The sequence below is a fragment of the Pieris napi genome, chromosome 10, assembly GCF_905475465.1.
Source record: "Pieris napi chromosome 10, ilPieNapi1.2, whole genome shotgun sequence".
NCBI lineage: Eukaryota > Metazoa > Arthropoda > Insecta > Lepidoptera > Pieridae > Pieris > Pieris napi.
Genome location: NC_062243.1, coordinates 7199214 through 7343392, shown reverse-complemented (window position 1 = coordinate 7343392; position 144179 = coordinate 7199214). Strand labels below are relative to the sequence as shown.

At 33.5% G+C, this 144179-nt stretch overlaps 9 protein-coding genes and 2 long non-coding RNA genes across 18 annotated transcripts; 6 read left to right on the top strand and 5 right to left on the bottom strand.

The window, feature by feature from the left end:
- Nucleotides 1-24351: 24351 nt before the first annotated feature.
- LOC125053159 lies at nt 24352-74308 on the top strand. Its single transcript, XM_047654391.1, has 5 exons — nt 24352-24609; nt 40346-40374; nt 54337-54557; nt 70504-70705; nt 73141-74308. Exons 2-5 carry the CDS (start codon nt 40362-40364, stop codon nt 73743-73745), a joined length of 1041 nt encoding a protein of 346 aa, XP_047510347.1. The 5' UTR covers nt 24352-24609; nt 40346-40361; the 3' UTR covers nt 73746-74308.
- On the bottom strand, nt 48539-49228 carry LOC125053160. Its single transcript, XR_007117536.1, has 2 exons — nt 49070-49228; nt 48539-48789 (listed from the first exon to the last, which is right to left on the bottom strand). It is a non-coding gene; the product is annotated as an uncharacterized LOC125053160 (long non-coding RNA).
- A 1306-nt stretch (nt 74309-75614) lies between the features above and the next one.
- Nucleotides 75615-78130, top strand: LOC125053046 (protein IMPACT-B-like). Its single transcript, XM_047654223.1, has 7 exons — nt 75615-75732; nt 75967-76090; nt 76179-76411; nt 76688-76814; nt 77103-77206; nt 77351-77557; nt 77897-78130. The coding sequence occupies exons 2-7, from the start codon at nt 76061-76063 to the stop codon at nt 77988-77990; spliced, it is 795 nt and encodes a 264-aa protein (XP_047510179.1). The 5' UTR covers nt 75615-75732; nt 75967-76060; the 3' UTR covers nt 77991-78130.
- LOC125053044 (structure-specific endonuclease subunit SLX4) lies at nt 76688-84067 on the bottom strand. Of its 4 annotated transcripts, XM_047654221.1 has the most exons (7): nt 83816-84045; nt 83544-83742; nt 81406-83467; nt 81189-81366; nt 80441-80748; nt 79749-79901; nt 76688-79184 (listed from the first exon to the last, which is right to left on the bottom strand). In XM_047654221.1, the coding sequence occupies exons 2-7, from the start codon at nt 83567-83569 to the stop codon at nt 79122-79124; spliced, it is 2790 nt and encodes a 929-aa protein (XP_047510177.1). In that variant the 5' UTR covers nt 83570-83742; nt 83816-84045; the 3' UTR covers nt 76688-79121. The 4 variants fall into 4 exon arrangements, with proteins under 4 accessions (XP_047510177.1, XP_047510176.1, XP_047510175.1 ...); XM_047654220.1 differs by having other exon boundaries at nt 81189-83467; nt 83856-84067; XM_047654219.1 differs by having other exon boundaries at nt 81189-83467; nt 83816-84044.
- A 2021-nt stretch (nt 84068-86088) lies between these two features.
- Nucleotides 86089-98736, top strand: LOC125053081. Of its 3 annotated transcripts, XM_047654283.1 has the most exons (12): nt 86089-86367; nt 86444-86493; nt 87538-87696; nt 88041-88160; nt 88393-88530; nt 88833-89029; nt 89849-90051; nt 93497-93719; nt 94518-94667; nt 94843-94923; nt 96246-96369; nt 97120-98736. In XM_047654283.1, the coding sequence occupies exons 1-12, from the start codon at nt 86317-86319 to the stop codon at nt 97286-97288; spliced, it is 1665 nt and encodes a 554-aa protein (XP_047510239.1). In that variant the 5' UTR covers nt 86089-86316; the 3' UTR covers nt 97289-98736. The 3 variants fall into 3 exon arrangements, with proteins under 3 accessions (XP_047510239.1, XP_047510241.1, XP_047510242.1); XM_047654285.1 differs by having other exon boundaries at nt 86089-86493; XM_047654286.1 differs by lacking the exons at nt 86089-86367; nt 86444-86493 and adding an exon at nt 86848-86872.
- A 658-nt stretch (nt 98737-99394) lies between these two features.
- Nucleotides 99395-100820, bottom strand: LOC125053052. Its single transcript, XR_007117524.1, has 2 exons — nt 99725-100820; nt 99395-99569 (listed from the first exon to the last, which is right to left on the bottom strand). It is a non-coding gene; the product is annotated as an uncharacterized LOC125053052 (long non-coding RNA).
- Nucleotides 100821-101460: 640 nt separating this feature from the next.
- Nucleotides 101461-112393, top strand: LOC125053051 (calcium-independent phospholipase A2-gamma-like). Its single transcript, XM_047654229.1, has 10 exons — nt 101461-102188; nt 102325-102620; nt 104282-104419; nt 104957-105049; nt 106061-106259; nt 107626-107712; nt 108445-108563; nt 109342-109536; nt 109951-110182; nt 111055-112393. Exons 1-10 carry the CDS (start codon nt 102068-102070, stop codon nt 111318-111320), a joined length of 1746 nt encoding a protein of 581 aa, XP_047510185.1. The 5' UTR covers nt 101461-102067; the 3' UTR covers nt 111321-112393.
- A 2401-nt stretch (nt 112394-114794) lies between these two features.
- LOC125053167 lies at nt 114795-117985 on the top strand (the record flags this gene model as incomplete). Its single annotated transcript, XM_047654397.1, has 3 exons — nt 114795-114845; nt 117323-117369; nt 117696-117985. Coding segments are annotated over 3 exons (216 nt in total), but the record flags the coding sequence as incomplete, so codon positions are not given.
- Nucleotides 117986-119495: 1510 nt separating this feature from the next.
- Nucleotides 119496-120643, bottom strand: LOC125053166 (U6 snRNA-associated Sm-like protein LSm6). The gene is made up of 2 exons (XM_047654396.1): nt 120440-120643; nt 119496-119681 (listed from the first exon to the last, which is right to left on the bottom strand). The coding sequence occupies exons 1-2, from the start codon at nt 120528-120530 to the stop codon at nt 119533-119535; spliced, it is 240 nt and encodes a 79-aa protein (XP_047510352.1). The 5' UTR covers nt 120531-120643; the 3' UTR covers nt 119496-119532.
- Nucleotides 120644-122274: 1631 nt separating this feature from the next.
- Nucleotides 122275-124386, bottom strand: LOC125053307 (GATA zinc finger domain-containing protein 1). Of its 2 annotated transcripts, XM_047654627.1 has the most exons (4): nt 124224-124386; nt 123770-124183; nt 123174-123360; nt 122275-122497 (listed from the first exon to the last, which is right to left on the bottom strand). In XM_047654627.1, exons 2-4 carry the CDS (start codon nt 124175-124177, stop codon nt 122331-122333), a joined length of 762 nt encoding a protein of 253 aa, XP_047510583.1. In that variant the 5' UTR covers nt 124178-124183; nt 124224-124386; the 3' UTR covers nt 122275-122330. The 2 variants fall into 2 exon arrangements, with proteins under 2 accessions (XP_047510583.1, XP_047510582.1); XM_047654626.1 differs by having other exon boundaries at nt 123770-124382.
- Nucleotides 124387-130926: 6540 nt separating this feature from the next.
- Nucleotides 130927-142522, top strand: LOC125053066 (lamin Dm0-like). 2 transcript variants are annotated; one of them, XR_007117527.1, is made up of 7 exons: nt 130927-131049; nt 131130-131232; nt 134426-134503; nt 138178-138439; nt 138711-138937; nt 141006-141098; nt 141452-142522. XR_007117527.1 is itself a non-coding variant. In XM_047654264.1 (5 exons), the coding sequence occupies exons 1-4, from the start codon at nt 134496-134498 to the stop codon at nt 141010-141012; spliced, it is 504 nt and encodes a 167-aa protein (XP_047510220.1). In that variant the 5' UTR covers nt 134481-134495; the 3' UTR covers nt 141013-141098; nt 141452-142522. The 2 variants fall into 2 exon arrangements, 1 of the variants encoding a protein (XP_047510220.1); XM_047654264.1 differs by lacking the exons at nt 130927-131049; nt 131130-131232 and having other exon boundaries at nt 134481-134503.
- The last annotated feature ends 1657 nt before the right edge of the window (nt 142523-144179 follow it).

Below are 144179 nucleotides of genomic sequence, written 5' to 3'. Positions count from 1 at the left end.
CCTTTCACCAGGATATAGGGATATTTAGGATTGATTATTAAGGTTAGGTTTTTAGGGTCATGAAAAATATGGTAAGGAATATATTCTATTATCTAGGTAGAGGTAGCTTTAATAGCCAATTCAACTATAAGTTGAATTGGCTATTAAAGCTACCTCTAATACAAAGTTATTTTCCTGTCTATCTAATAATATGTATGATTTAATATTAATCGTATCTTTCTAATTCGCTTATTTTTATATAAAGCGTTCTAAAATTACTTACAAAAAGATTATATAAACTTAAAACATATGTAGAGTATACTGCATTATTTTCTTTAGTACTTATGTCTATTAACATTTTTTTTTTTACACGTTTTAGTTTTTCGTCCATAATTTTTTTGAGTTATTGTGTAATATTTCTGATGAATTAATGAGTCCATCTAACATTTTGAAAACAACTGTTAAACGCTTGTTTGTGGAAATTTTGTTGATTACCTAATTGATTTATTAACTGTTATATCGTTGAACATCTTCCTGATCTAAGTTTCCAGTTATCATTTTAATAATAGAGCCTAGAGGGTTCAATATTCCTCTTCGTACTCGGTGTGAAGGGATTATTTGCCTAATCTTTTCAGTAGTTATTCTTTGCAAATACTCTACTTGTTCCCTAATTCCTAAAAATTCTTTAAACTAAGGCTTATCATCACTTACTATCTTACTAAAATTACTATATTTCCTATTGTTATATCCTAATTCCATCAGTAGGCCATTTAAATCTAATACCTTAAAAATAAGCCAGTTATCCTGTTGGATGAAGGCTGTTCCCTGTCTTACGGATCCCTGGATTGGTTTCAACCTTTTGAAGTTGAAGGCCCAAGCTGGGGCTCGTGAGTGTCATCATGATCACTAAGCACCACCTTTGAAGGTCGTTTTATGTTTTTAATTTTTACCTTTTTGTGTTTACCTCTAATTGTAATAGGGATGGTGTTTCTTTCAGGTTTTCCTGTAACTATGGCCTTTTCAAAACAAGGTTTGTCCTTACTTCTGCGAGTGTTTATTAATTTTGTGTTAATTGTTTTCCCTTCTGGCAACGGGACGTCGGATTCGCCACCGCGTTTTTCTCTAGAGTTTTCCTTAAACGTTAACATTTTATCAGATATGTATTTGTATAAAACTTTTATTCTTTTGGCGTGATCTTTAATTAATTTTTGCAAGTATCGTTTCTCGAAGTCTATATTGAATGCGTTTTCAGAATCTACATGGCCAAACACTACTTCAAACGGTGTTAAAGTTGTTACAGTATGAATCGCATTATTATATGCCATGATGAGTGATATAATAGATGCGGCGTCGGTACATTGTTGTTCGTATTTTGTCAGTCTGTAAATTTCAATTAAGGTGGAATGAAAACGTTTAACTATTCCAATTGAATTAGGGTTCCTAGGCGTGCCGATATGTATTTGGATTTTATAGAGTGACATCATTTCTTTAAATAGATCGTTGTTGAATTCAGGACTAGGGTCGCAGCTTACTTTCTTAGGTATGCCGTAAAATGAAAAGTATTTTATTAGTGCGCGGATAACGTCAGGTGTGCCTTTACTAGGAATTTCAATTGCCTGTCCTAGTTTGCTAAAAGCGTCAACTAAGATGAGGTATGTTTTTCCTTCGATACTAAATATATCTATAAATAATTCCTGGGATGGGGCATCTTGCGTTTGAGTTAACTGTAAATATGGTTTCAAAGGCTTTCGGTCATATTTCATTTGTTTACAGGCTTCACAAGAATTAATTACTGCTGATATAGTTTCTTTCATGTTATTCCAAAAGAAGTGTCACCTGATGCGTGTAAAAGTTTCTTGAATACCTCTGTGACAGGTTTTTCCGAGATAAAATTTCAGAATAACGGCTTTCTGTTCATTTTCATCGTCAATAAAAACCATTCTTTCCGTACACTCATAAAATTGAATTGATCCACCTTTAAAAAGCCTAATTACCATGTTGCTGAATTGTTTGCAATGTTCCGTATTTCCGAAATATATAAAATATTTCTTTTTGGGTTTTATGTATTCTTTCAGGAATTGTATGATTAAATAATTACACAATTACTCAATAATTATAACTCACAGAATTTGATGTGAATCTAAACTTATACTTACTTTAGGGGTTGCAGAATTTCATGCACTAACCTACTTACTTCTATGTTTCTTTAATTTACTTATTACAATTTACGTTTATATGAATTTAAATCTAACAAAGTCTTAAAACTATCGTTAAGATGAGAGATGTCGATCTCAAAATAACAAAAGAAAAGTGGAGAGGGCTGGATTTGAAAGGTGAAAAGGTGACTTACCAGTACATCGCTGCCTCAACACTCGCACAAAACACCCTTAACGCTTTTGGATTTGCGTTCTTGACAAATTTATTTGTTCTTTTGAATAGCCGTTTTTAGCAATCGCGACGTAGTTTCCCCTTTTTAGGTAAGCAGAATTTGATGCTCGAACCGATAATTGAGAAGTACGTGCAGCTAGAGCGACTATCCTGTCCTCAGCGCCAGTCAAGTAGTGGGTCCGCGAAAAAGGGTTTTTAAAAACTTAAAGTTAAAATGAGTACAACCGGTCCGATTTGAGGTCCGTTTAATACTAAATATTACAAGTGTTCTATTATATTTATATCCTATTCTTAAAGCCCTACGTGACCGTTGTGCTGACACATTGTTCTCACGCTCTACAAGGAAACGTTACTTAGTAAGAACTAAGAGTGGTTCGTAAATCATGTAAGAGTGGTTCGTAAATCATGTAACAGCACTTCGGCTATTGAAATATAAAGGATCTTTGTACTACTATGTTGCAATGGTTTTTGTTTATATAAAATATAATTATCCTATGGTGGTGACACACGGGATTATATAACTACCTACATGAGGTTAAGAGAGTTGTAAATACTGTATGTTTGATTGTTATGTTTAGGTTTTATGTAAATAAAGAACTTTACAATAACATTTAAATAAAAACTTACTCGTCAAAAAAACTTCCATAAAGCGGCTGTATGGAAATAGAATAAAACTTTTGTCTTATGTTGTACGAAACAGCACGTGCCATGAGCCCAACAATTTGTACTCATCCCAAACTTTTCCAACAATCCGTAACTAATCGCTCTTGAAATCGACGTAAAATATTTCTGCATAATTTTAAAGAATAATAAATCAATATGAAACAGGATCTGCTTAATATGGACATAATTCTATACAACTCCTTGTCGGAGTGAAAATTAAAGGCTGGCGTTGAAAGACTGGCTCGTAATGAGATCCCTAGGGACATTTTAATAAGAAAATGGGCAGTTGTAATGATATGAAATCGTTATGTGACATTGTTTTATAATTTATTGCCGGTACGAATGCGGTCTGATGAATTAAAGCTGTTGCGTTTTATCCGTTGTAATTATAAGGTTTGATACTTGCGACTTTGTCTGCGCAGGATTGATATTTAAAAAATTACACGTTCAATTGATAACTTCTTGTTACGTTTTTCAAAGCATGTATATCTTTAGACTCATCATCAAAGGTGGTTTAGACAGCCTGACTCTATGGATAAGAATTAGTCTTGAGTATGTATTTCCGTATGTAAATACTATATGTTTTTGACAAACGGGAATCATCGCTATCGCTATATCTCAACTCTTAATCTTATACTCTAAGTTCTGAATACCCGGCATAGCGAATTACCTTAATAGAACCAAAGTTCACACAACTTACCTTTTAAACTTCCTGTACTGTACAATATATGTTATAAGATTTTAAGTACGCACCTACACAGATTCCATTTTCACTTCCCAAATTTGTGTCAAGTTTAATAGCTGCCACGAACCTTAAATAATTCAATTAATTTAGTCAAGTTACAATGAACGTAAAATTTTAGTATGAAGAGATTACTACATAACATAGAATCGTGTATGATGTCTCAATTTAAGTGTTTTGTCTGTTTCAATAATTAATGTTTTGTCCAGATTGCACACGATATTATCGGTTAGCCAAACAATAAGGCCATTTCTCGGCGTAATTCATCGACAATAAAAACTCAATCTTAGCGCCCCCCACCGCCAATAAGTTCGAAGAAAAATCTGTGTTCAAATTGCTTTGCGTATCCATTGCCACCCACCTATGCGCACACGTTTAGAATTGAAAATGTCTAACATTTTGCTAACTATCCGTGCAAAAACAGCAAGTATTCTCTTAAGTTTATTACACGAATACCTGTCATAAAACGATCTGAACTACTCATCAAAGAGTTTCTTAGTGTAATATAATACAGAACTGAACACCAATCAAAGACAGCGATATGGATGTTTTTTACTCCACGATGGAACGTCATACATTTTTCATATCGACAATGCGACCAGCTCCATTCAACATTCTTAACACTATCTTCGCAAATATTTACTTTAGACCTTATCGCTTTGGAATAGAGGCGTTCAAGATTGTTTTTGATGATATGTTCGTCTGTTTGAACGCAATTAAAGCGCAGAAACGCACATCATTAGCGCACACGGCAATATTCCACGGTGTTTCTTGCAGGTAAACCGGTGGCTGCAGTGATCATCTCATATTTATCTCTCATCTATTAAATGATACATGCAATTCTTTATCCAATACCTAGGTGGTAAAGACTATAGTCCTGTAAAGCAAATAGAAATGACGGTGCAATGTAAGCGGTGTGTAAACATGGAAGTCATTTTCATCGAGATACCGTAACCGATTCCATTGTAATATGATCGGTCGATTGGCATTTTGATGAAATCCTAGCAATTTTATTATGGCTTCATATTTGGTGAGACGTTTATTAAATTGTGATAGCTGAGGAAGATAAAAGAGTTAAGAACGAGTGGTTTTTACGTTAGTTATTTATGTCACTTACCGACGTAAAAAGGTTTTCTAAAGATCGTAGATTGCGGTAATGACGGCTCTCCTTCAGCTAATGACACTCTTATCAGTCTTGAACGATTTTCAATAAGATCAGTCAAGTTAGTGGCCGCATCGATCAATATTATTACAAATGTATTAAACATATTGTTGTTATGAGATTTTTATCTTGCAAGAAATTGTCGTTTAGCTGCAGATCAGATTGGATAAAAACTATTTATGAAATTATAATTGATTTCGGAGCATATCCTCATCAGTTAATTGGTAGCTAACGAACTCCCACGGACGAGGTAAGGTTTTTTATTGCTGGCAATATACAGTTTTGGTATTAAAATTATTAGTGTATTTTTGTAAAATTTAATTGCATGAATATTAATATAATAATTCAAAAAAAAAATCCAAATTCACTTTTCTCCGAATTCAAAATTCCAGTGTAAACCGAGATATTTTTGTTTCATATATTTTTTTAGAGCAACGCGTCATGTAGTCACTTAATTTGTACTTAAATTAAATAAGGAAATGGATCTCCTCTGGCGGAAATAGATTATAATAGGTCAGAGAGCCGCGTAAGCAGTATCAAAATTGCAATCCTTTCTTACTCTTTCTTTGCTATGAGTAGTAGCTACTAAATGCTATAATGAAGTGGTATTTTCCATACTTATGAGTATTTCTCTACTTAACCAAACGTAATCAAGGCTAGACATTGGGACTGTGTATGAAAGTATTTTTGACTACTTCTATAAACCATTGAATATAAAAAATACTTGAACTATATATAAATTACCGAAAACGAGTCAAAACAAACGCCTTATAGAATCCGTGGCAGCAAGAAATAAACAAGAATTTACAATATTTAAAGCAAACACCGAACCGTGAGAGCGGTGTCGAATTATGAATAAAGTACTATCAGCAAAATCAGCTGTTTTTTTGCACAGCAAAATAAACAAAATTGATCTTAAATTTTCAACTCACAAAGCAGGCTGTTACAAAGTTGTAACTCAAAAAGTTGTGTATAAAACTTCCAACAGCGATAGCGACCTGGTTAAAGCTAAATAAATAAAGAACTACCTACTACGAACTTGCATAAAAACCTTCGGAAACGGTACCGCTGTCGCTTAGATGTTACAGTAAGGACTCTTTACTTTTAGGTAATCAGCGTGTCCTGTGACACAAAGGCCGCTTCCAGCTGCTTCCATTCTTTTCTGATGTTAGCTCTTCTTGTCCATGTTGTGCCTCCTATTCTCTTTTCGTCTACCCATCTCTTGCTCTGTCTTCCTCTATTCCTATTTCCATCAAGTAAAAACATTACGCAATACAATGTTTTTTACAAAAAAATAAAAAAATCGGGTCGTTTGCTGATAGTACAATGCCTCTTGTCAACCAGATACAGACAAACGTGAAAACAATAGAAGTTTTTCTATAATTGAAAATTTCCGATCATAACCCGCTGTAAGGCAAGAACAGAAATCGTCTCCTACCTTTTTATGTCTTCTTCAATTCGAATTTTTGGACAAAACTGATTGTTTACCGGAAAAAATTACGGCTGTTAGCCGAAACGGTGGGCATAAATAAAAGATGGGGCTATCTGAGAATTTTGATTCGGTGTTTTTGCGAAATGAATACCGAGTGAGGTGGTGAACAAAAACATGCACTATGCTGGATTGAGAAAGGAACGTGGTGTCAACTGAGGTTGGAGATTTATGGGAGGGTATTTATAGGGTACGACTTAAAATAACAACTTCTAAAACTAGTGGTATATTGCAGTGATAATGCGTCTCAAGCACCAATGTAGATACTAGAGTTGGTTGTCTGAAGTTTTGATTCTTTTGCATACGCACGTCATTCATTTTATTTGGCTAAAATCTTAGCCTTGAACGCGAGAAGTATACTTGGGTGTTAATATTAGTTACCCATCACCAGTTCCTTTAGTAAAAGAGACGGTAATCCCGATGTTTTTTCCTAATTTCGATATAGTTCTTTAATATCCGAATGATGTCGCGCAGTACGAAAACTCAACTTTGAAGTTGGGATCGTAATTGTTGTCATGGGTGCATGTAAATCTTTTGGCCAATAACCGTTATTTCAATATTGTATTATATAGATACTCTTTGCGGATAGAAATTAGAACGATGAACAAGTGTTCCTAAGGCAAATATCGTAGTCGGATTCGTGTCGCATCAAATAAATCGTTCGGCGTAAAATAGGTCTTAGTTGTGAAACTTTAAGTGTTTTAATAAGCGACAAATTTATTTATGTTGAGTGTATTATGTATAGTTATTAATCAGAATGGAGATTTAGAATGCAGGCAAGATTGATTATAGGTCAGAATTTTTTCTATGGATCGAGAGAGAGAGAGAGAGAGAAATTTTCTTAGCATTTAAGCATAAGCAATAAGCATGTTTGCATTTAACCTGGGATCCATCTCTTCTCTAAAAAAAATCAATCAAATATCTGTTCTCTGTCTGAATTATGGAGTTAAAAATGTTTATTTTTCTCGATAGCTGCAAAAGAAATTCGTAATATGCTTAGGAGCTGAAGAACGTAAATTATAGGATTTGAACATTACTGTTAATACGCGCGTGTTTTTAATTCAATTAAAATAACAAATAAATTGTTATAATATACCTACATATATACGATATTTTACAAAAGTATTAATCATCTTGAAAGGTAGTGTTGCCAACCCAAACTAAATTACATTGTCTACAGACGATATCCAACAATATGTCAATTGTGATTTGTTGTATAATTTTTGTATAAAAATTTGGGACGTGAAAACATGCTTACTGAGCATAAAGTTCGAAAACGGCGGAAAATGCATTAGAATGTTAAATAGGCGTTTTTTGCACAACGAAGACGGTACCCGCGCTTGCGCACGTATTGTCTTATTTGGACATGGATTGCTTAATTAAGATTATTCATTAGTGTTTACATGAATTCTTCATTCCTTAACGTTTTTTTGTTAAGTATACCATGCATACCTTGAATACAAACATTTTAAGAATGCTCAAATAGAAGACTAATTACTTCAGAAACGAGTTATTTTTGTACCAACAATTAACGTTGACCTTATTAAGGTATTTAAGGAATTATTGTCAAATTGGGCCAACATTATTATTATTATTTTTTTTTAATATAATAGGGGGGCAAACGAGCTTGCGGGACGACCAAAAAGGGCAGTCTACGCAGCCCATAGACACCCATTTTTAGTGGGTGCGTTGCCGGCCTTTGAGGGAGAAAAAATTACAGCATTTTCAAGAAAATATACAATATATTCCTTCTTGCTTAGCTATTTGACGATTTTTTTGCTCAGCCACGTGTCCTAGGCTATGGAGAAAGAATTTTTAAATTATGAAGAAAAAATTAAAACGGGAAGCATGTGTGAACGCAGCGAGATCACGCAAACAAAATTATTTTTCAATTATTATCTATTTGAGATACTGTATAATTATGATTCCAGGATTTTTTTAAGTAATAGGGTGTGTGTTAAAAGTATAACATTAAATAAATTAACAAGTCGACCTTATTTCATTAATAATTCGGTTTTTTTATAGAACTGGGGGCAAACGGGCAAGAGGCTTTGATGTAAAGTGATACCGCCGCCCATGGACACTCTGAATGCCAAAGGGATTGCGAGTGCGGTGCCGGTCTTATAGAAATCTATATGGGGAGGCGCGGCTGGCAAAAAAACTGCCTTAAAAACGCCTAGTTGTGGAACGACGAACGTTGAGGTGATACGGATAGTAATATTTATTCTGCCTCGACGTCCGATGATGAAACTTAGGCGTAGGTACTATTCCTTATTTCATTTAATAATAAGTTGTAGTTTAAAACGATATATTGGTGGAGAAAGTCTAAGATCGTGGAAATATGATATCAACATTCTTTACTGATAAACTACTTACAACTAACAATTGTATCAACTATAAATTATTATTATTAGAGCTTTATTAATGAATCTAGATTCAGATCTAATTGTCTTGGATGAGGGATATTACATTGAAAATTCATAATTTCAATAGTTGTGACGTGGAGTGCCTTTTTATTTTTCCTGTTCTAAAAAAAAATTTAAACATATAATAATAATTTACCAGCCCTGCGATTCTGTAACTCACTTTTCGAACTCACACAGCGGTTTTCGCATCGGCGGACGCTCTCAAATCAGTCGTGAAGCAGTCATTTTATGATTTGGCATTCTGAAAAGGTGGGAGCTTGTAGTTTATTGTTTATTAGATTAGATTATGAGTTACAGAATCGCAGGGCAGAGAGCCTAACTAAGAGTGACAGTTAGAGTGTCGTAGAGTGTTGTCAGTTTCGTAATTACACCAGCCTATAATCTACATAACAATATATGGTTGATTAAAAAAACAGTTGATGGAGAATGTGACACAGGACGTACGCTACAATATTTACCATAAACAAGCACCTAATGAGAGAAAGGTGCCTTGTAAATTATTTAAATTAGGGTCGAAATCACAAGCAAAATCGATTGCATAATGATAATTGTGTGCATTCTGTAGCAGTTAGGTGCCTCCGGGTAAATGTTGCCAGCGATCAAATTACTGACTAATCACACAGGGTGGCCAGCCTAAAACATCCAATTTAATGGTTCACTGAAAATACACTTATTGTACATTATAAATGTTTCTAAAAATTCGGTACTAGTGAAATTCATCAAAAATTTTCAAAATTACGTTAAAAAGTTATGATATGACTTTTTTGCAAGGACAAAGAGCAAAGTACAGTAAAATAGCTCTAATAAATCTGTAACAATATTGCCCAATTAATGAAATGTTTAGGGGCAGAGGGCAGTGAAACCTTTTAGACCTTTTAGACCTTTAAAAAAAAATATCTACGGTGAACTAATTTAAATTTTTGTTAAATCAGTTTAGAAACTCGCATTTCAGCTGTTGATAGAATAAGCTATGGGCGTGTTTTTCTTTCTCTATAAAATTAGTAGTTACTATTGCAACTTCTTCGACGTTCATTCTGTGAGAATTTACTTGGATAACTGTCGCTCGGCTTTTTCTCCTGGCCCTAGTTGCCTATGTCTTGGTTGCCAAGGGTATCAATGGCAATAAGTTGCTGGCAAGAAGTTGCCCGTGCGTAACGGCTCTAAGGGCGATATTAACCTTATGTGTTCAAAATTAAAGAACTCATACTAATTTGTTAAATAAAACGTCTATAAACATACTATAAGCATAACGTTATTACGTTTTCCGGTGTTAAACCCTGTCTGTCGTACATAAAGATTTGATTCCCGCTAAGAAAAAAATCATTTTCTTCGTACCAGCATACCTTTACCCCATTCATTACTTCATTCATTTCACGAAACGAGCGCTCCATTACGCGGAGAATAATTTAATTTAATAAGCGTTGTTTTAAATTTAAATTAATTCATAAGTAAACAAAATTGAATCGTTCGGCAACGAAACACCTAGTGGACATAATGAGCTCAGACAGGTTTTTACAACGTTTTCTTTATTTGCAAGTTATCTGTAGATATTTAATTGCGAAATAAGTATGGAGTTAATTTTTACAGTGATAGTTTCGAAGAGACATTAACTAATTATTACATAATATTTATGGATAGTTTCGAAGTGATAATAAACTAATTGTCACATTATAGTAGCCTCTGTCATTAACCGACGTCTGTTTCCAAACCAATTCGACTTACGGTCCTTTATAAAAGGGCGTACAGATACCGGCAAACTTCTTGAGCATTAAAACAAGGGAGTGGGGGAAAGTTTGTGCATCGTACACACAAACCAATCACGCGATCGACACGTCACTCTCCCTCCGCCGCGCTTCTGCGCAGGCAAGGACATTTGTTCAAGATGTTTGCCGGTATCTGTACCAATGCTTAAAAGGCCGTTCACTTGCGAGACTTCCATTGCGATGATATCATATCCTGAAACGCGGTAACGATGTTATTCTGCTAGCCACTGAGGTTTTCTGGGCAGTCTGTGGTTAGACTGCTCGAAGATCCTCCCATTCTCCCGGAGGAAGCCAACGTATATAGTAGGTTGGTAATTTTTTGTATGGATTTCAAGGCCAAACAATTATTAACACGATACATACCGCTGTTATGAGGTTTATATGCAAACAGTAGTAGGCGCAGAGAGCGTAACATTTCGATACATTTTGGTTCATTTCATTTCAATATTTTTCATTTAATAGTTTCGAAGTTTCTTTTAAATAAAAGGAACTTCTAAATAATCAATTATAAAGCGTTAATTGAGTTTTTTGTAATCAAATAATGTTAATCTATATAAATATCTATGAGACAATTGGTCTTTACGTCTTTCGTGTTGTAATAATGTTTCAGAAAAAAATCAACAGAAAAATATTCAATTAAGATTATGATAAATATTTTTAATCCGCTTGTACAACATCAGTTTACCATTTTTAGATTGCGCAAAGCCGCGTGCGCATCCAGTGAAGTGTAAAATCCGTGACAGTTCACACGAGCATCATAACAAGGGGCGGTGACACATAATCACATTATTGTAGCATCTTGACATTAGCACGCCCATATTCAAGTTACAAAAGGGCGAGGGAAGTGCAGTATTTTTATTGTTTTTCCTGTTTAGAAATAAATAATTTATTTCATCGCATTAATTGTTTCCTATTCTGAGAGAGAACACGCAGCTGGCCTGTTTATAGCGAGATATAGACTAGCCTCTCATCCCTGAGGTCGTGAGTTCGATACTCTGCTGTGCACCAATGGACATATGTGCATTTAACACTCGCTTGTACGGTAAAGGGAAACATCGTGTGAAAAACCAGCATGCCTTGGACCTAAAAAGTTGACAGTGCGAGATAGATACAAAGGCTAATCACCTACTAGTCTATTAAGAAAATAGATAACTAAACGGATAGGTACTGCTTATTACTAGCACTATGTATATAAAGAGATATTGAAGTAATTTCGCAAACTTAAAGCAGTTTTCTAATTATTTCAAATATTTGTCAGTGTCATTTATTATATTATTTATGACCCTTTTAGAATTTTACCCATGTATTAAGAACTGCCTTGCGATTCTGTAACTCACTTTTCGAACTCTCACAGCGATTTTCGCAGACGCGGCGGTCGCGTTCAAATCAGTCGTGAAGCAGTCATTTTACGATTTGGCATTCTGATAAGGAGGGAGCTATTAGTTTATTGTTCCATACGGTGCGAAAACCGCTGTGAGAGTTCGAAAAGTGAGTTACAGAATCGCAAGGCTGAACTGTGACCTATCTATCATAAAGGATCATCTCGATAAAAGTTTTCGATAAATTTGTCGAAAGAAAAAGAAACATACATGTACGAAATTTGATAATAAAAAAGAAGTAAAGATTTTATAGACTAAAATTATTCTCAAATATATACACTTCCAACAATATCACATCGAAACTACTTTCGTGAAATCAGTTTCACGAAAGTAGTTTCGATCGAACCATGGCCCTATTAGCATCAAAGATTTCTTTTTCTATATTCAATGTAGCTAAAGAGATCTTAGAGAGATCTAAAGAGAGCTTCTCTGTAAACTTAAAAAGATGCGTTTTTTAGCAACTGGAAATCTTGAAGTTTTTATGGTGAGAATTCAGGGTGGCATCATGTATTAGCATCAATATACTTACGTCCGGGCAGCACAGGCACTTACGCGACACTAGTTTCACGTCGCATCTCCACCATGAAATTAGTTGCAAGAATATAAATTCACAAAAAATCGCGCAGGGCACGATACTCGTTTGTATTCATGAAATTAATGCATGCATAACGAAAATATTGAATTACACGTGAAACTGTTGGTAATAACAATGTTACGAAATTAATTTCGTAATGTAATTCCGGCTTTAACAATAACAAAAAAATTCAAAGATAATTACGAAGTCTGGATAATCTAATTTCTATTCCTGCCTAATTATGGACAAAGAACCCGAGTCCAGGTGTAAATATGACAGGCATGATGGACATTATGTCATTTGTGCAATGCGGGCTGACTGATGTTTCACTGTTACTAATTACAAGTTGGCTTTCCGTGAGGCATATCGAGTGTCAATCAGATCTTAGTTTTTTCTATGTAACTCACTTTTCGAACTCACACAGCGGTTTTCACAGCGGCGGTCGCGCTCAAATCAGTCATTTTACGATTTGAGTTCGACCATAGCTGCTCACAGAATCGCAAGGCTGGTCTGTTCAATAGTATGCAAAAATGTGTAAGTGCAAATTGTTTTTAATAGTTTTATTTGTATTAATATTATTAAACGAAATATTACATATGTTAAATCGGAGACAAACAATTCTGAAATAAGTAGACCAAAAAATTAATGAAGATGACATGAGAATCTACTATTACATTTCGTATCGAATAAGGCGTACGCACCAAGCCACGATTAAGCCAAAGAAACAATGTAAATTCATATACAGTAGGTAGGAACATAACTTAGAGAAAAATGAATAAAATCAAATAATTTAGAATTCAAGGTTTCCAAACGAAAAGTCTCTATGGAGTTAAAAATGTCTACATAGTTATTATTCATTTCAGTTTTATTATAAACCCGTTACAATTTGTTGACAGGGCTATTAAACGATGTGGATAGCTACTAATTTATTATATTTATCATTCAACTAATCAACAGTCTTCACGGCCATATTGTTGACTCACTGTCTTGTGGTTATGTTCATCTGCAAATAAGGTCTCTGATGTTTAAATTCTGTGTGGGGCCGAAAATTAAAAATACGCCATTTCGCTTTTATAAAAAAATTAAATCATCATCAGCCCTGCGATTCTGTAACTCACTTTTCGAACTCACACAGCGGTTTTCGCATCGGCGGTCGCTCTGAAATCAGTCGTCAAGCAGTCATTTTATGATTTGGCATTCTAATAAACAATAAACTACAAGCTCCCACCTTTCAGAATCGCAGGGCTGGCCTTGCGTCTAAACGAAGTAATGCGTGAGGATGTACATTTATTTAGGGGGATGTTTGTGTACTTTATACAAGATTTTTATTTTTCTTCTTCTTTCTTCTTTCTTCTTTCTTCTTTCTATATAATTTACATTAAGCTTAGAACACAACCAACAAACTAAATCAAATATAAATATCAAAACGCTTTATACTCCAAGATCGAAATTGTACCTGAATGTATTTTTGGTGCTGATTTGAAATTACCTCACAAACCGAGTGTACAACGTTAGATGTTTTTAATCGATATTTAGGGGTATTTGAAGTTTTAGGGGCAACATTCTGTAAGAGGAGCAGTGTTGGCCTAGTGGCTTCAGCGTGCGACTCTCATCCCTGAGGTCGTAGGTTCGATCCCCGGCTGTGCACCAATGAACTTTCTTTCTATGTGCGCATTCGCATTCGCTCGAATGGTGAAGGAAAACATCGTTAGGAAACCGACATGTTTTAGAACGAAAAAGTCGACGTCGTGTGTCAGGCACTGGAGGCTGATCACCTACTTGCGTATTAAATTGAAAAATGATCATGAAACAGATTCAGAAATCTGAGGCCCAGACCTAAAGAGGTTGTAGCGCCACTGATTATTATTATTATTCTGTAGGAGTTGGCATCACTGGCATCACATGTAAATCTGTAAGTTCTGCGTCCGCTGTCAGCACACGGCGGTCGTTTACGTACTATCCTATTAAAGATCCAGTCGAGACTTAGCCCTAACAATGATTCCCGTAGTTCAAAAACGGCATACTTGTCTCGATACTTGCACGATAATATCGCGACTTAGCTACGATTATTTTTATAGACCAAAAGTCCAAGTCGGCTTGGTGACCATTATTGAGTCCACCACCAGCAAACCTTCCTGTCGGAAGTTTTATTAGTAAACGTTAACACCCAATAAGCGAATAATGGAGCATATTACATTCAACATATTTTAGTACTAGACATGTGTACAATAGGTAAGTGACTCCTAATTCTCGATTATGACTCCTTATTTTTGGTTGATTAACTTTTCTTTTTTTTTCCAGTTCATGAAATTAATCAAAAACAACTGACAAAGCAACATAAAGACGGTTGACATTAAAGAATAAAAATACTATCCAAACACCCAGTGATTGGGACGTAAAGTGGACTGCACCTGCCGAGTGCGGCGCGGGCGCATTCACCAAATAACTATAATTTATAACAAATTACTTTACAGATGCCGTCGTTTTAGGGTGCGCGTTATTTATTAATCGCTCGTCAGGGGTACACAATTCATAAAGTTAGTATTTAATACTGCGAATAAATGAACTGAAATTTAATTTAATGCGTACGTGGGTAGTTATTTCTGTCTTTGATTGTTATTTTCTATAATTCTAGTCATCAGCTGCAGTCACTCAAGTCTTTACCAATCTGGACTTCAATTGCGAACCTACCTACAAATCTACACGATGTTTAGTTTCTTACCTATTAGGTAAGTGCTATTTGACGATGGCAAATAGTTACAAACAGAATCTAAAAGATCTATAGTTGAAGTAAATACAAACTTGCAAACAGTCTAGTTATAAAATCTTATGCTGTTACCGCAAAGCGCGTAAAATTACATATTTCTGATTTTATATCGTTTCATTTGGACAGGCGTGCCCTCCAATAGGCTCACTTTAAATCAGGTAGAATTGTGGAAAATGTCTGACCCTTTCTGTATTAAAACTAATTGCATCTCCTTTTCGCTGGACAAGTCAAGTAAATTCCCTTATAGGTCATCATCCAGGTGCTGAGGCTTGATAAAACGAGGGGGAAATGAAGAAAGTTGTGCGTCAACAATCCGACTTTCAGAAATGAAGAGTGCGACGAGAGGATTTAAAATTAAATTATTATCAAGTCTAAATGTCAACTAAACGGTACACCAAATGTTTTCGACCTCTGTCAAGAGAATCTTCGAAAGTGACGGATGAGACGACAGTTACGTCAAAACTTACGCATAAATTAACATTGTAATGAAGGTTTTAATAATCGATTTTTAAAACACTTAATCACAAGGTGATGTAATGATGATTAAAATAAATTCATCAGTCGTATTAAAATTTTCAATTTGAAAGAGTGTTAATTAGGTTTGATAACATGAATTTCTTCTTTCATTTCTAGCTTTTGGTTTTTCAAATAAACGACGAATTTTTATAGATACCAGGGGCTTGAGACAAAGTGACTTTTGAATAGGCGTGACCCACTAACGCGAAACGAATTTGTCTGGCTCACGCTTGGTCACGTGACCATATATAAATGTCACGTTATACAAATTCATTCAGCATTAGTAACTTTGTCTCAATTCTCAGGGCTCTTACTCTAACTTTCAATAGCTATAACGACAGTTTTTGTACCGCGCAAAAGCGACTTACGACAATTGCATACAAAAAGTCGGTATTTGATTCGCTGTTACTATTATAAGTTAGAGTCAGACTCGAAGGCAGGAGCGGGAAGTATGGGACACTACTCAAGTTTATCATCAGTGAGTGTCAACAAACAATTAACTAGCGGTTGCTACTACCCTAGGACGCCGAATCGAGACTATGTGCTAACGACAATACGTTTTTGTCGTACTGAAGTACCTATATAAAAGACAGTTTCTGGTTTTTATATATAACTCCGTCAAGCTAATATTTAATCTTCTCCTTATTTGTAAGGTAACAACATTAACATCATGGACCTAGAAGACACTTTTTATACCTGCCTTGCGATTCTGTAACTCACTTGTCGAACTCTCACAGCGGCGGTCGCGCTCAAATCAGTCGTAAAGCATTCATTTTACGATTCGGCATTCTGATAAGGAGGGAGCTTGTTGTTTATTGTTTCAAACCGCTGTGAGAGTTCGAAAAGTGGGTTACAGAATCGCAAGGCAGTTCATTCACAAACTATATAAATAAATTTGCTCATAGATTCTTTCCTTGACGTAGTATGTAATATGGGCGAAAAAAATGGTTCTCAAAGGTTAATTCGTTTTCTTAACACAGGTAAGTGACCCGTGATCGGTTTTGAGGTCACCTGTGTCTGTATCTATAATTCTAACAAAATCGGTTTTAGAGTGACAATCACAAAAAATAAGTAGCATTGATTATTGCGAATGAACAGTAAAAAGAAAAGCTAAACGTTAGGAATTTACTAATGACCGCAATTTTAAACACAAATAAAATTAAGTTTGTACACGTCCCGCGGGAAATGCAGAGGTAAAATAAAATGTTAATAAGTAATGAGTCTAATTTGTCCACACAAAATTTTGATTATAATTTGATGTGCAGGCATTATCGTAAATTCTTTTGGTTGCAGAAGGCAGGCGTCGAAAATCAAAGAGATATCAAAAGAGGATATACTAATGATATATGCCGCAAAGCACGTTGCAGTGTCAGTATTTTTTGCTTGCAAGCTGGGCTCAAACTATGAAACTATTGGTTTAAATCACGTACAATTCTCACATAGAGTATAATTGGTGAATTGATTGAATAGTATTGCAGCTATCGTGTAGTAAATGTAGAAAGCTAAACGTTTATAGCGTTCGTATACATAATCAGCCTTGCGATTCTGTAACTCACTTTTCGAACTCACACAGCGGTTTCCAAAGCAGTCATTTTACGATTTGGCATTCTGATAAACAATAAACTACAAGCTCCCTCTGTGAGAAAACCGCTGTGAGAGTTCGAAAAGTGAGTTACAGAATCGCAAGGCTGTACTACTGTGCCCGACTGGATTTTTTTTCTAAGAATTGTCAACCGATCACACAGATGAAGTAATTGGGAAAATAGTTCTGATATAAAATTTCCTAATACTTATTATTATTTTGTTTTTCGCTCATAAATATATATTGCTTGGGGATTAAACTATTATTAATCCAACTTGAAACCTTACCTTCTGTTGATATGCTATCGTCAATTTTCTCTGTGGCAGTATTGGCAATATTGCTCTTGTATGATCTTAAGTTAAATTAGAAGGAATGTCCATATAATGCGCACACGGCGCGTGTCTTGTCAAGTATTCCTGGCGCTCGATTACGTCAATCACATCTGCTTAATTTGCCCTTACTTGCTTTTAAGTTTTTCTCCTTGCTATTGATAAAATACATAGAAAATATTTGCACACACTCTATCTCTATCACTTTATTAAGATTTTTGCCTTTTTCCAATAAGTCTAAAAGAAATCGTTAGGAAAACTTTATGTTTAATGAATTCAAAACTTAATTAAACACACCGTCTCACATACACATGAAAGAAAACGCCAGCAAACTTCAATTTTTTAATTATACAGTTCCTTATAAACCGATTTTTTAATTAATAACATTTATAATCTATACAAAGTTATATACCTTGGATATACGTTAATTTCCATATCAATTTCGCTGAGCTAGTCTAACTATTATCAAAATGAGCCTGTATGAAGTGTTCAATGACTTATATCAAGCAAAAGGTGTCAGAATATCAGGTGAAAAGCTGTGCCCCTATAAGGAAAATATTCTTGTAAGTAAAAAGGCTGGTATTTGTCGTAATTTCTTTGTAATTAGAAATGTGCTCTGCGGATGCTACAATTAGGCTTTCATAATAAGGTAATAAAATTTTGTAAATGCTTAACGATTACAAAAAGTATAAACGTATGAATTTAGCGCTAAAGTTTAATATTGGTGTTATCAATTGTATGGTTTAGCGGACATTCCACGTCCGCATACTCGCTCGTACGGTGAAGGAAAACATCGTGAGGAAACTGACATGTCTAACGCCCAGCACACATGGTGAAACGCAACTGCAACGAAACTGCAACTACTAGTTACTTTTGAGTTTCATTTGAGTTTATGCCATAGATACCTTTGAGAGACAACACACGTCGCAACTAGTTTGAAACCGGTTTGAAACGCGTTGCAGATCAGTTGCTTTGAAACCAGCGTGCAGGAAACTCGTGTCGGATTTGGTTCTGTCTGGTCTCAAAATCGGAATGATTGTGACTAATTTCATCATATTTAGGTTGCGGCGTGTGTGGAAAACGTTTGAAACTGGTTTCAAACCTATAATTTCAAAAGGATTTCGTTGTAGTTGCGTTTCACCATGTGTGCTGGGCCTTAGGCGTGTGCCAGGCACAGAAGGCTGATCCGTTACTAGCCTATTAGAAAGACAAATGACCACGAAACATACAGAAATCTGAGGATCAGACCTAGAAGATTTTAGCGCCACTGGCTTTTATTTATTATATTTATTGTATTATTTCTTATAAGCCATGACCTCATTAGCCCTTAAAAATAAACCTGTAAATATATACACACATATACTATGTGTGAAGACAACTGCCGAATGGTGAAAGCCCATCTCTGCGTTTTTTCCATTTGACATTGTCAGGATTTCTTTGCATAGGAATAAATATGTTTTCCTAGGCATCGAACCAAGGACCTCTGGGTATAGGCTATGTGGTTTTTAACCAGCATGGAGGCATATACAAACATAATAGCTATGTTAGCCGTCGTCTGATCAAGGACAGCTGATATCTTTTAAGTCTGAGAAGGTTTTATAAAATTTTGTATATATGATATGATATAGTAATTGGTGTTCCCATATAGAAGCTTTACGATTCGTAAAACAAAAATACATAGTTCGACGATTGAAAATCTTATTTTTGCTAAGCGATTGTAATAAAAAGTCTTAATTTCATTTAGTCAACATTTCTGATAAAGAAAAATGCAAACAACATTGAACGAGAAAAATAATAACTCAATAAGTGGAATGGAATCCTGACACCAATTAAAAACTTTTTGTTGAACTGAATTAATAAAGACAGAATAGGATGCGTTGTCTATGCGACCACGCCCTCACAGCGACTGACACGAGTATAGCTGTCTCTTTCACTCGTATGAAAAAATTCGAGCTTTGTGCTTTATGATTTACGAGGGATTTCCCGCTTAATCTTATTGAATTTATTAGTAACTAGCTGCCCTCGCGAACTTCGTTTCGCCTTAATATGATTTTTTACTTAGCCTACCTTTTTAGTAGCTACATATCTACATATGGTACATTTTGCTATGCTACATCATAGAGACTGTTCTCTTTTCTGGGATATAAAACTAAATGTTTTAATTGTTTTTCTATTTTTTCTCTCCATACCTTTCTCAGATTTCAAGGAATACATTAAAAAAATAATAGGTACTCGATTTGGTCCAACTTCGAGTTTATCAATATATTTTTACTTATAGGTATTTTTTATTATAGGTTTTCTTTGTATACACAAATAAACGATTATTAATAGTTTATAATTTAACTGTCATTTTTTAAACTATATAAGCTCATAATTAGTATTGTATTTTGGCTTTTATACTTTCAGAATTAAATTGTAACTCTTGAATCCTTAACATTCATGGATTAAAATACAAAAACGCTACATATATTTAAAATTAATAATAATTAAACGTCTAATATGTTTTTAACATAGCAAATTAAGTTAGAACATAAGTTGAATATGTCCTGTTCAAGTACCTACTATTTACTGTCATACATATATTTTAAACATCGATTCCTCTATATTATTAAACCTATACTAGAATTTACTACCTTAAAATAAACCATATTTTACAAATAATAAAACAATTAGACTACAGCTTGTATTCAAATAACTAGTAATATGATATTTTTAATTTTTCTTGATAAGTATCTCGTAAAAGATTTAATGGCGACGCTTTACGAAAGCAGATGTTTTACTAGTAAATGATATTTACTTTAACTAGTTTTATTTTAATAGTTAAAATTTAAGACATAGGGTGAGCGTATGGAATGTGTTACCATAAAAATAACCAATGGCACTACACTACCTTTTAGGTCTGGGCCTCAGATTTTTGTATCATATTTAATTATTATATTCTAATAAGCAAGTACGTAATCTTCTGTGTCTGACACAAAGTCGACTTTTTGGGTTTAAGTTATACCGGTTTCCTTCACCGTACGAGTGAGTTTTAAATGCGCACGTAGACCGAAAGTTCATTGGTGCACATCTGGGGCTCGAAGCTACGACCTCAGGAATGAGGGTCGCACAGAAGCCACTCGGCAAAAACCTCTCTAACTAGGTAACTTAATGATAGGGACAATTACGGGCCACTGTCTCCTTCATAAACATCTCTTTGTCCTTGGCACGACTAAGTGTCCCTTGTGCAGGCTGTTTCAGCGCAGAGGAATCAGTCACTCACGTAGTCCTGGAATGCGTGGCTGTGGCTTTCTCTGTGGTCCCTTGGTGAAGCCTGCGAAGTGCCCAGGAAAATTTTGAGCTTCTGGAAGGAGCTGGCTTAATTAGCCAGGACTCTACGCACAACGGACCAAATGGGCGTCTAAGAGCGGTAATTGAGTTCATACTTCGTACATACATACAAGTATTAAGTAACATAACCAAAGCAATACTCATACAACATTACTTTAAAATGTAATACTTTGTTAAATACGCTGTTTTTTATGTTACAGGAGGCAAACGGGCAGGAGGCTCAACTGATGATTAGTGATACCGACCGCCCATGGACACTCACACTGCAAGAAGGCTCGCAAGCGCACTGCCGGCCTTTTAAGAATTGGTACGCTTTTTACTTGAAGAACCCTAGTTCGAATTGGTTCGGATACTCCAGTGAGCAGCCCGTTCCACATGGTGGTGGTTCGCGGAAAATTGCCTAAGAAACGCTCAGTTGTGAAACGACGGACGTCGAGGTGATACGGATGGTATTTTGTATTCTGCCTTGCCATCCGATGATGAAACTCAACTGCAGGTATTAGTCCCAACAACTCCTTTGAACACTCTCCAAGTTAAATGCGGTAGAAGAGAGATCCCACATCTCTTCAACGTTATAATTTAATGCAATAAAATATTTAGGACATAATCAATTTTTATTAGTAAAAGTTTAAACCCTTCCAACCTAACAGTCTTAATCTTGTCAATCGTATTGCAAACATTAACAAAATAATCGATTATCAAAACGCAAGCTATGTTTAACCGATATCTCCGCAGATAAAATTTTATTAGAGGAATTATATGTCAACGTCGTCCGTTGTGTATCGCGCGTACAATCTGCCTTCGCACCCGACCGAGCACCCTGCTATTACGCTTTGAAAACTGTGGGTAGTGTGAACTTCGCCTATATTACGATATTTTCAAATTTGTGTTGCCAAACATCGTTTTTAATTACCAAGAGTTCTTGAGAATACGAACTGATGTCTAGAGACAAAATCACCTCACCTGATGTTAAGTGATACCGCCGCCCATGGACACTCTGAATGCCAGAGGGCTCTTTTCTTCAAGTACCCTAAGGCGAATTGGTTCGGAAATACTTCACAAGACAGCTCCACATAGTGGTGGTGCGCGGCAAAATCTGCCTTGAAAAAACGCTCAGTTGTACTGAACAACAGACGTTGAGGTGATACGAAAACCTAATTATATAAGTACCTAATTAGATAAATACCTAAATGCAGGTGCTTCTACATCTAGGTACATCTTTTTCATCAAATTTGTAGTTAGTGATTTATGATGTATACAACGTGTGTGCATTTTTTATTTTCACCTCCTCAATTACCTATTTTACCCCCTCAAGTATACGATTATTCATTATAGTTTCTGTAGGCTACAACACGGCACGTCGTAAATTTGCAGTATACCTTATAAAGTTGATAAGTGGCACGGAATGATATCCGACAGTACTCCAGTGCCTAACTTCAGGAGGCGATATCAACCGCTGTTACGATTCATACCCACGGCTGGGATTAACGGACTTGTTTAAAACTGTTCGTTACGTGAACTGACAGTTCTTATGTCGGGCGCACTGCCGTGACCCCAGGAATAGGTATTTAATAAATATTTTAATCATTTATTGTTATTTTTGACGTGACAACGTCTTATAATTCGATGGAGACGTCTGCATGCACGAAAAAACATGATGCATGCGGCGTTACCTCGCTCTGAGGCGTTCCATTTAAGGCTTGAGTGCAAGCGAGAGCGCGGAACGAGCGACAAAGAGGCACAAACGCCCTCCGCGTTCGGCAGCGTTCGTTCGTTAAAAAAAATGACTTAATTGTATTTATTCGTACAAATAAATGAAACTTGATCAATTCAATTGTGATTTCCATTTACCTCCTTTTCTATATCCATGAAAAATATCTATCAAACAAATAAAATTAAAATTTTCTTTTGAAAAATGCAACCAATTCATCAGTATTTTCTTATGACGTTGTCGCGTTCAACTATCGTCAGGCTTTACAGACAACAGATTTTTTTTGCTGTTTTAATGTCTCGTGTGTGTGAATGGTAAACCATTTAGTCAAATATATAAATATTCTAATTATTTATTAAATTGTACATCAATGTTCTTAATTTTCGTGGTCACTCTAATAATTGTGCACGTAAAATTTGAAAAAAAGTCACACGCATCTGCCTTCCGTCCAGCACATAGCAATTACACTTGAAAATAACAAAAATTTACTCAATTTTAACAACTTTCTCGCATAACATCTTGTAAGAATTGTAATAGCATCCCAAAAATTAGTTCTAATGAGTCATTGTTTCGTGCCTTTGCGAAAATGGCGAGATCGAAAATGTACATCCGGTCAAGGATTGTTCCAATTATGAAAAGAGGAAATCCAAAATGAAATGTGAATCTGATGAAGGCAATATTAACATATTCTATGAACATTTACCTACGAACGAGATTGCGCTGTTACGATGCAAAGATATAGCATGGTCCCATAATATTGGCAACGTTTGTGTAGCGGCCCTTTTTATTATTGCAAAGAATTAATCGATTATTATCTTTTTAGCGTTTAGAAACTTTAAACACTTAAATAGCTTCAGAATAAATTGTTGTTTTGTATAAGTAATTCCTTAATAATAAAGTGTATATATACGTATTAATAATATCAACCTACTACTACAGAATAGCGAGATGTTTTTACTAAAATATAAAGTAAATTTAAATATTAAACAAAAACTTATCATCATAAATTACTAATATTTTTTAACCAAAAGAAGAATTTATAAAAAAATCGTGTTAGGAACTATTTAAATATAGTAGGTACGTGTTACATACAATATCACTTATCAACTTAAGACATTGTAAAAATTACTTCCTTCTCGAATAGATAAACTCCCTTTTAATAAGCCAAACGATTTTCTCAATCCACCCCGCACCCTAATAGAAAACGCAAACATACCTACCGTATTAAATTTTATAAGGGTCTATCATCCCGCCCAGATGCGCTACTCTTAAATGAATTATTAAATATATACCTTATGCCGTTAACATAAAGATACAAATCCAATACAACGCGAATAAAAGCTTTTGAAGCGACCAAAATATCTAGATCTATGATGTACGAAGTAAACGCACTGCGGGTGTCTGTTTTTGTACTTGTTGGGGCAGAAGGGGAGGTCAATAAGACTGGTTGTTCTATTACGGGGAAGTGTGAAGAAGCTAAGAGGTGTATCGGTCCCCTCCGTTCCGTAGGCGGGGCTCAGATACGGTTCTACCGTTACAAGCGTTCCGCGCTTCGTCACGATCACGCGTATGGACTGATTTTCCAAGTTTTGAAATTCGAATTCCATTTTCGAAGTTATAAAATTACGTTTCCATTGGACACTTGGAACAGAGGTTCTATATTGAATTCGATTTAATTAAAAATCTTACCCAAAATTGTATTCTATTTTTACATACATTGTTTTCTACTGTGAAGTGTGGTGTAGTGACTAAAGACTTTTATGTAATGAATGTTATTTTAGAGGTTTTGAGAATCTTCATCTGAATAAGGTAAGAAATTTAAAATTTAATAATATTTTGTTACAACAGTATGATATAATTCTAATAATTATTCTAAATTTCTCCGATTATTATAAACAAATTGTTAAATAATAGATATAATGGTTCTAATATAAATTTGTATTAATTTACTCTATACTCTTATTTTTACACGTAATTGTAGTTAAGTTAATAATAATTATTATTTTTAATACAAATAATATATTTTTCAATCAAATAAACCTGTCAAACACTCTATAATTATTATTTGTTAAAATCCCGTAAGAAAAGACATCAACGCAACTTTAGATAGCGCTTTGGATGTTTCAAATCTACTAGATTAAGTTTGTAAATAATAAGAATTTATCTTATATATCTATGGAAATATTTTCACCGTTAAAAGTAAACGAACCGATTTGAAAATAATTCAGATAATTCCTAACATATTATCCCATTATTCATTTTCTTGTTCCTAGGACATAATTTATAATTTAATAATAAAGTCTCAGATAAAACCACATCCATAAATCTGTTTTAAATACATTTTTAGTGCAGTGGTCTAGTGGATAAATGTGGGAATCTAAATCCTTTGAGTCGTTCGTTCAAAACCCGTCTAAGAACATTTTTGCGCAATAAAGAAATATATTCGTATAACACGTCTTAATTTCATGGCATGTCTGAAACCCAAAATTCTACGAAACTTATGAGATACAGAAAGCTATGCCTTTAAAACAATGATTTAACAAAAACATGCCCACCATGACAGAATCACATAAAAGCTCCTGATTGTTTATTACTTAATAATATCAGAACGCCTTACCCCGGAAATTAAATCTCTGGTGATGCGGATAAAAGAAATAAAAATCCGAATTAATTTCTTTTTTATGAACTAAGCTAATCATTTTAATTACAACGCTAACAAGCAAGAAATTAAAGATGTGTGGACACCTAATACGGCCCGCTTTGTAAATGGTAACACGTAATAAACTTGTTGGTTTGACAGCGGACATATCCTAAAATAGTGAGCTTTTTATTAGGTATGGAGCACATGTGAAATATAAGGTTAGGTTAGTAGTTGTCTTTGAGGTACAATCTGAGGTACAATACATAGGTCTTAAACCTAAAAATATGCAGTACTAAATTCGACAAAGCTTTCTTTAAGTTTCGTCTTACAAATTATAATTTCGAAACAAAACTATACTTGGTATAAAATTTTAAACAGAGCACACACATATGTGATTTAAAGCTTCATTGAATAAGCTTACATCAAATACTACACCAAATCTCCAGTCAAGTCGTTTATTGGGCCACCCAGTGTCCAACCTAAGTTAAAATGTAAGACTATATTAATAATAATAGTTTTAATGCGCATTGCACGAATATTGCACACTTAAAATTGTAATTATCTTGCCTAGTAGCAACAAAAGTGTTGGCTCCAGCGACTCTCGTTCTTGAGATCGTGGGCTGTCACCTGGCTGTGAACCAAGGGACTTTCTGTCAATGGGAGCATTTAATGTTCGCTCGTGCAGTGAAGGAAATAACGCGAGGAAACTGGCACACCTTGTCGACGGCGTGCACAGAAGGCTGATTACCTAATTACCTATTAGAAAAAAGATCACAAAACAAATACAGAAATTTATTTATATAAAAACTTGGCAACGCTCTGACTGATACATTGGTAAAAGAAAAATAAAATAATTATTTCAATGTGACAAGCGCTTAAGGTGATATCAGACGGTTCATTTTTTGTTCATTTTCACCTTTCATTCGGTACATTTCACTCGAAATGAAATGTCTGAACAAAAAATGAAACACGAGTGCCGAATGAATTCATTAGTGAACCGATCCAACAGTGTTGGATAAGGTGATATCAGACGGTTCACTCGAATGATTGTTCACTCGAGTGAATGCTTCATTTTTTTTCATTCTATGTTCACACGGCTTAGACGAAATGATACAGAAATGAACATTCATTGTTCTTCCTTTTAAATATGTCATCGAATGAAGTCGTACGTCTTGGAATTAGTTTAATTTGTGATCATTTAATCAAAGAGTTGACAAAAAAGAAGCAAAGAAAACGTCGACGGTGGTGGGTACGACCATGGATTGAAAGAAGAAATTTATTAGGAGCTTCCAATATATTGTTGAGAGAACTAGCCGTTGAAGATCCTGATTCATATTGTAATCATCTTCGAATGGATGAAAGTAAATTAGAAGAAAAGTTAAAAAAAAGTTATAACTTGGTCGACAACGTGATGTCCGTCGGCTACAGAACTCGAAACAAAATGGCCGAATCCGAATGAACGTTCTCTCAGTGTTCAGACCGTTCATTTCTCGTTCATTCGGAGTGGGAATGAAAGATACCGGATGCCAATATCCAACACTGTTGGATCGGTTCACTAATGAATTCATTCGGCACTCGTGTTTCATTTTTTGTTCAGACATTTCATTTCGAGTGAAATGTACCGAATGAAAGGTGAAAATGAACAAAAAATGAACCGTCTGATATCACCTATATTGGCATCCGGTATCTTTCATTCCCACTCCGAATGAACGAGAAATGAACGGTCTGAACACTGAGTGAACGTTCATTCGGATTCACGGACTTAGACGGAGACGGACATCACGTTGTCGACGAAGTTATAACTTTTTTTTTTCTGTGTGTTATTATATTGTTTTCATGCGGCAAAATGGTGTTCAAGTGGAACGATCAAAATAAATTACTTTTTTTTTTAAATAAATTTCTTCTTTCAATCCATGGTCGCACCCACCACCGTCGACGTTTTCTTTGCTTCTTTTTTGTCAATTCTTTGATTAAATGATCACAAATTAAACTAATTCCAAGACGTACAACTTCATTCGATGACATATTTAAAAGAAAAAACAATGAATGTTCATTTCTGTATCATTTCGTCTAAGCCGTGTGAACATAGAATGAAAAAAACTGAAGCATTCACTCGAGTGAACAATCATCCGAGTGAACCGTCTGATATCACCTTTATAGGCAAACCTATACATAACATACACGAAGAGATAATACAAAAATTAAATAAAACAATTAAATTATAAGAACTAAACGAAAATCGATTTCATAGTGAGAGCAACTATGGAAATCTGTGATATAAGATGGTATCGCCACAATTTTTTTTGGCTTGGCGCTGTTTAAAGTAAGAAGTATAATTAGTGAAACCGGGGTAGGCCTGTATTGTAAAGCTGAAAGCCTTGTCTTAATCAAACATAATTATGAGCAGATAATAACAATTTCTTTGTCATTTTCGACGTAATATAGATGAAGTATTCCTTTTATCATATTTTCTCACGTCATTTCGCGGCTATTTTATCACCCTGCATCAAAAATGATATGTATACAAATGGAAATATTTTTAAATAGTTCTTTGTTGCATAGGACAAAGAAATATTTGCTTATTGTCATCGGGTTGGCTTCCATTGGATTTAATGAAATTACCGGATTTGTTTTGTGCACTATCAAAGTAGTAACATTGATTAGTAACAACTGGGAGTTCAATTGTTACAAATATACGAAGTAGATATAATTTGTTTTATATTATTTTTATTTAATGAAATTGAATGAATAGGTATAGTAATTTATTTAGTCACATTAATATACAGTGGAATAGATCGACTTCCGGATTTCATATTAAATAAACCTATTCTTCTTTATCGCATGTGTTGTTAGTCGTGGTATGAAGGCTGGTTAGGCTGATTACTTGATAGTTTCCATATAATGTGATTTTACATACAATATATAGATAAACTAGATGCGAAGTTATTTTGTTGAGAGAATGCAAAATGGGTTTAAAAACAAAAATATACATATATATATATATACATCTTTCAATTCGTACATATATTATTAAAATAAATCAATCAGTGGCGCTAAAACCCTAATTGGACTCTTCTAAATCTCTTCATGATCATTTGTCAATCTAATAGGCAAGTAGGTGATGAGCCTCCTGTGCCTGACACACGCCGTCGTCTTTTTGGGTCCTAAGGCACGACGGTTTCCTCACGATGTTTTCCTTTGCGAATGTTAAATGCGCACATAGAAAGGAAGTCCATTGGTCGTAGGTGCACAGCCAGGCATCGAGTCTGGCACCAGGAATGAGAGTCGCACACTGAAACCACTAGGCCAACACTGCTATATATTATTATAATTTAATATAAGAAATGATATTAATGCTTTACATTAAAAAACACAAGTGGTGAAACAACTCTTGGTCACATTTGGCTTCCAGTGCCTGACACACACTGACGATTGTTTCCTTTAACGTACAAGCAAGTGTTAAATGCGCACATAAAAAGATACGCCGCTACGCCAAGACTGCTGTAAGAACTACTTACATATTAAAACCTCTTACTAATGCTAGAAGAATAAAAAAAACATTTTGATCGTGTTTTCATAATAAATACGGTAGGCCGGTATCGACTTATTTTTATATAAAGCTTTCGTGTTAAAAACTAATAAATATATATTAAACATTGCATGATCCCAGTTTTAAGTTGAGCCTAAATTAAATTTAAAGTTGATAAGAAATGACGTCAACTGTTTTATTGTGCAATCAAAAGTTAAAATATTATCCCCATTTACATTTTCTGTTAAAATATTATTCCCATTTATATTTTCTGTTTAAATTTTAAACTATGCTTACGTTCAGCCCTGCGATTCTGTAACTCACCTTTCGAACTCACACAGCATTTGGCATTCTGATAAACAATAAACTACAAGCTCCCACCTTTTCAGAATGTCAAATCATAAAATGACTGCTTCACGACTGATTTGAGAGCGACCGCCGATGCGAAAACCGCTGTGTGAGTTCGAAAGGTGAGTTACAGAATCGCAGGGCTGGTGTTTCACAATTTAAATATAAACGCAATCTATAAAAGATTAGGGTTTTATAGGTTCAATTTATCGTGGTACCTATGTACACAAGTCTTAAGCTTGGGTTCTACCTATATTGCAAATACATAATTAGTAATAGTCATTAAAAGGTTATTACACTATGATAATTCACACATTAATTAAGGTTATGTATAAATATCCACTTTATGTAACATATTTGATTTTGTTTTAAAATTGTTTTCCTCTATTTATTTTATTGTTGTCCTTCTATATTATATCGCCAAAGCTTGAACTTTGACCATGCAAATGTCAAATGCCAGCCATCTTTATTTGAGATCTATTGCCCCATAAAAAATTAGGAAAAAAACAGCACGCTTGAGCAGATACCATAGGTTTTTTTTGTCTTTGTATACCAAAACTTTAATAGAAGGATTTATAATGAATTATAATAAAGTTCTGCACAATAAGGAATTTGTAGCAATTGCGTCTTTACTTTATTGTTCTTGAAACAAAACTTACGAATTTAAAAAGGTCTTAAATCCTCCAACCTTCTAGAACTATTCTCTATTCTCAGTATTACATAAAGTCCTTATATTATGCTCTTTAAATTAATAAGATACAGTTAATCTGATTCAACTTATGCAATGCATTTTATAGCTATCCATAAAACAAAAGATATTATCGAATCGAATTAAAATAATCCAAGTAGGTTTTTATGACGTAACTCAGCTCTTAATTTTATCAATATATCTGATCTGACCATGATATTTCATGATGGTCATTTTTTGAGCTTTCATTTTTATATAAAAACTTTTAATTATGTTTAATCCGCCAAATTAATCCACCTCCGCCATTGTAATATGTACAACACAGCTAATTCACCTATCTTTATATATATATAAATTACGTGTCACGTTGTTTGTCCGCTATGGACTCCTAAACTACCGAACCGATATCAATAAAATTTGCACACCGTGTGTACTTTGATCCAACTTATACTTAACAAGATAGGATAGCTTACATCTCAATTTATAGCCGCAATATTATTTTATTGCAAAATATTTGTTTATTATTTGATAGTCACAATTCTAACAGATGGCGCTGTGTTGAAAGTACCAACGTTTCAAAAAAACCAACAAAAAAGCATGGTGGTCCACATGACTGGCGTTCTCCTACCGTTTCCCTTGAATAGTTTGCTACTATGTAATATAACAAAAACCTTAGCCACAGCAACGCTTGGTCGGTCTGCTAGTTATTATATAATATCACCTTTATAAACGCAATTTAATATTAAAACACTTAAGGAAATTCTAAAAACGTGTACCACGATTAAGCCAGCGATCACAGAGCATGTTATAAAGCCATTGTTTACATACTTTTGACGTAAAAACAACAGAAAATCAAAGTCACCGTATAAATTTAGTGCGAATTCATTAAAATTTAGCCTAAACAAGGTGTATCAACTTTCATGTGGCACGAATATGTAAATACCACCCCTTCACACATTTTCCGATGTTTAAAGGAATTTAAAAAAGTTCAGCTAATTAGGAAATTTCTAGATGCGTTTAGTTGCATGTGGTATTCGAATATATTAAATTTTATTTAAGGTTACAAGAGCTATTTTTACGTTTGTATAATTTACTTTGCAAATGTTAGATATTTTGTCTAACTAAGCACTATTTAAAAGTTAATTTAAGTTCGCACATGGTTAATGATTTCGTTGCTGATAAAAATAATATTGATCTTTTACGCATCAAGAAATGAGATTTTTTTTTAAATTATTCGTCCATTTTACTTACACAACATACAATTTCCATATATGATAATTTACTATTTCATGTGTTGGATATTGGTGAATGTGCTTTTGATTTTACGCACTTCATAATCAGGACCTTTAAATGGCGATAAATTCTTTTTTGAATATAACATTGTAAGAACCTAAAATTTTGTTTTGCCAATAATTCTCAATTACCTCGTAATTTGTGCCACTTACACTTCCAAGTAATATTTTCAAACAATTTCTGACCATTCTCACTTATTTTTCTGCAACCTTGAGTATCCCTAAATACGGTTCATTAACACCTCTTCACTTAATTTATTCAAATTAGCGCAATTGCGCTGTTGACAGAGAAAGCCGACCAAAGCCGCGGGCTAACCATACCATTGAAACATCGAAGACCTTATTGCCTACATAGCAGGCTCCAAAATACAGTATTTAACCAACATATTGAAAATCTAGAAACTGTACAGAAGTACTTATCTCATTCTGTTAGCTTAGGTGAGACGAAGACAAAATACACGTTGATATAAAAAAGTAATTACACAATTATAGGGCGTCGGTTGTAAGGTGCGAAAATTGGGTGTAAAATTGAACTCACTCATCAACATCTCATTATTTCAGACACGCGAGGTTTTAACACCTCTTTTTTATTTTGAGGTTTTTGACTGCAATTAGTTCTATGGTATATTTCAAAAGATGACATTTAAACTCAGTAAAAGCTAATCATGTATTTTTTATGGTACCAAGTATTTATTTCATATGACATTGACATCCTCTACCATAGAAAAGATAGCAAAGACAACATAGACTATGAAAAAATACACAGTATAAAACAAAAGTTTTAGTTTAAAAACCTAAACTATCTTTAGAATCTATGGTTATTACAAGTCTATTTTATTCATAAATCTATAATAATAATAATTAATCACAAAACTCGAAGACGGACCAATTTGAGTATTTTTTATATATTTATTACTTGAAGTCTGAGGATTTTATATAGAAAAATTGGAAAAGTATACAAAAATTAAAAATTTAGTTTTTTTCAATAATATAATAATTAATATATTGGTATGTAGCTACAAAAAAGGTAGGCTAAGTAAAAAAAACATATTAAGGCGAAACGAAGTTCGCGAGGTGAGCTAGTTAATATTAAAAGTTGTGAAAGGTATCAGTTACGAAATATAATACCAATCCCTATTATCCTAATAAATAAGGTATATTCCGAAGTTAGACCGCAATAGATACAATAAGACTTAAAACAGAACTTAAAGTACATTGTTAGCAAAACTAAGAAGAGCTGGATCCTTATTGGCTTATATTTCTGTGAGGTGGTCGCTCTGTGTGGCGCATAAATGCAAATCTCCAGTGCGGTGTTGCTATCTTTATCTCGACATGCGAATCCTCAATTACACTGTACCGTACCGTTTAATTGGCACTTCTATAGCAAGATGACTTCATCACAAATTTGATTGGATTAATTTCTTTGCCTCCGAGTCAGTATAAGATCAAAATTGTTCAATAATAATGTAGTGTCTTTATGACCGTTTGGTTATAAAAAGATAAATATAGCATAGTTCTAATTTAATTTATTGTTTACCTTAACAAAGCCTGTCTGAACTGGAATTCTATTGGCTAATACGTCCGTGGTGGTCGCGCTGTGTGGCGCATAAATGCAAATCTTTGGCTCGGTGTTGCTATCTTTATCTTGACATGCGAACGGTCCTCAATTACACTGCACCGTACCACACCATTTAATTGGCACTTGGTGATGAGATAACTTCTTTACAAATTTTCTACTCAATGACCTAACTGAATGACCGAATTGGAAAGTTAATATAAGCTGGCCCCGTCTAATTAAACACTTATAAATATGGTATCATAATATCTGCTGTTGTATTTTGTTTTATCAAACATAATACCATCAACAATTGCTGATTAATATATTCTACATTTATATATTTTGTGAAGTTCATGTCCGTTACACTTCGGTGTGAGTGCACGCACTGTTAAATTTAGTCGCACAACTCGAGTTAAATGAAGATATATTCAACCATTAATGTGTTTAAATGGCGTTCAGACTTGTTATCAGAGAAACCCAATTATTAATTTAACTCTCAACTAGATAAATAACTTTATATAAACACGTGACAGCAAAAAATATAGCTACTGTGAACATCGTATTTAAATTATATAAATCCTTTTTAATGGTGTAATTTGTGATTTGTTTATTTAATAATATTTCACTTAGCTGCTGAGTTTTTTAGTTTTTCACGACACCTTCCTCCTATATACTATATATATATATACACCTATCTTAGCTTATAACTAGAAATTTTGGATTCTATCTTTCGATAGGAATAAAATTTTCTAACCATTATTAAATGTATGTATAACAAAATACCTTCTATTCCTATATGATTCAAAACACATATAGGTCAATGACCGCTAAACCTTGTCTTCTAAACCCATACAACATTTATGAATGAATTACGTTTTTATATTCACAAAATATTAATTTACTCTTCATATAAATTATGGTTTCAATATCCGCTTTTTTCACACACAATTTACTAAATCACCTGTTTCATCGTAAAAATTTAAATCAATTCCACTATCATTCAAATTTTCTATTTATTAAAATTTTGATTAGCACATAATATGGATACATTTATTTCGTTGAATTTATGTTCTGTTTTGACAGAATATACATTATACATATAATGCTCATAAAAGCTTCTGATTCCTTGAATTGTATTTTTTATCAAATAGGCGTTGCCGCAGTGCGTAAACGCCCATTCATTTATCTTAATTAAAATTAATGTTTGAAATATTTATGCATAAATTCTATTCACTGGTGTTCGTAATTTAAATTTATCATTGATGTTATCAAATGTGAAATATTTTATAGACCGTAAATAACTTTAAGAAAAAAAAACTCTATATCCAACCTCAGTCAAGGTTGCTTACTTGGCGCAAAATTATTGCACGTTTAAGGAAAATATTTGTAAAATACGCGTTCTAATACACATTCTATATACGTATAGGAACTTTGTTGATTAGGACTATAAAAGAAATAACACGTTTCTCTAAGACATAATACATATAAACTTTTTTTCAAACAATTAGTTAATCAACGCCGCACATTTCGACAGTAAAAAGATTTTCGGAAATGCTATCCCTAAAGGGACAATTAGAGAAGACAGGAACAGCCTTGCGATTCTGTAACTCACTTTTCGAACTCTCACTGCGGTTTTCGCAGCGGCGGTCGCGCTCAAATCAGTCGTGAAGCAGTCATTTTACGACTTGGCATTCTGATAACGTGGGAGCTTGTAGTTTATTGTTAAGTGAGTTACAGAATCGGAAAGCAGTGGTAATCAAAATATAAATATAAGTAATTTGTTCATGCAGACACTTATTTATTGCTATTTACATTAGATTAAATACATGGAAGCAATAAAAAACGCATAAAATTCTTACGTGCTAGTGTTGAAATATCATTTACATAAATACTTTTTTATATTTCAGCTAGTTCGAAAAGTATAAGAAACTTAAACATTTAATTTAGATAAATATAAATATTCTGTTTTATATTTTCATTAACTTTTTATCTTTTAAGATCGGATCAATTTTAAATCGCATCGGAATCGCGTCTAAATCGCAAAAGGCCTAGTAAAGTCTCAATCGCGATAATGGAGGCGCACGCGAAACTACAAGGGCTTTAATTGAACCCTGGGAGGTCCGGAGGTGTCGTATGCTAATCAATTCACTTGTTTTTTTTACTCCCAACACCCTTATTCGAGATCCGTGTTTGTTTAGAGTGACGTAATTACGGGGGACTTTGTAGAATAGAGATGTCAACGGGAACTGCGGGTTATTTTGACATAAGCTTTGCAGTTAAATAAAGCTTATTTTTTGTATGAGATTTCTTAATAGAATTAAGAAACCACAACAGATAAATAGAGAAAAATTAAAAGCTATTTGACGACTTATGTTTTGATATAAATATTCATGTATTTATTTTGTACCCGTAATCATTTTCGTACGTGAAATTATTAAAACTATACTAGACTTTTCCTTAGGCTTCACACAAGTCTTTGTATTTCATCCTAAGTATAATTTATTTACAGCAAATACTCAAACAAGTTGGTACTTACATTTGTTTGTGTAAAAGCTAATAATGCAAACATTTTTGAATGCGTAAGTTTTACTTACAAACATACAGAACCCATTTAACTAATGAATCTTTTGAGCGTATAATTTAGTTCTGTCATCCGTTTCCCGGTGGTCTGCCGATAGATTAACCTTTTATTTCGATTTCTAACATTAATTAGGCAAAATAACACAACGTTGAAGCAGAACGATTATACAGTTTTAAATTTTTGTTTTTCATATATTTTATAACATCTTCAATTGTCAAACAAAATTGACATAAGGCTGAAACAAATGTTAAGGTTGAAGATGTGAAAAGAACAAAACACGATCTTCACTAAATAATCACGGAATGGATAAATACAATAATACTTTGTTTTACTTGCACCTCGACGTCTGGCGTTCCACAACACAGAGCTTTTCAATAACTTTCTGCTGCGCATCACCTCTTTATGAACCCAGGTGCCAAGTAAGATATGACTTTAAGAAAAGCGCGTACCACTCCCTCAAAGGTCAGCAACACTAATGCAATCCCCTTATTAAAGTGGCCTGGTCGTTTAGATCCCATACAAAAAATACCGGTGAGTCAATAGGACGATATTAGTAATAAATTCCAATAGAGCCTCTTCCAATCTCTATCTATTTTTGGTTAATGCAGAGATACTAACGGTCCACGATATTGCCGTGTAAATGTATAATTCAATTTAAGCATAACGCAGCCCTTGTATTAACGCGAGCGTATCACAATTACATCGTGATTAGCATAATATTATACAAATCGTTAGGTCACTAAAGCACGCAACTCTATACATTTTCATATCTAAGCTTTGGGTTTTTTGTTGAATAGCTAAAAAACGTCAAATTGTAAACCTCTTCTCGGAGTTGTGAAGTCAGAAAAGACAAGCTTAATATTAGGTCCTTACATATGAAATTGGCGTTTTGTATGGGAGGAACAAAAAGTCGAATATTTTTAAATATAATATATTTAATTAATCAAAGTATGAACCATTGTTTTCTATGCACTTTTTCCATCTCATAGGTAGTTCATTGATCCCTTTACTAAAAAAAAACAGTCGGACGGGAATCGATAAAATCTGTGAAGGCGATTTGGACTGCCCCATCAGAGTTAAATTTTTTCCCTTGCAAGAAGTTGTACAAATTTCGAAAAAAATGGTAATCTATTGGAGCAAGGTCCGGGGAGTACGGAGGATGTCTTAGATATTCCAATTGAAGCTCTTCTAATTTGGTAGCCGTCTGTTGTGCAGTGTGTGGTCTAGCGTTGTCGTGAAGTAGCAGTGGCGTGGAGCGATTGACCAGAATAGGTGGTTTAGCCGCTAGCTTTTCCATCATGGTTTGCAATTGCTGACAATAGACATCAGCCGTAATAGTCTGGCCAGATTTGAGAAAACTGCAATGAACAATACCGGCACTAGTCCACCAAACTTACAAGTAATTTTTTTGGGGTTAATTTTCGCTTGGGGCAGGATTTGGCTGGCTGGCCAGGATCCAAACATTGCGCTGAGCGCTTCCGATTATCGTAAAGAATCCATTTTTCAATTCAGGTAATGATTCGGTTTAAAATACCTTCATTATTGTGCCGGTTCAGTAATGTAACGCAGCAGTCGACGCGCGTTTGCCGGTTTGCTTCAGTCAATTCGTGAGGTACCCATCTTTCAAGCTTTTTAATCTTCCCAACTTGCTTCAAGTGAATTAAAACAGTTTTATCACTAACACCGCAGCCTGCAGCTAACTCGGACGTGGTTTGCGATGGATCCGCTTCCTCAATAGCCTTCAATACTTCATTATCAACTTGGATCTCAGGCCGTCCACGGGGCTTGTTCTGCAGGTCGAAATTTCCAGAACGAAAACGTTGGAACCAACAACGAACTGTGTTTTCTTTTGCAACATGACCGCCATACACATCATTCACCCTTCGAGTCGTTTCCGCAGCACTAGTGCCACGGCGGAACTCGCACTCGTAAATAATGCGATACTTTAAGTTTTCCATTTTGTAAAATGAGTGACGTAAACAGAAAAAAACAGAAGAAAAAAACAAATGTATGACGGTCATCGAAGCACAAATACATGAGTAAATAGCTGAACAAATTTTAATTTGGAATTCTTAACCAAAGAGGAGATATTTGAGGTCAAAGTGGCCAAAACGTAAAACGCCAATTTCATATGTAAGGACCTAATATATACTATTACAGATAGAAATCTAAGCACAGAGTATAAAACTAATATACTCTTTACAAAGGTTATATATAGAATATATTAATATTATTGCTTAGCAATATGATCTATATATCGAATTTTGTTCAGCATAGGTTTAAAAAAGCCTTTTGTATATGCTTAAAAGCTTATGAATATTCAATATGTTTGTTAATATAAGCAATTGCATGTAAGTTTTGCATCCTTTTAGTATTTGTTAATATTATAAATTTTATTGTTAGTGAAACAATTTTGTGTGTTTAATTACAATGTGTTTACGTAAACACATATTATGTTTTTTTAAGGTTCGGACTTCATATTACAATCCTTTATACACACTCACCATAAGAAAATTTTCCCTTTCATACAAGAAATATTGTCCTTTAAAATTGATCCGCTCTCTTCCAGAATAAATAGATAGTTTCCGCTTGTTTTATACTTAGTTTTTGTAAACTTTTATAACAGGATGTGATCATACCACAAATGTATGATCAGTATAAGATTACATACTAAAACCATTACATATATATACCCCTAGTCTTCATAAATTCTCAAAGCGTAAAATTCAGAAACTACACTTAGCGCGAACTACTCCCTTTTTTATCGAGGGGAAATGAGTTATTCCACCCAAGGCAGCACACGGTACCAGCGTATCATTGTCCGCATCCCGCCACGCGATCAGCCGTTGAAATCACGGCCCCCCATGATGATGTGGAATGAACCTTGGCACAGCAAGGGCCATACTCACATCGGTCAATTCATCCTGATTTGTAAAGCTAGGGGAGGTTGGGTGCAATGGTCGCGACAGCATTTCTTCTTCCTCCTTGTCATACCGTTTTGTCATAGGGGAAGGCGCGTTTCTAAATATCACCCTAAGTGCTTAAGGAATTAAATCCTCCAGCGTAGTACGACCTTGATGACCCAAAATAATTAAAGCATTACCATAAGACTAATATTGCGTGTAGGAACAATTTTCATTCGTAATTTCTTGATTTTCACGGTGATCGAACAGCGAGATACCATCGATTTTCCACTTTCCTCACGCACCTACTCACTTAATTTCTGATTTATCACCGCATCATATTTTGATAAGTATTTTTAATTTGAATAAATTATGTTTTAAGCGTGTTATCGGCGCGTAATGGCGGGTTTAATCATAGCTGTTGTGGTTTCATGCTCAAATGTCACACAAAATGCGTTGCTCACGGAATAGCTTAAGAGTTATAAGGTGGTGGTGGTAAATCCACAGATTTTCTGAGTTTAAATGAAATTTTCAAGGACAGATTATTGACAATTTTTTTTCTGGATATGACAATTACCAGAGCAGTATTGGCCTAGTGGCTTCAGCGTGCGACCCTCATCCCTGAAGTCCTAGGTTGCCCTAGCTGTGGACCAATGGACTTTCTTTCTATATGCATTTTTAACATTCGCTTGCACGGTGAAAGATAACATCGTGAGGAAACCGGCTTGCCTTAAGCCCAAAAAGTCGACGGCGTGTATCAGGCACAGGAGGCTGATACTTGCCTATTGACAAATGATGAAACAGATACAGAAATCTGAGGCCCAGACCTAAAAAGGTTTATTTATTTATTATGACAATTGAAACAAAATTCCACCCTAACTAGTAATAATTAGGGTTGTTTTTAGTTGCATTAGGTAACATAAGCGTAATAGTCCTGTTATTCATAAATGCTTTTTTTGCTTTTAATTGATTAATAATATCTATTCTATAACGTTATTTGTAATTTTCTTCTTGCTTACATTTCGTGCGAAAAAGTACTAGAGTTTCGTGTCCCAGGTTGATTTTCCTTACTAGGATTTCGTAGAATATCGCTTGGGAATAAGGCCGTTGAATTCCTAATTTAGTTATTTGTACTCTTAATGCAATGAAGTGTTTATAAATAATTTAATAAATGGTAATCTTTTTATTCCTTTACATATAGATGAACGTAAATAAACATACCATCATACACTATAATTTAAAAAAAAACATGTCCTACTTATGTACATGCGTTAGAAGTTATACTTCTTTGGCGTAACAAGATACAAATCTTTAAAAAAAATGTATTATACGTTTGTAAAAAAAACTACACTTAACTACACAATAGAAAAAACTAAAATGTTGCTAACTTCAGGGTGTCGGTTTTTCGTGACGGTGTGCGCGCTCATCATATTTCCCTAACGAGCCAAAAGAAGTATAGTACTTCAAAACAAATAATAATAATCCACAGTGGTGCTACCACCCAATATAGGTGAAATCTTCTGTGCCTGACAGGTCGTTGATTTTTAGATTTTAAGACATGTTGGTTACCTGACGATGTTTGCTTTCAACGTATGAATGTGCACATAGAAATTAAATTCAATTGACAGCCGTGATTCGGACTGACGATCTTAGGGTGGAAATTCACACACCACTAGGCCAACACTGCTCTCATACCCACAACCTACAAGACGGGGGTACATAATCAGTGTGGGGCCAGCAGTAAATATTTTGTTATGAATTAAGTTTATTATTATTAATTACGAAAGTAAGGTCAACTCTTAAACTACAAAAACAAAATACAGGTGATATAGATGTCAGAAGGAGTATTTTGGGCGCCACAAAGATTGTTAGATTAGGCATAAGCCCTAAAACTTTAGACCATTTGCGTGAAAACTTAGAAATTAAATTAATACGATAGCTGACACGATATCAGTTTAAAATTCAAAAATAAACACAATAAATTGTATTATCTTGATTTTTTCAGGAACATTGGCGCCATCATGCCGCACACTGGTATGTACTTCATTATAAATATAACAACAGTATTAAAAATGTCTTCAAGTGATATATGCTGCAAGGATATTTTTCTGTGTGTGAATTATTGATATACATTAATGTTTTTAATGTAAACCTTTCTGTCTGTATGTGTTTCTGTGTGTATACATGTAGGTGGTGAGTGAATCTCATATGGAACGCTAACTACGAAAATATTCAAAGGTTTTTGTAAATGTGTTATCGAACAGCGAGATACCATCGATTTTCAACTTATATATAGACTTTTTATATATGTATATATATTCGTCGTTAGCAAGCGATATATACATATATATTATTATAGACTTAATATTATAAAACTTTATATTTAGCACGTAATGTTGAATTAAAGGCATAAATATATAATTTATTAAATCGTAATTAAGCTTAGAAAAGTAATAGTATAGTAAAAAAATAGGCATCGATGACACGTACCGTTATTATAAATATGTATATATGAGAGTTATACAGTACCATATTATAAAACAATATATAAAGTAAAATTTTTATCTGTCATAATAATTTTCCAAAACATACGATTAGACGCTTCATAATTTGTAGTGGTTTTTAAGATCAAGTCAGGTCCCGACTTGTGCTTAAAAAGCCGCAACGACATTTATAAATAAATCTTCTATCTATCAAATATATTATAGGTAGAAGATTTATTTATACACCAAAATATATAGTATGTTTAACTTTTTTTATATTATTCACGTTTCTCATCGTTTAAACTTTCTTTGAACTTCCACAAATATTTCAATATCATAATGAGCCAAATCGATGTAGCCATTCTCGAGTTTTAGCGAGACAAGCGAACAGTAATTCATTTTTATATATAGATATCGTATATATTTTGGCTTTAAAAAACGTTATTTTCCACAAAAACCGACATATGCAGACCTAAATATTGTGACATTACAATCAATAGTCGACTCCCGCGCATTTATTTCTAAAAAATAACGCCGCCCACTCGACCGGCGAATTTGAAAGTCTTAATTAAGTACCATTAACAAGATTTAAGTAATCGTATGGAAGAATGAAATATGGTACTGAATAAAGCCGACGCAAAATTGTAAGCACCGAAGCGGCGACTACTTAAGAGTGTAAAGCCTTAAACGCTTTTGTACTTAAAATATTGAGTATTAAAACAATTAATCTAATTTTAATTCATTTATTTTATTCATAATAAGGGCTAGTGTAACCTTTACAAGCGTACCCCAAACATTATTAAAATATCGTTGATTTTGTTTGTGTATAATATGATTAAGTAAAGATGATTAAAGAAACAGATGCAATCTGTCGCAATGGGCGGGGCCTCCACAAAAGAGCCTTTAAAAAAAATCAATTTCAAATTAGTAAACAGTAGTAAACAACTTTTCCTTTGATATTTTATTCACCTGCCGTGTTAAATATTTCATCAATAAACTCAGTCTCAGTATAATTCAGTCAGGCCCTGGCTTGATAAGCACTTGCAATTTTCTACCCATCTTGAGGGGAATTTGAGTATCCCAATGGCTCACTGAGTGTGGTAGTACTCGCCCGCAGCCTCGGAGGTTTCGATTCCGTGTATCAACTCTATATTTGCGTTCTTTCAATTATTTAATGTAATTTACATTAGCTTAAAATGGATCTAGCAAAGTAACGCCTAATTCAATTAATTACCAAACATATTTAACATTCGTTTAGTTAACACAAAAATCATGACTATAAATTATTTATTGGAAAACTGGACTGACTTTTTTTTCCTTGTTATTTGGGGCCTTTCACGCCTTTGTTGCCCCGAGACCTCTAAATCCGACATTGCATAAGGAATTGTAGCGCCCCTGGATATTATATGTAAGATGCTGCAATGGTATAAAATTCAACTAAAGCCTATTTATTTTGTGGTAATCATACCATATCCATTAAATCCCCGACGTATCAGACAACAGTTTACCTCACGCATTGAAATCATAAGCGTTTCAAAGAAGTCTTATCTCGCGGCTCCATTACGGGTAATTAAGGGAATCGGTGAATATCGAGATAGTATCTGTATCGGCCCACCCGCTCAAAAACGACTTTTCTAATTCATTATACATGCTTAGTTGCGTTGTGGATATTTACACTTTTCGATGTGACTGTATTGAATAATTTGTTGGTAGGGTAAAATATTGTACTTTTAATATGAGTGGCGTTGGTCTAGTGGCAGTAGCGTGTGACTCTCATCCCTATGGTCATCTCGTCTGATGCTGCATGTCGGTTTCCTCACAATGTTGTAGCATTTAACAATGTGAGGCAACCGACATGCCTTAAACCCAAAAAAGGGCATGTCAGACGTAGAATGCTAATCACCTACTTATGTATAAGAAGAAAACTTATATTATCACTAAACATAACGAAATCTAGGTTCACTACTAAGGGTCATTAGTTTTCTTTATTATAGCATATCAACTAATTATAATACATAATAAAAAAAATGCGTTTAACTGATTTTCGTAAATAACAAACTTTTTATCGCGACTGTATTGACTCGAAAGCTGTCCTAATATAGACCAGTGCCGATAATTTTTGAAACCAAAAAAAATTACAGTAGGATGAAACCCATTAGAAAAGCAGGGTAATATGATCAAAATGAAAGGAAAAATAAATTACGGTCGATCTGAGGTCGGGAAGGGGTAGGGGGGGAGGTTTAAGGGTAAAAAACGGTTTATCTCGATTTCCGGCAAAACTAAAAGTCCTATCGAAGAAAGTTAAATGGCAAAGTTGTAGGTAATAAAAAGATCTAAAACTTTTGTATTCACACATTTTTCACATAACCTCAAAATTGGTGTGAAAAATTAAAAAAACCAAGTTTTTGGTTTTTTATTTTTATCTTTTACAAAAATTTATTTTTTTAAACGAAATTTGGTGAAAACTTACCTTATTATGTCCCAAATATACTGTAATTTATTTGATTAAAAATATTTATTTTTTCACCTTATTTTGAATTAATATCGAAAAAACACCCTAATTTTCAATCGAAAATTCTGACGTCAAAATTTCAGCTTTTTTAAAAAAGTTGGTGTGCTTTCAGTTCGTTTAAATCTCTACTTTCCTATGGTAAAAAAATATATATATATTACCATAGTAAATCTTCTCAGAAAATGCAAAACATCGTATGCAGTAACGCCCAGACCCGTCATACCCTTCCCTACTTCTAAAACTCCAAACATGTGCATTGGGGGTCAAGATTAATAACAACTAGGGGAAGACAATTGATGTTGAGCATCAATACAAATCACCTAAATATAATTGCTCCATCAGAACCTACCAACTGGCCAGCTGATCACAATCGAATCCCGGACATCCTCGATTTCTTCCTAACAAAAGGACTCTCTAAACAATACATGAAGATCGAATCATGTGCTGATGGTTCATCTGATCACACTCCAGTCTTATTAACTGTCAGCTCCACTATAATTGAAGTTGAGAGACCGATAAGATTGTATAACCAGCAAACTGATTGGCCTTCCTTCAGGGAACACATAGATGAAAACCTTAATCTAAATGTCAGACTTAAAGAAGCAGAGGAAATTGAAACAGCACTAGTGCAGTTTACTAATCTCATACAAGCTGCTGCGTGGAGAAGCACGCCTACTACTGAACACAAAAACCAGCACACAAATATACCATTGGAAATAAAGATGATGATTCAGGAGAAACGCAGATTGCGCAGAGTTTGGCAACTGAGTCGTCATCCACAAGACAAGACAGCCCTTAATAAAGCCATTGTAGAATTGAAGGAAGCTATAAAGAATGTTAATGACTTAACAATGCAAGCAAAGTTGGAGTCTCTAACCGCTACTAAGGCCAGCAACTATTCGCTCTGGAAAATCACCCGTTCTTGTAGCCAACCTAACAAATCAAAAGCCCCAATTAAAAAGGAAAACGGCTGGGCCAGAACGAGCCAGGACAAAGCGGACTTGTTTGCGAACTATCTAACAAGCTCCTTTAAACCTAATGTAACACTGGACAACTCATCAGATGAATATGTTGACCAAGTTCTAAATCAAGACCTTCAAATGGATCATCCCCCTAGACCTGTGTCGCCTGCAGAAGTCATAAAAACTATCAAATGCCTGGACAGTAAAAAGGCACCAGGTTACGACCTGATAACTAAAGAAGTATTGATGGAACTACCGAGAAAGGCTATAATCTTCATCACTATACTCTTCAATGCTATGTTACGAATAGGCTACTTCCCAGTTGCGTGGAAAATCTCAGAAATCATCATGATTTATAAGGCTGGCAAACTGATGACCGAAAAAACATCCTACCGACCAATCAGTCTGTTGCCTACTCTTTCCAAGGTATTGGAAAAGACAATACTTCGTAGAATTGTGCCAAGCCTTGTGGAGCGCAAAGTAATACCAGATCATCAATTCGGCTTCAGACAATACCATGGCACAGTGGAACAAGCTCACAGAGTATGTGACGCCATAAGAAAGTCCTTAGAACAAAGGGAATACTGCTCATCAGCATTTCTGGATATCCAACAAGCATTTGACAAGGTCTGGCACAAAGGCCTGCTATGTAAGATCAAGCAGAATATTTCCCACTCTTACTTTCCAATATTCAAATCTTACCTAGAGGATCGCATATTTTATGTAAAAGAAGGTGACGCCACTTCGGAATTTCAAAACATTGATGCCGGGGTACCACAAGGATCTGTTCTCGGGCCCATGCTCTACACGTTGTACACTGCTGACCTGCCGCTATTGCCAGGAATAACCACAGCAACATTTGCAGACGACACCGCTATATTAGCAAGCAATAAAGACCCAGGACTTGCATCAGAGGACTTGCAGAAAGGCCTTGACAAAGTTAACGAATGGCTGCAAAAATGGAAAATAAAAGCTAGTGCCGCGAAGTCAGTACACGTGACCTTCACCCTTAGAAGAGGAGACTGCCCACCTGTAAAGTTGGACCAATGTATTCTGCCCCACAGCGACCATGTAAGATATCTTGGCTTACACATTGATCGTGGATTAACGTGGAGGCACCACATCAAATGTAAAAAGCAGGAGCTACAGCTAAAGTACAACAGCCTTTACTGGATGCTAGGTAGAAACTCAAAACTTTCTCTAGATAACAAACTTCTTATATATAAAGTCATCCTTAAGCCCATTTGGACATATGGCCTCCAACTATGGGGCAGCGCAAGTGATACCAACATAAACATACTCCAGCGACAACAGAACAAGATCCTAAGAGCAGTTGCAAAAGTACCCTGGTACATTACAAACAACGAAGTTCACGAGCACCTCAACATAAGAACAATCAAAGAAGAAATCCGGAGACTGGCAGCTAAGTACAAAGAGCGGCTAAGCTGTCACCCGAATACACTTGCTCGCCAACTCACCATTAGACAGTATGTGAGTCGACTAAAACGTCACCATATTCTAGAGCTAGAAGACCGGCAGTAGCTCTAGACAGAAGATGAGTAGATGCTTCCAATGGGAAGTCACTCCACATGACAGCACCACAGAAAAAATTTGCTCATAGCCTTGGGGCTGATTGCAAATAACCGAAGAAAAAAAAAAAAAAAAAAACTTCAACAATTGGGAAGTTATTTCTTCTTACAATGTGAGTACTAAAAGACTAGTACATAATTGGCTGGTAAAAATGATGAAATAGGCAGTTATATTACAATATCTATTTATTGAACTGCCTATTCCATTAGTTCGGCAGTTTTAGGTTAGGTTAGGTTTAGGATGGCCTACTCGTAACTGCCCATTTAGCTATTTCACTGCTCAGTATTAATTATATGATCAATTTTATAATTTTTAACGACTCATTTATGTTTACTTCAGAGCTAAGTTTTTACTGCCGAACTCTTTACTAAATATGCATTTTGTAATTTTCAACTTACCAAAACTACTATATATACAATAATTGCGTTAAAGCGTTAAATCAGTGCCTTTTAAAATACTTTATCAGATAAATCTAACAGAATTTGCATGGTCTCGCCTAAAAGGTCTTGAGGCGTAAAAGTACAGTAGCCCTTGAACCCCGACAAGCTTCGAGCTCCAGCATCAGAGTAGCTCGTCCAATAGTCAAACATAAGATTTCTGCCGCAGCTAGACAAAGAACTTAAACAGATATTCATACATTGCACCTTAGAACCATTTCGATGCAGACGCATCTAACAAAAACTGCATCATAATTGCTCTATCCGTTCATAAGCTGCGATTCCATACAATTAAAAAATCCAATATAATTTATACCTACATCAAATATTTCATAATCAATAGATATCGCAGTATTGTACAAAAAACACTCTCAAAAACCGAACAAGTCCTTCCCGCCCTTTTTGTGTCCAAGCCAATCGCTAAATTTGCTAAAACCTAACCATTTAAAAGATACAGGTTTAGTTGACATTTGCATTATAAAATTCCCGTGCAAATCTTAACAAAGCATTATGGCTGTACAAGCGTAATATAGGAAATTTCGTTTGTTACCAAGCTCTCATTTTACTAGTGGTTTGGGAGTCGTCGCCTACTAGTTTAGTAATAAAGTATAGAATTTATCAAGATATCAAAGGCATTAGCATGATAATATCGGGAGCCGAGAAATATTAGATCTCTTTGATAACTTTCCGAATAGTGAGATCACACACGACGTTTCCGGTTCGAATGAATTAATTTCGCTTAATTTAGTTGCGAAGTTAATTCGTAAATAAATTAAATATTTATATTATACCTTGCTTAATAGTCCATATGGTCTCTGAGCAATTCGATTATTTTGAACGTCAAATGAATAGATTTTACAAAATATTTCTCCATATTTTTTTTAAATTCCTTAATTGATCTGTTTGAAGAACAAGATTTTTATTGAAGTTTGGACATAGACAATTTACAGACAATAATTAAATGTTGAAATAACACAAAAAATAATAAAGGTAATATGTCTGTCTTGTAGTTCTTGTAATATAAAATGCGTATAATTTTTTAGTTGTATTAGTGTGACGATCTTTAAATGACGTGACAAGTTCATGCTCAATTTAATGTGAAGCCAAGCCAAATGTCTCTGTTAAAGATTTCTGTATCTAACTTACGGATGACAGCACGTTTAATACACTGGCGTGGTTATTTTGATGTGATCTAATATTTTTTTTTAAATGCTATACATATAAAAACGTCTTATAATTAGCAAAGATAAAAATTTCTGCAAAAGGACGTTATCTCTTCCTTAAGATTCATATAGCTTAAATTCTTATCATGATTGTATACTAATCAAAGCAGAGTTTATTTATTGTATGCAGAGAATGGCCTCGATCCAATAGTAAAAAATATAAAAAAACTCGGACGGCACATCAAACGATTTAACATCAAATTCGATTTTCTACTTGGCTGTTTACAACTGTGTTACAATTTCATATCATAAACTTATATTGTCAATTAAATTATAATCTATGCTCCGCTCCACAGATTAGGCAATGGCGCGAAATGATTTGGTTCAAGATACAGATTGTAGTCTTGTATTGTGATAAGAAACTAGTATTTTTCCGGATTTGACACATTCGGAATAGAAGCGAGAATTTTAACGCGTAATTAGAATTAGTTACACGAGTACATATAAGTGGTGGGGCAGAAATCGTTTAAGAATAGCGTACCTTGAATTTTAGATAATAAGTAGTACTTAATATATTACAAGCATAGCATGACTCTCGTACCAATACGAAATATCTTTAGAAGGGCTGGGTACTGCTTCGAGGTCTGAAAAGATACGAAGACTAACAAAAGCGAAAAAACACGGACACTTCTCAAACTAGGAAGCTTTCAATTACGGTCAAGTGCCTTTCTATAAAGAAATAAAACTCTTTATCTTAGAATAATCTACGGTGTCGTGTTTTATATAAATTTTGCTTATTACGACGCTCTAGACTCGTTTTAGTTGTTACCCGCAATATGCCGTTTTTCTTCATTCAGATTTGCTTTTAAGTAAGTTTACCAAAAATAATGCTTTAATAATAAAACCAAACTTTAGGAAAGACAGAATATATTTAAAATATAGGTAAATATTATATAATCCAAAACTTCTCTAAAATCAAGTAAAAATAAAACAATAAAATTTACATACAAGTCATTTTAAAGATTTCCCTTATTTTATCGGCTCTTGTACTGGCACTCGAATTTTTGAAAATAAATTTATTACTATGAAAGATCAAAATATTAGCAGCGTTAAGTCTATACTACCACTTGCGTCTAGTAATAAGGTAAGGACACCACATTTGTTCAACTTTCCTGACAGCTGGCGCCATCTTGTTTTGTGGCAACTCACTGGGATCAAGCACTCTATAAGCTTTTGGTTTAGAGAACTTCATATCTTCGTAGTCCACTCCATGGCGAACCCAGGTTGCTATAAAGCCAGACCCTTAGAACAGGAAATGCATGTTACTAAATATATTTATTTTTAACCATGTCTACCTGATTTATTTTGATAAGTAGCCATTTATTTTTAAGTTATGGTAGGTATAAAGAATGGTTTTTATAAAGATTTTTATCAGTGCTTCATCAAAGAGGCAATGCAAGAAACCTTGTTAATTTATTTATTAAATTTTGTGCCTTTTTCAGTCAGGTTTTAAAAGGAAATTGGCAAGGGAAGTCCATGCATTCATTTCGAAAACCATTGGTAGTATGAAATAAATACTCACTATTATAATTGTCTATTATATCCGGCCTTAGTGTTCCAACTGTGTAGAATCTGAGCTTTTTCACAGCATCCTCGTATTCTTCACATCTACAACGATCCATTACTAAAAAAAAAAGGATTAAGCAAGTCAAAAACTTAATTTAAAAATTATACATACTATTGTAAGAAGATGACAGATAGAGACATAAGACCTTTTTTAAAATTATAAGATACAAAGGGTATGTTCCGATATACACTGCGACCACTGTACAGAGTACCGTCAATTTAGTATACTGTGAAACCGTTTCTCTATAGCCAGCTATACTGGTTACAATTTAAAACGGAACGCAGTCCAGTATACTAGTCAGCTTCGTTTTTCGACACAGTTTTCAAATGAGTGCATCAAAGTTTTTCAATTCAACAAGAAAAACTATTATTGGAGTATTATCGCATTAAAAAAATCTATATTAATATTAACTGTCAATTGAATTAATACTACAAAGAAAGTAAGTTAGAATTTTAAATGTTTGTTATTAAACTGTAAGTTATATCAGCCATTAGGCATTCAAGTGGTTTTGATTGATCACGTGATCAAAGCACTGCGAGTACCTTACCTCGAAAACGCCAGTGCTCGCAGTAGAAGTATAGCGGGGATTTGTGACGTCATATATTTCCCTAGGACGCTGCGGCTGTATACTGGCAGTCCATAGCGGAACGAATTTTTGAACAGTGGGAGCACTATACAGTATTCGCAGTGTATATCGGAACATACCCAAAGTTTCTTTTACAATCTTCCTTCAAATCCCACTTTCCAAAATTCTATGACAATCTTTACAATGCCAAGTTGACAGTTGACATAACTCAATGTCTTGAGAGTGAAACCTCCATAATACATGATTTTTAATTTCGGTTTCTATACTGCTACTACAGCCATCTCAAATATATGTACGAACAATTATTACTTTGGCTCGTACCCAGGTCTTTAAGACAAATTTCAGACAATGCTTAGCGTAATACAATAGTTTATTACAAATTGTATGGGAATGAAATCAGCTCACACGTGACCATACAAATTCGATTGATATTCGTGCCGACGTAAGATTTCTATACATATATTTAGCTCAGACGTACGAAACGTAAATGTGAGCGTCCCTTTGTAAATATTGTGGATATAGAAATATGGATGTATCAAACTCAAACTCAAAATATGTTTATTCATATAGGTTAACAAGTACACATATGAATCGTCAAAAAGAAGTTAAATTAATTGTAAATTTACATTTACTACCAGTTCGCAAGTCAAGGGCGTAAGGCGAGTCGGCATTCTGATGAAGGTGGGAGCTTGTAGTTTATTGATTATCAGAATGCCAAATCATAAAATGACTGCTTCACGACTGATTTGAGAGCGACCGCCGATGCGAAAACCGCTGTGTGAGTTCGAAAAGTGAGTTACAGAATCGCAGGGCTGGCAAGAAACTTTCCGCCACTCTTTTTAATCGCCAAGTATTGCAGCGCCATCTAGAGACAAACACATGAATTAGTGCGTAAAAAACGGAGATTGAATTGCAAAAAAAATCAGCACCCGTGTTAACCGACCGGCGGCATAAAATCAGTCACAAGTCATAAACATCACCATAACTTGCGGTATATACGAGCAATTCACTAAGAAAAAGTTTAAATAACGTTTTACGATCGGATTGTAAAACTGAGATCACGTGCAATCCCAGTTTTTAAGGCTTCTTGTAAGTTATATCATAAAGTGTTAGTATCACATTGTGTTCCGAGATTTTCTTAATAACACCTTCATAGCAATATTTTTATAGGAAACTAGCTGGCCTGGCGAATATCGTACCGCCTAACAGTCGATTCTTTATTTTTTTTAAATACTAATCTGCTATTCGGGACACCGGTCTAGCTAGTAAGATAAAAGAAAGTTGATAAGACAACAAATACATTATGTCAAAAAATAAAAATTTACCTTCCCGGAACCCCTCCACTAACATTTGAACTTTATGATATGGTATTAAAGTTCAAATTGACTTTTAAGTAGTATTACGAATATTTTGTATGGGAATATAGAAAAGTGTTTTTTTAGACTTTTTTACTCATTTTTTTTAAATTTTTCTCTCCGTAAGAACCATCCTCGTACTTCAAGGAATATTATAAAAAAATAATCAGACAAATCGGTCAAGCCGTTTTCATGTTATGTCGTGACAACGGAAAATGGGTTTCATTTTATATATATAGATAAATTGGACTAGCCTTAACTAAATTGTTTTAAGGATTTTGTTCTTTATCAGAAGCTGGTAACAACTTTATCGAACGCTCTTATACCAAATATGAATAATTTGTTCGTAGATAAGTACTAAAAGAGTGCTAGTGAATCAAAACTGGGTAGCTTAGGATCAGATCGTCAAATGTATAGAATATAAACAGATAAGTCAAATTTTTCAAACATTCAGTCTTTAAAAATACATAAATCTCTTAAAAAATTCAATTAATTTTAATCCAACGCACTATTCAATTAACGTTCAGCTGTAACCAAAGCTGCGAACAGAAATCAATTATTTTTAATTCGACTATTCGCACATAATGGTCTCGACCATCTAGATTTAACTGCTGCAGCCATTGTAAAAGTCATCAATTGCAGTGCCACAATTTATTATCTTAATGCAATAAAATTAACCTACTAATTTGTTCTTAGCAATTTAATTTTTATTATCTCTTAAAGTCGATATCCACATGAAGTTATGTTGTGTAATTTTTAACACGATACTTCAAACATCGGCGTTATTGTAAGGGATCGTGTAGATTGTGCTTAATCTTATAAATATGTATATAAAAATTGCTGTTCGTTGGTCTCACTAAACCTCGAGAATGGCTCGATCGATTTGGCTTTGATATTAAAATATTTGTGGAAGTTCAACATGTAACAATAATAAGTAAAGAAAAATACTAAAAACGACAATTGAATTATACAATATAAACCGTTCCTAGCTGGGAAATATTTGATGTCTATGTCTTTAATATGATGATATTAATTTATCCCTTATGGGAAAGGCACGAACAAAAAGGCAAGAACTTTAGTCCATACAGCCATATGTCTTATGAAGAAATAAAAAGTTGTCACTTGGTTGTCATATATTTATAGAGCCTTCAGAAATTTGTGTTTCATAGCTGAAGTATGAGGTCCAATCACTATGGTGTGTTTTAAAAATGTTGTATTAAGTTTTGTCACAAATATATGTAGTAAATTGAAAACTAAAAAAATACAATCTAAAACTACAATAACTAGACTTTTAGATTTGTGACACTATAACGTAATGCGTTGCCAAACACGCGGAATGTATTTTTAAGTTTCTAAATTGCTGTTACAATAAAATATTCTATTGTAAATGTTTGTATTTCATAAACTGCCCAATTTTTTTAGTGATATTCGCGACAGTAATAAATCGCAACAGCGCATCGTCATCAAACATTTTTAAATTTCGAATCAAATAAAATCAACATCCACAGACAATATATCGATAAAACCTCAAAGACAAGAGGGTTTTTTTTTTAATATTATGACAATAGTTTTGACTTTATGCCAGTTTCAAGTAAAAGACAAGAGGGTTATTAAAAAAAAAATGCGTCACTGTTAAAAATGCAATGTGTACAACCTTTAGCCGTAGCGGTATTTCACGGCTATCCGATACCGCGCCTCCGAGTTAAGTCGCAAATTACTTCGAGTTTTACGATTCCTCGCACCGGGAGCCGTTCCACTAAATGATATAAAGGATAGACTTTAATTATCCCTCAATAGTAAGAAAGACGTTCTTTTGTTCTCGTTTCAAAAACAAGTGAACACTAATTCAATGGTTGTATTATTTTGATAAAGTTATATTTAGGGGCCTCATAGTCTAGCGGTCTTATTAAGTGGCAGCTAGGTGAGGGGTACTGGGTTCGATTCCCGGTTCGAGGGCAAGTTTTAATTTAATTTAAATTTATTCTCGGCCTTTGGGAGGGTTGTGCGGGAGTGCTTAAACCGTACATTGAGGAACACGGTCGAATTTCTAAAGACAAGCACGAATTGTAAAAAAATCCTATATACTTGACGCTGGCTAATGCACAAATCGTGCCAAAGCCATAAAAAAAAAGTTATATGTATCGGGAGCAATTGTTACAAGCCAATTCTTACGAATAGGTAGCGGATTTCCTTTACTATAACATTTATATTTCGCATAAATTTCTTAGCTCATAAATTACACGGATAAAAATGTTACTTCTGTTACAAAAAAATAACATAAAAAAATAATACTCATTAACAAGACAATAATGTAAAGAAACAAAAGGTTGTTATTTTTCGGACGGTGAGTTCACCTGTCTCATTTGAGTTAATATTTATTTGATTGCCAAATTTCCTATTCCCTCATCTACCTGTATGACCAATTGTCGAAAAGGTTTTAGGGGTCCGATGAACGACTTTTGAACACATTGTAAAATCTAAGTGATTTGTATAATTTATTAGACTCGAAAAAAATAACTTGATATTATTTTAGTTACTCTATTAACTAGAATAATATCTACAAAATATCAAGTGTACCTAGTGTTTTTTTGTGTTTGGTGTTGATTCAAACTGTGTAAGCGACTTGTGAAGAAACAATCAAGATTTAATTAAAAGTTGCATTTACTTGGTGCGTATTTAAATTCTCTGCAGATAATATTGGTAACCCAAAACCTACCCATTTTTAGACTGTTATTATTTTAAAATGAACGAAATTTCGCTCCTGACCGTTTTCAACATCTTGATAAGAACCCCATAAATAAGTGTTATTTGATGTCTTCATAAAGCGAACTTTTGATGATGTTTAATATTGTTTTTTCTTCAACTTTGTATGTTTGGAAAATTATTAAAGCGCGTATAAGGTAACATGAATACGATGCGATATAGATAGCCTATTATTTATATCAGATTTTACTCCTACGCATAAATATAACTTTCGAAGATCCTCAGAATATACATCTAAACCCTACAAAGGTATCTAATACTAAAACTTAGTGTTTTAATTATTACTCCGTCAAAATTCTTAAGAATGCCTACTTTTTCAGTCTGAAACCTTAAGAATGCACAATTATTCAGTCTAAATTTTTAAGAATGCCTAATTATTCCGTCTAATTTTTTAAGAATGCCTAATTATTCAGTCAACATTTTTAAGAATGCCCCATTTTTCAGTCTAAAAAAAGGCACATATTGCTCATTACTGATTCAGATATAGAGAAGTTACTCGAATGCACGTTTTTTTCCAGGCCAGGCGGGTGTCAACCAGCTGGGAGGTGTTTTTGTCAACGGCCGGCCCCTCCCTGACATGGTACGAAAGAGAATCGTGGAGCTGGCCATACTTGGTGTACGACCCTGTGACATCAGTCGACAGCTACTTGTCTCTCATGGCTGCGTCTCCAAGATCTTAACCAGGTTCTACGAGACCGGGTCTATTAGACCTGGTTCTATCGGCGGGAGTAAGACGAAGGTATGTTTTTTTTTTAATGTATTTTTTATGTAACCGATACTCCTATTTTTTTGTACGAGTCAGTGAGTCCGTCGGGTTAAGCAAGTAGCTATTAAATAAACATAGGCGATTATATCAAATCTTTCTTTCGTAATAAAAATAATTCTGTAGAAACATCTGAGTATGAAGTTTATGTATCTTAAGATTTAAAGAAAAACGCTTTTTACCGGATTAAAGTTATGTATTATTATTATAAATTTACAACTATTTGACATAATTTTAAATTTATCCGACGTTTCGCGTGCTTTACAGCGTGCGTGGTCACGGTGACTACTTAACGAATTTAAAATTATGTCAAATAGTTGTAAATTTATAATAATAATACATAACTTTAATCCGGTAAAAAGCGTTTTTCTTTAAATGTGTAAAGGTTATGTAAATCAAAGACAATACTATGTATCTTAAGATATGAAATGCCGAATGGAGAATTTAGGAATATAATAGGTATGCCTTAATATTGTCATATTTTAATTTAAAAAGTATTTACATTTATTACAATACGTACTAATCTAAAGTTATCACATGGTAACACTTACATTATTAATGTCGACAATAAAGCTATTCTTTATAAACGTTTTTCCCCTTGAAGTAGAGACTCATGGGCCGTCGGGTTCAAGAGCACAGGTGCTATAGATTTAAATCGCCGCCTGGTAGATAGTACCGGTGACCCCAGTTGGTACTTTCCTCGCTTAACGAATAAGTATCGCAATACAGCACACTGCCACAGTGACTAAACTTTTTCATTTTCTATTTATTTATTCCTACGTAGGTAAAGAATATTGCGAACTATATATTCTTTAGAAATACAGTAACTGTCACAATATACGAAAATGCTCAAACAAAAATAATAAACAAAACGGGTGTAGGCGGCTCAATAAACCGAGTGAAGGGGTCACGGCGGCAATCACATGTAATTATAAACTATAAAATCACTCCACTTTCGGCTTCTTCAGGTGAGCTTTAGTCACGCTGGTTTTATTTTATCGGCCCCGGGTTCTGTGTACTTGAAGCATTATTAATTTTAAAACTCCGTCTTTTAAATAGTGATTTTTATTGCATATGCATTGAGGCCTTACAAGTCTAAAAGCTTGTAAACCTTTCGCGCATTTAATGAGAGCGAACTCAAAAATATACAAGCTTTTTTAAATATTTTTTTCCAACACACATACAGTATACAGTATTTAAAATATCATTAACCTACATAGTAATAATAATAATATTAATTAAAAATTGATGGATAGAAAATGAATTATTTACATTTAATAAACTTAACCTAACCTAAATAATTTATTTAAATACATATAGAAACGCATATAAATAGTAGGTACGTCGTAGTTGTTAATAAAATGGTAAAGAAATATATTAAGCCCTTGACAATATCAAATTATTCTTCTTTTTAAAATATATAGTTGTATGTTAACGTTTCTCCATACAACATGTATTTCGTTAGAGATATTCTTTATGCACATCATGCCCCCAAAACCCGTGAAAACTGAGCAGCGGTGAACGCATCGGCCTTCCTAAATTCGGTACGCCAATAAACCATACATTTTGTATCCACAAACGAATGCCGCCGCCAAAAAATTGATTATAACAAAATGTACCGAATCACCGAGATTTTATTGCTTTTATGGAAATGTTTAATTGACTACTAATCAAGCTGCCCGAGAAACGAACTTGGGCCATCAGTGAAAATATTGATGTAGCGAAATGGAAATTTATTTTATTACTCGTTTTATTGTGTACTCCATAAATGATGTGTTTAATACAAAGCAGAAATAGATCAATAAAATTGAATCCAATTTAACCCCAAGAACACACAAGTTTGTGCGCTCTCCGCTATAATCACCCTTTGTTGCTACTCCTCTCTTCGAAGACACTCTTCTTAAAGCCACAGTCAGCATCGGGATACTGGGCGTTGACATATCGAACGACGTTCAGTTTCGCGGTCATTTGGAGATAAAGGTTACATTAGCATCCAAGAAGCTTGGTGTGCTCACTTCGGCCATCCTTTATAAAACGTCGGCCCCACGTGAAGTACTGTTCTCACCTCTGGGCGGGAGCTCCCCAATACCAGCTCCTGCCACTTAACCGTATTTAACAAAGTGAGGTTCGAATTGTCGACGACCAATCTCTTTCCGAGCGGCTTGATCCCTTGGCGTTGCGTAGAGATGTAGGGTCTCTCTGCATCATCTACCTTCAAAGGAGTTGTTTAGATTAATACCTGCTAAGTAGCTGAGTTTCATCATCAGACATCGAGGCAGAATATGAAATTCCAACCGTATCACCTCGACGCTTTGAATATTGCTTTCATCTTGGCCATAAAACCATAGAGCTTTGCAAGCTACAGTTTTTCGCGTTAGTTCCTGTTTAATTCTCAAACTAGACTAAGCCCGCCAAAGTTACACAGACTATAAGAGCGGACTCTAAAAAAAACATTAACATGTTAAAAATCATAAATTATCAAAGAAATAACAAAAAATATATGCTTTAATTTTAAAGGACCAAATACTTAAGCACTGTTTGTCAACTAAAATTTAAATTATAATAAAATATGAAATTTTATTGACATGGAATACAGTTCTTTCAATAAATACGCTAACCAATAACTTCGATTTCGTCCAAATCAAATCGCGAGTGTGGGAAAACACGCAAGGCTGTGGTTTCTGTAACAAATGGCCACCGTTACTGATTTCGCTTAAGAAAACTCATGCTAATTAAAAGATAAACAAAGTTCTTTGTTTACATGTATAGTATAAATAATATTCTTCTTGACGCTTTGCGCACGGTTCATGGAACTTATTATACGTGTGCATTGTGTATTTTAGCAGCTGGACAGGTTGTAATTAAGTAAAACGGTTAATATAATCCGTGTCGTTAGATATTATTAAAAACTTTTTTGGTATGTAAAACAAAAGACGAAACAATAGCGCGTTCTGTTTGATTGTGATTGGTGCAGCGGAAAACGGGTCGTGTTTGTGATTGGACATGATGAAATTGTTTGAGGTATAATCTATAAACTGAAAACAAGAATCGGATATGCCTACTCAATTTATCCTACTTCAAAGAGGAAGGTTTAAGTTTGACATCTAGATGTTATATTGTAGGAATTAGATAATATTTGACTACATATTACAAAGCGTATGTATTTTAGTCCTCTTATGTCTCTATCACTAAAAGTCATATCAAGTTATCATTTTAATCAAGTACATATATTCTAACGTAGAGAACAGTCCAAGTTTTATCAAAATCAGCTATGTAGTTTTTGAGATATGCTCGATTTTCTGGAGTTTTGTATAATAGTTACCCAAGTAAAAAACGTATTTGAACTATGTATATAAAAGATTATTGAAAAAAATCATATTAAATTGCAAAAAATTGTCTTATTTATATACATAGAATTATGATAAAAAAAATCGTATCCCGCTGAACCGAAGTACCAAACATCGGAAAAGTACCAAACATCGCAAAAGTATCAAGCATCGGAAAAGTACCAAACATTTACCTATGTGTAAAAACAACTTGCAAACATTTATCATCTACGAGGACAGTTAGGATTATGATGGTTCGTATCATCAGTGATGGAAAAGTAGCCGATAAATTCATATAATTATTCACATACGTCACGCATTTATTTACCGATGATCGACAGAAGCGTTTACCGCTCGATATGGCTTCCATTCGAATAATTGAACTTGGCATTCCCAGTACTTCACAAAGGCATTTAACGAAAAACCTATTAAATACGAATCGATTATAATCTCAAGTTATGTTTCCAGTTATTCTCAATCGATCCGGTAAATCGATTAATCGTCCGTTTATTATTAGGTTACATTTTTTACGGTTGCTATCGAACAATTAGCGGTAAGGTTAATGTCGTACATGAGGGAATAAAACGCATCAATGCTGCAGTCAAAATTTAAGTCGTGAATCGCTCATTTTAGTATAAAAGTTAATTAATTAAAGAGCATGATGTTGGTACATCAGCTCCCGAAACAAGGACTGAAAAACAAGTGACAATCAACTGTGTCAAGCTTCAAGATATTGGATCATTTAATTTTTTTGATATTTAGGGCTAAGCGTTATAAGAGGCGTCTCTAGCGTAGTAATATAGTTTATTGAAAAGGCTTTTTTTAAGTGTTTACACCGTCAATATCTACCAAAATTATTTATTTCATTTCTAAAGCAATAAAATACTTAAAAATAGCCACGTTTCGCACAACTCAATCGACCACACCGACTCGCCTTTGCTTTTACGAGCAGAAGTTATGCTTTTTATGATCGATGGCCACTATTTACGACGAAATGACCATAATTAGAGATCACAGCGCTCTCGGCTTTATGGTGTGCCCATATTGACCACTTTCACACTAAATTTGATTGTTATAACACTAATGTTCTCGAAATATAAATTTTAATAGGTAGTAATTGCGATTTCTTGTTTTGTAGCATATAAAATAAATCATAATTATTATTCCTACCGGTCTATTAACTTAAATCTATAGGCTCAGTTCTTTTTTCAGGAGATTACATAGAATATTATTAAAACATCCATTGCAAGCGTAAATATTGTTTTACATAACATTCTATTATTTACTATAGAGTAAACAGTTTGGAAGCCACTGTACGAATATTTATAAAAGAATTAGAATTTGCAAAATTTTAACATCCTTACTCCTTGATTTCTTGCTCTCTTCTACGCTTTTTACCGTAGCTTGGTAAAGTATTGAGTGGAAATTACAGTACAGTTCCGAGATATTTAGTACTTAAATATAATAAAGCGTTATATTCCCAATTAGTAAGTTGACAAGTACTTGCTGTTTTTATACATAGTCCAAACGATGTAAAATATTAACGGTAGTTCTTACATTGATGCATCTGGATTCTACTGGGTGAAGTAAATTTATCGATTGTGTTCATTTCTAATATATAAAATTCTCGTGTCACAGTTTTCGTTGCCATACTCCTCCGAAACGGCTTGACCGATTTTGATGAAATTTTTTGTGCTTATCCGGTATCTATGAGAATCGGCCAACATCTATTTTTCATCCCCCTAAATGTTAGGGGTACCCCACCCCTACATTTTTTTTTATTTTTTAGACAAAATTTTCAATTTCTATTTTTTTATGATACAGCATTAAAAAATACATACAACCCTTACTTTTTTCACCCCTCTACGATCAACCCCTATTTTGTTTTTTAAATATACATGGCAAAACGACGTATGCCGGGTCAGCTAGTTTTTATATAAATTTATGAACACTTTATATCAAAAATTTTTATTTTGTGCAACGGGCGGTCATATCCAATGAACCAGGCAACTCGTATGAAATAAAACAAAAAATAACACAGAAAAATTATTATTCCTATTTAAAAACTTAAGCATCGCATTATATATGCATGATATTTTATCTCTTGAACACTTTTTGTATACAATCGCCTCCTCAGTTTGATTGAATTTGTGCGAAATTTCTAGTTTAGACCAGAAAACACATTAAAAAGAATATTTCAAAAAGGTTTTATTAAACGTCACCTCATTACAAGAATATCTTTTATTTTGTTTTTTATAATTAGAACTCACCCACATCACGCATGTCCAAGGGATGCGTAACCCTTGTTTTAGCTATCACATAATAAAATCACTACCTAACCCGTATTTGAACTTACCCCTGACTGCCTATTTCCGGCGATTATATTAATAAAACGGTAATAGAGGGTCAAAACATTTTGTCATATCTCAATTTGATAGCTTTTTCATTTTTTTTTTAAATATATAACCGTATTTAAAGTTTTAATTAAATTATCTCTTATAGATAGATAATTATAGATATATCTAAAGAGGGGATGAAATACTTCTATCTGTTTTCTCTCACTGAATGATTGATTTAACAAAACATTATTTTAATTATTAAAATATCTATGGCTTAAGTAAGACTTAAGTAACCGATAATTATTATTAACACCTCCGAGTAGGTACCTTCGGCTTTTGGCAGGACTTGTTAGCGGTAGAAAACCAAATAGGTATTTATTATTTTTTAAAGATCCTACAGAAGTTTAAATATATACCTATTATACATATTAATGAAAATCCAGTACGAATAAAAATTGATATCAATACTTAAAGTCAAGATGTCAATACGACTGTATGCGATATTTTGATAGATGGAGAAAAAGTGGAAAGTTGAGAAGTTCGTGTACTTGGGCTGTATGTTTGCTCCGGTAGGAAAGTATGACTAAGATATAGAAGGACGAGTGAATGCTGGGAATAGAGTAAATGGAGCGTTTTCGTTAATGTGCCAAGAAATCTCGAACTTCGACTGGCCGTACATAGGGGAGTGCTTATGTCGACGTTAACATACGGTAGTGAATGTTGGGTGTGGCAGAGAAAGAATGAGAGTAGAATCAATGCCAAGAAAATGAGAGCATTAAGAAATATGTGTGGTGTAACACTGAGGTTAAAAAAGGACGTAATGACAAGGATACGAAAGGGAATGCTTAGGTGGTTTGGTCATTTAGAACGGATGAATGAGAAGCGGTTAACAATTATATACAAGGCAACCGTGGATGGTGAAATCGGGTTGGGTAGGTTGCCGTACATACCTGGACCAAATCTAGGAGGTACTAGAGAAGGGACAAGTTAAAAGTAGCCATAACCAATGAGCAGAGATTGCAAGGGGAATGTCATAAGAGTAGATGAAGCGAGAAAGCTATGTTAGAACTGTAGCAAGTAGAGATCTGTGGTCACTGTTTACTCCTTCGGGAAAAAACGCGTGTTGCTATAAATAAATAAAATAATATTTAAAATAGGTAGAAAATAAACTTTGTTATAAAATAAACGTGTAATTACATTTATATGCAATATATTACAAATTAACCTGTGTTTCGATGTTTCATGATAAAACTGTAATTACAAAAAACCGTCAATCAATATTATAACTCGTGTTAAAGCCTTAATTATAGCAAGGGAAGACAAATAGATACAATTCCCATGAATTTAAAACATATTCGTATATTATTGAAAAGTTTGATAAACATCGAGAGTCCAATAACATGCCAAAGCCACATTAACAGCTTTGACAAACAGAATAACGTGAATATTTAGTGTTGCCAGCGTGTTAGCCATGTTTAATTGCGCAAGCAACACCGAGTAGTACGAGCGTAATACGAGATTAATTTTCATATGGCAAAGTTCTAAATTTTTATTTTATTAATTGTTTTCCACTACTGTAATACAAAGTAAAATTAGCTATAACAATCAATTGAGACCTTTGAAACTATTAAAAGTGAAATGACGAATACTGCTTAAAATATCTTAAACACAGATTCAGGAACAAAACGTAGCGCTAAGAGCGACTCCCATATGTCAAAAACGTATTGGATTTTGACATAGTTCGTGCTACGTTTCCCGTTTAACTCGGACCCGAGAAATAACATTCATAATATTTCCAGCTCTAGGAAGTATAAGTATAGTATAAGTAAGATCTAGAAGATTTCTAATATATAGATAAATAAAATTAATTAAATATAAGTGCACTAGAGGTATATAAGGACCTCTTGATTGCTATTACATAATCCTCACATAACATCTTGCCACCGCTAATGCAAAGTAAATGATAATTTACGTAAGAAAATAAGTAAATTTGTTATATAATCATCTAAAAAACAATACATGAATTACATAAATCACTTTGCTAATAAACTCTATGCATGACAAATCTTAAATAACTCTTATTAATGGAACTATGATGAGTTTGTACTAGAATCTAGTCATACTTAGATCAAGTAGGCATTTTAACATAGTTAGTAAATGGCTAATGAGTAAATGTTAAAATAAAAATTACGTATTATATTTACCGGGCACCGCGTAGTACCAAATTTTAAAATAGTTTGATATTAATAAATATTAATTTGGCCAAAAAAATATTGGATTACGTATATAACTAAATAAGAAATGTTATAATATGGTATAGTAGTAGTATATTAATTATACTGTATACGAGATGTACCTTAAAACCTAACCCTAACCTAAACCTAACCTAAAAGTTCAGGTTGGAACTGGTACCTCTACCTATGTCGAATTAATTATACGATTTGAGAGCTGATTGGAAGTATCGGCTCAAGTATTCCGATTTAAAAAAAAATTACGGTCATAAGAACAAGTAGTCGATTTCAAGCCTCAGCGATAAATTCCAGCTACTGAAAAATAAAACATTAGTTAGATTTATTTAGATAAGTTCTAAATCTTTAATCTATTGTAAAATGTGATTCGATCAAAATGTCCATTTTGAATAATTAGGTTCCTTTTGTAATCTGTTGATCGAGTAATTTGTAACAGCGATTGGTCAGAGCGGGTCATGGGAGCGGGCACCTGTCAACCGTTGTCAATTGTCAACCGGCGTGGTTATCTATGCCTTAATAACAACGATTACGATGCGGGATTTAAAAAAAACTATATCTTGATACAAAAAGAGGCTATCTCGTTGTTAATTACAATAGGAATAGGTAACAACAACAGCGGACAATTATTGCTAATAATAAATTGAATTTGAACTAATCTTTTATAGTTTGTAGACCATTTGTACCATAAACTTATGATTCTATATAAATAATATTCTTTTTTCGCACACATGAAGACATTATTCTGCTTTAAAAGGTATAAGGTATACGTACAATAATGTTTTTAGTTGGACACAAAAGCCACTCCTTGAAATACGGCGACGCCTTTTTGTATCTAAAAACATATTACTCAAATAAATAGAGAGCTTATCCAAAGCGCTAGATAAACCCTATATCATATAATATTTCCAATATGTTTTATGAAGCAGCTTTACGGTATTAAGAGGCGAGTAATAATATTGACAATATAATCTAGGTGAGCCACCATAAAGCGAATATTATCTGTGTAAATCCGACTTATGTAGCCTGTCACATTATGTGTTGTAGAAAAAGGCACTAAATAAAATTATAAATGTTTACTTAATTTCCTATTCAAAGCAAAATATCTGTTATATACTGTAATTATCTGTGACGCCACGAAAATTCGAGAGCCAATATAATGGAGGAAACAGCATATTCATAAGACATAGTTTTACAACCGACTTATACGTATGGGATGTTCTATCTTATAATAAATCATAACCCATATTTAACTTTGTTCATTGGTTTATTCTTCACAAAACAAGTCATTAATTTATATTCTTATAGAAAAACCCATGGAAAAAAATATACATATCTTACTCCTCTAAAGTCTGTCTTGAGTGACATTCGTTTTCTTCTTTTTATTAACCGCCGGTATTTGTGTTGCCACATACATCAAAATATGAAAGAAAGTACTACACAAACGCTACACCACCCCCCTACGGAGACAGAAAAACTAAGGCGAAAAATTATAGTATATAACAATAAAATAAAAAAAACTTAAAATATTTGACATTACAAAGAAAAACTTAATATTTACAAATCTAACCTAGTCTTAAATCTAACCGTTCTGCCTGACCTGGTAACAACAGGATTAGGGGCAGAAATGGGAGGAATATTTTCCACAGTAGGCGAGAGTAATGACGGCGACGCAGGGCCAGCGGGTACAAAGCTAGGTGTGCGAGCTGAAGGAAAAACAAACTGCTCGACAAACGCTGGTTTAACGCGATCCACAGTTACAGTTACGTCCTTCCCCTTTAAATCGATGTTCAGGGTTTTACCATCAATGGCGGGTCTGATATCAGTTGTAAATTGCGAAATAAATGAAAGCTGGTTGAGCTGTGCGGGAGCCAATTTCTCTCGACGCTGTACGAAAGCGTACAGCAATGGTTTGTGGTCTGTAAAAATGGTTGCATGTTGCACCTCGAGAATGTGACGGAAATGCTGTACACTTTCGTACACCGCCAGAAGTTCGCGATGGTAGGCAGGCCACTGCGACTGATTGGGAGTCAGTTTCTTGCTGAAAAATGACAGAGGGCACCATTGTCCATTGATCAACTGCTGTAAACAGGCGCCGATGTGCATGCTAGAAGCATCTGTAAAAAGACCCAAAGGTGCATCATTTACTGGATGTGTAAGTAGCGTGGCGTCTGATAAACTTTTCTTGCAGTCTTCGAAAACTCTCAACAGCTCGGGCGTCCATGGATACGGTTTGGAGCCTTTGCCATTGATCTCGACTAAAGCGTCTACTAACTGCGCTTGAAACTTGGCGGCATGAGGGATGAAACGGCGATAAAAATTAATCTTACCGAGAAAACGCCTCACGCCTTGCACGGTGTCAGGAGGGGGAAAATCTAATAGCTTTTGAACGCGGTCCAGAGGAGGCCGCGTACCATTAGCGTTAATGAGATATCCGAGAAATACAACCTCGCTGGCACCAAGAATGCACTTAGATGGATTGATCACCACCCCGTAATCTTGTAGGCGCTTAAAAAGGACGCGCAGATGCTCTCTGTGGCTGCTCTCGTCCACTGAAAAAACAAGCACGTCATCGATATAAGGAAAGCAGAAATCGAGACCCCGCGTGACCTCGTCGATAAAACGCTGGAAGGTTTGGCCAGCATTGCGCAGCCCAAAGGTCATGAAAGGATACTCGAAGAGGCCAAACGGGGTAACGATGGCGGTCTTCGCGATATCTTCTTCAAAAATGGGGATTTGATGGTACGCTTTCACTAAGTCAATAGTGCTGAAAATAGTAGCTCCAGCGAGGCTGCAGGCGAAATCATTGATATGACGAACGGGGTATCTATCTGGTATGGTCCTAGCGTTTAATGCGCGATAATCGCCACAAGGACGCCATGTGTGGTCTTTTTTGGGTGTCATGTGCAATGGTGACGACCAAGCGCTTTTAGAGGGTCTTGCTGTGCCGCATTGAACCATGTCTTCAAATTCTTTTTTGGCAGCAGTAAGTTTTTGAGGTGCCAGGCGACGGGGACGACACGACACAGGAGGACCATCAATAGTTTTAATATAATGCACGGTGCTGTGCTTGATGATTCTAGGTAGACCAGGTGGACGCGTGACATCAGGAAACTCAGTAAGTATGTGTGTTAAACTAGAGTTATTAGAAATAACGGTCTTGACACTGGATTGACTGGAGGATGCAATGGAAGTGGGGATAGATAACCCAGTGCTACCATCTAAGAGACATTTGCTTCGGCAGTCCGGTAATAAATTATAATGACTTAAAAAATCGGAGCCGATAATCGGTGTGTCAACATCCGCAATAACAAAATTCCAGTGGAAATCCCTGCGTAAACCTAGGTTAAGATGCAAAGATATGTTGCCATAGGTTTTAATAGAACTCCCATTCGCAGCGCTTAGATCAAAATCTGCAGAAGCACGACGGTTTTTTTCAAGACGCTTAGGAAAACAACAGAGATCCGAGCCAGTATCCACTAGATACTGGAGTTTCGAATGTTTATCTGTAACAAAAATACGGCGGCTTTGATGAGAACAATCAGTCGCCGCGTCTACTGACTGTGTTTCCTGTTTTCCGACGGCGAGGTGTCGGGTTGCCAGTTGCAGGGTTTGGTACATTTGGTTGCCCTGCTATTGAACCTTCTATGGTACCAACACATATCTGGATTTCTAGGTGAGGCACCGCGAGAACGCTGTCTAGATATTGATTTGCTGCGTGAGCGACCGCGAGGATGCGAGTTGGTAAGAGATGCAACTTGCTTGCTTAAATCTTCCACTGTCTTTACTAAAGAATCCAGTACCGATGGTGCAGGCGCTGGCATCGCACAGGAGTACACCTGGTGGCTGGGTCCTGATATCTCTGTGATCTTGTCTGCGAGGTCTGCTATTTTGTCCAGACTCAGTTCAGTTTGCGAAGCTAAAATAGCCTGAATATTTTGAGGAAGACGGCGCATCCAAAGCTGGCGCAAAATATTTTCATCTGTAAGGGTGTTACCCGCTAACGAACGCAGATGACGCAGAAACTGCGATGGTCGCCTGTCTCCAAGCTCCTCTACACTAATAAGCTGGCGTACCCGCTGTTCCTCTGACATTGAAAGACGCCGTACTAACTCATCTTTTACCTTTTTATACCGTTGGCCTATGGGTGGGGGTCTGGTAATGATATCCTCAATCTCCCCAGCTAACTTTTCGTCTAATCTACTTATTACATAATTATATTTGGTATTATCACCAACAATACCCGCTATATCAAACTGAGCTTCTACCTGCCCAAACCATACTGCTGGTTTATCAGGCCAGAAAGGTGGTAACTTGACAGTTACCTTGCACACCGCTTGCTCTTCAGACTTGAGTGTTGATTCTGATGTAGATCCAATATCAGTCAGTTTCTGCTGAAGAGCTGCATTCTCCAGTGTCAGCTGTTGTAATCGCAGTTCTAATTCCCTATCAGCCATTATACCACACGACCAAGCAAGATGAAATAATAAAAAAAAAATTTGTAGCTGTGAGAGAGGTGCAGTGGCAGATCACACGGTTAGTATACAGGTAAGCTAAACTGTAAACATATAGGTTGTCATATCAAATAGATATAAATATAACAATTAACAATATATGCACAATAATATAGTTGAAGTGTTTTGTAAATGCGACAAATGACTCGTGAAAAGAAAAACCATCCAGACGATCGCGCTGCTGGAGCACCTGGCCCTGGAGCGACACGATTGGGGGCCGCACCTCGTCGTTGCGCCCTCGTCGCCCGTGCTCAACTGGGAGTGCGAGTCCAAAAAGTGGTCACGTCACGTCGGAAACTTCACATCACGTCGGAAACTTCACATCACGTCGGGAACTTCACATCACGTCGGGGTCACCAATTATGGGATGTTCTATCTTATAATAAATCATAACCCATATTTAACTTTGTTCATTGGTTTATTCTTCACAAAACAAGTCATTAATTTATATTCTTATAGAAAAACCCATGGAAAAAAATATACATATCTTACTCCTCTAAAGTCTGTCTTGAGTGACATTCGTTTTCTTCTTTTTATTAACCGCCGGTATTTGTGTTGCCACATACATCAAAATATGAAAGAAAGTACTACACAAACTCTACATACGCATTCCTAGGCTCTCTTTACACTTATGTACCTAAGTTTTATGAGTCATCTTCGCAGCACTAGGAAGTGCAGGATAATATAGACTTACGGTCCATAAAAACATCATGTTCTATGATGTTTGTCAGGATTAATGCAAATCGCTCGCTGCTAGGAACTAGCAGAGTTAGAACTATTTTATATTAAACTGGAACTGCCCGAGATAGCATTTATATATTTATGGTTTTTTTTATTCAATTGAAGATTATCTATAGTAAAAACTTTTATAAAAAACTAATCTAGAAATTACCTGATGATTATTATCCTCAATGCTCCATCACCTTTGATATTTGACATAACGGTGTCGCAATCATTAAAAAAACGTCACCTAGACAAGCAATGCACCTGCAATACCATTAAGCCAATATTAACTGCGGAGAATCTCTTCCTCCCTCGAATTAATATCGAATCAATCCGCCATTAAAGCAACGGTCTCACGCCCCGGCAAATTATCTTTCACCCCATCAGGAAGGTGGAAAGTCTAATAGAAATCGGTAATAAGAAACGCTAATCGTGCACGCGTCTGTGGACAGTTAGAGCGCCATCTTGTTGCGAGCGGCAAAAACTTATATTGGATGTGTCAAGGTATGATGGATGTTGGCGCGCAAAAAGCGTCGCGTACGGAACCGATCGTCACGGAATGCTACTGCGTTACCGCTTTCATAATCGATCTTTCGTACCGTAATATCGTTGATGCTAACGGATCATTTTGATTCTCCTGCTTTTGTTCGTTTATAGCTTCTTTTTGTATTTTTTAGTGGTGCGATCGATTCAACAAATTAATAAATAAATTAAAATTAATAAATAATTGTCTAGATTTGATAAACTACCATCATCATACATAAAATTTAAAATTATTTCATAAATGCCATACGAGGTAATGTGTATTTCATTTTGTCAATTTTGTACATTCGAAATTCAAATATCAATATAAAGACTTACTTACACTACACTTATTCGTTCAACAAAAATATTGTATTTCTGCATTTCCAATAATATTGCTTTATATTTCTTTACAAAATATAATGTTAATTAAATATATTCATGATATAAATGATGATTATTAGGTATTTTATCTTGCATATACTCAATCAAAGCGCGCCCCAACCACTTACCTAAAAATAAGTGACCATCAAATTAAAAGATAGAGCCATCACTAGTCAATTTCCTGATATGGCAACACTTGAATATGAACTAATGAGGAAAGCCGGGGAACTAAGCAAGTCATTACTTCCACCTGGCTGTTCGCACGGACTTTCATTTCATTTATTACCTACTAAAGATACAGCGTAATGAAAAATTCCAATGTTTGATATTGTTGAATAACATGCGCTGTTTTATATACCTACATATTAATCTGTGAACTCTTATCTCTTGTGCTCATAAAAGCAGCCGTCTAAGCTTCTTGTTAAATCTACGATCTCAGATAGAGGAAATAGAATTTGTATTAATAAATTTATAAGAGATAAAATTCTAAATATTTCATTTATTATACTAGAACAAAAGATAAAATGGACTAATTAATGTTTTAAATTATCTAACACTTTCTGCAAGTAGCAGGTTTTCTATTCAGGATTAAAAATAATTTCATTTAAAGAGTTATTTCTTTTCAAACCTAAAGAAAACAGTAAACGAAAAATTTCAAAATTGGAACGCCAAAAAAATCTACAAACCATCAATATTTTGACACGTAACATCTTGCGCATCAGCATAATCATAGATTACCTAAATTGCAGTATCCTTCGATTTTCAGATTACAAAGTAGTCATTGCCATATTAAAAAGTCGGCGTTAGACAAACCCTCTAAAGGTCCACTGGCATCTCAGTAAAAAAACTATAGAATATCGATTGAGCGTCTAATGGCGTAATTACTAGTTTCCCGCTAAAATTAACGCCTCGAAATTCAACTGGGCTACTATTTACACATTATCTTTGACAGACCATAAAGGTTATAATTATTTTTTTAGAAGTTGCGTTTTGGATAATCGTAATGGATTTCATAACATGTGGTTTCCGTGCATTCTGTTAACATTTCAAACATCTGTCTATTAAAATATTCCTCTGACTTTAAGGTTTATTTCACATTGGTTTTCCATAATATACTATTTCGATTGAAAATATAACAATACATATTATGTATCATAATCATATTTTTTTTTAATTTGTTATACTTGTAATACGTCGAAACGTATTATATCGTAAATGTTAAGATAAGAATGGCATAAATATGTTGTATAGTCTAGATTCCAGAGTTAAGGTGTAAAATTAATTTCAATGTAATTATAGGTACGAAACTTAAAACTAGTAATATCACTTGCATGGAACAAATGGGTTTTTAAACAATTACTGGCCGTTTTTGCTGTGGGCGGGTTGAAAAAACAAATTACACGTACTTCCCTGTAGTGAATGAGACGTTTCTCGGTAAAACAAACAACGTATCGATGTATGTCATTATTAAACAGCCATTAAGTTCACGCGTCTGCGGAATGCCGCATCTGCAACACTTTGTTAATGATGTAAAGTTTATGAATACGATTGAGGTGTTGCTATTTAAGTAATCTAACCTAGTTATGGAGAGCTCTGGTTTCACATTTTCTTAGGTAGGCTAAATTATCATTAGTTTTTTAGAACAAAATGCATGAAACAAAATGGTGTCTGGAGATATTTTTCAGGCGTTCGAGCCGTGGCCCTTTAGGTGAACGGTCCAGGTTTTCAGCCATACTGGCCTATATAGTACACTCAGTTAAATCATAGGTTTTTTAAACAAACTTTTGAATTTTTTTTTTCATCAAATATTTGTAGGAATTTTAAATTCGTTAAGACACAAATTAATAATAAAAAATGTTTATTTCCAGCAAGTGGCAACACCGACCGTCGTGAAAAAGATACTGCGTCTCAAGCAAGAAAACCCTGGTATGTTTGCGTGGGAAATTCGCGAAAGACTTCTCAGCGCGAGAGTGTGCGAGCCGCATTCCATACCATCGGTGTCTTCTGTTAATCGGATTTTGAGGAACAGTGGCCTGGCTTGGAGTGACGATGAACCTAGGAACCCTCATGGTACGTTTTCGGTCTTAATTTTACATCTGCGACCCATATATAAAAATTTACTGAAGTAGCTTCAAAAATAACAAGGAAAAAACTATCCTATTATAGTCATTATATAAAATAAATAATCGCTTTTAATCATGTGATGAGAGAGCGAGACAGAGATACTATTTTTTAAACACAGAAAGAACAAAATTTAATGAAATATACTGTTATTACCAATAAATTAATTACGATAATAAAAACTAAATTATAAGAACAATCTCAAGCTGAGTATGAATACCAATCGCTTAATGCTCTATTATACATTTTTGTTTTAATTACTTGGACTTACACCTTTCTTGTCGCTATTTAAATAATTATATAAAAACACGTGACATAGTTCCGCTAATGAAATCTAATATGTGTAATATGTTACACTAATTTACACTCGTGGACATATACTTAGACAAGCATCTATCAACTCGTTTTCTGTTAAAGAAAGGTAGTATTTATTTCTGAATACAACATAACATTGTATGACAATTACTCTGATATAAACAGGGTTTCGTATGTATAAGTAGTTAAATAAACTTCTACGTGTTACAAACCAAAATATGTATATTAGTATAGTAAAATAGTAGTATTTTATATTTCAAAAACATTTACTACAAAGGTTAAAACATTGTGTCTCTTACATTTAAAAGTAGTTCATCACAAAAAATAGATTAGTAAGTATTACTATATGTACTACAATTATTAGTAGTAGTAATTATTAGTAGTGAAATTTTTTGTGGATACATCTAATGTGTTTATTTTATGTTTTATTTTTTTACTTTTTTTATTGTATAGAGATGTATCTGTTTTGTTTGTTTTGTTTCCCAAATAAATAAATAAAAATTTCAATTGAAACATAATAAAACACACAGTTAAGAGATCACGTGATGAATTGTGATCTTATCGCTAAAAACGATTACGTTCAACACGAACGAATGAAGATTGATAAAAAATATTATTAAAAGGTACGAGAAATATAGCTGCTTATAAACTAAGAAAGCTCATATGACAAAATACATTTTGCCTTTATTAAAATTAAGTAGATTTCCATATTGGTTCAGGATGTTCATTATCTTCTTATCTGTCAAGGATTGATTGATATGTTAATTAAGCAAGGAATTGTAACAGAATAACATTAACTTTGCAATTAATTATAATAAATGCTATAGAAAAAATAAAAATCACGGCGCATAAAAGGCGAGTCGTTTCTGGATTCGGTGCACAAAAGGAAAAGAATAAATATATATCAGTCTTAATTAATTGCCCGTGAGTTTATTTACACTGTGAAAGGCATTAAGCACCTTGAAACAAAACTCGTAAACTTAACTCGTAAAATATTTTGAAACATAGACAGGTGTAAATAAAGTAGGCGCTGTATAAAGGTACATATTATATTCAAATAGGTACTACATTAATTAATTTAAATTATGTCGCGTTGTATAAAAGAAATTAATTAGTTAATTAATTTATGTTATTTAAGTCGTGTGCGGCTTTATAATAAGTGTTATTTAATTCAATTTATGATTATTAATTATATAAGTATTACGTTCAGCTATTGCCGTAGAACCCCAGATCGAGTCCTAGCTCAAAAATATTCTTGGCCTCAAGCCGGTTTGATCATGATCAGATGCAGAAATGGTCTTAAACTTAAATGATGAAAATTCGGGTTAATGATTGAGTTTTGTATTATTAAAACTCTTTCTTACATGCTGTTATGTTTCTTCTAGACATTTCAAAACGAAAAGAGACGGCAAATTGGTTCCTTCCTTTGTTTTTTTTTTAATTTTATAAGTAACATATTAATCAAAATTGGACAGATTGTGTTATTTTAGTTAATAACTCATAGTTTTAAATGTCATTTTTTGAAATTAATCATACCGTCTGACATGTAGAATATCCAATAATTCACCTCACGTGTCAACCCGTAAATTATTTAACATTTTCTTTTATTAAGGGCTATTGACAGCGCTTGGCATTTGTTTTAGATCATAACGTTGTCCATTTTATGAGCATGTTTAACTTTCGATGTCATATTTATTGACAACATTGTCGTCCAGTGGTTATGGCTGTCGTAAATTTTATTATATTAGCAATTTCGTTTTGAGTATAATTAATGAGTTTAAAGGCACCTCAGATAGAACGAATGATTTGTTTTTGCATCTCTTATGTAAATGCTTGTTGGCTTATGCTCCTTTTTTCAAATTTTGTTTTTAATACTTCTGGTTACATCAAGGCAACGCATTATATATTCTAATGTTTAAAGTATATCCCTATTTTTATTTTATTTCTGCTCATGGGTCAACAAAACTTGTTTGAACACTATAAATATACTATGTATAGTTTGCATCCTTATACGTGTAGTGATTTGTTCATTAAGTACCCAAAAATAACAAATGTATTTTATTTTCTAGAAACCTACGCACAACCAGAAATAACACAAAACATGATGGACTACATGAAGAATATGCCCCATGCTCTACCGCAGCAAACACCTTACTTCCCTCACACCGCAGTAAGAGTTCCACCACCGCAAACTGATTACGACAGGCGTCTAGCTACCACTTGGCTTCTGGCCAATCAGCAGGCGCAACTACTCAAGCCATACCCTATATCCCCCTGGCAGAGAGTCATGATGCCCTACCCAGACACTAAAACCTTCTCCCCCTACTCTCTAAATATTCAAGAAAGGCCAGACGAAGTCAAATCTGAAACGTCAGAACAAATATCAGTCGAAGCCAGTGATGACAGCACTGATAGGCCTGACACCGACGACCAAGAATCAAAAGTTAAGGAGAAAAAGAAAAATCCATATTCTATCGAGGAGCTCCTTAAAAAACCAGATAAAATTGTCAATACTAATCCTATAGGGTTCCAGAATTTTCTTCGGCAACCGAGCGGTAGTTTTATAGAGTGCGAGAAGACCTTAAGCAATCGAAGCTCGCCGGCAAGTTATTGCTCTGTTCAAAGTGGAGGTTCGATTGATTGCTCTGTGGAATCGAGTTCCGAAAAGAACTAGTCGATGTTGCCAGTTGTAAAATCTCTTGGACATTAAATTTTTAACCTAAAGACATTGAGTGTAGCCATATTAAATATGTATCTTTGCCATAATTTATGCGTTCATTAGCATTGTGTAGCTATAAAAAATATTTAGGTAATTTATTTATATGTAACTTATTATTATTTTATTTATAAGAAAGTTTTTAATGTATGTTAGTCTAGTTTTAGAGATTATTAGTATATCTGTAAATACTTCTAAGAGTTTAATCATAATACTGGTTAAATGTTAAGTACTGTAACAAAATATTGAAAATAAAAGTGATTAATAAACATTCCAATATTTAAATATAATGAAATGTTGACGACTGAAATAATATACAGATAAATAATGATTGCAGTATGTATTGTAACTATGTATTTTAACACACTTAAAAAAACTGTTTCGTGTTTCTTTGATAACCTATTTTGCATAACGTCAACGTTACTTTTGTAATAAATACATGAAACACTAATCAATAATTATTATCTTCTGTATAAAAATCGTATGTACATAATACAATTAGGTGTATAAATATATTTTAGTAGCACAATAAACCAAATATCAAAATTATTGTTTCTTTTTTATGAAAAAAAAATATGATCAAGTCAAAACTCGCCCATATTAATAGAGTGTTAGTATAATTTTACGTCGCATAATTACAAGATTTGTATGTAAATTCTATTGCAATGCGCAAGAAAAATGCTAATTCATATAGAACCTCAGTAATTTCATGCAAAACTAATGCCTAGGTAAATTATAAAGCGCAACATTAATCATTTATTGAAATGAAATGATACAACTCACTATGTAGTTTTTTCGTGTTCTATGGTATATTTAATGGCGCCTACAGTCCCGTGGATTTTTATGAAACTAAATATAGACAAATAATAAATATTACAACTGACAAGTTCAACAGACTGTATCGCCACTCTCTTCTTTTGTGGACTATTCCTAATTAATTAGCATTCTACGCCATTGTTAGTTAAACGAAAAAGGGCCACGTGACATAATGAGAGGTAATATTCATTTCGAAACAAAACTAGGAAAGTGATTTTGTCTTAAGCCCCTTTACAAAAAAAAATCTGTCAAATTATTATTTATAATATCTTATAGTATTCGGTTATGGAACCTGAAGTTGTAGACCCACGTTGTAATATTATAAAACGATTTAGAAATTAATATCGTGACCAAAATATCCTGTCCAAGCTTAATTTTCTATCTGAAGAAAAAAGATAAATATTCTTAAATTCCAAAAATATTACACGAATTACTTATTAATAACAAGTAGGTACATACCTACTATGAATTTATCCTGAGCTTTGGAATAATACTAAACGGCGCAAACACGATGCTACGACTGTAGGTAAGATGTATTCTTATTTAATTCTATTGATTTAAGGACTGTGGGATAAAAATCATTCTTTAGGTACATTGCCTTATTAGAGTCCAGAAAAACAAAAGAAACATTACAATAAATAATGTTTTTTTTATCGAAATAAATTAATAATGCCTATGGTGAAGAAGACCTTTAAATCGAGGAGAACGCAAACAATTAACAAATAATATTATTTAGCTATTAAATATATAAATATATATCTTTCTGGTGTCATATTATCTAAAATGTATTTAGGAACATAGTTAAAACGGAAAACCTCAAATATTATGAATTATGATCACATTATATTATATAGGTATTCACGGTATGTACGTTGAAATTTGAATAGATCTACAGACTACTCAGTCAAAGTATTAACTCAAACTTGTAGTCGCTTGACAACTTGATGTCGATTATCAAGTGTCAAAAACAAAGTGCCAAAATTGACAAGATAACAGAGTCATCAACTCATCAGTCATCAATCATCATTCACGAATAACAACACATGTGAAGTGTTAAATTTGTTGCATTGTGTGTTGTTTTTGTATTTAAATTGTATTATCGTATTATATGATATATTTTATCTTAAAGGTAATTTATTGAATAAGTTGTTTGTTTCTGAAAATAGCTATAATTTTATATTTAACCACGTTCACTGTCTACATATTAAAATAATTGGTAACATTAATACTTTTTTAAAGCTCTGTAAAATAATGTTAAATAATAAGAGAAAGTCTTACTATCATAAAGAATATTAGTTAACTATTATGACATTGATATATTATTTCAGTGTATACAAATTATGTTGTTTTATTTTGTTTACAGTCAGTGTGAGTATACAACAATAGGTCATACAGACATATGTATTTAATTCTGAGCAGTTTTTGCAGTCTTTACTCTACATATTTTTTAAACTGCAATGGATACAGATGATAATCTCACAAAGCAGGTGAGGGTTACGGGTTACCTACCAAACACTGTTTATATTTACAGATTCATATTATACATTAATATATATTTCTCTTACTTTGCAACAGATTGAAGAAGTTGAGGCTCTCACATCGATCTATGCTGATGATTTTATAATTGACAGTGAAACACACAGGTCATATAGCATTAAAATTAAGGACAACAATAATGAAGTGATATTAAGTGTGACTATGCCATCAAACTATCCCCTTCAAGCACCTCCTAAATATGAGTTCTCAGCTCCTTGGATGGATAGAAAAGCAAAAGAAAATCTACGATATAGTTTAGAGGAAGTTTATTTGTATGTTATTATTTTCCTACATTTAAGTAACTAACTTTAACATTGATGCAGTAAGCTAAAAGTGTTTAAGAGTAAAATGTTCATAACTTCATGCTTAACATTGGTATAGATATTTGGTTTATACTACAAACCTTGGTCAATTAAAGAAATAGATATTTTAGGATTCCTGTCTAAACTTGAAACTATAAATCAATTTTTCAACAAACATTGAAACAGAATTTCCAGGTATAATATTAATGCAGGTATAATAAAAAATATGAAATAATTCTGTTACAGAGAGAATATTGGTGAAACTGTTATATTTCAATGGGTTGAAAAAATAAGAGAAACATTACAAAAAATAAAGCCGCAGAAAGAAGATAAAAAAAAGGCCATTGTTGTAGAAACATTAGATTTGTCACAGGTATTTTCAATTTATTTGTCATTCTAAAACATGTCTTAATCAAAGAATGTTTTTTTTTAGAATATGTTTTTATATGTTTAATTTGTACATCCTTTTCAGTTCTATTGTAATAATAAATTTATTTTTATCAGTGGTAAGAGAATGATCTTATAGGAAATAAATTAAAATTGACTATCTGCAATGATACATAAAATAATATTTTTTATAGCAAATCTCATTTGTGAATAATAATATGGATTTTTTTAGTTTTTATGTGTCTACTAAAATATAAATGTTTTCCAATTGTAGCTGGATATAAACTGCCCAGATATAACACATGGTGAAGTCATTATTGATAGGAAAAGCTCATTTCAAGGTCATGCAGCTGAAGTACACAGCTTGGATGATGTTACGTAAGTGTTTGATATTTTTAATGTAATGAAGAAAAATGTGTACAGCTCTCCTATATTATTCATATTGTTATTAAATATAATGATAGATTTCTTGTTTTTAAATCAACATTTTAGAAAAATTCTGATTTATATTTGTCTTTCCAGGGCAGTCCTCTTTAAGTTAAAACAAAATAAAAAGATTCAAAATGCAACACATAATATGTATGCATACAGAATAGAGCGACAAGCAGCTAAGGGCACGACAATACTTCAAGATTGTGATGATGATGGGGAGTCTCATGCTGGGGGAAGAATGCTGCATTTATTGCAGATACTAGACCAGAAGAATACACTTGTAGTGGTATCAAGGTGGTAAGTATGTTTATTTTTCTACGACAAATTGAGATCTTTTGTTCTTAACTGGCAGTTTTGTTGGGATGCAACAATACTAAGTATCTTTTATAGCATTGTCATTACATGAACATTGTATATATTTAAAACTTATTTGTTAAAGCTAGTAAATACTGACATTTTTGTCAGGTTATCTAAGGTTAAGATCCTTATTCATCATAAAGTACTACATGTATTAACAATTTGTATCATGTTATCTGATCATATTATACAACGCGCAACAAGCCAAAAATATACAGCCACATACTTCTGCAAAGTAAGTTTATACTTTATACATTTAATGCAAAATTTGTTCTTCAGGTATGGTGGAATACAATTAGGTCCAGACCGATTTCGGCACATTAACAATGCAACAAGACAAGTTATACAACAAGCAGGCTTGCTTAAAAAATGACAGTTAATATTCTATAGCACATAAATCGAAGCATATAAATGCGAAAATTAATGGCAATAAATTGATGTATCTATTTTTATAGAGCAATTGCTTAATGAAAATCTATTGTATGGAATGTAAATAAATTTTTATTGTTATAAGAGTTTTTTTATTTCCGTCAACTGTAAGCGTACCCCGTATCACCTACCAATACTGATTTTAATATTGTTTGTATCATTACCACTAAGTATTGTTGCTAATTGTTATTACCTGTATTAATATTAGCATAAAAAGATGTTACACACGAAACAAAGTACAAAAATGTTATGTCAAAAACACGATAGACACATATTAAGACATTATACCCTCATTTGTATATCTATAGCTTGGACAAGTCTCCAATCCCAGCTATGATCTACAGCAGTAACACGCTGTCCCTACTGATTCGTAAAACATTATATATCTAAAATAATATTTGCATATAAATGTTTGTATTAATGAAACTTTCATTTCTCAGTTACTGTAGAAATAAACAACATATTGGTAGTTTACCATTTAATAAATTACCCGTAAGTACAATTTATTTTAATACTTTCTCCACGATTGTACCTACTTCTGCCATTTAGTAATTTTAATAATACAATTTACACACAATACAAATTAATTGATCTGTCCAAGAATCCCTGATCTAGATTTTCTTTAGTTCTAAAGTCGACACTAGAATAGGAAATGCGTGAAAAAAATATTGTGTACTACAAGAGAATGAAACAGAGATATAGATCAAGAAAAATCTATATGAGATATGGATCCTCCCAGTACATATTTCATATGACTGCCAAGCATGGGCTTATGTTTGTTCACCACTGCTCAAAACAAAAAAGAGGAACGGAGAGAAGAACAAACGAGGAGCCGAAGTTTTTGAAAAAGGAAAAAAGGCAGAAACAGGGAAGCAAGTAACTTCTTGTCCGAAAAAAAATCTTTTATTTATTTTATATAAATTATACAACAATAATTTTCTAACACCTAATTTAATTAACTATTACTTGTAAAAGTTCAAAAATAAGTCTTAGTCCTACCTACCTACCCTAAGAATTCTTATTTTTACAATTAAATCTACTATGGGTTATATAATTTTGCAAAAAGAACTAGCTATCATCTTTTATTATCGGCAGTCTTCACAGTAATACATTTCTTATCCATGAATTTTAACAGGTCCTGCAACAACATCAGCAATTTAATATACTCTAAATTAACAAAATTGGTAAACCTATATAAATGCACATGCAGTTTTTTGGGAATAGAATCTCGCTGTTAGCTATTTTCGATGCTTTTACACACCAACGGGATGATGTTTAGCCTCATGAATCGCGACTGGAGCGCATATAGCCGGTGGGTAAGAAGAGGGGCACAATGCGAGAAAACTACGCTAGCTTAGGTCATGTATGGTCGGATACAGGCCTTGTAAAGTGTCACCTTGTGTCTATGGCACATCAGACTTTTTTTATTCAGGAGGAAGTAGAGGCGAGAGAGGACAAACGCGGCCTTGCGAGCGGCGGCCTCGGAAGCGGAAGTGCTTACGGAAGTGCATGCCGCAATCGAGCGTGACTCCTAGATATTTGACGTACTTTTGTAACGGGGTGGCTTGCCCGTATAGGGTTACGTCTTTTTTGAGGCGGAATGACTGAGCGAGAGCACCGGGGCCCCTGACAAAGATAACTGTGCCGCTCTTCTCGGGATTTAAAATGTCAAAGGTTCTTTAATATGGTTCAAACATCTTACCTTGGGATTATATCTATAGCCAGCAGCAACCAAATCCTTGTGTACTATATCTATATTGATTGGTTCATAACATAAAATAGCTTCCCTCAGCAGTCGGCGACATGATACATAATTGTGGAATGCTACATGTAACGGAACACGACAAGAATGTACCTAAAAAGGAAAATATTATTTATATTTTTATTTATGTATGTAATACTTCGTAGCAAAAATCTGTAAAAATTATAATAAAATAATAAGGAGAGCAACGTGTTTTCGAGCGATCTCGCGAAAAGAAATTAAATAGTGTGCGCTCACTATATTTAATTGTAATTTTCCAAGATCAAATCCACATACATAACATATACACTATAACTAAAACAAAACAAACAATAAAAAGAGATATTAAGAACATACGAATTATTTATGTATGATAATAATAATTTCTAAATTATGCTAAAACATTTATACATAACCATTATAACCTGAGTTTGATCACATTAAAAGAAAATTTTATTTATATTTTTTTTTATGGGTGGTGCAAGTACTTAATTAAAAGCATATAAAAATATTGGATGTTTGCATTAATTAAACTAAATTTTAATCAACCCAAGTTTATGCCAGGTCGGTAATATTTTGTATGCAAAGTTTGGTACAAGGAACTTTTATTCATAAAGTATTTGTTTATGTAATAAATTAAAATATCTATTTACCTTAGCTTTCTCTCTCTTCTGAAACACCCAATCCTCTGGTTCACAAGCAATATTCTTTATCGCTGGTGTATCATCAGTTTGGATAAAAATATTTTCTTCATCACCTAAATCTTGAGATGCTGCAGGTGATTTTTTAACAGAAAAATTGGTCTTTCTTGGTGATTTCTGTGACTTTCTAGGAGACTGGCTCAAATTTCCTGTTATCTTTTGAGGGGAATTGAGTTTTGGCTTTTTAGTAGGAGACCCATCCTCACATGACTCGACTACTGGATGAGTTTGATTGTAAATGTATGTCAGTAGTTGTATTGCTAAAATAGAGATAAAATTAATTCTGATAACATAAAACTATTGTATTTGTTTAAACAGCTACTTTAATATAATATGTATAATAATATTTTTGTAGAAAGAGAAAACTTGGGAAGATGGTATAAAAGGGATAGCGGGAAAAAACTGGAAAATTGTCGCATCAAATAGGGATAAGTGGAAGAGTCTGGAGGAGGCTTTCATTCCATCAAAGGTCGAGTACAAGTGCAAAACTTAAAAGACACGGACTTACTGTAGTTATAGTGTACTCGAATAAAGGCTATATATATTTTAATTTTTTATTTAATAATATTTTTGATATACTAATTATTGTATAAAACTAGATAATATTTGATTCATTAACTTATGATGCTACGAAAACACTTGAATGATGAAACTTAAATCAGCACTGTACCTCATTGGCTATAAATATAATATGTATTACCTCTTTTCCTTTTAAATGGTTTCAAGCCGTATTTCTCAAGTTCCTTATTTCGTTCTGGAGATGACATTGCTTCAAAATTTTGCATAGGTGTCACATCAACTGTTTTAATAATGTATTCATTATTGCTAGGTGTTTTGATAATCTCAAAGTTTTTTTCTTTGACGGGTGTAAGAATGTTGCACTCTACTGAATTCTTCTGACAATTCATATCAATGGAAGGCAAGTCTTCAAAATTATTTTTACTATTGTCAATACCAATATTTACAGAATAGTTTAATTCTTGATCTGATAATCTGCAAGATTCCGAATCACTTGCGGGCTCTTCACTGTTCGAAAAACTTGAGTTTTTGTTTTGAGTAATGTACTTTTTTGAATTATTAGTTGATTCGGATACATTGGTAGAATTTTTAATGATCTGATCAAACATGTCATCATAATCAACAGACAAATTATCTATCTTGCCAAGATTATACATTTTACTTAAATCAGAATTTACACTACAATCATTATACTCTTTTGATTGGGTTAGATGAATATTATCATTAGTACTATTATCTTGAATATTTCTTTCATTGTCTCTAGAAGTAAAATTAGGTACTTCAGTTTCTAATTTGTCATACAAAGTATCATTTATGTTTTTAATTGTACCTTTTTTATCTACACCTACAACATTTATATCTGGCAAGCTATCACCTGATTCAGAAGATTCTGTTAAATTCATGGTATCTATTGTTTGTATGTTCTCTTTTATGACATCTGCAACTGAATCAGGCACTATTGAAACTGTATTGATTTCATCTAAAACCATAATTTGATCACATTCAAATTTTTTTGAAGAACCCATAGTTTTTCTGAAATTTACATTCTCATCTACATAGACAATGGTATCATCGTCATTTAATTCTTGTGTCAAATCAATTCTATCCTCACAATTTAAACCACCCGCAATACATTCTGTTAGTTCCATAACATCATTTGAAAGTCTTTTTGATACATTAGAAATTTGTGGTTTCATATTACTAGGCACACATTGTGTAAGATCTATTGTATCATATTTAACTTCAGGTTTTGATAATTCAGAAGACATATTCAATATAGTTGATACTTCTTCATCAAACAAATCGGGTGATTTACATCTGTAGTGTGAAACAGTTGTTTCATTCAAGCTTTTTGAAAATGCAACAGATTTACGATATAAATCAGTTTCTGAATCTATGCATTCAGTCACCATTGAAAGCGGTTGTGAAAGTGTTTCATTAACTATATAATTTTTTTCATTATCATTATTTAATATTTCAATATCCGTATTATGTTGCAAATTATTAATTTTTTCAGACATTGATAATGATAGAGTTTCATTAGAAAGTATTTTGCTTGACATTGCTTGTTCAACACTTCCTTGAGAAGTATTATGACATAATATCTCTGTTTGGAAACTATAATTTCTTAGTTTTACATGACATATATTCTGAGCCATAGCAATACAACCACTAAGTAATATATTCAGTTCATCTTGTGAGCATATAATATCATTAAAGCCAATATAAGGCCCTTCAAACGCTGGACTTTGACACCTGCCTGGTATGTCTGACCAATCTCTTAAAAAAAATATTGTGTTTAAAGATTTCTCAACCAAACCATTCACATAAAATACATCATCATTTCTCATTTCTTCAAATAACATACAAGTAGATTTGTAAAAAATAGACTCCTTTTGTAAATTACTTTCAATAATTACATTGTTACTCTTTGAAGAAAGAATTTGCAAATATTTTGCAGATATTATCTGTTGTTTCTCTTCATCTGAAGTTGTCAGTAAATTATATCTTTTTCGTTTTATTTTATTCAAATTAGTAGCCTTCACTTCTGGCACTTGGAAACCATATTCTTTAAGTGTGGTTCTAATTTTATTACATTGCTCACGAGAAGTTAAAGTTTTTGTAACATCTGTTTCATTTGGACATTGTTTAGAATCATGTAAGGACTTTGATAATGCAATTGCTAATTGCAATTGTTCAGAGTCAATGTCTACACCAGATTTTTTACATATATTATTAAAATTTTTAGAATACTCAATTAAATCGTTTTTTTTCTTGATAAGGGTACGTATATCCTTCTGCCCCTTGATACGCTTTTGACATTTTCTCTTGGATTCTTTCTTTTGAGGATTTTTAGGGCCAACAATTTTTCTTTTCTCCTGAAATTCAGTTAGGCTTTCATCCTGTACAGCTTCATTTGAGAAATATTTACTAGTCACTTGAGTTTTAGATGTGCTTGCACTGAGGGAATTAAAACAAAGTTAAGTAACTACATATTTATTTAAATTAAATAAAAATAACAAGTTTCAGTACCTACCTATGACTAAAATTATTTATATTCATGTTATTTATATGGTAAATCTGGCCTTTCAGCTTCTTTCATAGCCTTCCTTATTTGATCTCCTGATCGATTTGGTAACCCTGCCGCAATCATTTGTTTTCTTTCAACTTCTTCTATTGGGTCTTCGTAAAGGGTTTCAACAGCTTTTCTTAGATTTTTTGTAGCGTCTATATTACTGAAATATAAATAGAGAACATTTTAACCTCAAATTGTGGTACAATAATCAAAGGCGATTGAAAAAACCTTACTGAAATATCAGTCCACAAACTACTCCAACGCTTAAAATACCTATTCCTACAAGGTTTCTAACTGTAGCTGCAGGTGTACCCTGTAATCTTCTAGGTTTCCATCTCGAACTATCAACTCCGATGGCCATATTTGTTGTTTTGAGTTTTATTTTAAAAGATTCAACCGACAAACCACAGACTAAAGACAAAGATAATAGCATATAATATAGTTGGTCGGTTCACAGTTATGTGCGTTTTCCAATTACAGCAAGAAACGTTGTGATTTTGTTGGATTACGGAAACAAATCCAACAAATCAAAAACCATGGCAATCGGTCCAGCCGTTCTCGAGTTATAAGTGCTGTAACAAACACGACTTTCTTTTATATATATAGATTTATCGAAAAATAAGGTCTTAAAGAAGTTTCACTTCTTACGTGTGTACACCTAGTACACGCACACATTTTTATTTATTATTTACTATTTATTATTTATTATTTATTATTTATTATTTATTATTTATTATTTATTATTTATTATTTATTATTTATTATTTATTATTTATTATTTATTATTTATTATTTATTATTTATTATTTATTATTTATTATTTATTATTTATTATTTATTATTTATTATTTATTATTTATTATTTATTATTTATTATTTATTATTTATTATTTATTATTTATTATTTATTATTTATTATTTATTATTTATTATTTATTATTTATTATTTATTATTTATTATTTATTATTTATTATTTATTATTTATTATTTATTATTTATTATTTATTATTTATTATTTATTATTTATTATTTATTATTTATTATTTATTATTTATTATTTATTATTTATTATTTATTATTTATTATTTATTATTTATTATTTATTATTTATTATTTATTATTTATTATTTATTATTTATTATTTATTATTTATTATTTATTATTTATTATTTATTATTTATTATTTATTATTTATTATTTATTATTTATTATTTATTATTTATTATTTATTATTTATTATTTATTATTTATTATTTATTATTTATTATTTATTATTTATTATTTATTATTTATTATTTATTATTTATTATTTATTATTTATTATTTATTATTTATTATTTATTATTTATTATTTATTATTTATTATTTATTATTTATTATTTATTATTTATTATTTATTATTTATTATTTATTATTTATTATTTATTATTTATTATTTATTATTTATTATTTATTATTTATTATTTATTATTTATTATTTATTATTTATTATTTATTATTTATTATTTATTATTTATTATTTATTATTTATTATTTATTATTTATTATTTATTATTTACTATTATTATTTATTATTTATTATTCGACACTTAATATTATAATGACAATTAAATTCATTAAATTCCTAACATATCTTCCTTTTTCCGTCCCTCTAAGTATCGGAAATCTAAACTTTTAGATTTGTATAAATATGAACAAAACTTCAAGATTAGTTTGCCACTAAAGTTTCACTTCTGACATGTGTATAAATACTTTGTACACACACACTTTTTTTTTTCGACACTGACTTCGCGCACTCTGCTGTTGCATTTGAAAACTAATTCACGTTCCAATTAAGCTTCAGCATTATGCGGCATTGTGCGGCACTGAGTCGCATTATGCTCTGTAATTGGAAAACGCACTATATTACCCCTGAGAAATGATGAAATGACACTGGAGTCTGGACTCTGGACTACTGTCAAGTCAACGTGCGAAGCTCTTTGTGTTTGTATTTGCTATTTAATTATGTTGTATTATACCATGGTTCATGTCATGTCCTGTCCGTTGACAAAGCAGGGCAAGTTGCATTTAAAGTACGCATATATTAGACATTATGTCATGAAACAATGGTCAAATATCTTCCTGTAATCAGGATTATCTAAAAAAAAAACGTAAGCACGAAGAAGGTGAATTAGCTGCTTAAGGCTCCCATAAAAATCCACTCCAAAAAAACATCGTCAACAAGAAAAGAATATAACATTAAATGATTTCGATAATTCGCTAAATAACTTTATGCCAAACGTATTTTTTTTATATAATAAGGGGGTAAACGAGCCTACGGGACACCCAAAAAGGGCAGTCATCGCGGCCCATGGACACCCATTTTTAGTGGGTGCGTTGCCGGTTTTTGATGTACACTATAACTCTGAATAGTTGGAGATCGTATCTCTCAAGGAAGTGAAGTGAAGTTTCATGACAGTGACAACTGACAACTAATTCTTCTATTGTCAATGAAAGCGATTTTTTTTAGAATTGCGATCTGGGAAAATTTAAAGTACAATCTATCTCATAAAACTTACTGATAATCGTAAATAGTATTATCAATTTAATTGTTTAAATAACATTTTCATGTAATATAAAAAATTATATTACATTGAATTAATTACTATACATTTTACTATAATTTAGTATTCCTTAAGTGTGGTAAAAAAACGCAGTAAAGTGAAAAGTTATGTGAATTAATTAATAAACTTCATGAAAATATTTAGTTTCCTGTCGCGTTTTATTCCTAACCGTATTATAAGTGTAAGTTAAAAAACCGTAACAAAAAACGTAAAATAAAAAAGACTCAGTATTGATTGAGGTTCATTGTTGCTTTTAGATAAATAAATCCAAAATGGATATTCTTCGTCAATTTCAAAGTATACCGTGGTAAGTTCAATTATTTTTAAATACCTATATTATTAATACAGGCCAAGTATCTCACAACATGGATCCTTAAAAACCATCTTTGAAACTTTTTCCTCAAGTTTTTCCTTATTTTAATGATGATGTATCTAATATATTGCACAATACCAATACGATTTCAAGCCTACTGGGTAAATAAAAATTATGTTTTCTAGATATAGATGGAACTTAAGAGGTAGATTTGTGATCTTCTTTCATGCAGTACCTGTGCAGTTGGCTAGTTTGTTGATGTAAAACAGTGTACACAATTAATTTAAAAATCAATATAACATTCCGAGTTAGGAGTTAGAAGTAGCTCATTCATTTATTTAGTTTAACACACCAAAGAGCTTGCATGAAAAATGTAAGAGTCTATTTATCATTATGCAAGAAATTACAAAGTGACACAAAGACAATTTGTTGATATGGCTTTTCCATTGCAAATCTAGTTAATTTGATTTAGATTTGTATAGGATTTCTTATAATGAAGCCATGCCAATACTGTAAACATTAGTAACTGTTGTTTGATTTCATTATTTTTATAATATAGAAGTCATAAGTTCTTAAAAAGATTAATGCCACCTTGTTAAGATAATTTCACATTGAGTATTAAATGTTCTTAATTGCGATTCATTAACAAAACAAAAAAATCCTTGTCCTTGTCTGTAATAAAAATATATGTGAAAGTCAGATATTTGTACCAATTAAGTTTTGCACTTTTTTTTTGAAGTGCAAAAAATAACAAACCTCTAGCCATTAGCCTATATTTAATTTCTTTTTTCCTAATATTCTGGTATGAATGTATTAAACCTTTTTATAATTTATAATGCTTATAAGGATATATAGATAAACCCAATAACCGCAACAACCCAATAATAATTTATTTCTTATATATTTAAATTTATGATAAATTAAAATTATTTTAGTGTCCGACTTATCTCATAGTCTATTTTGTAACATGTCAAGTTTATTTCTATATTGGAATTGAATAGAATTCTGACCTTCTTTTATTCTACCTCTTTATTTCAGGTGCAAACCAGACTGGTGCTATCCAAGTATGGGTAAAGAGATGAATGATTTACTCAAACAGTGCATTGATTTGCCTCAAATAAAAGTAAACGATGATGTTGATCAAATAATACAGAAAAGCCAGGCATTTCCTATACCATTTCCAGTTAATAAAACCAGGTTAGTTAGAAAATTCATTTTCTTATAGAAAAAGTGAATGGAACAAATTATCAATTACTCTTAATTAGAATTAATTCAATCAATTACGTATAATTAAGAATCTATTATTAAAATATCTGTTACTGACATTTAACCCAAAATGAAAGGATCAATTGAAATTTAATTTAATTTAAGTGTCTCTAACACTAACCTTCTTATACTCATAAAATTAGAACTACATTAAAGCGGTGTGTTAGTAAAAAGTAAAATTTTGAGGATTGTTTTTAATTTACAAATTAAATCTGATTGAGACTGTTCATGGGACTATGTGTGTTAATTTATACCTATTAAACATAATTTTTCAGATTAGAACCATTGAGGGAAAGAAAACCAATTGAGAGGTTAAAAAGAAACATTGTGTCAACATATCCAATAATTCATGAACGAGTTCTGTTATTGATCACTCATTTTCTTATCTATAAGAGGTACCATATAGCACTTTAGTTATATCATACCATTCCATTTGTTGTATAAATATTGATAAAATACATATAAAATAAATTAAATGCTTATGCCTATATGCCTTACATACTGAATCATTAATTTCTTACATTTTATTCATAGTAACTCTAATTAATGCTTCTCAATTTAAAATGCTTTTTCTATTTCCAACTAATAATTAGAAAATAATAATAAAAGTTAGTATGAATTTTCCAGGGAATTTGGATCTTCTATAGAGAAAACATTGTATTGTAATATGACCGTGCCTGAGTTTATTGATAGACTGTTGAAGAAGCGCGCCGTTACATTTATGACTAAAAAGGACACATATAAACTGTTGACGGGAGAGACTGGGTAAGATTACTAGTGTAATTTTGTGATTGTGGTCAGACTGCTGTTAGGTTTACTTTAAGGTCATGTTATACCAGACATTAGGTCCATATTCAATTTATTGCTCTTGAAACAAGAATTAAGTTCGATTGGCATTCTAGAGTACGGGTGTAAGATTTAGAGTCAATTTTATGTTTGACAAATACGAATTTAACATGTTTAGCGTAAGATTCTCGCCATCGCCTAATTTTAAATGTAATATTTATGTTGTTCTACACTTTTGACAGATAAAACTGTGACTTTTTCATAGTATTAAATTATTACAGAAACGGTGGTTGGGAACAAGTAGGTACACTGCAGCAAAAGCCACCACTAGAGTTAGAGAACTGTTTGAGTTATGATGAAATTAAAATAAGTGCAATGGTCTATGTTAGTGGATACACCGAGTGTATTAATGATGGAAATCGGTACAATCAGGCAATTATTAATGAGAAAAATGTAGAAGAGGACGCTGTAATTATTGGTAAGTTTGGTTATCGGCTTACATTGTATGGGAATACTGAACATCTTACTATTGTGAATAGCTGTCTGCGGTTACACGAACTAATATATGTAATTCTTATTTGCTTAAATTTTTTTCATATTTAGTACTTATGATTACTGATGAATAATAATGAAGTAAATGTTACGTACATAAGGGAGCGTTCAAGTATTTCGTAACGAATTTGGGAGGGGGGGGGGTCTTTTTTTAAAACGTTACGATACGGGGCGGGGATTGAATTACGCGGTATTGTTAATATTATTTTCGACTTTCCAGTACTTTACACCATATATTGGTAACTTTTAGGTATACAGAGTCACTGGGTGGTCACGAAACGTTTTACTATACTGAGGTACAGAAAAACGGTACTGTGCGTTACAGGGGGGGTCAATAATCTCCAAAAATCGCCTTAGACGTTGCTTTGGTATGGTTGAAATTTGCTAGGCAACCCATATGGTTTATATTTATTGACATATTAAATTAAATATAAAATACGTTTCATTAAATAAGCATCTCGGTGAAGGTCGTTGTATATCGGGATCTTAGACCATTACGGGACATCAAACAACGTAATGTGTAACGAAGCGTTATGACAGTCAAAACCGTTTACGACGACATCGTTTAAAACAACATACCGGTTATAGTGAACAAAATCAAAGGTCCCGGCTGAATTCTATTGTATTAGGTACTTAACAACGTCATCGGCTGTTACTACTATCGATTTTTACGACCAAATATAAGCAGCCCCTTTGATGTCGTCATAACAGATTTTGACTGTAATTACCTTACCATACATTACAGGTCTCATAGGCCCTCGATTCGATCGACCAGAAAGAATGGAGTACGAAGATATATTAATAACTGAACAACAGAATACGTCAGAAAATGGATATGGTGAAGAGGTGACACCGACGACTTGTCTCAACGTACTTAAAACAACATATGTGAAGAACAACCAGTCAGCTAAACATATGTGGAGGCAGATTTGGTCCGAGTTCTATCAGGTATCAGAAAATTTGGATAATTTTTTTTGACGTGACAACGTCTTATAATTCGATGGAGCCGGCTGCACGCACGAAAAAACATGACTCATGCGGCGTTACCTCGCTCTGAGGCGTTACCTCGCTCTGAGGCGTTCCATTTAAAATTGACATAATTATATTTATGCGTACAAAAAAATTTAACTTGATCAATTCAATTGTGATTTCCATTAACCTCCTTCGCTATATCCATACAAAATACCTATCAAACAAATAAAATTAAATTTTTGGAGTTTACTCCTTAAGAAACGATTTGAGTTATAAGGCCCGGTACGGAAATTTTATGAGGAGTAAAATCAAGTGTAACACGAAAAGTTGAGGCGTTATGTAGAAAGAGAAAACATATATATCTGTAGGATTGAACGTGTAAAAGAATGAGATGGAATACATTACACAGACTTTTCTATTTTTAATTCACGTTTTGACAGCCACGTTACAACATTGTCAGTGTTGACAGGTGTAAAAAATAAAAGTAGTTTGTCTAGCGTGCCATAGAGTTTTGTCAATAGTAATGGTCATTGAAACTAAAACTAAAAAGATTGTTCATTCTTATTCTTCTCTTACTATAAAGGTAACTTTGTTCACAGAAAGAAAATCCTATTTGGGCATAGATGATGTAGGTACGTTTTATTACTACTACAAACATTTATATTATAAAAACATATGTTCTATTTTTTATTATAGGTATGTTATCTAAAGCTGGCGGCTTCAACACATTTTGTGCTTGTGTAGTGTCTGTGAATAAGCGCGAGACGTGATGTCAAACTGAAATACAATCACAAATACATCACGAAAAGACTGTCCGTCTCTCTCGCGCTCGGTCAAGCTTATGAGTATAAAAGAGACAGTTATTGTTTTTCTTTTGCTACTGTTTATGTTGATCTTTACTGTTTTATATTATTATTATTTTATACATGTTGATCTTTTTTCAAACATTACCAGGGCAATCTCGTGAAATGGTGCACAATGTTTTTAATTATTTTAAGCATCTTATTAAAAACAGTTTAATGAAAAAATGTTATATTTAATTTGACATCAGATGCGATTGGGGTTTCTATGAGGAGTATTGAAAGAATAGTTAGTGAAGTAAAAGTGAAGTGTGTTGATCTAGGTGGAGCTTATGTCGAAAAATGAAAAATTATTTACACAAACTACTCTTATACGTTCTTGGTCGGGCTTAGAACTTTTGGATCCACCCTCGTATGCACATAATATTTATATGTACTTGACACATTTTTATTTATTTACAACCCACCCAACCTTACTAAAACCAGAGTAGACTAAAATATATAGCTTGGCAAAAAAGTAATATTTTTAAATATACTGTATAGTGAAATTGCATTAGTGTGAGTACTGTGAACGCGCCAGCTTTCGATAACCGACCTATACCACCTTTAGTATGAAAATATGGTCGACAGCCACAGAACATTATCGCCATCTTTGTTCTGCAGTGCATTTGACACAAGCCGAAACTATAAGCCTGGGACATCAGCTAACACCACAGCTTATAAAGTATGGAAGTCGTTCGTGCCGTTTTGTATAGAAATCAAGATTTATTTTAAATAATAGACTCGTTTATTATTATTATTATTTATATTGTTTTGTAACATACTTTATGTAATACGCTTTATTGACGTAATATAAATAATCCGAATAGTTACAGATATATGTTTGTTTCTCTTATCATTTTAGCAGATGCGTTCATTTACCCTTTTTTTTTATTCGATATATCATAATTATCGTTCGTAAGGAGTAAACTCCAATCGTGCGTCGTAGCTGACATACACACACTTTTTTTTTGAAAAATGCAACCATCCCATCAATATTTTTTATGACGTTGTCACGTTCAACTATCGTCAGTAAACCGACTTTACAGACAACCGATTTTTTTTTTTTTTAAAGACAATTCACACTAATTGACCTACACACACAATAGTCCCATGCTAAGCTGGTGAAGCTTGTGTTATGGGTACTTGGCAACGGCTATACATACATATAAATACATATTTAAACACCCAAGACCTAAGCACAACACCAAATGCTCATCACATCAATGTTCGTGTCAGCCGGGAAGCGAACCCGGGACCAATGGATTCGCAGTCAGGGGTACTAACCACTAGACCAATGAGTCGTCAAAATTGAAAATCAAAAAAATGATTGAATATTTGGCTTTTATCTGTTAATTAAGATGATGTTAGCATAATCTTAAACGTATTCAATAAGTGTTGTTGATTTGCTATTTAAAAAGAGTACCGAGAGTTTTTTCGCCGGCTTTTTCTTTCGGCCTACACCCTCTGTCTTCTTTGCCGATGAGTAGGGATTAATAATTTAATGACGTGGAATAAGTGATACCTGTATCTTATGTTCCATAATAAACATATTTTGTTTATTTTTTATTTTAATAATTTCATGTCAAATACGAATCACATTCTTAAGGAGTGTGCAACGTTTAATTAATACAGTGCTAATTAAGATAACCTGAGTTTGATAAATTGATAACCTCCCCTTCGGGATTTATGTCGGTAAAAATAAATGTTTTAACTAAAGTACTTATCTCGCGTAAACACAGTTTATCAAACGAAAGATTTGGATTTAATGAAAGACATTTTTTAAATATGTATAATCAAGGCTCATCTGATGTTAAATAATACCACCGCCCATAGACACTCATATTGCCAGAGGGCTCGCCAGTACGTTGCCGGGTTTTTTAGGAATTGATATGCTCGTTTGCTAAGTCGATTTGTTTCGGAAATCCTTTAGTGGGCAGCGGGTTCCACATAGTTGTGGTGCGCGGCAAAAACTGCCTTAGAAAACGCTCAGTTGTGGAACGACGGACGTCGAGGTGATACGGATGGTATTTTGTATTTTGCCTTGACGTCCGATAATGAAACTCAGCTGCAGGTATTATACCGAACAACTCCTCTGAACACTCCATGGTAAATGCGGTAGAAGATGCAGAGAGACCCCACATCTCTACGCAACGCCTAGGAATAAAAAGTGTGTGTGTACAAAGTACACATGTCAGAAGTGAAACTTTAGTGGCAAACTAATCTTGAAGCGTTGTTCATATTTATACAAATCTAAAAGTTTAGATTTCCGATACTTAGAAGGACGGAAAAAGGAAGATATGTTAGGAATTTAATCAATTTAATTGTCATTAAAATATTAAGTGTCGAATAATAAATAATAAATAATGTGACGTTAAATTTTTTTCCAACGCCGATAAAGAAGTTTGACTTCAAAAAGGAACATGGCGCGTAACCGAAAAACGTGACGCGTAACGAAAAAATGTTACACTAAATTTTTTTCCAACCCCGATAAAGAAGTTTCACTTCAAAAAAATGCCGGCAAAATCTGCCATTTTGACACGTTATCAAATTTTATTCGGTTAATATATATTTTATTTCAGGTTCACAGCTACACCTACCAGGAGCTGACCTCATACGTCAATATTACAGACAAACCCGAAGATAAAAAATATCTTGAACGTTATGTTAAGACATCTCGGGGTATTTTTGACAATGAGGTATACTACAAGCGGGTCAGTGTGTTAGCCGAGAGCTCCTTGTTTGAGGCCGAATGGAGAGGTCGAGATGCGGATCGAATGGCGTTTTTAAATGTTATTGGATGTGGTGAGTTCATTTTTAGGGCTTTTATTTAAAAAAAACGCCTTGTCTGACTCCCATGCGCCACAAATATTGACATAAGAGAGTCGTGGTTCGCGCTAAGTCGCATCTCTGAATCTCTCCCTAAGTCCACTTGTCACGTGGTCTAAGGATTTTGACAGATGGAAGAGCTCTTAAATTCTTCTATTCTATATTTTGAATCGTTCATTCACATCTATGGGCAAGCGTTTCTGTGCCTAAGGTTGTTGTTATATTAAATAGTAGTGAACTATTCAAGGGAAACGGTCGGAGAACTTATGTGAAACGTTGGTACTTTTAACACAGCGCCATCTGTTAGAATTGTATCAAATAATAAACAAATATTTGCAATAAAATAAAATCGCGGGTATAAATTGAGATGTAAGCTATCCTATCTTTTAAGTTAGATCAAACTGCAGTGTGTGCAAATTTGATTGATATCGGTTCGGTAGTTTAGGAGTCCATAACGGACAAACAACGTGACAGGTAATTTATATATATTAAGATAATAATTTTGCAATTACAGTGTAAACTCTTTATAATGTTATTTGTTATAAAGAATAACTCTCTATAACGTAAAAATGATTTAAATTTATTTGGTTTAACCCAATACCCATACATGACATCTTCCCTCCCTATAACGAAACCTCTCTATAACGAATAAATAAGTTCGGCTTCTTGAAATTCGTTATAAAAAGTTTACACTGTATTTAGAGTGTTATCTGTAAATTTTGTCAGACTGTTTTAAATATATATATTTTAATAGGGATTTGTTTTTAATTTCAGGTCTAGGCGTTTGGAAGATGAGTCCGCACCAGAATGACGTTTATATTTTGACATTTTTGGAGAGAATACGTGCATTTTTGAAGAAGGATTTACTAAATCACGTCTCAGATGTTAATTTTTCATATATTAAACCTAGTAAGCCGATATTAGGTGAGTATTTAATAGGAATTTAAAAAATCAATTTTAAGTATTATGTCTAATTAAAATGGAAAAAAAATTTTGTTGCAAAACATTGTTATTGTAGTACATGTGAATTTTTTTCCAGCATGCTTAATTTTGACAATTTTTGTCAATAATATCCAATTATGTAATTGTATATTTTTAGATCTATTCAGTAACAAATCGTCCCCGGGTGACTCACCAACAGAGAAACGGATATTCTTTGAATGCAAGCGGCATCCAAGCGGTAAGTTAAAAAAAAGGTTGCGTGTACTTATGTAGGCGCATAAGAAGTTATACTTCTTTGGCTTTCTTTAATTTTTTTTTGATATAATTAATTAATAATTAATATGTAACGTAAACAATTTAATAATATTTAATATTTAGTATATTATTCAATTATTAATTAATATTAATAACAATTATTATTATTATTATTTAATATTTTATTATATTATTAATTCAATTTAATAACTTGGTATGTTTCATAACCTTTTAACTAAGTAACAATAGGTCTTTGTGAAAAAACATTGCTAATATAAATTTCTCTGAAAAAATAATTAAAACTCCTTTATTTGTTTAAAAGGTAAATGACAAATGTCATTAATCATTATGGTCATTCAAAATTTGCGATCTTCGAACTTCACGCATATTCTATTTCTTTTTACTTGTAGATTGTCTTATTCCCATCTTGCTCGCGCACGCTATAATCACACTGACAACTTTGCGTCACGGTGCGCGCGCAATCGTAAAATTTCACTCTCATCAATTTTTCATAACGCGCCTAAAGAAGTATAACTTCAAAAAATCCTTTCAATGAAAACAACATTGCATAATTTTACTAATATAAGTAGCAGAATCATGACTTTAATATTGTTTTAACATACCTTTGTTAACTATTGCTTTTACTTATGTGTATTTATACAAAAGTAATTTGTGTTTCAATCTTCAACTTAGGCATTTAGGCATCCCAGAACGTATTGAAACTCAAATCTTATTTCATGATATAGTTTCAAAAGCATTTTACTAAGCTACGATTATTCATTTTAATTTATCTAATAAATGATGCATTAATTTTGTTACGTTCATAAGTGTACATTACCTTAAATCAGTGATTCCCAAAGTGGTCTATATCGACCCCTAGGGGTCTATGACAACCTGCAAGGGGTCTACGTCAGCGAAAAAAAATTGGGGGTCCACGGTAGTGGATCTCAACACATACACTGATTATACCTATTTACTTACATCATACTATCTTATAATATCAAAACATATACATTATTTATAAAAGTACCTACATATCAGATAAAAAAAATTATTTTGAGTAGTTTTAATTTAAATTCAATTTATAAATGTATAGATTAACATGTGTTTTTACTTTAAGTTTTTACAATAAACTTCACTACAGTTGGAAATTTACAGGAAATCAATATCAGGTAAGTAGGGGGTCTACCCAACATGGAAAAACATGGCAAGGTGTCTACGACACAAAAAAGTTTGGGGAACTCTGCCTTAAATGAATAAATTTATTACTATTATTATTACTCTGAATAAAGAATATTTTTGCAGGCGGCATAAATGTGCAATTAGAACAGCGTGAGCCATCCGCCAAGTTGAAAGGCGAACACGAGGGCAAACTGCTAGTTATGACCTACCCTTGGGATGGGAATGCTCATCCTGGGAACGAATTCTGGTAAGTGATTTACTTAATTTTTTTATTATTATTAATAAATTTTAGCCATATTATCAATACATAAACGCGAGTTTATATTGACTTAATCTTATCTTAAGACAATATTTAAAAAATGGCTATAATATTGTTGTTTTATAGTTTATCTGACTTTTAATAGTAGTTTATGCAACTGTCATATAATAGAGGGTATTAAAACATAAGTGTAGTTTTTTGAAACGAGCCGCAGGCGAGTTGCATACACTAGTTTATTTAATCTCATGGCTAAGGTTTCCAAGTCATAAAGTCTTGGTAACATTTGTCGTACGCTTTTCTTGATCTTCTGGCAAAAGACTATTCGTCAGTTTCTAGAATGTCAGGTGGAGTTAAATTTTCATCGGTATCGTCGGTGTTGTTTGACATTTAAGTTATATCCAACAAAATATTACTCAAATTCGTATGTACGAAATAGCGCCAAAATGGTAAAAGTCTGTTATTGGTCTATTCTCTCGGGACCAGCGCGTTGCGCGCGCAGCGCGCTCTCCACAGATTATGTGTACTTAAATTGAATTGAAACCTCCTTGGTCGGGACACATTGTACTTTAATAATTAAACAATTATTTTAAAGCATTATTTTGTTAAGAGAATAATGCTTTAATTTAATTTTTAATTTTCTTAAAGAAGTATGTAAATAAAATATGCCAATAATAGTCTGTATTTCATTTCATAATTAGAATATTACCGAATGAGATTATAAATATATTTTTAATACAGGTTAGGCAACCTACAAGGGTCAGGCGATCCTGCTGCAGCGTGCTCAACCCAAATAGCAGAACTACACAATGCCCACATAAATCCCGCGGTGTCAGGCCTTAACACACGTGTAGTTGGCAGGCATGGCTTGAAAACGTTATCAGAATATTGTGCTGACTTAACTACTTAGAAAAATAGCAATAGCAGTGATTTAGGTAAAATCACATATTGTTGTTTCGAGGAGTTTTGGCTTAAACACAGTTATTTTACGTTTTAACAGTTTCAAAGGTTATATAGCTAATAAACATGAATTAACGATTAATTAATGGATGTTACATATTTTTACGTAAAACTTAGAATCGTATAGTCTATAATTATTTACATTTAATGATGTAATGAAGTTAGAAGCAAAATAGATGGTTGATTACTTAACTACATTTTTTTTAAATTTTTGGTCGAAAATAAATTTCGCGATATTAATATTTTTATTTCTCTTTCGTTACATAACACTGAATTGAAACTTGAACATGGAGGTTTTTTACATTGCCATTCCTCTCTTTGGTTGTAGACAATAATGAAAGACGCTTTGACAGCGGAATGTGACGGTGAGCAATTCTCTGTCTATGATCTATGAATTATCAAAGACAATCTTATCTATGGTGTTCTTTTTTTCATTGTGTTATTAATATGAATACTATCGATAATTTGCATATTAGTTATAAAATAAGCCTAAATTGCCTATCACTTGTAGTGATTATTCGCACTAAAGCAAGCGCACATTGTATCAATTGACGAAAGACTGATTAATGTATGAACGTGGCTTAGGTATGTAATGGGAAAAATTTACTTAGAAATCACCTTTTAGGCGGATATCAAAGTTAGGAGTAAGCAAAATTCATAGACAAATTTTATTACCACCAGTTTAATCCTACAGAACTTTGTATTGCTATCAGCGTTCTTAAGGAATATGAATGAGTTGGTTATGAGTCTAAATACTCTTTGTTATCTATTATTGCCTTATAATGAAATTCACCTATACCAGAAGTAAGATAATACTCATTTAACAATAAACAATGTGCCAATGTGTTTTTTCTAATAAATAAAATGAAATAATGTTTTTATATGGAATCTGTATCTTGTCTATATATATTTAGTTCCCCATATTACATAATAGAAAAATAGTTTTCTCTAATTCAATAGTTATAAAGAGTTGTTGTTATTTTGTAGAAAATGAATTAGATTTTTAGTAGGTAGTTTGTAACTATTTATTATACTAAACAAGCTGTTCGGTACTAAAAAATTGAGACACGATATTATTCATATCCCTGAACTTGCTTTAATTAAATTCGCGATGATTAAGTCTGGACATTAAAAATTAATTAAACAAATTGATACCTTTGAAACCACTTAAACGATTTCGATTAATGCCGAAATTGGTGGAACATTTGAAAAAAAAGATAAAATCAGTATATTATTAATACTTTTTATAAATTTTTAGTACCGATTAGTTGTAGCTACTTTATTACAATAAATAGAACTTGGTAGTATAGTAAACGGCCTATCAGACATATAATCTGTACAATAAACGCTGTTACAACATGTTAAGTTTAAGTAAATATATGCTGCTGTTTTATAATACACAATGGTTTTCATTTAAGCATCCCTTACGTCACGCCACCACACAATTTAACAGAGTGTGGACGAGAATAGCACGTTTTTTAAAGTCAATAAAATGACCACTAAAAATATTTTCTAAATCACAAGTGAAAATCATAAAAACGTTAATCGATCACTTGTGATGGAAACTCGAAAAAGGAACAATAAGGGATTGAAATAAAATTAGGAGACTTCAGGATTTATAGAAATCTGAGACACAGATTAACTCATTTTTGCGTTAGGAGTTAGATTGAATGTAGTACTAAAAATAATTTGATAAAATGCGTCGTAGTTAAAATTTGTCCTTGATGTTTGCAATTTACCTTGAATGCTTTATCAAGCTGATTTCGCTACGTATGTGTCAAACTGATAATGCTACATTATACTGAGGTGACCAACTATTTTTTGTTCAAAAAGAGTACACTTAGCAAGTATTTTATAGGTGAAGAAAAAAATTAAAAAACTTTATTTTCTTTTAACCCTAGTAAGATAATCATATTTTGTAATACGGAAAAGATAATGATGCGTAAAATTTACGCAAGAATTTGAATAAGTTGTAGGTCTAGGTTTAATAGTTTATTTTAATGAACTGTATGTTATTATATATACACATATATTAGAATAATTAATACTGCAGATAATTTTTTAAACTCCTTTATTTTTACTTAAAAAAAAAGAAAACTTTAAACGTGGTCCGCTACTTCACTGTCGGTGTCCTCACACGGAAGCTCGTCATCACTTTGCATAAGAGCGGCCAGGATTTCGTGTTCGTTTCAATTGATACTCCCCATTGTGATATATATTTGCCTCAATATCTTTAAAAATGAAATTATAATATTAGTTATGATATAAAGTATTAAAACAGTACTAAAACTGTCATATAAGCCAAAATCATAAAAGTCACGATAAAGATAATCATGCGTAATTTTGACTCACGCGGTCGTTATATTTCAAAATCGGTGGCACTTACCTTATTGACACTTACGTCACGCGGCAGCTCCCAACGACGAATGAGATGTCCTAAACGCACAGCTATGGATTCGCGCTAATTAGAAAGATAGAGCAATTATTCGAAAACGCATGCGTAAATTTTACGCAGACTATCTTTCCAGGGTTAAAAACATAATTTTCTTTGGAGTCGTTTTTTTTTTTGCTAAATCCTCATTTAATAATTCGTCTAATAATGTAGCCACTTCCGAACAACTTTCATTTTGCATATTAAATTTGACCGTTAAGACAGATAATGTTTTTACAGAAAGTTGCGACTTCTCACTGCTGCAATAACCCTAGTGAAAATACCCTTATAAAAGCAGCATTACTGCCTGGACAACATCAGGAAATTTCTATTTAAACTAAATTATACAAATGAGTACTTTCAGAGTACAGGATTTAAAAAGAGTACGGTTTGCGAAAAAAGGGTACAAAACTCAGTAAATGAGTATAGTTGGAGCACAAATGCCCAGGTAAATTAAAAGTAATATTAATAAATAATAAGAAACAATCGCTGATAAGTTTCACGTTTACCTACATACTATTAAAAACGTAACCAGATACAATAGAATGGCGCATTCTAGTCCTTGACAACAAACAACCTTTCCTACCTTTTAATAGTTCTTTGAAAAAGTTAAGCTTTCATTTCGATTAAGAAAGACTTCAACTGTACGATTGTATCTGTGTGATCAGCGTAGGATTACGATTAAACATATCAATTATACAATTAATTTAGAAAAAATAAACTGACTATAGGCTGGGCTTTCCTGAGAGCTCAAAAATGACTTAACGGGATGAAACTTTAACTAATTTCCATCAAATCATATCTGAATCATCTCCATTATCCATACACTTTTAGTTGACACACACGTCTTATGAAATTTAGCACACGTGTTTGTAAGCGTAAATAGATCACCATACTAAAATATGACGAATATCTATTTAATTACAAAAATACCTCATACACAAATAGTAATAAAAAGGTATACGGCTTATCAGATGGACAAGTGTAGTAAGTAATTCAGTTTACAATATGTGTAGGTCATAAATTATAAACGGTTACTTATTACCTATAAGAATTTATACGTTGTGTAGTAGAAGCGTGCAATGCATGCATCTAATACTAATAGTAATAACATTGCAAATTACGGCTCTGCAAATAAACATTAATTATAGCGGACAAAATATAAACGTTGTTTTTATGTTAGTGTGAATCGTTATTTATCACCTTCAATGCGATGCCTTTTCTAGTTTGAATAATTAAAGTGCGACGTATCAAATATAATCTTATTATAGAATTAATTTATATTTTCTTAAAACGTAGCACAAAACGTATTTTCATTTGCGCGTCGTGTTTGAGATAGATAATATAGGTAAGTACATACTATAAATAGACACACCGTCTCCGTACCTAACTGAGAAATGCTTACTACCTTGGTCTGCATAAAAAAAAATATTCTTACCAGTAATTTTGTAATCCTGAATTGTATTTAGAAAAATATTAATCATAATTCATCATATTTGTACTGCTAAAGACATTATCAGCAAATAACTTATAATAAATATTTTATAGGTAAATGGTGACATGTTTGTTATTATGCAATTCAAATAAAGTTAAATCGTAATACCTAGATTTGCCAAGTCGTAGTCATTGTTTGTGTTTGTGTGCTAACTAGACATGATATTTTAGAATACTACTAAGAAAATCATACGATGTTTGTTTGTTGTTTATATTGCTATCGCGACGTTTTCATTGAGCCAAAACAGAGGTGTGGCTTACTGGCGTGTCACGCATTATTTTGCGCGGTATTTCTAATCGCGCAAACATGTTTTTGTTAATGTTCTATAAAACCCGAGATAATTTATGCGCCACCTCAGTGGAAAACCAGTTCTTGAATAATAAACTACTCAAAATCTTCGTGTAGTAAAAAAAATCTAATCTAGTTTATATTTTATTTTATTTGGATTACCGTGAACGTGAATAAGAAACCGGAAGATAAATTTTTCGGTGTTTGTTTTGATTCGCTAATATTGGTAGCACTGATCGCGCGATTTTACGTCAACGGGTACTTGTTCTGTCATCGATCTAATAATATTGGCTATTTTAATTTTTTTGCCAAGGATTTACATAAAGTCTAGTGGTAGTGTATAATAACGTTATAAATACGTGAGTGATTAGTGTTAACTTGTGGTCAGAGAACTTTATAAAAACAATTACGCGTACGTGACTTGCACTGTTCTTCAATAAATATTTGTTATAGTCGGAAATAGTGTTTTTACTTAAAAATAAAATAATTATAGTCTGATTCAAAGTTTTTCAATCATGTCGTCGTTGGGGGGCCAGTGGCGAGCCATAAGACACTATCTTTCAATAACAAGCTTGAATTCTGAAGTAGAAAAATTAGTCCAAAGAATAAAGCCTGCTACACCAGAACAATGGGAAAGTAAGTGTAAATAAAAAGTGTTCCTGTTAACACACAAAGAAATTATATAATAATAAATTCATCATAGATATTTGCTTATTTTTCAATATTAACCTAAGATTCAGCCTTATTTAAAAACATTGAAACACCCTTACAGATCTTATAAAAAAGTTTGAAAATGCTGTCACTCAACGATTGTCCCAAGGTGAAAGTAAAGCAAATGAAACAAAGTTCATAAAACATACTGTCAAAGCAACAACTATAGAGGAAAGTAAAATTGGAACTAAGGCAAAATCAGAGAATCTTGAAGAAAAAGATGCCCTTACAGTAGGTTCCGCAGCTAAGGAAATAACTTTTGAAGGAATATGGGAAGGGATAAAATTAAAAAAGGATTTGCAATTAGGAAAAATGTCAGAGCCCAGTTGGAAATCAAACAAACCAATTGTAACAAAGGTAGGTTTATATATAACTTAAAATTTATTTATTTCACAAAATACATTTTCTGTTACTGGTCCTACATGGTAACTTCAATAACAAGATAAGGGGTTGAAAGAAAAGTAAAAGGAAATTAAAAAATTGAGATCTCAGTATAACCTTTCATGAAATTCAGTAGTTTTCAAAACACTAAATAATGTATTTGCTAAAGATACTTGGTTTAATAGTTTCATACTTTTGAAGTTGTTGATCAACAACTATTGTGAATCTGATTTTTTTTGTACTAAAACTACCTAATAAATTTTAATGAAACTGCATTCACCTGTAAGTTTGATATTGAAAAAAAATCATTTAATGCAATAAGTAGATTTCAGATGTTTTCCATATTTAATATTTGTGCTATATTTCAAAACCTTATCAAGTGTTATGATGGATTATATATAAATAATGCCAGTAGAACAGATAACAAAAAACATGTTATTAAAGTGATATAATATCATGTTCTTAATACATGCTGTAAGGCTGTAAGTCGGCAACTTTTTACATGAAATACATTTATTTAGTATTGTATGTATTAAATATTTTAAACTCTTAGTAATATATAATTTGTTATATCATCAGTCTTAGAACTTTGTTCTCTGAATTTAATTTCTAATTAGAACAAAACAGCGTCAGCATTTTTAAGATGATAAAAACCTTTTTTGCCATCTGGCTTTCATAATGTGTGTAGTACACAAACATTTTATCAATTTTTTTCTCAAGTACTATTAAGATGGTGTACTTTATAACTATTGTCATGTTGACATATTCATTATCAATATTTAATGTCACATTAATATGTAAAAACAGTGCTATCGGCTGCATTGTTTGTGTTATGTGAAAGACATGATAACTGAGTATATAAATAACTATGAACTCATCTCTCAATGTGCCAATACATACTAGCGCGTGGAAATCGATAGTTCTAAGCAAAAAATCTATTTTCGTTTTTAAAATTAATAAATCGCAAAGTATAGGTTCTCTTATTGAGACTGATGCTTTTGAATTTATCGTATTAATAAATATATATTTTTTTATATATTAGACACGGCGGGTTCTAGGCTTAGGTAGTTCAAATTTTAGATGAGTATTGAACAACCTACTAACCTATTTAGCTCTGTTTAGATTGTATAAATAACAGTGCTAAGTCGACCTTGAGGCGTTTTGAAGATTGTAATTCATGCGCACAAATAAACAGAGAGAGAGAACCTGTTCGCAATTTTTTTTAATCATCGGACGCGCTGTTTACTTATGGCTAAATTTAATTGTAGTCAACAAATCTGTTTCGTGATAAATTTTAGTTTTAAATTTTTTCAATAAAAGATATCGATTTATACAGCACGTATGCTGCTTATAAATATGTAATATTGAGAAGAGAAATATAATTCTATTGAGTAGAGTTTCATTAATATTTACGCTTTTCTTCTGAAAACTCGTAATTTCTAACAATTACGACTTGTTTTTTTATATAGAAAGTGCAAAGTTATTGCTAAAATATTTTATTTTATTTTTCATTGATGCACGGTCAGTGCATTTTACTATATTATTGGCTAATTTTAAAATATTTTATAAGTATACTAAAATTGTTTACTTCTTTTGAATGTATCAAACAAAAATTTATTTCATATAATTTTTTTCAGACTTCAATCCACTCGCGAACATCGTACGTAATATCCGCCTTAGTGACAGCGGAAACGTCAGAATGCCTTCTTAAACGGACTGAACATTTTATCGAGCATTTGCAACAATACCCTGAAGCTAGGGATTACGCTATAAAGGTAGAATAGTATTAGTAATTATTGACTCTATTTTTTTATTTAAAATAAAACTTTTAGGTCTAGGTCTCTGGATCTATTTCGTGTTCATTTGTTTTTTTCTAATAGGAACGTAGAATTTAACACACGCCGTCGAGTTTTTGGGTCTTAGGCATGTTGTTTTCTCACGATACTTTCCTTGACGTTCGAAAGTAGGACCATATGAGAGTCGCACGCTGAAACCACCAAGTTAAAACTGCTCTTTTCAAATACTCACAATTTTTAACCAACTTCAAAACTCTGCATGAAATGTATGTAAATATACGCGGAAGTATCCTTGCCAAGGATTCCTTGGTGTAGTAATATATACCATTGAAATACTTCCACAAAACACCTTTTTCAATATTTTAAAATATTACTAGTTTTTAATGAATATACATTAAATCATAAAATCTTTATGTTTAAAAATGTGTGTATTTTATTAATTGTAGCACATTGTCATATCTTATATTTTAAATTCATACTATTATTGTTCCTAATTTATAAAAAATTGGTTTCAAGGAAGGCGCAGTAAGAGCATTATTAAGAGTACAACACAAGCTGAAGTCTAGTGACGTGTCTTTTGGTGATGACGTCAAAGGAATTGTTAATGAGGTTAGTTAGATTATTATTGAAGTGAAACTTCTTTAAAATCGTTGTGATTTCAAAACGGATGCAACGAAAAAAGCGACCGTAAAAAGAGACAGACACATAAATTAATAGGATTTGGCGTGGGAGAGAGTGAGATAGGAGGCATTATACAGTGTATAAACTTTAAATTAGTGTGTATTTGAACATTTTCTGAAATAAAAAAACAGATTTGATGAAAATTAAATAAGTAAGTCAAGTAAGTAGTTTAATTATAAAATTAGATTATTTATCAATTTTATTTACAAATCATTAGTTATAGAAACTTTTTGAAGTGAAACTTCGTACTACACTTAATTAAAAGTTTATACACTGTATAATGCTTCCTATCTCATTTTCTCCGGCTGCAATTTCCCCGTACTAGACTATCTAAAGTTAGTAATTCTTTTTTGGGGAAAGGGATACTCTTCTTTAATAAAATCCCAGAGGCTCTTTTATCTCTGCCTTTCAATAAATCTAAGAAATGTATTAAAGAAAAGCTGTGTAAAAAGGCTTACTATAAAGTCAACGATTATCTAGTTGATAAAAGGGCCTGGGACTAGTGCTATACAGGCTACCTCTAATTAATTTGCGATATTTGTTTTAAAATAAGTGTTGTTTGATGATTTGATATTTTAAAAGAGTACCGAGAGTTTTTTACGCCGGCTTTTTCTCTCGGCCTACACCCTCTGTCTTCTTTGCCGATGAGTAGGGATGCCTACAAATTCAAATTTAATGACGTGGAATAAGTGATACATGTATCTTATGTTCCATAATAAACATATTTTTTTTCATTTAGACAGAGAAAAAGTCTAATTTACATATTTTAATTATAAAAACTTTGTTTTTGAAGGTTTCACTTCTACCACGTGTGAATTGGATTGTTTTTTTAGAAATTAAACTTTTAAAATTAATTTGGTAAAACAACAGAAAAATTAAATTTCGTCAGTCATAAAAGTAATAGTGTAAACTAATTTTATAAATCAATTTAATTTCCAGGCTTTAGCTCTGATGGGCTACACAGGTCCCACAAAGAGCCGTGGTCCCAATGTATTGTCAATAGATGGCGGTGGTATTCGAGGAATTATCGCGATTGAGATATTGCGGCATCTAGAAATATTGACTGGGAAAAAAGTTCACGAGCTATTTGACTATATTGTTGGAGTTAGCACAGGAGCTATCATTGCCGCAGTTATAGGTAAGTCCAAACTATAATCGTCATATTTAAAACACCAATTTAAAAAAAGGCCCGGACCTAAAAAGTTGTAGCGCCAAGTTTACACATGAAATGACAGATTTTTGGTTGCATAATATGTGTCCCAACCTTTTTAGGGGTTGGGACATTTAATACCAATCGTTCCTATAATCCAGCGGCTTTTTATTTTACTCACTCAATGACTTTGTTAGTAATACAAATATTTCATTAATATTTTATGAAAGGTTTTCTGACTGAGCGTTTGGTCCCAATAAAACTTAAAAAGTTAGTTGATAAGCATAGGCTAGTATAAAAAATGAAAAAAGTCTCAATATATAATAAAAAATTACGATAACAAAAATACTAGATTAGATTCTGTGTTCTAGTTTCATAAATACTTATCATAAAGTGAAAGTTCGAGCGTACTTGCCAATTTGTTTTATACATGTTATATTTGGGGCCATTTATTTGGCAAGATAACCTAATCAAGAATATAGATTATGTTTGTCTCTACCGGTATGAATACTTCGTTATATTGTGTAGATATTTTTACGTTACAAAAATATATGCTTTTTTTTTAATTTTATTTGATTGTGAGAAGACATGTTGACTTCGTGTATTTGATGAAATTTAATAAATACGAGAGTTTACCGTTGATTATGGTTTCTTAAATAATCAATATATATTCGGTTGTAAACTAAATGATATACGAATAAATGTGTTTATTTTACAGAATATTACAATTTAAATAATGCTTATAATCTAATTCAATCATTTGAAAACCACTAATGTAACAATAGCATTCTTGTTAGGAGCGCGCGCAACAAATGTATTTAAAAATAATACTTCAACTTGTTTTTTATGTTGCTTAATGTTAAGTTATCTAATAACTGACCTTCAAAAGAGCTCCGTGGAACTATAAATACGTTACTAAAAGTATATTATATTTGTATCCGGAGACGCGTATACAAGATAACTTTTAAAACTGCTAAAACCAGAAGATATATTAAAAACCTGAATTCGAGACAAAATCAGTTTTCGCCAGTCGTGACCAACTAACGCCAAACGAATGTGTATGAAAATGGTCACGTGATAAAGCGTGACCCAATGTGCTTCACGACATTTGCGAGTGCTAACTGGGCGAATCATATTTCTATGTGCGCTATTAGAACGGTAATAGCAATCATTGTGAGGAAACCGGTATGCCTCAAAGCCAAAAATTTATTACATGTCTCAGAAGATCACCTACTTCTAAAAATAAAAATTATGGAAGGAATGTTGCATGCGTTGAGGATCTAAGTCCAAGACAGTCCACTGAGGGTTGTAGCGCCACTGAAGCATTATTAATATACAATTAAATTTGTTCCAGCAAGTGGAGCTGGCACCTTGGAGACTGCCAATCAAATGTACGTTACTCTGTCTAAACAAATGTTTGGAAATACATCACTTATTGGCGGTAAGACATATTTTAATCAATTGCGATTATATATTTTTGGTTTATGCGAGTTTTATTGATATCAATAAAAAGACCCCTTAAAACCGCTATAAAAATATTTAAATTATGTATATAGTCGTTCTTTTAGTTTCAAGAAAATATTACTTAATAATTGATTGTATTTGATTCCTGAGTATATGTTACAAATCTGTCTTTCTCTTTGATTTAAATCTCGTGTTCCAACTTGGGAACAGTCCAACTTTCATTAAAATATGTTTAGTCATTTTAAGAATAGTGTCTGTGAAATAAATAATGTTGACAGATATTTGAAGTCGGTTTAATTTTTTACACGCTTGATATTAGCTTCACCTGTATGTATGTATGTAACCGACTCCTTCGGACTCGATTTTGACCCACTTTTAACGGACAGATTTAATTCAAACTTTGCGCACCTGTCAAAGATCGATGACAATGCAATAATCCGAAGAAAAAAAATGAAAAGAATAAAAAAATTTTAACTAAAAAATTAAAAATAAATAATTGTTTAAAAAACTAAAAAACACGCTTTTAAAGCACATCAAACTAAAAAGTGAAAAATAACTCCTAATTTAGGCTGAAAATGGTAATGAACAAAAAATTGATGATTGATGTGCTTTAAAAGCGTGTTTTTTAGTTTTTTTAAACTATTATTTATGAATATTTTTTTTTTAAGTTTAAAGAATGTATGAATCATTTTCAACGTATAATTAATAGGTACGTCAAGATTAGTATGGACCCACTCGTACTACGATACAGAGGCGTGGGAGAAAATGCTACAGGATAATTTGAAAGGCATCACTCTTACTCAATGCAACCGTTACAATATGCCTAAAGTGAGTTATTATTTGCTAAAACATTTTTCACACACCTTATTTGTCGGCCATTGAAACCAGTTTATATCTATGCTTTTTTATTACAATTATTTTATCAAATACCTGTACCTTTACCTACTATTACTATTAAATAGCTTGTTTTAATTTGTAATAGTCAAGTCACGCGGTTTGACAAATTAATGGAAATTATTCTTACTATGATATCTATGCATAGCATTTTTTATATTGGAATCTTGTGAACGATTATGATTTTTCTCACTTCCACAAATGAATAAAAAAAATGTATGAATATAATGTAGCGTCACCTACAATCTACGCTTACAAATCACTTCGATGACGTCATTCATTTCTCTAACGACAATTCCTAATAAAAATAAATCTAATTTTTAGTTTACCATAAACATCTTTCTGTTTAAGTATTTTGATATGAAATATATAAATTAGTAAAGGGAGCGTTCAAGTATTACGTAACGAATTTTGGGGGGGGGGGTCATTTTGTAAAACGTTACGATGCGGGGTGGGGATTGAATTACACGTTATTGTTAATATTATTTTCGACTTACACCACATAATAGTAACTGAAGAGTCACTAGGTGGTCACGAAACGTTTTACTATACTTGGGTACATTACTGCACTTGGGTACTGAAAAACGTTACGGCGAGTTACATGCGGGGGGGGGGGGGTCAATAGTCTCCAAAAATTGCGTTACGTAATACTTGAACGCTCCCAAAATAGTGTAGTCTGATTTATTGAATAACGTTGAAAAACCTCTCCTAGATGTCAGTGGTATCGTGCGTAGTGAACTCCGGATCCCGTCTCGCCCCGTTCCTATTCCGTACGTACGAGTGCGGGTTCCGCGTACGATCCGTATTCCCTGGAACGAGTCGGGCTCAACTCTGGCAGGCTGTGCGAGCATCTGCCGCCGCACCCACTTATTTCACTGAATTCAACTTAGATGGATTATTGCATCAGGTAATCTTTAATAATTCAGTATAAATAATTTATATACGTACCTTTGTTTTGATAAATTCCGAATGGATATAAGTATCTCCATTCGTCGTCCATTTTCTACTTCGTATCTCGCCATTTTGAAGGCCGTCAAATATGTCAAGAATAGTTTGACAGCGTCAACGTCGTAATTTTCACTCCCGTATGTCAAAATTCAACGTTTCCAACTTTCTGTTCGTAACTCAATTGATCAAAATTTTCGTTTAGTTGCAAATGTATACATATAAAGAACGTTTTAGCATATTTTTTTAAAATCAAACTATAGAAAATAACTATAGTATGTGTATATATATATATATATTTAACATATATATATATATATACATAAATTATAACATTGTGTATATAAAAAATTGAAAATGATACAATCGCTCACAGGATGGAGGGATCATGGTGAACAATCCAACAGCAGTGGGCCTACATGAAGCCAAACTGTTATTCGGTGCAAATGCCATGAAAAATGGTACAGTAATATCCGTGGGGACAGGCCAGGCGTTAAACAAACATTTGGATTATCAACTCCTTAGTAAAGGCTTAGCAAAGGACACGTCTGGAACAAGTTGGAAGAATAAATTTAATAAAATTCTTGACTCGGCGACGGATACTGAAGGTAGGCACAAAATTCTTACGCATTTCTTGTGCAATATTTATAAAGATCGACAACGCATTTACGAATGCTCTTCATGGGCTGCGGTTTTCTTTTATGGCCCATTAGTTGGTTCTATTGCTTTGTTATTATTACTATGTAACCTAACATTAGTTAAGTTACATATACATAAATATATTTTAGTTGATAATTGGAAGCGTAAACTAGATGTTTTTCCTACACCCATAAATTATAGTATAACATTCTCGAACCGATAATGCCCAATAGGTCGTCTACACTTATATTGAAGTCCCACTTAGGTTTAAAAACCCCTAAATAAGCCAAAGCAGTTTTTTTAGCCTACCCGCAACCCCACTATTCTTATTTTATGTTAGTTACAAGCTCAAGTTTTAAACGACTAATCCAGTTGACACCCGGATTCAAACAAAAAGTTTCGCGTCAATATTCATTAAATAAATGCTTTCAAAAGGGACGTTAGAACTTTGAAGGCATTGTTATTGAAGTAATACTTCTTTAGGCGCGTTATGAAAAATTTATGAGAGTGAAATTTTACGATGCGCGCGCACCGTGACACAAAATTAACAGAATGAAGTTGCCCACGGAAGATGCTACGGCATTGGACATAATTTAAAAACAACATTTAATTTTTCAAATGTAAACTGAACTTTATTATTTAATTGTAACTAATTATTTGCATGCAATCAAAAACTATTTTTAATAATGCCAAAGAAGTATAACTTCTTACGCGCGTACATAAGTACACGCACCCTTTTTTTATAATGCGGGGGATTTCTTAGAAAAGTTTTGACATACCTGTTAATTAACGGGACTGGTTTTAATAATTAGTTGAATTTACGTAATTTATTCCTTCGCAGGTGTACACCTAGCCCTAAACGATCTCCTTCCGCCGGGTTCATACTACCGTTTCAACCCACCGCTTCACGAGGAATGCGCGATGGACGAAATCAACCCGGAAAAACTGAAAAACATGATAACAGATACGAACGCTTACATTCGCAGGAACCAGCACAAATTCGAACAAGCCGCCGCCATGTTGGTAAGAAAACGAACTGTTGCACAGAGGGTATTCGATTTTGTTGAGCATAGAGCTCAGTTAATGGGCATCAGTCAGGCGAATTGACAGACAATTGACAGGCTTCCTGTCAATCAGCTTGTTGAAGCCGACGGTGATTTACCAAAGTCAAAGGTAAAATAATCGGAAGTTGTGTTTACGAATATCGTAAAATATTTTAAAGTGTATATGCAGATAGGTCTATGTGCATCTTGTTTGATTACTTTGCAATAAAATTGTATAACGTTATGTTTTTTGTGATTTTAAATTGTTATATTATAAAAATAATAACTTGTTGGATGATGGATGTTGGAGTCGGCTTCAAGATTTGGAATACTAGATTTTTCTAGAACATTCCATTTTTTTATTTTAGTTTAGTCTCTCAGTTTAAGAGCTGTTATAGTGGTTTCTTCGCTTAATGAATCTACGTCTTATGGACTCTTATACTGCTAAGCTTTTGTTAATAATTCCTATATTTTTTGCATTGTTGATATGAAACGGCTTATAGTATAATCATGTAGTGAAGCAATTGTGATATTATAATTAATTGTTTAAATAAGTGTTGCTAGAGGAGATAATGATTTATTTGCATGGTAGTACAACATTGGCCTTATTTCTTTATGTATATTTTACTCTCAAAAAATTGTTAAATATGTTATAGAATATGGACGCATAATATACCGTTTTTAATCTAGCAACAGGGACAAAGTTCGAATATATAAATCTTTAAGATTTAATTAATAAATAATTATATCGTTATTTAGATTATTGTGACGTTTAAAGGCGTGTTAATATCCACTGAAATTAAGACATAATCCAAAATTTCAGGGCAAAGAACTAAGTTCTATGGGTAAGATATTTTATGTACCTACGGTTGATAGGCTTAGCGCTACATTTTGTTTCTGAATCTGTGGGACAGAACTGACCCATTATTTGACGTTTGATATTTAGCAGAGTTTGAAACTTCACTCGTTAAGTGACTTTTTTGGGGTGTCTTTCGCGGATCGTGGATTAAGTTCACTTAAAAAATAAGCCTAGCTTATATTATATTAGTTATTAAAAAGAATTTATTATTAGCATATAAGTAGTTGTAGATAATACTCTAGTCATTTGTAATTTCATCAATAAAATTTACATTCGAACGTTTGTTTTATTATAATTCTGGCTCTGCTACCCAACATTTTAGAAACGAGACTTACGCGCGAACTTCGATTCGCGTAAGCCAAAATATATATAATTAAATATATACCTATCTAAATTCTAAATGCACATTTATCTGCCTACTACACGAATTTAAGTGGTAGATATTCTGTACGCTATTTTTTTTCCAAATATGTTTCATGTTTACGAATAGTGCTCAGGAAGAGGTTATGACTTGATCACTATTCTGTGCCGCTCACACGCCGTCGATTTTCGTATTGGTCCAAGATCCCAGGGCCGCCAGACGTCACGTATTTTCTGACGGATGAAATGTGGACGATTGGGTAGTGTTAGTATGTACTATGATCGTATGCCTACCTGCTAGCTTGGTCAAACGGCCAATTTCCAGGTATCAGGTAATCAAGGTACACAAAAACATTACTTACTTCACGTAAATTCTCATGGCTGATTTTTATGTATGTTTTCGAGTGTATAGTTAGAAATAAATTGTCAATACTCCCAGACACTTTCCGTCGGCCATATTGCTTAACAGACGCTTTAAGGGTCTCAAAATAATTAGTCAACTTCACGTAAATTCTGACGCTCCATTTTTATATATGTTCATCCGACAACTATTTTAAAAGCTTTGACAAGAAGACAAACCGATCCAAGGGGCCAATCATCCCCTAAACTAAATTTTAATATCTCTGTGAGTGGGAGCGCGAGAGCATTATCTACGCGCATGAGACTGAGTGAGACCGACTGCGCTGTTAAAGCCATGAAAATTACTTGAAAAATTATTATTATTCAAAAAGGGCAAGCAAAAGCCGTTTAATATTTTGAAGAAAAATGAAGAGTACTAACAAGCATTTCACCCTTTTGGTACGTTGGATTTTGTTGGTGATGTAGATGAAGAAGAACGTGTATTCAACATAATACAAAAATTTATCTGAGATGTTCACAACGTTCCTGGAATAATTGATGTAGATGCTGCCAGACTACAGTTGTTTATCATTTACATGGTATTTACATCATACATGGTATCTGATATTAATGAAGAATTCAATCGAAAGAATTTAAGAAACTTAGATGCCAGTAACTTACCACCTTGTAAAAGTGAGCTTTGACAAAAGTTTCGACGGGCTAGCTATATCGCTAGTCTTTGGAACGATGCAAGTATGAAGATGATAAATATTTTCAACCCCGAAAACAATGGCTGGACACTACAAGATGGTAAATATGATTTTCATTGGTTCGATGGAGATCAATTACAGGGTTTTGTCAGTGAGTCGCTGGAAGAACAATCAGGTAAATTAATTTAGTTTTATCAGACCTTCATTGTTCAACTTGTTTTTTACAGAGGAAGAAAATAAGGATAATGCTGATGATGACGATCACGATTTAGATATTCAATTTCAAGATTGATATTAATTGATGATGATGATAATGAAGATTAAAAGCCACTGTTAAGAAATATTGAAGAATTAATATTTTTCCACTTTGTTTCCAAATTTCCAATAAATAATTAATTAAAAAAATTGCTGCTATTTAAATATAAGTGGTATTTTAAAAAAATATTTTTTAGTTCTAATTAATAAATTGACAAAAAAAAATGTCGGCTAACTTTAGTATTATTTATTATGTGTCAATTTTTTTCTTATTTTTGTTGCTATAATTTACTTGTCAACAAAAGTTCTAAAAATTATAAAATATCTGTTCAAGTAATTTTCATGGCTTCAACAGCGCAGTCGGTCTCACTCAGTCTCATGCGCGTAGATAATGCTCTCCCACTCATAGAGATATTAAAATTTAGTTTAGGGGATGATTGGCCCCTTGGATCGGTCTGTCTTCTTGTCAAAGCTTTTATAATAGTTGTCGGATGAACATATTTAAAAATGGAGCGTCAGAATTTACGTGAAGTTGACTAATTATTTTGAGACCCTTAAAGCGTCTGTTAAGCAATATGGCCGACGGAAGGTGTCTGGGAGTATTGACAATTTATTTCTAACTATAGTCTATACACTCGAAAACATATATAAAAATCAGCCATGAGAATTTACGTGAAGTAAGTAATGTTTTTGTGTACCTTGATTACCTGATACCTGGAAATTGGCCGTTTGACCAAGCTAGCAGGTAGGCATACGATCATAGTACATACTAACACTACCCAAACGTCCACATTTCATCCGTCAGAAAATACGTGACGTCTGGCGGCCCTGGGATCTTGCTCTATATTGGTATGTTATTTAAAGCTGGCGGCTTCAACACATTTACACTTTGTGCTTGTATAGTGTCTGTGAATAAGCGCGAGGCGTGATGTCAAACTGAAATACAATCACAAATACATCATGAAAAGACTGTCCGTCTCTCTCGCGCTCGGTCAAGCTTATGAGTATAAAAGTGACAGTTATTGTTTTGCTTTTGCTACTGTTTATGTTGATCTTTACTGTACATGTTGATCTTTTTTCAAACATTACCAGGAGAATCTCGTGAAATGGTGCACAATGTTTTTAATTATTTTAAGCAGTTTAATGAAAAAATGTTATCTTTAATTTGACAGCAGATGCGACTGGGGTTTTTAAGAGGAGTATTGAAAGAATTGTTAGTGAAGTAAAAGTGAAGTGTGTTGAGCTAGATGGAGCTTATGTCGAAAAATGAAAAATTATTTACACAAACTACTCTTTTACGTTCTTGGTCAGGCTTAGAACTTTTGGATCCACCCTAGAATGCACATAATATTTATATGAATTTGACACATTTTTATTTATTTTACAACCTACCCAACCTTACTAAAACCAGAGTAGACTAAAATATATAGCTTGACAAAAAAGTCATATTTTTAAACATACTGTATAGTGAAATTGCATTAGTGTGAGTACTGTGAACGCGCCAGCTTTCGATAACCGACCTATATCTATAAATGCAGGTTTCTCCACTGTAAGAGCAACAGCCGTGGTGATGTGGATATGTATTTTTTAAGTTTTAAGGATTATGTCATACTATTACTAATTGCAGATCTAGGTAGATATGTTAGATTCAAATATTTCTTCTTCGCATAAGATTTTAAATGAAATTTATTAAATTTTGAATTGAAGAGGAAATGAAAATAACATTGACCGTTTCTTTTAACTCCGCGGCGATAGAATATTCTAGAACCGTGTTGTTCAATATTGTATGACATAATACGGTACCTCGGCCACTTTCACTTGTGAAGAGCATGATTCACTTCCATGTTCAACCGGATCGTTAGGATTAATGTACTGTCCCTGTAATAGAATAACTCTAACACATTTTTTTTTACCAATAACAGTAATAGTAACAGGTTCCAATCCTGTTAGGCGGCAATGACACACATCGTAATTGGTTTCAATGCATATACATATTAGATTTCTAATAATCCTAATATTTTGATGGCTCATAGTGATATATAGAAGCACCAGCAAATTAAATAATTTAGGTAGAATTTATTGTAAGTATTATATCTAAGTACATTTTACCTTCTAGAATCTAGATGATCAAGTCCTAGCATACTTACTAAAAGTTGATCATGAGAGTACGTTTTGGACTATTCTTACCGCTGGGCGCTGCCGAAAACATAATATATAATATACATATCATGTATGCTATTCGTACAATCCAGCGTCAACAAGCTCCTATTCCCCGTTTGCTCTCGCAGCTTAATAGCTTGCTCCGCTCTTCGCCGGAGAGCGACCTTTTGTGAAGCGTTTGGGGGTAATATACTGTGATTTAAAAACGTACTTACAGACGATTTATGTATAACAGAAGGTTTGTAAGTAAGTATAATATTTTTTGTTAAATTATAAATAAATAACTTGCGCTTGTCAAATTATTCTTATTTGTAGTGTATACTAATTAATTAATATTAGTTTTGTCATCAATATTGAAGAAGTTAAACAGAATACTTAATTACCGTATATCATTACTTAACCATTTCCAAGGACAAAAAGCACAGGTAACACGGTTATGAGGGATCATTAACATTCACAACACACTTTCTACTCCCGAGCAGTTTTGTAACCACTACGTTGGAGAACGCACGTAGATACGGTAAAATAAAATTACGAGAAAGTTCGTAGTGAATAATGGAAAAGTGTTGGAAATTATTTTTTATCGCGGTAAGTTTAGTGAATAGTGTTTTATTATAGTGAAAGTTAGGTTTCGCTCCGACGCCTGCTAAATTGTAGTCCGACTTATATAGGTACTTATAATCCGAGGAATGGGCACTACCCTATTCAAGCTTTAATTATACAAGATTCTAACTTAAAATAGGTTGTTTTGATCAGAGCCTGAAGTTTGAACACTTTTAGCTAGATGTTGCATTGATTCTTAAGGCCGATTTACATTATCTTAGTGTTTAGGAGAGTGCTTTAGTACAACTTGAAAGGCAAGTTCTTAAGCGTAGCGTTTCCTAAAGTAAGTAGCGTTTACATGTTTCAACTAAAGTACTATCCTAAAGCACTCTCCTAAACACTAAGATAATGTAAATCGGCCTTTAATAACAGTGTATTTTGTTGCTTTGGCGACTATGGTAATGTCTGGTCTGTTTTATACGCAGGATCTACTTATGAGGTGAACTGAACTGAGCAGTGTGTTATCACAATTATTATATTTATAAATTTTAAACTGCTTATGTTGCCGTACGTAATCATTGAGTTAAATTAATGAACAGGCGCTTAAAACGATCGAATTAACTGTGTCTATTTGAAATCCTATCTCTGGTTGCAATAGATTGCGATTTGCGACCTATTGAGAAAGTTAATTTGATTGTTTTAGCTTTTAAGTATAAATTACTGAACTGTTTTTCATGAATTCTTGTATAAAAATCCTGGTAAACTAAAAAATGCATCTGAATTAACAATATATATTTTTTTCAGCTCATAGTAGTTTTATCAATGGTTATCACTACAGAGTCTACTGTACCTCAACCACGAGCACCTAACTTCCAATATTTTGAAAGGTACGTATCTCATGTTTGCGTTATCTTTATATGAATTTTATATTCAATAGTGTAGACGACTTAGGTATAGATACGGAAAAAGGTATTTTTTTTTCGTAAAATGCGCCAATTTCAGGGCTACTGTTTCGAACTAAAAACTTATTATATTACTACTAAATCTTTAGTTAATGTTTAACTATCGACGTGACTGTATGCCTGTCTGTGGCATAGTAGTTCCTAAACAAATGGACCTATTATGCTTTTTTGATTAGAAATGGTAATACAGCACCAATGTGGTTCAGGTTTCTTAAAGTTATTAGTTTCAAAGAATATTTTATTATTTTCAGGCCAAAATACCGATACCCGTACTATGATGAGAATGGCAAGGGAAAGTTATTATATGGCTATGGAGGACCGGAGCTGTATCAATATAAATCCTACACGCCATTAGAAGGAATTCACTAAATCGATTTTACATCTACTACATCTTGTGATCTATGTATAATATATGTGGTAGCCTCTATTGTTGTAAATAGATAATAAAACTGGTTTCTAAGGTATTAGTAAAATGACGTTGGCGATCCTACGTTAGTCAACGCCTAAAAGGAAGAAGTCTCTAATATAGTTATTGATTTTCGCCATGAGTTTTCCTTCTTAATAAGTTTAAGTTTCTATTTACTAAAAGACTATGAAAATATATTTTAGAAAATATTTAACTATATTAAAACAAAGATTTAATTTTTAGTTATATTTTACATTTATTAAATAAAATATTATGTGTTTCAATTACTTACGTGTTTGTATAATGTTGTTTAAACTTACGTGAAGTGCAAGGTTGTTCATTGTAGGAAATATTTGACACATTAGCTGCGTATTTTATATTTACCTTGTAAATAGCATCATCACCTTAAAAAGCCTTTGTGGCCATGTGTTTGGTTTATTTCATATTGAACCTCAAGTCTTAGTTTCTATTGCATGGTTTTATAGGACTTATATTAGTTAAAATTGAAAAATTCGTTTGTTTAAAAAAATTACACAATCCATATAGACTGAAAAGATGATGCCAGAGGAACTTTGTACGCACACCAAATAGGTAACTAATAACAATAGCAATTAGAAGAGTCCCTTTCGGTTGTCTATGTACTCTCCTGTAGAAGTGTTTGATACTTTCATGGAAAGCGTCGTATCCTGAGGAAACCATGCATTAGACCCAAAAAATTCGGCAGAATGTCAGGCACTTAAGACTGATAATCTAAGTACCTACTTGAATATTAGAAAACAAATGATCAGGAAACGCATACAGAAATCTGTGGCTCAAAAAATAAAGGGCTGTAGCTATGTATACTCATTTTTGAAAATCAAGAGATGCCAGTAAACCTATATTATCTAGTAAGTTACCCAAATAACTCTAAATTGATAACTATTTATAAGCTTCATCTTAACAAGTCAACCTTGAATTCAGTGAACTCATCATACAAAACTACATTATTTGCACACTATAGTTACATGTTTATATTTACTGTACACTAGACTGCCAGTATTTCCTTCTATTCATCATTTGTTATTAGCGACTTGTAGGAATAGTCAAGCAAAATGCTGAAAGTTATTTTTATTTTGGCAATGTTAGTTCTGTGTGAAAGTGTGTTATATTCAAGCTTTTGGGCGCCATTATTTAATCCCAGAATTTTAAATTATCGTGTTGATTTACATTATGACCCTAATGGAGGTAAAAACGCTAGGGAAGAGTATACGAGAAAATATGGTATCGGAGGTCAAAAATTAATTGACGATCTGGGTAATGGTAAACATCCAAGTGAAAATGATCAGAATGTAAGTATGTAGACGTAATTTAGCCTTTAATATATTAAAAACAAAAGGCAGAGGTGAACTCGATGTTAAAGTTATTTTTAACTGATATTTCTTTATAGCTAAACACAAAAATTCTAATATATCTTGATTAATTTACAGATTAGTGAAGATGTTAAGTTTTATTATACATATCCTGGAGCCAAAAACTTATAAAATGGAAAAATGCAACCACTTCACAAACTTGTCCTGCTTGGTGTCCAAGAATAAAAAAATATCTAATTTAATTTATACATTAATTATTTATGTAATATAGAAATATTTTAATGATGAAAAGTTAGTTACTTATGTGACTTGTTTAATGATACTTAAAACTAATTACATTCTTCTTTTTGATGTGCTAATATACAGCACATTATTTCCCCTTATAAATGCATCACCATATTTGTTTTTGAGCTGTCCATTCACATATTCCTCTGTTTGTTCCAAAGCAATATTCATGTAACCGTCCAGACAGGCAAGAACTCCTATAATAATATTTTGTATGTTAGCTGTAAGATTACTTATAATTAAATAAATAAATAAAATAAATAAAAGATTAATGTAAAAGAAAGGGATAGTGTACTAAAACTAGGACAAGGTAAGAAATAAAAAAAATATTGAGGCACAAGTGAGCAGGTCACAGCTTGCATCAGTAACAATAGCTGGATGAATTGCCCTGGATGGTCGTCCTCTTGCACTGAAGGCTGACACCAGCTTGAAGTTAGGTTAGGGGAAGATTGGCAGAAATATGCTCAGGATAGAGAGATGGAGAGAGTTGGTGAAATAGTTTACTCTTTAAGAGAAACTATATCTAGTATATACATATATATATATTATAGTTTTGTATTTAAATATGTATTAATGAAAGTATGTGTATATTTTTTGTAAAAAATGTTATTTCACAGAATAAATGAGCCTTAATAAAAAATTTAAAAGCAATAAAGTAACCAATATATTCAGTTTAACACTGACCAAATTAACAAGAGTTGCATTCATTTTTTTCATATTTATTTTATTTATTCTGTAAACGTAGCTCTCACTGAAATCGTATGAGAAATAAATTTTACCTTGTACAAATATCACTATATTAAATATACAAATACGATATTAAAACCATAATAATCAAAACTTATAAGCAAAACTTTTTAAATTGTGCAACGCTTCTTTATCGAACCTGAGTAATAAATAATAACGATAAACTTTTATTGTAAACATAACCTTAATAATTTCTGTAAATTTTTACCTCTATAGTCGACACCGCTGTTTAATTTCACAACAACGGGACGCCCATGTATTTGTTGAATAAAAGAAGAAAGAGCTTCTTTGCGACTCATTTTTATTTGGAATTTCTATTCGCAAGATTAATATTTAATTATTTATAAAAATTAAAAACAGCGCAATCATCTGAGTTGTGAGTTCTGACTTCTGGTTCATAAGTTGAAAGTTCAATCGTCAGGCGACAGTCAGTGCAGTTGTAACTGACAAATGACAATTGACATTAACTATATTCAGTAAATGGCACGCCTAACCTAACAGGTTCTGTTGAGTGTTACCCTCAACCTTACCTGAAGCGAGAATCGTTTATTGAAAGCATGGCCCACCTTCTGCTAGCGGCCAATTTTTAACTGTTAAGTAAGAAAATATAAAAGTTAAATTTCCGCATGCCAACACAATCTGCTAACTTGTAGCCACAATCCTCTATAATGCAAGTCAAGTCCAGTCCAATCCAATCATAGACGCATTTTGCGACCAACGGTGATTTTGAAGTACTGTTAACATTTGTCCTATCCAGGTTCACACTTGCAAGGGATGGAGGGGGTAAAAGCATTCCGGATCCACTCATTATCAGCAGTCGACGAGCTTCGACAATGATGGTGTGCCGAGATGCTGTGTTTTTTTATCCACTGGAGGGTAACCCTGTTTGTCAGTCCAGTGCATAGTAAATCTTTAGTATTAGTTTGTTGTTTGCCTTTTCTATATTTTCTAACTCCATCAGAACAGTACTAGTAGTAGTATAACGGTATAAAGCGCAAATTCGGCCCCTCATGTAGTACTGTTTTCACCTTTGGGCGGGGGCTCCTTAGTACCAGCTCCTTCCACTTGACCGTATACAACGAAGAGCGGTTCGAATCGTCGACGACCAATCCCTCTCCGAGCGGCTTGATCCTTTGGCATTGCGTAGAGATGTGGGGTCACTCTGCATCTTCTACCGCATTTACCATGGAGTGTTCAGAGGAGTTGTTCGGATTAATACCTGCAGCTGAGTTTCATCATCCGACGTCGAGCAGGATACGAAATTCCACCCGTATCACCTCAACGTCGGCCGTTCCACAACTGAGGGTTTTTCAAGGCAGTTTTTGCCGCGCACAACCACTATGTGGAACCAGCTGCCCACTGAAGTATTTCCGAACAGAAAAAGGCTTACTATTAAGTTAACGATTATCTAGTTGATAAAAGGGCCTGGGACTAGTGCTAGACAGGCTACATCCAATTAATTTGCGATATTTGTTTTAAAATAAGTGTTGTTTGATGTTTTTGCTATTTTAAAAGAGTACCGATAGGTTTTTACGCCGGCTTTTTCTCTCGGCCTACACCCTCTGTCTTCTTTGCCGATGAGTAGGGATGCCTACAGTTTCAAATTCATGACGTGGAATAAGTGATACCGGTATCTTATGTTCTATAATAAACATATTTTTTATTTTTTTTTATTTTACAACCATTTGTACCCTCAGCAGAAAAGCTCGTCTTGAACCGTGAAAACAGACCGCCTCTGATTTCGCGAAGGCGATTTGGAGCCAATACTCCAAATAAATATATTGATATTAGGCTAACACCTTGCAGTAGTGAGCCATAAAGGAAACAGTAATCCGTTCTACACCCGTGGAACATTGGTTAATACCAATGTTCCACGGGTGTAGGCCTAAGACAGACCCCTGTGGAACACCACACTGAAGTTCTGTTCTGGATGTATTATACTTATAAATGCAATTTGAATTGCAAAAGTTACCTACTAATTTCTTTAAGTAAGAATAATTATAATTTACCTTACACTGATAGGGTTGCCATAGATGTAAAACATTTGTTTTATGCATTTATTTTCACTTACATAAGTTATTAATTAATTTATATTAAACTTAAGTTTTCTCTTTTGGATCTAATGTAGTCCATATAAATCCTGAATAGTTATTTAATTCATTTTCTGTTAATGGGTATGGACTATTGCTGGCTTTGTAATAGTCAGATGGTGCATGCATTACAAACTCCATGTAGTCCAACTTACGGGGCAAATCTTCTTCTGGACCTGAAAAAGTTTGCCCTTACATTAAAAGGAGTGTTACATTTGTATAGCCTTATATTTTAATGTAATTTAACTCTATTAGAACACAAGAACAGAGTGTCTTCCCTTTAATAGAGACTGTAAGTAGTGATAGTGTAGTGGACACTTTCTTATGTAAAAATCCTTATTAGTAAACCAGGTTAGAGTTAAAATACTTATTAGCCCTAAGTTAGGCTAGATTGTAATGTTCCATGATGTCTTAGTAAAGACACCTGTAGAAAAAATAAAAAATGCTAACTAAAGGAATTAAATAGCTTTTATGCTTTCTCTAACTTACCACCTAATCATGTCAACTTTAATAACATGTTTCCTACAGTTAGGGCTACTAACGACTTTTGCCATTTTTATATAATCTTGTTAGAAGTCTTACAACCCCCCTGATAAGGCATAAGGCAGACACATTTCAATATCAGCCTTCTGTTCCTGACACAAGTTTTTGATTTTTTTGGACTAAAGAAGAAAGTTGAGTGAGGCATACTGGTTTCCTGACAATTTTTATCAAACCATATTATGATCAAGTGTTATTCAAATAAACCCATGCATGAACCACTTTGCATACACTAATTACTTTAAATGTATGCGCTTAAATCAATTATATTATGTAAGATATTCAATTTATGCTCTATTATACAACATTTACCTATAATATAGGTTGCTGGATCAAAACCCTTTTCTGGGGGTGGACTTGCTTTAGTTGGCAAGAGCCAGGTTACAACAGCACTTTTTTCACAATACTGATCTGTAAGGAATCCTCTGATTTGAGCATAATATGTCCCACCCATTACGTCAAGCATAGACACAATATCACCCACTTGCATGTATGATCCCTAAAAAAATTTAATTTGAAACAAAATTTGTATAATAATAACTTCTCCAATAACAGGAATAAATTTGTTTTTTTTTCACAAATACTGTAGTATTAAAGGATTCATGTAAAGCTTTGGAATCATTACATAGATTACCTATATTGCAAGATATATTTTAAGCATGAAATATTTTTTTTTTAAATTACCACAACCTAGTTGGCCATCATATCTTTTTTCTGTTGTAACTATATTAGCATTGTTTTTATTCAAAATTCATTGCTTGCAAAGTGAGACTTTACTTAGGTTTAATAAAATAAATTAATTAGCATTACTGAAGAATTGAGCAACAACACAGAGCATAAATAAAAAATCTGAATCTTACAATTAAATGCTTAAAAGTTTAAGCATTTGACAAATAAAAATAGAGTACCTTATAAAAAATAGAATCACTTGTAACAACAGTAGCCGTTGCAGTGGGTGCTTTTAGAGGCTGTCTCTTAAAAATACTTCTGCGCCCACGGCCTCGCGGTGCAAAGGGCTTTGCAGGTGTTGGACCAGGAGTTTTTGATTTGTATCTAGTAGCACGAGTACTTTTCCGTGTACCTTTTCCAGTGGCTTTTGCTGGCGTAGAATCTCCATCACTCTTACCATTCCTGCTGTCCATATCTTCCTTGTCATCTTTTTTATCTTCAATCTCTGTTTTTATATTTGTTGTTAGTTCCATTTCCTTACTTGCTGCATTAGCTAAATGACATTCGTTGCATATCTGACCATTTTCTGCGCTACGCCATAATAAAGAATCATTGGTACTGCATTGAACACAAATCGGCTTAGGCATATTAATTGATCATTTGCTGTGCATCTAGTTAGTACCAAGAAAACTTACAATATACAAATCACTAATTAGTAAAATTACAAAATGTAACTGATTACTTTTTTTTTTAAATTTTATGACCTGGTAACATAGACCTTTAAGTCATGACTTATTTGGAATATGTGTGCGTTTTCCAATTACATCACTAGAGCGCATTGTGCGGCATAATGCTCAACGTTGAATGTTCCAACTACAGCAACGCTTCGCACAATTGAGCACTCCCAAAACGAGTGCTCTCGCGTGCTTCTCGCAATAAATACCAACACAGTTACAGAAAATTGACCAGTGTTTTTCTTTAAGTTGGCATTTATCGAAATTTTCGTTAGTAAATATTATTTATTGTTGAAAAATTTGTTTCGTCGTAGATTTTGAAAATAATTAAAGTTAATTCAAACTGCTAAAAAAAATAAATATAAGTATGGATAAAGGTATAAATAGTTACTTTTTTATAATCAAATTTATTTTACAGGATTATACTCTTGTAAACATTGCAATGGTTTTGAAAAAGTATATAATTTTTTTAGAAATCATTTTTAAAAAATTACTCAAAACGTAAATGATGTAAACTTCTTACATGAAACTATATATTTTATTGTTAATTTAGCTTGTTAAAACCTTATATTCTTTAAAGATTTTCTCTTATTTCAGTAAAAAAATGTTAATGAAATAATTTGATTATTAAAATAAGCGTAAAAAGTTTTCAACCAATTATTATTGTTAACCACATTATTTATACATTAATGAGGTTGCTAACTCTATTCAGAACATTTTTTTTTTTCAACACTGACTTAGCACACTCTGCTGATGCATTTGATAACTAATTCACGTTCCAATTAAGCTTCAGCATTGTGCGGCATTGTGCGGCACTGAGTCGCATAATGCTCTGTAATTGGAAAACGCAAATCAATGCGTTGGAATTTGATGATACTGATTATGCAGGAGTCTCGGAGACCCTTGATTGGAACACCTCCAAGTGATTTTAAATGCGTCAAAGTATTTAAAAAAAATTTTAAGTTTTGTGAAATGTATTGAAATTTATAAACAATCCGCCATTATCTAACTACTTTTCTATTGGTTATAAGAGATGTGACATTCTCGATTTCTATTGGTTTTAAGTGATGTGTCATTCTCGTTTTCTAATTGGTTATAAGTGATGTGACATTGTCGGTAAATTAATCGGATCGATTATTTTCTCATTTGTTATTTTTAAAGTTGAACCTAATCGAATCGATTATTTCCTTATTTGTTAATTTTATAGTTGAACATAATTTAATCATTACTTGTCAAATGTATATACATTACATTAACTTCATGTTTCAAGTAGTGTATGGTTCCGAAAATTTTTAAATTATTCAAAAAGTACCTAAAACCGAATCAGAGCACCCCACTATCCACGTGGTCTTGTCTGCCTTACCCCTAGAGTGTATATAAATACTCGGAGGCGCGGTGGAATAGCAGCCCGCACCCGTTGTAACAAAGCACAGGCATGCCTGTGCTTTGGTACGCAAGGGTGGAGGGGCTGCATTTCCCGTAGCGCCGGAGCTGTCCAAAAAAACAAATATTATTTAGATGGGTTAGGTTAGGTTATTATATGAATATTTGGTCGCCGAGAAGTCGAGGCTTGAATAAACAAATATTATTTAGATCGGAGTTGTCCAAAAAAACAAATATTATTTAGATCGGTTATATAAATATAAGGTTATATAAATATTAATATACTAACCATATATTAATATTTTTTTTAAATAACTGTTCAACTGAAACTCGAAATCAAATACAAAATCGGATTTAAAATCGATTTTCACTTTCACAGAATATGACGGTTTTACATAACAATAAAACCGATATTATGTGCCGAGAAGGAAAACATACAGCATTGTATAATGAAGAAGCAATGTATACTTAGCCATGAAGTGCGATACATACCGAGTGAAATAGTTCCGCTTAGATAGAATAGATGGCGCTGTAATCGCCTCAACTTCATACTTATCTTAACCAGCTAGGACGGTGTCATTTCCACAGTCATAGAGTCTTCACCAGAAAGAGCTTCCTACAATGCTGTATGTTTTCCTTCTCGGCACATAATATCGGTTTTGTTGTTATGTAAAACCGTCATATTGATGTGCCTCCGGAAAACATACAGCATTGTATAATGAAGACGTGTTTGTTATCTGCTGGTGGATGTATATAGTACAATATAAAACACAACGCTATGATGATTATGAAGAATTAAGGACCGGGCTTTAGCTAAAGCCGTTATTGTTTATATAACTATTTTATTTACTTGCCATTATTCTTAATCAAAGCATAAGTATTTAGCAATTATTATTCTTAGTTACGGTATAAATATAACTACAGTTACTAGTAACTATATACTCATCTGATTTAGATGTACAATTAACATAATAATATAAACTTCCTATCATAACAACAAGGTATTTCTATAATTACGATGGTGCAAATGTATTAAAGAAAGAGTGGTGAGTTTTCTCTACGAGAGTCTATCTCGCGGCAGTAATGATTAAAGAATCTATGTATTTGAAGATTTCCGATTACCCCGTGTAATAAAAAATTTCATCTATTGGTTGATTTTCGACCTAATTATTTTGCTGTTGATGGATAAAAAAATATTGTTTAGATTTTTTACTTGAGATCTTGTTGTACCTGTTACTCAAAGCAATATTTTTTTTTTTTTTAAAGACAGTTCACACCAATTGACCTAGTCCCATGCTAAGCTTATGCTTTGCTATTATAGAAAGATAGACATATAATTACATATTTAAACACCTAAGACCCAAGCACAACACCAAATGCTCATCACATCAATGTTCGTCCCAGCCGGGAATCGAACCTGGGACCCATGGATTCGCAGTCAGGGGTACTAACCACTAGACCAATGAGTGGTCAGGACTAACTGAAGTCTCACTAAAGTGATAAGGCATATGTTTTATCGTGGTGTTTAGAAAGTTTCCATGTTGACTGGCGTCTTGAGTGTCTGTCTTAGATTCGAATACCGGTGTTAAATAAATGTTACCACCATCATCCACGAATTGCTCGTCAGTAATTTCTAATAAAGTGAACCCCTGCGGCCCAATGCTAAATGCAATACTGTGGCTGTTCTGCGAGCTGTATCGAATAAAGTGTCCCTAGGAGGGTTGGAAGAAAGCCAGTCTAGCACTATTCGCGGGTCCCACGTGACGGATGATTTCACGACTTTTGGTTTAGCTACTCCTAATACTCTGAGGATGTGTTTAATAATAAAATTTGAAAGTGTTTGTTGTTCTACATGGGGACCGCAAAAAGTTAAAATTGCCGATTTGCGAACAAGGATGGTTGATAGGATAAATTCCTGTTTTGGCTTTCTGTACTGTCTAAGTGTTTGTTTTGTAATATTATGTATGTTAGCTGTAAGATTACTTATAATTAAATAAATAAATAAATAAATTTTCTTTTAGAAAAAGTGATATTAATTTTTTTTGCAATATCGGCTGTTTGAGGGGATTTTGGGTTCACTTGAGAGTTGTCACACCATGACAGCCCTCTTTTGATTGCGGGTAAATAAGTGGACAGGTGTAGTGACCAACTCTTCAAAAGTAAATCTTTTTCCAGTGTGGACCAGTCTTTTATTTGGGCACCCCACCCCCAATTTCCCAAACTTTTAGGGTCCATGCTTGTATTTGTGGAGGAGACAGTGTAATTGTCGTATCTAGGAGTGTCTGCGATAGGTATTGAATTTCGTGGGGGTGATCTAGAGACCTGGATTTCAGGTCCTGCAGCCAGAAACCTTGCGGCCAATCTGAAGCAACTATCAGATAGGTTCCCGTCGCCCGGTTTAGGTGTGCTAAAACTCAGGGTAACAGACTTGGAGGGGGAAACACCCATGCTAGAGGAGGAAGGTGCCACTACGCAGCCTTTTTTCCCCTTTATAATCTGTCTGCTATGATCACCCTGGTAGGTAATGTACCGACAGAGTTATGTTGAATTTGTCCGTCAGGTGCAATAGTTTGAAGGTTAGTGTAAGTAACCCTATCGATTTCGTTCCTCCTTCTGTTTGAATGTATGCAATCAGAGTTTCATTTGTCCGATTGTAGTAACACGTGTGTGTTTTGTAATATTTTTACATTTATTTTTATTGCGGCTATCACTGCATATAAGTCCTTTTTGTTGCAGTGCCACGTTTTCTATTGGTATGACCATTTTCCTGACAAGGTTTCTGTCTAAATGTGACCCCCCCCCCCCCAACCCCAATACGAGGCGTCCGTCGCTAGGAAGTGGGTTGCAGGTTCTTTGTGTATAGGCGTCGTCTGATGAGTAGCTCCGAGCCACCACATCAGTTCCTGCCCTACAATCTGAGGCAGCAGTTGACCTCGACGGGGTCGGATCTTGTTGAATTGTCGCAGAAAGATCTGTACCTGGCGACAGTGAAGCCTCCCGCGGGGCACGAGTTTAGTTTGAAAGTTTGCGAAGTTTACTTGCCCTAGCAAAGCTTTGTAACTCGCGAATACAACGCATAACTATGGTTTTTGCGCTGTATTTTTACCTTGGGTAGCGACATCACATTGACCATAGTATTCCAGCGAATTCCAAGGTATTCTAAATTTTGGGTTGGTACCAATACGGATTTTTTGGTAATTGATTTTCCAACCTAGTTGTTCCAAGTGTCTCACGGCCTCCGCGGCCTGAGAATCTAACTTGGCGGGTGTTCCAAGTGTCTCACGGCCTCCGCGGCCTGAGAATTTAACTTGGAGTGGTCTTGGTTGACCAGAAGGTAGTCGTCTAGGAAGACTAGCACTCGACATCCCTTCGCACGTAAGGTCTCCGCGACCCAACATGATACTGCAGAGAAAAGGTGTGGTACTGACGCTAGCCCAAAAGGAAGGCAAGTCATGTTTTCGTATAACTGCCCTTTTTAGCTGAGCCTTAAGAAAGGTCGGTGTGATCTCGCTGCCGGTAGATGGAAATAGGCTTGTGATAAATCTATTTATCATCCAGTCCCCTGGTTGGAGAAAGTCTGGGACTAAGCCGTGGGTGATCAACCGAAAATGTTTTGTCTTTACGAATCGGTTTAGTTCTCGCAAATCTACAACAGAACGCATCGTGCCGTTGCTTTTCCTGCGAAGAACCATTTTGGATATAAAACTGGGGGTTTTGGTGAGAACTGTTTGTAGGATACCTTGCTTGATTCAGGAGTTCTATGATTATCTGCGATGTCGTAGGTGACGGTTCGGTTGCGTATTGACTTACTATTCGATTTATTGGCATTAACAAAGCGGTTTCTTGTACAGAGGTATGCGGAATCCTTGAATTATGTTGGATAGTAATTTTTTTCCGTCATTGTTAGATAACGGGTAGTTTTAAAGTTGTTTATGACTATCGATTTTTCTGTTAAACGTTCGCATCGTTTTTTGTTTTAGGTGGGTATTACGAAAATTATTTTTTCCATTTTGTGCCTGGTGTCTGTATTTGGATGTAGACGCTTACTATTCTTTGTATCTAGGTTTAAAAAGCTCTTACTCTTGAAGGTTGCGGCGGAGATAACCAGAATTGCGGCCCACCGAGGGATTGTATTAGGGACGCGAGCTTACTTTTGTCAAATAAAAATTCCTCGCTAGGAGGTATATTACTAAGCGCAGTTTGAATACTTTTGTCCGAAATCTTACTTATTAATCTTTTACGCCTAGTTTCTATACATTCCGCTCGTTTTCCGTATACATTTTGCAGGGTTTGTTCATGCAATTTGTAAGAAGGTGATTCATTACCAACAATATAGGATATTTTTGTGAAAAGATTTAATCGCGGGTTTTAATTCCGTTGGGTTATTACGAGTCCAGTTTATGATTTTTTGTAATCCAGATTGTAGTAATTCCCTTTGACATAGGAGTTTTAAAAGCTTAATATATTATTATATTTTTATATTATTATATTTTTATATATTTATTTTGTATTTTTTTTCATTTTTATCGGCTTTCTTAAGAATCTTTTATCATCAATATTTGTGATCAATATTTGTGACCAAGCCCAGAGATTTCGATTTTCGGGTCGACGGATTAATAAAAAATGGCTATAGTAGTTGGTCGGTCAGTGGGTACCCTCGTCATTGGACGCACTGGCGTTGACATTTGGTACATAATATCGTTGATGCATTATAAAATTTGTGAGGAAACTCACCTGATTATTTAACGCGTCGATCATGGGATCGACCGTTACCTGTGCTACTCGTTTCCTTTTCTTTCGTGGCGGTCCCTCGCGCTCCGAGTCGCTATCAGACGCGCTGCTGGTGCACGTGGAGTCCTCTGTGTATTGTTCGCGACCTTGCTCGACACTTTTTTAGACTACTTGCCTGATCGGCCCCGGCGGCGGCCTTATCGGCATCGTGAGTCCATTACGCAATTGTGATGTAAAATAATGCGTTTTGCTAATAATTAACACTAAGAAAGACTATAAGGTTTTAAGTCGTTATTGAGTTGTTTCGGTTTCGACCGCACGCGGCGAAAGTACACAACGCTATGACTGTGGAAATAACACCGTCCTAGCTGGTTAAGATAAGTATGAAGTTGAGGCGATTACAGCGCCATCTATTCTATCTAAGCGGAACTATTTCACTCGGTATGTATCGCACTTCATGGCTAAGTATACATTGCTTCTTCATTATACAATGCTGTATGTTTTCCGGAGGCACATCAATAGATTATTTTTCACATCCCTATTCATTTTATAAACGCAATCGGCCATTTCGAATGTGGATTTTGCAAGAACAGTGTTTGTTCACAGTGGTCAAGCGCTAAATATCAGTTAAAAAGCCGTTACTTTTTAGGTTTTTTTATTTTTGCGTGAATGTGCGTTATTTTATTAGCATTTTTTTTAAAACTTGGCTTTATATACATACTAGACACTGATTTCTTGCGATCATTTTTAGATTTCGGTCATGGGTGTGGTACTTAACCTGAACCGTCTACAAGCACTACGCTTGATAGACCGGCGTTTGAGGACGATGGGTCCTTGGACGATCGTCATCTTAGGTTAGTATATTAATATTTTTTTAAAATAACCTGTGTGAACAGTGATAAAGTGCAAAATATCCGTTAAAAAGCCGTTACTTTTTACGTTTTTAAATTTTTGTTTCCGGCGCGCAAAATTTGTGGGGGGTGATTACCCCTCCCCCCTCCTCACCCCCCGCAACCCCAAATTTTTTTCAATTCTTGCGAATATGTTGATCTAAAGGCGGAAACATACTACCAAAACGCGACGCTACACCACGCCATCCGACGCATGTCAGTACTTATCAATCCCATATATTTAATATGGTCAGATGCACATGGACAACACGCCATGTTATCACACGCGGTAACATCCAATCGATTTGGATCGGCGTGTTGTGGATGTTGTGATGATGACGTCATGCGTCAGTCTTTCGAGTTTTTGACACGAATGTCAATTTATATACTTAGATATATTTTTTGGATTTATTTGGCGAAATGAACGACGAACAATTAATTGAGTTGGTGAAACAATATTCTGTTTTATATGACATGAGATTACGTCAATACAAGGACAAAAACAGGGAGTTAGGATGTTGTTAGTTTAATACAAATAACCTGCGTATCAATTCAGTTTATTAGAAAAATATTTTTTTATTTCAATTAAAATAGACATCTGGGAAATTTATTTATTAAAAATAACATCATCCAGGTGTGCACAATAGCGCTCCGGAATCGCTCAGGAATCTGAACCTCAAATTGGTAAAAACTTGCTGGCACATTGCGCGGGGAAAAAATCAGCTAAATGACTTCTGAATTTGCAAGCGTGTCGTGGTGTCGCGCGTTGGTAAAGTGCACGATGGACATCGGGTGTCGACACGACACGTCGCGTCGCGTTTTAGTAGTATGTTTCCGCCTTAATACTCTTTATTTTTGTTTCAACTTCTTTAACACCAAAATTTGCAATCGCCATGGCTGACGCTATAGCGGCAAGACGATGTTGTTTTGCTTGCTTATTTCTGTAATTTAAGCTTTTAATATTCCACAAACAATCGTACTTTATGTATTCTTCAATGAACTTTATTGTCGTGTCTTCCGTCCACTTCAACATTTTCGAAAGATTTTTATTTATAAATTAAGTAGGAACTACGTTGCAATCACTCCGCCAGCTTATGGCCGATTTACACGTATTAAGTTGACTAAAAATTTACTAAATATTAACTTAATTTTAAGTGACTTAACCCGTGTAAACAGTGAATTTAGTAAGAAGTTGCAAGTTAAAATTTAGTTGCAACTAAACAAGGTAGAATAGAATTTTGTCTATTTTTCGGTTAAGTTGGTGGGCGTGGCTAATAACTTGACACGTTTGGATAGGCAAAATTTAGTTAAATTTAAGTGATAAGCATAAGCTGGCGGAGTGATTGCAAAGCTATGCTTTCGGCGCTGGAAGCTCAAAAACATATCCAAAACTATTTGTCCGATATGCGTATACAACAATTAATGAACAGTAGTAGAACCCCTTCGCCAATGAATAATAGTAGCCGTTTTACTCCTTCGCCTTCTTCTAATACGTATTACGTTGAGTCCCCAGAACCTTCACAATCATGTATTGGAGCATACAATACAGTAAATCCCCAATCAGGAAGAGAAAATCTTATAATATTTTGTTCTGTGGTCGTCCATCTTGAGCGAATAAATGAGTTTAACTAATTATTTAGTATTTTTACGTGTAAACGGTTACATAAAATTAAGTCACTTGAAATTTAGTTAAAATTTAGTTAAGACTTGGCAACTTAATACGTGTAAATCAGCCTTATAGGTCGGTTATCGAAAGCTGGCGGGTTCACAGTACTCACACTAATGCAATTTCACATACAGTATGTTTCAAAATATGTTTTTTTTGCCATGCTATACATTTAAGTCCACTCTGGTTTTAGTAAGGTTGGGTGGGTTGTAAATTAATAAAAATGTGTCAAATACCTATAAATATTATGTGCATACGAGGGTGGATCCAAAAGTTCTAAGCCCGACCAAGAACATATAAGAGTAGTTTGTGTAAATAATTTTTCATTTTTCGACACAAGCTCCATCTAGCTCAACACACTTCACTTTTACTTCACTAACTATTCTTTCAATACTCCTCTTAGAAACCCCAGTCGCATCTGATGTCAAATTAAACATTTTTTCATTAAACTGTTTTTATTCAGATGCTTATAATAATTAAAAACATTGTGCACCATTTCACGAGATTGCCCTGGTAATGTTTGAAAAAAGATCAACATGTATAAAATAATAATAATATCAAACAGTAAAGATCAACATAAACAGTAGCAAAAGAAAAACAATAACTGTCTCTTTTATACTCATAAGCTTGACCGAGCGCGAGAAGACGGACAGTCTTTTCATGATGTATTTGTGATTGTATTTCAGTTTGACATCATGTCTCGCGCTTATTCACAGACACTACACAAGCACAAAGTGTAAATGTGTTGAAGCCGCCAGCTTTAGATAACATACCTATACACGGGTTAAGTCACTTAAAATTTAGTTAAAATTTAGTAAACTTTTAGTCAACTTAATACGTGTAAATCGGCCATTACCGCCTGATAAACGGCATAAGCCTCTGCAGTAAAAATGGAACAAGATCTATTCAAAACAAAGCTTTGGGAAAACTTGGCATTTGAATCATAAAAGACTGCATGAACGTGAATATTTCCTTTGCTGCCATCAGTATAGATGTTAACGTAAAATTGTAAAAACCGTTAGATTGTAATCTATCTCGCGAGATTATAAACTGTCGAAAGATTGTGAACTCAAGGTACTGCTTACAATTTAACGTATTAAAGAAAAAACTGTTTAACCGGATTGAAGTTATGTATTATTATAAATCAGCGCGCGAGGTGCATACCGTTTCACAATATGACGATTTCACTTCGATAGATTATAATCTACCGAATAATAATACGTTAAATTGTAAGCAGTACGTTGAGTTCACAATTTTTCGACAGTTTACAATCTCGCGAGATAGATTACAATCTAACGGTTTTTACAATTTTATGTTGACATATATAGTGTAATATCTAATATTTTGTGACAAGAATTGCATCATATCAGAATTATTATTAATTGTACTCGAGATAATATTTACTGAATGTGAAATGGAGTGATATCTGCTAAAGTAACATGGCCAAAGGGACTGTTTTCTGCTATTTTTATTCTTATTATTTATTTCCAGATATATTATGGACAAAGGTGGTGTATATTTATTGAGAAGAGTTATTCCAGTTAATAATGAAGAAGGAGTAATGTCTAGGTATGGTGCAATCTTTTTAACTTTTTGCATATTATTAGAAGATAGTAATTTGAGACAGTACCTGTGTGCAAGAGTCGTCTTAATTTTAATGGCATAACTTTTGCTCAACTTCCATGGCCCTTATGGGAGTTGAGCACATTGCACCAGATATTATTCTCAAAGCCTTGTTCTGTAATAAATCAAGTTTATATACATGTGGACTATTTAAATAAGCTAAGGAGCAATAATCAAAATGACCAACATTGCTCTTGGATGGGTTCATTTTTAAATGTAAAACGTCATTATAATAATAAAACAATTGGGATCAAGCTACATTAATACTGTCTATTGCTACTTAAAATTATAATTACTACTGTACAAAACGATGTCATCAGCAAATTGTAAAATATTTACATTATTGTTTACATTGTCTAAGAGTTGGAAATTTCACAAGTGTAAATATTATACAATAAAGGGGATAAGGTGTGCATGCTTGTATTGTGCCTCTCGAGGCAGATTTTGGACCATATAATATATTATTGTGTTTTACATACACTGTCCTTTCATTTAAAAAGTTATATATCCATTTACAGAGTTGTCCCGGTATTGCCAGCCCTGACATAACTTTCACAAGCATACCAGGATCTATATTGTTAAAGGCACCTTGAACATCAAGGAATATACAAACAGTTTGTAAATTATTTTCCTTCCCATGTTTCAGATCAGATATTAAAGAGATGAAACTATCAGCACAGATTCGCCCTCGTCTAAAGCCAAGACATGAAGATAAGGATTATGGTCTATATGAGCTAGCAAGTTCTGGTGCTTTGTCTGGTTTAAGTATTGGAATAACACACTGTGTTTTCCATGCCTGTGGAATATAGTTGTTAAACCAAAGAAGATTGAGAATGTCTAGAAATATTTTTTGAGTCGATTCATCCAAATTTTTAATCAATAGATAAGGGTAGTCATCCATACCAGGTGTTGTATTACATCTAGATTGTAAACTTATTGCAAATTCTGACCAAGTAAAGGTTTCAAGTAAAAATTTAGGTTACTAGTCTCACTTAAATAAAAAGGTTGGAATGAATTCACATGAAATCTCTACATGACGTATGGCCAGTTTTAACACGTTTAAACATTTTAAGTAAATTCCAAATCTTACTAATGGGTGTTGTTCTACTGAAAGTATTAATTAGATTATTCCAACCAATTTTTTGGTTGCTCTGCTATTGTTCTTTTTTCTGTGCATCCTTTCTTTTATAGTTAATATAATTCTCTATGGATGGTACATTTCTATAAAATTTTAAAGCATTATAAGATGCAATGAACGCGAGGCGGGAATTGCGGGACTCAAAATCAACACCCGGAAAACGAAAGAAATGCGTGTTGGAGTTGAGAACCGCACCCCATTGCGGATGGGTGTAGAGGACGTAGAAAGCGTTCAAAAGTTTGTTTACCTCGGAAGCGTCGTGTCTGAAACTGGAGGTACAGAAGAGGACATCGCTTCACGCATTGCCAAGGCCCGAGCAACCTTTGCACAACTTCGGCCTGTATGGCAGTCACGGATGTTGACGCGTCGAATCAAGTTTAAAATATTCGGATCCAACGTCAAGTCTGTGCTGCTCTATGGGTGTGAAACGTGGAAGGTCACCAAAGACATCTCGCACCGACTCCAAGTCTTCGTCAACCGCTGTCTTCGCCGTATTCTGGGCATCTACTGGCCTGAAAAAATCTCTAACGAGCAACTTTGGGAGCGCTGCCGAGAAACCCCGATCAGCCAGCAGATCAAACGACGCAAGTGGAATTGGATAGGCCATACACTCCGAAGGGATCCCAATCATATTCCCAAGCAGGCGCTTGATTGGAACCCGCAAGGAAAGCGGAAACGTGGCCGTCCCAAGCAAACCTGGCGCCGTACAGTCGCAGACGAGGCAAAGAGAGCCGGAAAGACTTGGAGTGAGGTAAAATACGAGGCTCAAGACAGAACGCGATGGAGACTCACTGTGGACGCCCTCTGCCCCAACTAGGGGTTATAGGACATTAAGTCAAGTAAGTAAGTCATAAGATGCAATGACACTTGGTTCACAAAATTATCATTCCACCAGGGTGTGGGCAATCTACTTTTGAAACTGTTTGATTTTGAAATTTAGGTATTGTCATAGTTTTTAATGTATCCAAACAAGAGCAGAAAGCACTATAAGTTAATATAGGGTCATCAAAATTTATGATAAAATTATTGAAAACTGTTGTTGCGACATTGCGCAATATTTATATCAGGCGCATTTTCGCGTAATAATAATTGTAAGGTGGGGCGACGTGCGCCATCACTTCTCTTTGTACTTGACTAGCGAAAGGTCCATATTAAACAAGTTTGTACAAGAAGTCTAAAGAGTTTCATTTACCGGCCCAGTCATTCCCTAAAGAATGAACAACTGTTCTGGAAAGAGGTGAACCAATGTGATATTTATCAATAGTTAAGGATATTTCTGTTATTGTAGGGTAATGATAACTTCCCATAGCATTGTCATGTACAGACTATTCACACATAGATGCAAGAATAGCACTGATGAAGCTAACACCAATAGCAGAAGGATTTCGTCTGGGTTGGTTGACAGTTGTAGAACTACCATCATTCAAAATGCATAAATCTAAGTCATCAATAATATTAAATAAGCTGTGGCCTCGACTCTTACTAGATAAACAACCAAATGCTATATGGTGAGCATTAAAGTCACCACTTACAAATATTGGTTTTGGAAGATTATTAATTATACTATGTAATCTATTTAATCTGATATGACGACTAGTAGGTGGACAGTAAACACAAAGAACAGTCAAATTACCGCTTACTGTTGATAGATTCAGAGCAGCAGTTTGAATGTCCTCATAGAATCTAGTGTTAATAATAATATTGTACTTGAGGTATGGTTTAATTAATATTGCCACACCATTATGACTATGTTTTGAATTCTTATTATAAATATTGTAACCTGGTATTTTAAATGTGTTATCTTTGAACCACGTTTCGTTAAGTAGGCATATATCAATGTTTTGTTGTTTCAAGAATTGAATGAGCAGGGGTTTTTTACTATTGGCACTTTGAATGTTGTATTGAGCAATACGTAGCTTAGACTGTGTAGGACCTAGATCCATTATTTTAGATTTTTAATTAAGATATCCCTAATTGTTTTCACTGTAGTAGGTGAATTATCACCCTTATTGCCTAGCTCCACCAATGTCTGTACAAGGGCCTTAAGTACATCATTGTTAGAGACAATTTGATTTTTAATGTCTTGTTGTTTATTTACATTATCTATATGTGTATTTACAGGATTATTTACAGAATTATATACAGGTGTTTTCGATGTTGGTAGTGGTGGAAAGTCATTGTCATTTATTTGTTTAGTTAAGGTAGCACTTGCATAAGTAATTTTAGTCTTTTTTTCCATAATTTTCTTCATTTTAATTGGACATACTTTTGAAATAGCTAGATGAGGTCCGCTGCAATTAACACAACATATTTCAGTTGGCTTGTCGCATTCCTTATATAAGTGCTCACCTCCACAAATTGAACATTTTTGTTTACCGTTACAGATTTTTGCTGAATGGTTAAAATTGAAACATTGCTGTAATGGTGGTATATATATAAGCAAATTAAATCAGATATAATAAAGAGTTATTAATTATTTAAGGTTGAACCTGACATCCCAGTCGCCGGGCCGCGAATCTCGCGCCTCCATGAGCGCAAGCGCAAGCGTTAGCGGGAGCGGACGAATGACTCCGGGACGACGTGCCACGCCCCTTCGCGCCGCACGTAAGCGCACTCTGCTCGATGAGAGCGAGGAAAGGAGCCTTCAGGACTTCAGTGTTACCTCCAGTGCTAAGGGAGACCTGGAAGTCGCCGAAGCCTGCCCCGATGGTAGCTTCGTCAAGATTCGGAACAAGGGAAAGAAGGTATAGTCTGGAATATATCAATTTCTTTGAAAACATATCTACATTCTAGTATAAACGAAATCTGTATATTGACCATTTTTTATTCAAAGAATGGTACTTATTCTAGTTGAAAAATAATATTAGTGACAATAAAAAATTATCGTCTCAAAAAACAAACACAAAATTAAAGTTTTAAGTATGGAAATTTCTTTCAAATTTATTATCATACAATATATATTCGTTCAAATTAAACTTGTGCTGTTAATTATGAATTATAAAAATCTATTCACAGGAACTAAGCCTCGGCGGCTACCAAATATTGCGTAAAGCCGGTGACCAAGAGACCCTATTCAAGTTCCACCGTACCGTGAAGTTGGAGCCTGGTGCAATCACCACCGTTTGGTCTGCAGACGTTGGCGCTGACCACGAACCACCCAAGGCCATTGTCATGAAGGGACAGAAGTGGTTCGTCGTGTTTCATTCACATTCACCACCGTGTTGCTCAATACTGAACAAGAGGTGAGATGCTTATTTAATTATTCATTTATTCACAACTGTGTACACTTATGAATGCCCATTTCTTTCCATCTAGTCTTCCGCAATGGACTTCATTCTTCAATTCAACACAACTTAACTCTCAAATGGTTTTAAAATTTCATGCAATATTTGCATTTATGCTCCGCTGGTACATAAGGCCGGCAACGCACCCACTAAAAATGGGTGTCTATGGGCTGCGTAGACTGCCCTTTTTGGTCATCCCGCAAGCTGGTTTGCCCCCCTATTATATAAAAAAAAATCGGTTCTCTGTAAAGTCGGTTTACTAACGATAGTTGAACGTGACAACGTCATAAAAAAATCGGTTGTCTGTAAAGTCGGTTTACTGACGATAGTTAGTAGTAGTAGATAGTAGTCATAAAAAATATTGATGGGATGGTTGCATTTTTCAAAAAAAAAATAAATTTTATTTGTTTGATAGGTATTTTGTATGGATAAAGAGAAGGAGGTAAAAGGAAATCACAATTGAATTGACCAAGTTACATTTATTTGTACGCATAAATACAATTATGTCAATTTTAAATGGAACGCCTCATAGCGAGGTAACGCCTCAGAGCGAGGTAACGCCTCAGATCGAGGTAACGCCTCAGAGCGAGGTAACGCCGCATGAGTCATGTTTTTTCGTGCGTGCAGCTGGCTCCATCGAATTATAAGACGTTGTCACGTCAAAATATTGCTTGTAAAGTTAATCGTATTGACGAAATTCTTTAAAATAGGTTCATTTGTTATAGTTGTCTATCACAAACTAATCAATCAATTCAATCAATGCATTTTTCTTATTATGTAAATACACACTACGTAAAGTAGATATTATAAGACCAGCGCGAATAATCCACGTAACTGATCATCTGTGGCATTACAGCTTAGATTAATCTGTATAGGTTAGGAACCTGGTAGAGACTTCAAGTAACGGTCGTAATACTTGATACGTGATTAACTTAAACAATAAATTTCTTTATTAAAAAAAAAATCGGTTGTCTGTAAAGTCGGTTTACTGACGATAGTTGAACGTGACCACGTCATAAGAAAATACTGATGGAATGGTTGAATTTTCACTTATAATACCACAAGAGCTTCAAAATTATCGGATATTTCCCGATAGGTTCATTGCAAACAATTAATATAGTCGTCATGACGACTATATTTGTTTGCAGGGAACCTTGAGGGAAATGCCCGATAATTTTGAAGCTCGTGTGGTATTCGGGGGATTATTTTTCCGACCCAAATGTCGGCCAATACAATTGCACCATGAGACGAAATGTACAGTTAACAAATAAGAATTTCATAATGAATAAAACAACTACTTAATACTTTTCTTGAAGCAACGACCAGAGAAAATTTTCACAAAAAATTTTCAGTATAATACCATGTAGGTTGTACCACGTGACGTCGAATGGTGCAATTCTATTGGCCGATATTTGGGTCGGAAAAATAATCAAAAGAAAATTTTAATTTTATTTGTTTGATAGACATTTTGTATGTATATAGAGAAGAAAGGTAAATGGAAATCACAATTGCATTGATCAAGTTACATTTATTTGTACGCATAAATACAATTATGTCAATTTTAAATGGAACGCCTCAGAGCGAGGTAACGCCTCAGAGGGAGGTAACGCCGCATGAGTCATGTTTTTTTCGTGCGTGCAGCCGGCTCCATCGAATTATAAGACGTTGTCACGTCAAAAATTATAAAATCGGTTGTCTGTAAAGTCGGTTTACTGACGATAGTTGAACGTTACAACGTCTTAAAAAAATATTGATGTGATGGTTGCATTTTTCAAAAAAACAAAAATATTTATTTGATAGGTATTTTGTATGGATATAGAGAAGGAGGTAAATGGAAATCACAATTGAAATGATCAAGTTACATTTATTTGTACGCATAAATACAATTATGTCAATTTTAAATGGAACGCCTCAGAGCGAGGTAACGCCGCAAGAGTCATGTTTTTTCGTGCGTGCAGCCGGCTCCATCGAATTATAAGACGTTGTCACGTCAAAAATAGACTATAAATGTTATTAATATCCACAGGAGATAGCCGTGTCCGAGAGACAGCGGCGGCAAATAAGCACAAGCGCGCAAAGACACCGTGAGCTCGCACATAAGTTTCCCCGACGTGAAGGAGTAAGTAATAATAATCTTCAGCTAAATACCTCACAACATACATTATAACAGCAGTGTCGGCCTAGGCATTCAACCCCGAAGTCCTGCGTTTGAATCACGGATGTGTACCAACGGCAACTGTTCATTTGTTATAGTGTCCAACGAAAGTAATGACACGTATTGGAGAGATGATGTAGACCAATCACAATCGAAACGCTAAATATTAATGACAAATTTATTTAATTCATGGCTTTCTAAAGCTAATTTAAAATGTTTATTACATAAGAATTATCATAAATATATACCCAAAAATGGAATACCCTAGAAAAAATCATTAACAATTATTGTTATTAAAAATTATTTTTTATTTACAGTTGGGTGAAATTCGTGAGGGTGAAGAGAATTGCCGTATAATGTAAACAGCCATGAGCAAATAATTATTACGTTAGGTGCCTCATCATTAGGTGTTTTAGATATTAAACTTGTGTGTTAATAGAATTGCCATAAGTCAGAAGCTCTATGAATTTAATTCAATATTTACAAAGCTTCGGAAGCTTTTTGGTCCGAATGTGCTCATTATCTTAGAAGTTTCCTAAATTGGCTTAAAATACTGAAAAAGAAAATAAATAAAAATATTCCTACTTTCTCCCTCCGCCTCTTACTTCGTCACTTTATTTATAATATGATAAGCAACTATTAAGCCGACATTTGGATGGAATATCTCCCAAGCTTTGTGAGTGATGGAAAATTTAACGGTGTTCTATTTGCACAAGCGACGTGACATTGCCACGGTAGTTGGTTTCACAAGTTTTTCATTGCTTTGTAGACACAATATGCCTTATTTCATATGAATATAAATTTTTCTGCAATTTATTAAACCACCTATCGTGCAGTTATCGTGCCTTATTAACAATCAAAGCTGACTAAATAATACATCACTTGGTTTAAATTTCCACTTATATTATTGAGACGCAAGAGTGCACTGCCATACATACTTGCTTCCACACATTCAGTGAACAAAGTACAAAGTTGGAGTTCACATAGCGAGGCAATCCGTAGATGTAATCTACTAAATTAATATTACATTGAATAGATTATTTTTTTAGTATTAAGTCTAACGTGACCGTTTCATAGGTTGTCAATTTAGATTATAAGTATTTCACGTTATTAATATTTTTATATAACAGAAAACAGGTGCAAGTCGCAAATTAAGATACAGAAAATATACAAAATTTTAAGGTCTTTGTGGGGTGTGGTTTAACTTTTCAAAAATAATTAATGTACCGTAAGAATATGTTAAGAAATTACGTACTTTCATTTTTACGTTAAGAGGACAGAATCTTATTGTTTTGTATTGAATCATTGGCTAAGAAGATTTCATTGAAAAAAATTGTGTAATGTGCAAATTACTTTATAAAAATAAATATATATTTAGTTTTAATCAATTGTGAGTTTTATTTAATATTGACAATTACTATGGTTATATATCTGGAAGAAATTGGTATTCAAACCAAAATCAGACTGTTCCGTGCCCTAGTATTTTCTATAAGGGGCAGAACGTTTTGGTGGAGGTAAATGTCAAGAATAGCCTGGACGAATGAATTAATATTCATTATTCTATGTTGCAAAAGTCTAAAATTACTATCTCTAGTAATTTATTATAAAAATATAATAAAAAAAATACACCAATTTTGTTTTTTTTTTACATCGTAAAAAATGTTTTATAACGCCACAATTATTCTAGCTTCATTAACGACAAAATATGCATATTCATATGTAAAAACAAGTATAAGAAATAATTATTTTCCCTGTTCACTTGAATACATATACTTACCGTCAGGTTAGGTATGTACAAAATGTTCACTTTAATGTGAAACTGAGAATTATTCACAAGTGTAGGCACAGTCATATTATTTGCAATAATAATAATTATTGTTATAAATATAATTAAGGGAATTAATTATATTTAAAACAATAATTATTATTATAAATATTGGACAAAGAATTAGTCTAGCAATTCAAAGGGGGAACGCTGCCAGTATCTTCGGAACCTTGCCTAAAGGGACTCCTTTTAATGATATATTTTAGTTTATGTTAAGTTTAGTTATTTATTTCTTATGTAAGTGTGTATATTAGAAATTACGTAGAAATTTTTTTTTGTGATAATTAAATAAACCTGATTTAACTAGATAATACAAATATAACAAACTTTTAATATTATTTATTAAGGGAATTATTTCCTTCATATCGTGTACTTCTCTCACTTCCAATAAATTTTCTCTGCATGATGTCATATAAGTACTAGCCCCTGAGTCGATATACCAATCATCCTTATTAAATTCACTATTAAAAAATGCAGCACTAAATGCGTTTACTTGCTTTTCTTTAACTTCAGGACATTGGTTTTTGAAGTGGCCAATTTTCTTGCACTTATAGCATTTTATAACCTTCTTGACATTTGACGTATAATTAGACGTTTGTTTCGCGCCTTTTCTATTCAAACTTTGACCAAACTTACTTAATTTAATGCTTCGACAATAATGCAACTTCCGAGTCATGGTCACCGACTTCAGAACTCATATCAAGCAATTTCGTTTTGATGACATCAGAGTTTATGGCTATGCCGGAATGTTCTATTGCCATGATCATTGGGGCAAACTTTTCTGGTAGCCCCGCCAACAATAATGATCCAATCCATTCCTCATTAATCTCGAATCCTGTGCCTTTCAGTCTTTGTGCAGTTTCCACAATTTGACTCACATAACTTGTCATGGACTCACAATTATCAAGTCGAATGGATATTAATGTTCTTAGTAGACTGATTCTTCTGGTGAATGTCATCAAATAATTTTTTAGTTTCATTTTTTTATATGAACATACAACTTGGGATCAATCGTCATGATGAGTTTTGCTTTCGCTTTTCTGTCTTCCGCATCACTTAAATCTTCAGGAATGGCATAGATGTCTATACCTTCCAAAATGAGAAAATTTCTTGCCGCGAACGCCCAGTCATCAAAGTTGTCGCGTCCCTTCAATTTCGGCACATTCATTAAATAACTGCCTGACGACGACATTATAACTTATGAATTTACTGTAAGATTA

What these genes read in the sequence shown, in the direction of transcription:
- LOC125053159 (XM_047654391.1), top strand. An exon ending in TCGGCGGGAGTAAGACGAAG is followed by an intron (nt 54,558 to 70,503) that starts GTATGTTTTTTT and finishes GTTTATTTCCAG; the next exon opens with CAAGTGGCAACACCGACCGT. An exon ending in TGAACCTAGGAACCCTCATG is followed by an intron (nt 70,706 to 73,140) that starts GTACGTTTTCGG and finishes TTTATTTTCTAG; the next exon opens with AAACCTACGCACAACCAGAA.
- LOC125053046 (XM_047654223.1), top strand. Translation starts at nt 76,061, where the DNA reads ATGGATACAGATGATAATCTCACAAAGCAG. An exon ending in ATGATAATCTCACAAAGCAG is followed by an intron (nt 76,091 to 76,178) that starts GTGAGGGTTACG and finishes ACTTTGCAACAG; the next exon opens with ATTGAAGAAGTTGAGGCTCT. An exon ending in CACAGCTTGGATGATGTTAC is followed by an intron (nt 77,207 to 77,350) that starts GTAAGTGTTTGA and finishes TTGTCTTTCCAG; the next exon opens with GGCAGTCCTCTTTAAGTTAA.
- LOC125053044 (XM_047654220.1), bottom strand. Translation starts at nt 83,569, where the DNA reads ATGAATATAAATAATTTTAGTCATAG. An exon ending in ACCATTTAAAAGGAAAAGAG is followed by an intron (nt 80,749 to 81,188) that starts GTAATACATATT and finishes TCTCTATTTTAG; the next exon opens with CAATACAACTACTGACATAC. An exon ending in GCTATAGATATAATCCCAAG is followed by an intron (nt 79,185 to 79,748) that starts GTAAGATGTTTG and finishes ATGTTGTTGCAG; the next exon opens with GACCTGTTAAAATTCATGGA.
- LOC125053081 (XM_047654283.1), top strand. Translation starts at nt 86,317, where the DNA reads ATGAAAATATTTAGTTTCCTGTCGCGTTTTATTCCTAACCGTATTATA. An exon ending in CAATTTCAAAGTATACCGTG is followed by an intron (nt 86,494 to 87,537) that starts GTAAGTTCAATT and finishes TCTTTATTTCAG; the next exon opens with GTGCAAACCAGACTGGTGCT. An exon ending in AGAGGACGCTGTAATTATTG is followed by an intron (nt 89,030 to 89,848) that starts GTAAGTTTGGTT and finishes CATACATTACAG; the next exon opens with GTCTCATAGGCCCTCGATTC.
- LOC125053051 (XM_047654229.1), top strand. Translation starts at nt 102,068, where the DNA reads ATGTCGTCGTTGGGGGGCCAGTGGCGAGCCATAAGACACTATCTTTCA. An exon ending in CTAGGGATTACGCTATAAAG is followed by an intron (nt 104,420 to 104,956) that starts GTAGAATAGTAT and finishes ATTGGTTTCAAG; the next exon opens with GAAGGCGCAGTAAGAGCATT. An exon ending in CTCGGCGACGGATACTGAAG is followed by an intron (nt 110,183 to 111,054) that starts GTAGGCACAAAA and finishes ATTCCTTCGCAG; the next exon opens with GTGTACACCTAGCCCTAAAC.
- LOC125053166 (XM_047654396.1), bottom strand. Translation starts at nt 120,530, where the DNA reads ATGAGTCGCAAAGAAGCTCTTTCTTCTTTTATTCAACAAATACATGGG. An exon ending in CAGCGGTGTCGACTATAGAG is followed by an intron (nt 119,682 to 120,439) that starts GTAAAAATTTAC and finishes ATATTATTATAG; the next exon opens with GAGTTCTTGCCTGTCTGGAC.
- LOC125053307 (XM_047654627.1), bottom strand. Translation starts at nt 124,177, where the DNA reads ATGCCTAAGCCGATTTGTGTTCAATGCAGTACCAATGATTCTTTATTA. An exon ending in GTGATTCTATTTTTTATAAG is followed by an intron (nt 123,361 to 123,769) that starts GTACTCTATTTT and finishes AAATTTTTTTAG; the next exon opens with GGATCATACATGCAAGTGGG. An exon ending in TCCAGCAACCTATATTATAG is followed by an intron (nt 122,498 to 123,173) that starts GTAAATGTTGTA and finishes AAACTTTTTCAG; the next exon opens with GTCCAGAAGAAGATTTGCCC.
- LOC125053066 (XM_047654264.1), top strand. An exon ending in TTCGGAACAAGGGAAAGAAG is followed by an intron (nt 138,440 to 138,710) that starts GTATAGTCTGGA and finishes ATCTATTCACAG; the next exon opens with GAACTAAGCCTCGGCGGCTA.